At 58.5% G+C, this 116,451-nt stretch overlaps 5 protein-coding genes across 15 annotated transcripts; 2 read left to right on the plus strand and 3 right to left on the minus strand.

Moving 5' to 3' along the window:
• Positions 1–8,016: 8,016 nt before the first annotated feature.
• HMG20B (high mobility group 20B) lies at positions 8,017–13,628 on the plus strand. Of its 2 annotated transcripts, none has more exons than XM_081233348.1 (10): positions 8,017–8,081; positions 8,363–8,418; positions 8,905–9,013; positions 9,501–9,704; positions 10,340–10,460; positions 10,806–10,852; positions 11,134–11,206; positions 11,432–11,647; positions 12,275–12,407; positions 12,933–13,628. In XM_081233348.1, exons 2-10 carry the CDS (start codon positions 8,381–8,383, stop codon positions 12,943–12,945), a joined length of 954 nt encoding a protein of 317 aa, XP_081089474.1. In that variant the 5' UTR covers positions 8,017–8,081; positions 8,363–8,380; the 3' UTR covers positions 12,946–13,628. The 2 variants fall into 2 exon arrangements, with proteins under 2 accessions (XP_081089474.1, XP_081089473.1); XM_081233347.1 differs by having other exon boundaries at positions 11,432–11,601.
• A 2,610-nt stretch (positions 13,629–16,238) lies between these two features.
• Positions 16,239–22,890, plus strand: GIPC3 (GIPC PDZ domain containing family member 3). 3 transcript variants are annotated; one of them, XM_081233680.1, is made up of 6 exons: positions 16,239–16,579; positions 17,344–17,529; positions 17,644–17,824; positions 19,016–19,128; positions 19,409–19,503; positions 19,622–22,890. In XM_081233680.1, the coding sequence occupies exons 1-6, from the start codon at positions 16,337–16,339 to the stop codon at positions 22,716–22,718; spliced, it is 3,915 nt and encodes a 1,304-aa protein (XP_081089806.1). In that variant the 5' UTR covers positions 16,239–16,336; the 3' UTR covers positions 22,719–22,890. The 3 variants fall into 3 exon arrangements, with proteins under 3 accessions (XP_081089806.1, XP_081089808.1, XP_081089807.1); XM_081233682.1 differs by having other exon boundaries at positions 19,409–19,490; positions 19,622–19,916; XM_081233681.1 differs by lacking the exon at positions 17,344–17,529.
• A 718-nt stretch (positions 22,891–23,608) lies between these two features.
• TBXA2R (thromboxane A2 receptor) lies at positions 23,609–34,719 on the minus strand. Of its 3 annotated transcripts, XM_081232924.1 has the most exons (4): positions 34,166–34,719; positions 28,667–29,535; positions 24,472–24,566; positions 24,187–24,373 (listed from the first exon to the last, which is right to left on the minus strand). In XM_081232924.1, exons 2-4 carry the CDS (start codon positions 29,450–29,452, stop codon positions 24,331–24,333), a joined length of 924 nt encoding a protein of 307 aa, XP_081089050.1. In that variant the 5' UTR covers positions 29,453–29,535; positions 34,166–34,719; the 3' UTR covers positions 24,187–24,330. The 3 variants fall into 3 exon arrangements, with proteins under 3 accessions (XP_081089048.1, XP_081089049.1, XP_081089050.1); XM_081232922.1 differs by having other exon boundaries at positions 23,609–24,566; XM_081232923.1 differs by lacking the exon at positions 24,472–24,566 and having other exon boundaries at positions 23,609–24,373; positions 34,166–34,717.
• A 3,895-nt stretch (positions 34,720–38,614) lies between these two features.
• Positions 38,615–52,490, minus strand: CACTIN (cactin, spliceosome C complex subunit). The gene is made up of 10 exons (XM_081232554.1): positions 52,268–52,490; positions 49,449–49,935; positions 46,684–46,779; positions 46,116–46,261; positions 45,188–45,350; positions 44,987–45,101; positions 41,581–41,773; positions 40,946–41,068; positions 40,551–40,843; positions 38,615–40,066 (listed from the first exon to the last, which is right to left on the minus strand). Exons 1-10 carry the CDS (start codon positions 52,438–52,440, stop codon positions 39,576–39,578), a joined length of 2,280 nt encoding a protein of 759 aa, XP_081088680.1. The 5' UTR covers positions 52,441–52,490; the 3' UTR covers positions 38,615–39,575.
• A 1,588-nt stretch (positions 52,491–54,078) lies between these two features.
• On the minus strand, positions 54,079–113,374 carry PIP5K1C (phosphatidylinositol-4-phosphate 5-kinase type 1 gamma). 6 transcript variants are annotated; one of them, XM_081231691.1, is made up of 19 exons: positions 113,066–113,374; positions 85,525–85,556; positions 84,007–84,099; positions 82,065–82,195; positions 81,085–81,202; positions 75,807–75,959; positions 74,209–74,508; positions 73,242–73,447; positions 71,433–71,516; positions 70,112–70,160; positions 68,110–68,194; positions 66,296–66,457; positions 65,364–65,502; positions 65,241–65,273; positions 63,991–64,095; positions 61,338–61,467; positions 59,833–59,910; positions 57,226–57,309; positions 54,079–56,930 (listed from the first exon to the last, which is right to left on the minus strand). In XM_081231691.1, the coding sequence occupies exons 1-19, from the start codon at positions 113,325–113,327 to the stop codon at positions 56,928–56,930; spliced, it is 2,247 nt and encodes a 748-aa protein (XP_081087817.1). In that variant the 5' UTR covers positions 113,328–113,374; the 3' UTR covers positions 54,079–56,927. The 6 variants fall into 6 exon arrangements, with proteins under 6 accessions (XP_081087817.1, XP_081087812.1, XP_081087813.1 ...); XM_081231686.1 differs by lacking the exon at positions 59,833–59,910 and having other exon boundaries at positions 113,066–113,373; XM_081231687.1 differs by lacking the exon at positions 57,226–57,309 and having other exon boundaries at positions 113,066–113,373.
• Positions 113,375–116,451: the final 3,077 nt, after the last annotated feature.

Below are 116,451 nucleotides of genomic sequence, written 5' to 3' on the forward strand. Positions count from 1 at the left end.
AAATGCAGACAGAAATTGGGAAACAGAGGGGAACCTACTTATAAACTTGAAGCCCAGGCAGCCCAAGGGGTGCCTGGCCCAGACGCCCACACTGACGCAGACCACCCACAATTCTTTCATGAAAAGGAGCCTGAAAAACTGGTGTGGATGGGGAATAGTGGCTCCAAGAGAGATAGCCTGGCAGGGGAAGAAAGGAGATAAGGGGTAGGCCCAGATCTTTGATAAATGGATTAGGAGAGATAAGAACCACAAGTCTTTCCTCCCTGCTGGGCATGCTCCCCTTCGATTTCTCCGAAGGAAATGGAAGACGACTTTTAAAATTACTAGCCTAGGGACTCCCCTGGTAGTACAGTGGCTGAGACTCTATGTAGTTCCCAGTGCAGGGAGCCCAGGTTCGATCCCTGGTCAGGGAACTAGATCCCACATGCTGCAACTAAGAGTTCGCATGCTGCAACTAAAAAAGGATCCTGCATGCCACAACTAAGACTCAGTGCAGCCAAATAAATATTAAAAAAAAAACTAGGCTAAGCTTTTTATTTGCATTCCTCCTCTCCTTTCATCCCTCAAAACTTCACACCCATTTTTTTAAGTCTTTATTGAACTTGTTACAATATTGCTTCTGTTCTTTTTTTTAATATATATAAACGTATTTATCTTTGGCTGCACTGGGTCTTTGTTGCTGCGCGCGGGCTTTCTCTAGTTGCGGCGAGCAGGGGCTACTCTTCGTTGCGGTGCACGGGCTTCACATTGTGGTGGCTTCTCTTGTTGTGGAGCACGGGCTTCAGTAGTTGTGGCACGTGGGCTCAGTAGTTGCAGCTCGCAGGCTCTAGAGCACAGGCTCAGTAGTTGTGGCGCACGGGCTTAGTTGCTCCGCAGCATGTGGGATCTTCCCAGACCAAGGCATGAACCTGTGTCCCCTGCATTGGCAGGTGGATTCTTAACCCCTGTGCCACCAGGAAAGTCCCCACACCCATTTTACAGATGAGGAAACTGAGGCTCAGCAGACGTCCCTTGCCAGAGGGCAAGCAGCTAACAAGAGGCGGATTCAAGTTTCCAAGTGAGCTCCCTGTGACTTCCAATATCTTTGAGTTATTTATTCACTGGCAGGAGAGAGCCCACCTGGAGGGAAAGGGGGCTCAGTTTTCCCTCTTATCCGCCTCCTGTGTGGGTCAGGAACACAAGACGTCATCCCCGCAGCCCCTTGGGGCAGATGCAGCAGGGGAACGAGGGGATGTTTGGCAGAGGCAGCAGCACATCTCTGATCTCTGGGTCCTTACGCTGTTAGAGCCAGCTAGTATTTCCTGGCCCTGACTCTGTGGGGAAGGCAGAACAAAGCTGATTCTGACCCTGGGGGAGCCAGGGAGCTGCCTCCGGAGCATCATCATTCATTCATTCATGAACTCCTTCATTCATTCATGAACTCATTCATTCAGTGGATCTGGTCTCAGGCTGAGCAATGCTGGACCCCCAAAGCTTCTGAAGCCCCTAGTCTTAAGGTGGGGGGGTGGAGCCACACCCTCCGATCCCCCCGTGGTCAGTGCTGGGGCTGGAAGAATCAGACCAAAAAGGGTGATTGAGTGGCAGAGGAGGAGTTGGGACGTTACCCCCAGGTCACTGGAGCCACAGTAGAGTTTTTAGAAGGGGGGAGGGTCAGATAAAAAGTCTGTGGGGGTGAGGGTGAGGGCGGTTTATTCCAAAGCAGGCCTCAGCTGCGTGGGTGGGACACCAGTGGAGGGCATACATGACCGGAATAAGAGGTGGGGGCAGACTTGCTGGGAAGATCAGAGAAGGCCATTGCCTAGGGGAAGGAATGACGGGAAGGAGAGATAATTGCCCAGCCCTCAGGGAAGGACAGAAGGATGGACAGGCTTGTGGTCAGGAGAATCTGGACATCCTTTGATGCCCCCAGAGCATCCCCAGCGTCCTCAGACGCGCCAGAACCGCGTCTCCCCTCCTCCCAGCTGGAGATCAGATGTCCCGGTGGCAGCTGTCCAGCCTCAGGAGAGGTGCTTGCTTTGATCTTCTTCTGACCCAGGTCATAATGGGGGGTGGGGGGGCACTCGGAGAGGGAGGGTTCGGACGGAGGCTCAGAAGAAATTTCCTTAGATCCCTGGGTGGCTGTGCAGAGCCCACAGCCAAGACCAAACCCAGGCGGTTTCATGCAAGCCACCGGGCCTCAGTTTCCCTTTCTGTGAAATGGAGGTGAGAGTAGCAACTCGGAATAGAGTCCTTGGGAGGCCTTAGGGAGATGAGACAGGTAAAGAACTTCTTGGGCCCTAGAACAGGGTTTCTCAAGCTGGCCAGTATTGACAGTTGGCACTGGATTGTTCTCTGTGGTGAGGGCTGGCCTGGGCACTGCAGCATCTCTGGTCCCCACCCACCCCCAGCCCCAGTCGTGACAACCAAAATTGTCTCTAGACATCGGGCAGGGGCAGGGGAGGGGGCGAATTGCCCCCAGGTGGGAACCACTGCAGTAGAAAATTCTCTGTAACGGGGGCTTCAGTCCCCCTGGACAAGACTAGCCAATGCTTGTCTGTCCTTCCATCCTACCCTGAGGGCTGGGCATTTATCTCTCCTTCCTGTCTTCATCCCTACCCCTAGGCAGGGCCTTCTCTGATCTTTCTGAGCACTGTGCCCTGAATTAAACTCATTACAGTGAATTGAACTCATTATATCCTTCCAACGACCTCATAAAGGCAGACATGGTTATTATCCTACTTCACAGAGGGAGCAAACTGAGGTGCAGAGAGTTTTGATAAATTGCCCAGCTGGGGCTCAGCGCCACCTCCCTGAGCTCCTGAGGGTCCAGCAGCAGTGGGGGTGCCCCCTCCTCAGAGGTCTGAGACCCCTGTCTCCACACCCCTTCGTTCTGGCAGCTGATACCTCTGTGTTTCCCTTTTGCCTTCTCGGTCCTTCGATGCCAATGAAAGCAATCCCCTGTATTAAATTCACTCTGTAAAAAAGCCTGAGCAGGGCTGGGATATCCTGGGAGCACCGACAACACCCTGATCCTTCCTGGGGGTGGAGAGAAGTTGAACCACCCTATGTTGGCAAATAAGCATCAAAAACATCAACAGGGGACTTCCCTGGTGGTCCAGTGGTTAAGACTCTGACTTCCAATGCAGGGGGAGCAGGTTCAAACCCAGGTTGGGGAGCTGAGATCCTACATGCCTCAGGCCAAAAAACCAAAACATAAAACAGAAGCAATATTGTAACAAATTCAATAAAGACTTTAAAAATGGTCCACATCAAAAAAATCTTAAAAAAAAAAAAGTAAATGGGGGACTTCCCTGGCGGTCCAGTGGTTAAGACTCCATGCTCCCAATTCAAGAGGCACAGGGTCGACCCATGGTCCTGGTCGGGGAACTAAGGTCCCACATGAGCATGGCGTGGCCAAAAAACATAAAAATAAAAAAATAAACGGGAGGCACCACACCCCAGTAATTTCATGTCTTCCTACCTACCCTGGAAAAGCTGACCAGGGGCATCAGACAGCAGGTTGGGAACGTTTGAAGCAGGGGCTGCAATACAGTCATATCGAGAAGGACCAGAACCTGCATCAGCCAGGGCTCATTAAACAGGCGGTGATGCGGTCCTGCTGTGGAATGTTACCCAGCACCAGAGGGAACGAGGCACTGCTCTGGACCTCACATATAAAACCACTGGGAGAAAGGCTATGGACTCACAGTTTGCAGGGGACGTTCACAGCATGATGGCCATGTGATCCCAAAAAGCAAGATGTGAGCTCACATTCCTTATAGGGATACATTCACACTCGTGTGTGTGTTTGTGTGTGTGTGTGCGCACGCACATGTGTTGTGTGTTTTTGTTTTTTTAATTAATTTATTTATTTGGCTGTGCAGGGTCTTAGTTGTGGCACACGGGATCTTCGTTGCCACACACGGGATCTTTGGTTGGGGCACGTGGGATCTAGTTCCCTGACCAGGGATCGAACCCGGGCCCCCTGCATTGGCAGCATGGAGTCTTAACCACTGGACCGCCAGGGAAGTCCTGCACGTGTTGTGTTTTGCACTGTGTCCCCCCAACATTCCTAGGTGAAAGTCCTAACCCCCAGGACCTCAGAATGTGACCTTATTTGGAGATAGAGTCACTGTAGATGATGTAATGATGAGTCACAGCTGGAGCAGAGTGGGCCGTAGTACTACATGACCGGTGACCTTAGAAAAAGGGGAAATTTGGACACAGACACATACGTACAGGGAACATCATGTGTGCATGAAGGCAGAGATGCCGTGATTCTTCTACAAGTCAAGGAACACCGCAGATTGCCAGGAAACCCCGGAAGCTGGGAGAGCACACAGAGCATGGGACAGACTCATGGCCTCAAAAGGAACCAGTCCTGACCAAGCCCTTGATCTTGGACTTCTGGCTCCCAGAACTGTAGCCCTAGGAGACTCATAGAGTGCGTGCGTGCGTGCGTGCGTGCGTGCGTGTGTGTGTGTGTGTGTGTAGGAGAAGTTTTGCTAAGAAATGTAACAAGCTGATAATGGAGAGTATGGTGGAGGTATGGTGGCCTTCATACACTACTTTAATTTTGTACAAATGAAATGAATTTGCACATTATTTACATAATAAAATTAATTTTGTAAACAAAGACATTTAAGCCATCCTTAACAGATCTCATATTTCTAGGACCACAAATCGGGATACTCTTCCTGATTTCATACTATAAAAATTTCCAAATGGAGTGTAGAAATGAATGCAAAGAAACTAGCATGAAATTATATGACATTAGACAGCTAGAGTTCCTGGTTTTACTGAGAGCTAGGACTTGAGAGAACATTCTTGCTAAGAAAAACCTATTTATAATTTGGGAGCAAAAGGATCTGCTTTTAGATAAACGTATGAAGGATGTAAAGTCAAACAGCAGAAATGCTACTTCTTACATGTTGCTTGTTGGGTGGTGGTGTGTGTGTCTGGATTGCATGCATTGGACTGAATGCAATTCAGTTTGGACTCAAGACACTTTTGTTTTCTCTAGAAAATACCCACATAGCAAGGAATTTGTCTTGATGCCAAAGAGCTCCAAACTTCTTTCAAAATCAACCTCAATAGGGACTTCCCTGGTGGCGCAGTGGTTAAGAATCCGCCTGCCAATGCAGGGGACACAGGTTCAAGCCCTGGTTTGGGAAGATCTCACATGCTGCGGAGCAACTAAGCCCGTGCGCCACAGCTACTGAGCCTGCGTGCCACAACTACTGAAGAGAAGCCACCGCAATGAGAAGCCCGCACACTGCAATGAAGAGTAGCCCCTGCTCACCGCAACTAGAGAAAGCCCGCACAGCAACAAAGACCCAATGCAGCAAAAAATAAATAAAATAAATTTAAAAAAATCAACCTCAATAAATTGGAATGTTGGGATTGACATACACACTACTATTTATAAAACAGATAATAAGGGCCTACTGTATAGCACAGGGAACTCTACTCAATCCTCTGTAATGGCCTATATGGGGAAAGAATCTAAAAAAGAGTGCCTATATGTATATGTATAACAGATTCACTTTGCTGTACACCTGAAACTAATACAACATTGTAAATCACCTCTACTCCAATAAAAATTTTAAAAACAAAGCTCAAAACCTTTCATTTCTTTTTGATACATAGGAAGACCCCTGAACTCCTTGTGTGGTACCTTGGGAGTGGAAGGACAGTTTCTATGCCAACACCAGCCTTGTCAATCAAGCCAAAGAGGCGGGGCTCAGAGGGCGGGTCTTCCCCTGTCTTCTAGCTTGGAATTCTCACCTAGATATTGATAGTTTCTAACCCAGCAGAGAGGCAAGCGAGAGTGGGAAGTGCCACATCGGATGAAGCAACGGAGCAGGGTGTGGAATCTGGGTCTGTCAAGATTCCGGGGAATTGCTCATCTTCCTCAGCCCTGGGCTGGCTCTTCGAAATACAGGTTCATTGTGATTTAATTCACACACCAGATAATGCACCCATTTAAAGTGTACAGTTGCGTGGGTTTTAGTATATTTAAAGAGTTATGCAACCATCACCACAGTCTAATTTTGGAACATTTTGAGCACCCTCAAAAGAAACCCCGTGCCCATTAGCAATTACTCTCCATTGCCCCTCCCCAGTGATTCTCTAGCCCCAGGCAACCACTAATCCACTTCCTGTCTCTCTGGCGTTGCTGGTTCTGGACAATTCACATAAATGGAATCATACACTGTGTGGGCTTTTGTGATGGCATCTTTCATTGAGCCTAATGTTTTCAAGGCTTATCCTTGTTGTAGCATGAATCAGCAATTTATTCCTTTTTATGGCCAATGATATTCTATCGGATGGATGGACCACAGCATTTATCTGTTCATCAACTGATAGACATTTGGGTTGTTTCCGCTTTAAAAACATTTTTTTTTAATTTTATTTATTTGGTTGTGCTGGGTCTTGGTTGCAGCAGGCATGCTCCTTAGTTGTGGCTTGCCAGCTCCTTAGTTGTGGCATGCATGTGGGATCTAGTTCCCTGACCAGGGATCGAACCCTGGCCCCCGGCATTGGGAGCACAGGGTCTTAACCACTGCGCCACCAGCGAAGTCCCTGTTTCCACTTTTGCACTAGTGTGAATCTTGCTGCTGTGAACATTCATGTACAAGTGTCTTTGTGGACGTATGTTTTTTAATTCTCTTGGGTATATCCCTAGGAGTGCAATGGATGGATCGCATGGTAACTCCATGGTTTGTTTTTTTAACCTTTTGAGGAACTGCCAGACTGTTTGCCAAAGCTGCTGCACCTGCCTATTAGAAATTTACATGATTCATTTATTTGTTTATTCAACATATATGTATGGAGAGCGCCTGTGGGCACTGTTCTGGGTGCTGGGAATATAGCAATGAGCAAACAGGCAGCTCACAGGGAGCAAACGAACATATGGAGAAAAGATAAGACGAGATGGGGTACAAGCCTGGGAAAGTCTCACTGAAAAGGGGGCCATTTAATCTGGGGGAAGGGCACTCCAGGTGGAATAAAGAGCGAGTGCAAAGGCCCAGAGGTGGGAATGAATGAAATGTAGGTATCTGAGGAACGTCGAGGTAGCCGGTGCTGAGTGAGGAGGAAAGTGCAGGAAGGTGAGAGCCGGAAGGTGATGTCGGCAGATTGTTTAGGTTCTAATGGGCCATCATGAGCACCCAGTAACCACAACTAGCATCCTGGGGTCAGAGGCAACCCCAGTCCAGGCTGTAAGAAGATCAGGCTGCTGCCTGGGGGCCCCCAAGATCCCAGGGCAGAGTCTCCTGGCCCTCCATCTTCACGAGGTCCTTGCAATTTTCCTGTTCACACCACCTTTTCTTAAATGCTTCCGGCCCAGCTCCCGGTCTCATCCTCGCAGCATCCCAACCTCCTGGTCCTGAACACCGTGCAAAATCCCCATTGCACAGGAGAGAAAGCAGAGGCCCCTTCACAGGAACGAGAGTAGCCCCTGCATCCAAAGGCCCCCGGCTCAGATCAGGGCGGGGCACGGCGGGGGCGCCGGGGGCTACAAGTTCTGTCAATAAACGGGAAATTTCCCCGCCAGGTTTGCTAAGAACAGGTCCCCACCTTGCCGTGGGGTAAGGGGCTGCTCCGAAAGATCTTAGTCCCTCCCCTAGCAACCTGCCGCCGTCCCAGGGCAACTAGGGCGGGGCTCAACTCGGAGTCACAGGTCCCCGGATCCTGCAGGGGCGGGGGAGTCTCGCCTTCAGAGAGGGAGGAGGAGTCCGCGCCGCGCCTACTGGCCCTTTAAGAAGCTCCTCCTTGCGATGCTTCAAAGCATCCTGATTGGTCCCGAGGGCCGCCGAGCGCAGCCGAACTTGACGCACCCGCCCGCAGCGTTCCCTACTTACCTCCCACGCGGCTCAGCGGCCGTCCCAGCCAATCACCAACGGGCGCGCCGACCCTCATCTGCATGGTCACGCCCCAGGGGAAGGGCATACCCAATCCGACCGCTCGCCGAACCGTCATTAGCATGCCGGGGACGGGCCAGGGCGGGGCGGACGGCAGGGGTGGGTGGCAGGGGCGGGCTCGGGGCGGTTGGTTGGAGCGTCGTAGCAGCCGAGAGGTCCGGGAAAGTTTCTTTGGAGGTGAAAACAGCCGCGGAACTCGGGGCCCTGCGAGGGGGCAGGGGCGCGGGGGTCCAGGGGCCGGAGCGGGGCCCCTCCCGGGCCGGGGGGGTGCGGACCCGGGCCTCCTGGGGGGGCGATTGCCCAACAAAGGATCCTTGGGGCGCCCGCCCTCGAGGGCCTCCCTGCCCCCGGTTCCGGCCCCCCCAGGCGCCCCGGACCCGGCTTTCCGGGGCTCCCCAGCCCGGCCCCGCCGTCACCGGCTTGGGCGGCCTTCACTCGGCCACGCGTCTACGTTCCAGGTGCGGCCGGGAGTGGCTATGTCCCACGGTCCCAAGCAGCCCGGCGCGGCCGCCGCGTGAGTGCGACATCCCCTCCCCCCAGCCCACTCGGAGCTGCAGCCTAGCCCCCACCTCGTCCCGTTGGAGCTCCTCGACCCCCGCCCCCCAGGGTCTTGACTTCCCCGACTTGGGGCAGGCCCTCCCCCTCGGGCCCCCACGGGCTTCTCCCCCAAACCTCCGGGCTCCAGTTCCTTTCAGGGGTCCCCTGCTAGCCTCCCCTAGTGCTCTTGCCCGAACCCTGGATCCTGACCTCCTCTGACCCCTGCTTCCAGAACTCAGGCCCCTAGCTGCCAGCGCTAGCGTCGTGGGGGCGTGGGTGGCCCTGACGTCCCGTGGCTCTAGTCTCTCCCACGCCCCCTGTGGCCCCCGCTAGTGCTTCTGCCTCAACCCCCGGATCCTGACCCTCTCAGAGCCCTCCTCTGAGGGAGGACTCGGGCCCCTCGCTGCCAACTCCGCCGTCGGTGTTGGGGAGTTGGGGTGACCCTGGCTTCCCATGGCTCCAGGCCGGCGAGCAGTAAAGCTCCAGGACAGCATGGGGGCTTCGTGGTGGCTGTCAAGCAAGAGCGCGGCGAGGGCCCGAGGGCCGGAGAGAAGGGGTCCCATGAGGAGGAGGTGAGAGTCCCTGCACTGTGGTGGCGGCGGCCCTTAGTCTTGAAGCTCCGCCCCGAACTCAATTTGAATTCGCTGTGGCTCCGCCCACAGTCCAGATTTCCCTCCAGATGCTGAGGCCCCGCCCTGTGCCAGATACCACGCCCCAAGAGCTCCACTGCCACTCTAAGTCCAGGCCCCGCCCACTGCCCAGGGATCGAAGCCAGTACGGAAGCCACGGCCACAACAAGGCCACGCCCACAACACAAGCCAGCCCCATCCTTGGGCTGATCCTCTGTCCCCAGTACTTCTCTGATCCCTTCACCCCTGGCCAGGGGTCTCTTAACCCCACTCTCCCAACCCTGAACCCTGACCAGGCCATACTTCCAGGCCTTCTGGGTCCTACCTCGTAGTTAGGCCCCGCCCAAGTCTTTCAGGGCCCCGCCCCTTCCCCTCTGGGCCCGGCCCCAGCCCTCCAGGCCCCTCCCAACGGCGCGGCTGGGTTCTGCAGCCGGTGAAGAAGCGCGGCTGGCCCAAAGGCAAGAAGCGGAAGAAAATCCTGCCGAATGGGCCCAAGGCACCTGTCACCGGCTACGTGCGCTTCCTGAACGAGCGGCGCGAGCAGATCCGGACGCGCCACCCGGACCTGCCCTTTCCTGAGATCACCAAGATGCTGGGCGCCGAGTGGAGCAAGCTGCAGCCGGCGGAGAAGCAGGTGGGGACGGCTCGGGACCACTGACCTTCCCTCACCCACTCAGATACCCCCCTGCAGCCACTTACCCCAAAGGAACAGGTGGGAAGGGTCCTTCGTTCCTCCTGGACTCCAGGACCTGGAGAATTGACCACCCATTAGCTCTCTCCAGCTTGTTGAAGGGAGGGGAGAGTAGCAGTAGGCTGGAATAGACATAAAACGTAATAAACGTTAGACTAAAGAAGTAGGGGTGGGGGCTGGATTTCTGTTAGAAACCTTATGGTTTTTAAGTTCTGGTAATTAATTTAAAAATTGCAAAAACATCAAGGAAACGTTAGCACCAGCTTGCACCCTCTATCCTGGGATTTCAACAAGCAAAATGCGTTCGGGAGGGCAGTCCAGCCTGGAGGTGGTAGCCTGCAGACACTCAGACACCAGGGAGTGGTTTATAAAGGCTGGAATTGGGGTGAGGTCGCTGAGGTCAGGGAGTTGGGAGGTGGCCTGAGCAGCAGCCTGAAGGGTGGGGTTTTGTCTGGAGGGCAGTAGGGCGCTGTGGGAAGGCGCAGCACAGTGAGCTGAGTGATGGAGATGGGGTCTTGGCCTGCGAGGGCTACGCTGCCCCTGGGCTGGGCCGAGCCTTCTCATGCTGCCCCCGCCAGCGGTACCTGGACGAGGCAGAGCGGGAGAAGCAGCAGTACATGAGGGAGCTGAGGGCGTACCAGCAGTCGGAAGCCTACAAGATGTGCACGGAGAAGATCCAGGAGAAGAAGGTCAAGAAAGGTGCGGAGGGCCCCAGCCCCCAGGCAGCTGAGTGCCTGCTCTGAGATGGGTGACCCAGGCAGGCCAACCTACCCCCTCCAAAGGGCTCTCATGGTCCCGTGGGAACAAGACACACATAACCAGACAGTTGTGAGTGAATAGGGCTGGTCAGCACTGAGATTAGGCACACACAGATGCGGGGGCGGGGGGAGGGGGCCAGGTGGGGATCTTGACCCAGGATGAGTAGGGCTGACTAGGGGAGGGGAATGATGGTGTTCCAGGCAGGGGGAACAGCACGTGCAGAGCAAAGCGTGGGGTCCGAGGAGACCTGGGAGGCTCACCCTGCCCTCCTCCCTCCCCCACCAGAGGACTCCAGCTCCGGGCTCATGAATACCCTTTTGAATGGACACAAGGTAAGCTTCCCTCCTCCAAGGAGGACACCTGGGCAAGAAAGGTCTGGGAGGCATTTAGACCTCTGGGTGAGTGAGGACCATCGCTCCTGGGATGAAGTGAGCGCCCGGTCCAGATGTGTGCAAGCAGAGGCTGGACAGCCACACAATGGGAAGGCTGTAAAATGGACTCTGACCCAGGTGGCCTGAGGAGACCCTCCCAAGCTTAGGGGATGTCCCAGAGGGGGTGTGGCTGCCCTCCCACCCCCTCCCAAAAATATTGCCACCTTGTCCTGTCGTCCCAGGGTGGAGACTGTGACGGCTTCTCCACTTTCGACGTCCCCATCTTCACGGAAGAGTTCTTGGACCAAAACAAAGGTGAGCGCTGACCACAGGTTCTTGGAGCAAGTGTTCGGCCCAGAGGGCGCCAAGGGGGTAGGCAGTGGGTGCCGTCCTCTCCTGCCCCCGTAGACCAGAGAGCTGAGGTGTGGGGCCGGAGGCAGAGCAGTGACGGAAGGCCTGGCGTGGGGCACAGCGAGGGGCAAAGCGCGGCTGAGGGAAGGCAGGGAAGCACCAGGATCTGACCCGGCTCCCCGCCTACAGCGCGGGAGGCGGAGCTGCGGCGCCTGCGGAAGATGAACGTGGCCTTCGAGGAGCAGAACGCGGTGCTGCAGAGGCACACGCAGAGCATGAGCAGCGCACGCGAGCGCCTGGAGCAAGAGCTGGCGCTGGAGGAGCGGCGGACACTGGCGCTGCAGCAGCAACTCCACGCGGTGCGCCAGGCGCTCACCGCCAGCTTCGCCTCGCTGCCGGTGCCGGGTGCGGAGGCCCCGCCCCCAACCAACCTAGCCCCGCCCCCTCCCACCCCCGCGAGTTCCGCCCCGCTAACTCCGCCCTCGACTACCTCGGGCTCCGCCCAGGCTACTGCCAGTCCCGCCCCCTCTGGCCCGGCTCCGCGAGCCCTACCCCTTACCCCCTCACCAGTCTCTTCACAAACCCTCACCTCCCTCTCCTCCGCCGCGCCCCTGCGGACCCCGCTCTCGACTACCCGATCCCCTCCCGCCCCGCTGCCCGACCTTGCTGCGCCAGCCCCGCCCACGCTGGCCCTCGCGCCCCGCCTCTGACCCCTCCCCTCATGCCAGTCTTCCGCGTTCTTTCCTCAGCTGACCTGGGCCAATTTCCCCTCTCCCACTAGCCCCCGCATCCCCCCCATCACGACCCCGCCCTCTCCAACTTCCTTCGTCTGATCCCTGCCACAGCTGACCTTGATTTCCCCGGGTCCAGACACCCTGACCGCGCCCGCCCGGCCCCACTGAAGTGAGCCCCTGACCCTCTCCCCAGGACCCCGCGCTAACAGACCCCCACCCTCTGATCTCTGCTTCGGTGGAAACCCCACCGCGGTGACTCCTCCGCTGGGCTCGTCTGACGGGTCCCCCCCCACCCCAGGCACAGGCGAGACGCCCACGCTCAGCACCCTGGACTTCTACATGGCGCGGCTGCACGGTGCCATCGAGCGCGACCCCGCGCAGCACGAGAAGCTCATCGTGCGCATCAAGGAGATCCTGGCCCAGGTCGCCAGGTGTGTGCCCCAGCTGGTCTGCCCCCAGGCCCGTTCAGCCCAGCTGGGGCTGCTTTGCGTAGGGGCTGCCTCAGGCTAGACCTTCGCTGGCTGGACCCGCAGAAATAGACTAGCTTTAGGCCTCCAGCGGGGTTTCTGGGGTCTGTGGGTGCTGCCCAGTGGGATCTGGCTGCCGGCTCTTTTTCGGAGGGCACAGCCCACGCGGGATCTACTAGGTGTGGCTGGTTTGATGCAGGTGGCTAATGGCCTAGCCCCTGGGGGCGCTGATTCGGCCTAGTACTCTATTACGACTCTGGGGAATCATCCAGCACTCCCTTGGCCCAGGGGACCCGAGCTTCCCCAAAGCTTCGGGGTGGGTTTTTCTGGGCGGCTCCCAGCTGCCCAGGATAGGTGGGGTCAACTCCAGGCCCCCCACCCTGGCATCTGAAGGAGCAGAGGAGGATGGCCTCTAGGGTACCCAGGAAGGGGGTGGGGCTGAGAGATGATGGGGGTCCCCCCTCACAGATCTTCTCCCTTCTGTCACAGTGAGCACCTATGAGGGTGTCTGCCACCCCATGATCCAGAGAAGACCAAGCCCTGGTCACGGCCCCTCCCCCACCCCCACCCCATGGAGGAGGGGTGCGGGTCCATCCTTTGGGGCCACGCCCAATCCTGCACCTTGGGGGCTCCAGCCCCCCTGAAATTAAAATTCTACAGCATCCCTCTAGCTTTCAGTCTCCCCAGCACCCCAACCCAGAAAAATCGCCCACCACACACAGCACACATAGAACCCCAGGGCCCCAGGGCCCAGCGAGGCCTGCTCGACCCACAGGGCACATCACACTACACGGACGTGGGAACACCACGCGTGGACAGCGTGACCCGGGACAGGAGGAGACCCACAGCCGCTCATACGCCCAGTGTGGGGAGAGTTACACACCCTACACCACCTCTCCAGAACCAGTCCCTGGACACAGGGCAGAGAAAACTCACACCTGACACACTGGGACTCCTGCCTGGCAGGTGTCACCCTAAGTGTCCACACGGCCAGGCACGCTGCAGGGACACACTCTCACACTCCGGGCGGGGCCCTCTACCGTCGCCCTCACATTCCTGCACCCCAGAATGCGGGGGTTGGTACTGACCACCCCACCCTCATCCAGCTGAGGGACCCCCGTGGAGGGGGCCCCTTTGCCACTGCTCAATTGGACTTTTTAAATAAAAATGGAATTTGAATTTCAAGCTTGTGCGTGTGTGTCTTTTGGAGGGAAACAGGCCAGGACCTTCTGTTGGGGCCCGAAGCCTACTCTCCCCAGCCCCTGGCAACCAGGAATCCACTTGCTTTTTTTTTTTTTTTTTTTTGCCACACCACGTGGCATGTGGGATCTTAGTTCCCCGACCAGGGTTGGAACCCATGCTCCCTGCATTGGCATCCCGGAGCCTTAACCACTAGACCACTAGGGAAGTCCCACGAATCCACTTTCTGTCTCTGGATCCACCTGTTCTGGACATTTCATATAAATGGAATCACATGCTGCATGTCCTTTTGTGTCTGGATTCTCTCACTGAGCATAGTGTTCTCAAGGTCCATCCACATTGTAGTGTATGTCAGCACTTCACCCCTTTTTCTGGCTGAATAACATTCCATTGCGTGGATGGGCCACGTTGTGTTTATCCAGCATCTGTTGATGGCCATTTGGGTTGTTCCCACCTTTTGCTGTTGTGAATCGTACTGCTGAGAACATGGACGTACAGGTTTTTGTCTGAACACCTGCCCTCACTTCTGGGTAGATCCTGAGAAGCAGACTTGCTGGGTCAGATGGCAATTCTATGCTTAACTTATTGGGGAACCCTCTCAGAGACTTCAGCCTTTAATGGAATGTTTGGGGCAGCTTCAAAATTCTGGGGAGTAATTTAACAAGCACTGATGTTACTGGTTGAATTTTGTCCCCTCCAAAGAAAATCTTGAAGCCCTAACCCCCAGAACATCAAAATGTGACCGTATTTGGCAATAGGTCACTGCAGTTAAGATGAGGTCATCTTGGAGTGGGGCAGCCTCTAATCCAATATGACTGATGTCCTTATAAGAAGATAAAGATTTGGACACAGACGCAGAGAGGAGACAGCCATGTGACAACGGAGGCAGACACAAGCAAAGCACGCCTCCCAGGAATGCCAAGGATGACCAGCCACCAACAGAAGCCAGGAGGGGCAGGAAGGATGCCACCCAGGGTGTCAGAGGAGCTTGGTCTTGCTGACTTCTAGCCTCCAGAACTGTGAGAGAGTATATTTCTGTTGTTCATAAGCCAGCCACTTGGTGGTACTTTGTTTCGGTTGTCCCAGGAGACTCGAAAAACGATACTGTCACACACCCACGTCCAAGTGTGTGCTCCCTCGTCTCACCCCCTCCCTGGCTCCGTACCCTCATCCCAAATTTGGCGTTTACCATTCCTGGGCAGGTCTTTACCTACTTTTAGCACAAAAGGACGTCTTCCCACAAGAGTACCATTTTGATGGATTTTTGGGGGGTTCGTTTTCTAAAGGTTCGAAAGTAGACGACTCTGTGGTTTCTAGTTAAATCACAAAGTTGTGCAACCACCAGCCCAACTTAATTCCAGAACATTTTCATCACCCCCAAAACAAACCCCCCTCCCGTTAGCCATCACTCCCCATCCTCCCCTCCCCCAGCCCCAGGCAACCACGAATCCACTTTCTGTCTCCATGGATTTGCCTGTTCTGGACACTTCATCTAAACGGCATCACACGCTACGTGGCCTTTGTAATCTGGCTTCTTTCAATGAGCGTCACGTTTCCAAGGTTCATCTGTGCTATAGTGTGTATCCCATTTTGCACGTTTTTAAACTTTACATAAATTTTCTTACATCGTCCAAAGCCTTCTGCGACTTGCCTGTTTTCATCAATGCCTGGTTTCTGAGATTCATCCAAGGCAAAAGGCCTCTCTTTGGAGCTGCTATATGGCATTCCACTGCTGTTTATTGAGCCAACCAACGTTCCTGTTGGTGATGCCTGGATGCTGTGTTCCCAGGGGATTCTGAGAGGCGCCTCCTGGTGCCCACCGTGTGCCAGGATACAGCAGGGGATAAAAGAGACCAGAACTCCTGCCCTCCTGAAACTGACATTCCAGTTGAGGAGACAGAGGAAACACAAGATGAATAAATAAACTATCTGCTATGTCAGGTCATGCTCAGTGCTAGGGAGGAAAAAAGCCAGAAAGAGAGACTGGGAGGTGGTGATAGGAGGTGACAGCTGAGCCAAGAGCCGAAGGAGGTGAGGGAGTGAACCACTTGGAGATCTGGGAGATGTTCCAAGTGTAGGGGCACAGCCTGTGCAAAGGCCCTGGGGCAGGATAGTGCCTGGTGTGTTGAATGAACAGCAAGAAGGCCCGTGTGTCTGGAGCAGAGTGAGCAAGGGGGAGAGAGGGAGGTGGGGAGGGCAGGGAGGGGACGGGGCAGGTTGTGCAGGGCCTTGTGCGCAGAGGGGAGGACTTGAGTTTTTACCCTGAGGGAGGTGGGAGCCCTGGAGGGCTGTGGGCAGAGGATGGACACGATGTGGCTCAGTTTATACCAGCGTAAGCGTCCTCCCCACTTCCTATGGTTGTCGCAAGGATTAAATGAGTGCGCCCAGCAGAGAGCAAGCGCCCGGGCACCCGCGGCTGCCCCATCCTTATTTGTGATCCTTATTTTTCCCGCTCCCCGGAGAGCTCACAGCTGGCCCTGGCAAGGCCGGCACACCTGGGGCCCGCCCCCCACCCCACGGCCACCGCCGCCGCCCCCGCACTCCGCGGTGTCGCCTTCCCGGGAGGCTCGGGTTCCCGGATCCCCTTACCCGGGCGGCTCGGCTGTCGCTCCTTGGGACGGGGGAGGGGAGGCTGCAGGAAGCGGCTGATCCGGCGGCTGTGGCGTGGCCCCAGTGGCCGAGCTCCTCCTGCCATGGAGACCACAGCGGCCCGCGAGGCCCGGGGGGCCGAGGCCCCACGCCTGCCCGCGCCCCCGCCCTCGCCCGCTGAGCCCCCGGCTGCGTCCCCCACCTCGGCCGCGCCCCGAACCCGCCCGCGCCTCGTCTTCCGCACGCAGCTGGCTCACGGCAGCCCCACGGGCAAGATCGAGGGCTTCACCAACGTCCGCGAGCTTTACGCCAAGATCGCCGAGGCCTTCGGGATCGCGCCCACCGAGGTGAGGCCCCCGGACCCCCCGCACCCGAGGCGCACCGGCTGACCGGGGGTAGGGGTGGACCCTGGACGCCGGGACTGGGGCCCCAGAACGCCCATCTTCGGATGGAGGGGACCCGATCTCCGGATCTCAGAGACGCACCTCTCAGATCCTGGGGTGCCCATACCCGGTGGACCCCCAGCGCAAAATATGAGCACGTCTTAGGGTTAATGGATGCCTAGTTCGTCCAGGAAAACACTGGGCTGACCCAGCTAGGAGTGGACCCCAGCTCTCAGGGAAGCGCCTATGTTTCCTGGGCGCGGCTGCGGGGCTGTGTTTCCAGGCAGCCCCCTTTCAGGTGAGAAGTCAGAGGCCGCGGGGGGTCAGGGGCTGGGTTGTAGGGGCGCCTCGCAGCCCCGAGGGGGCGCCAGCAGATTTAGAACAGTTTTAAAAGATCGGGGGGGGGGGGCGGTGACGGCACCGAAGGGTTAAAAGGGGAAGTCTGGGGGGTGGGAGAGGGGCGTCCTCCTGCCCGAAGTCTCCTTCTCACCCTGCTCCCCATTCTGGGGGTCCCAGTCTCCTCGCTTCCCACCCCATTCTGAGAGGATCCCATACTCTGCCATTACACGTGACTGCGATCCTGGTAGGGGATGACTAGGGTCAGTTTCGTGCCTCTTTGCGCCTCGGTTTCCCTATCAGGCCCCTGAGCCCAACCCCCGGTTGTTCTGCGCAGACGGTGGGGGATGAGGTCTGTCATTAATTTTGGGCTCCCCCTCCCCTCGGGACAGATCTTATTCTGCACCCTAAACAGCCACAAAGTGGACATGCAGAAACTCCTAGGCGGCCAGATAGGGTTGGAGGACTTTATCTTTGCCCACGTGCGCGGCGAGACCAAAGAGGTGGAGGTCACTAAGACCGAGGACGCCCTGGGACTGACCATCACTGACAACGGGGCTGGCTATGCCTTCATCAAGGTGCCCGTGGGGGCGGGTGGCTTCCCGGGTGCCCCTCTCTGCCCCTCTCTGGTGTGAGCAGGACCTGAGAGGGGCCGCTGGGGTGGCCCTGTGAGTGACTCTGGGTCCCTGCAGAGGATCAAGGAAGGCAGCATCATCAACCGGATCGAGGCAGTGTGCGTGGGCGACAGCATTGAGGCCATCAACGACCACTCAATCGTTGGCTGCCGCCACTACGAGGTGGCCAAGATGCTCCGGGAGCTGCCCAAATCGCAGCCTTTCACCCTGCGCCTGGTTCAGCCCAAGAGAGCCTTCGGTGAGGGCCACCTGGGGCCCAGAGGGCAGGCTGGTGGGGGGGGGCAGGGAAGCTCTTCCAGAAATTGGTGCTCTGGATGCACCGGGTGGCAAAGGGTGGGGGGATGGGACAGGATGGAAGGTTCTAGATGCCTCTGGTGACAGGACAGGGAGCTTCTGGCACTGTATGAGGAACAGGAGGGTCATTTCTAGATTGTTATAGAGTTGGTCTGGGCATGGGGGTCGGGGGAGGCTTGGGAAGATTGGGAAAGGATGAGGAGGTATCTGGATCTATTTTGTAGCTGGTCTGGGAGCTTTTAAAGTACTACTATGAGGCTCTGGTGAGTTCTTGAGAGTGACTCTCAAAGGGAGCTCTAGAATGGAGCTTTTCAAAGAGAAGTCTGTGACTGGTCCATGGATGAGATAAGGAGGTCCTCGTCGAAGAAGGATTCTTAACCTCAGCACTATTGACATTTGGGGCTGGATGATTGTTGTGGGGCGGTCTTGGGCACTGTCAGGTTCGACCTAACAGGTGCCAGTGTCTCCCCTGAGTTGTAACAATCAAAAGTGTCTCTAGGTATTGTCAATGTCACGGGGGGGGGGGGCAAAATCACACTCCTCCCCCCCCCGCCCCCCGTGCCAGCTGGGTTGAGAACCTTGATCTAGAATGTAGATCATGTTATTTAGTTCAGCAGACAATTGTTTTCCATAGGTAGACTTTCTCAAGGAAGGAAGCAGGATGCTAATTTCCATTCTGGCACAGTCTTCTTATCTCATCATGGACTGGCCCTTTGAGTCACCCTGTCCCAGAACAAGAGGTTCTAAAGGTGCCCTGGACCATCTGGAGGGAGGTCCCAGGAGAGTGAGACAGGATGGGGTCCTAGATCTGCCCTGGAGCAGGACAGTGAACTCTGAGAGCCATGAGCAGGTTAGGAAGGGCCAATTCTAGAGCAAGGAGCTTTCTAGATTGATCCTCGGGGCACAAGGAGAACCTTAAGCAGTCTCTTCTAGAGAAAGTCATTTTGAGAGGAGGCGGGAAATTTGAGGGAAGAAAGGATTCTCAAGCATGGTCCCTGAGGATTCACCCATGGACATAAGGAGGACTTTGAAGGGTAGGAAGGTTCTAGAAAGGCTCAGCTGGTGGCTTCTGAGTGTTTAGGAAGATATGGATCTGCCCAGAACACATCCACCTCCCCCACTCTGTTCCCTCCAGATATGATCGGCCAGAGGAGCCGGAGCAGCAAATGCCCCATGGAGGCAAAAGTCAGCAGCGGGAGGGAGACCCTGCGGCTTCGGTCTGGGGGGGCCGCCACTGTGGAGGAAGTGGTGAGTGGAGGGGAGAAGGGTGGACATCAGGGTCTCTTGCACCTAGAGTTCTATCGATGACTCAGCATGACCTTGGGTAAGACCCTCTCCTTTGCCCAGCCTCAGTTTCCCTACCTGCAAAGTGGGCCCTTGTCAGTCAGGGCAGTAATGGTGGGACCAGAAGCATTGACTAATGGGTGGTCCCAGTCTGCTGTCACCTAAGGGGTGGGGGACTGGGGAGGGGGCTGGGCCGGAGCGATCCCAGGCTTCTGACCCTCTGCTTTGCTCCCTGCGACCCCAGCCTAGTGAATTTGAGGAGGAGGCATCTCGGAGGGTGGATGACCTGCTGGAGAGCTACATGGGCATTCGGGACCCAGAGCTGGGTAAGGGGCCAGGGTAAGCCGGGTGGACCCTGGGGGGAGGACAGCCCATGGGGAGGAGGCAAGGGTCCCAGGGGAAGCTGGCATCCCCCCAGGGAGCGCCCTCACCCACTTCCCCTTGGCTCGGCCTGCAGCGTCAACCATGGTGGAGACATCCAAGAAGACAGTGAGTGTCCAGGAGTTTGCACGCCATTTAGACTCCGTTTTGGGCGAGTTCGCCTTCCCGGACGAGTTTGTGGTGGAGGTGTGGGCCGCCATCGGCGAGGCCAGGGAGGCCTGTGGCTAGTCTGCCCCGGGGCCGAGCGCAGCCCCAGCCCAGAGCCCAGCCCCCTGTCCCAGCCCTCCCGGCCAGTTCCCCAAGCCCAACCCTGCTCTGGAGTCCAGAAGCCCAGATCTGAGACCCAGCCCTGCTCTAGAACCCAGCCCAGCTCAGAGACCAAACTCAGATCTGAGACCCAGCCCTGCTCTAGAATCAATACCAGTTTTGAGACCAAGCCGAGTCCTGAGACCCAGCCCTGCTCTAGAACCCAGCTCAGCTCAGAGACCAAGCCCAGATCTGAGACTGGTATCACCTCTAGAACCCACACCAGTTTTGAGACTGAGCCCAGGCCTGAGACTCGGCCATGCTCTAGAACCCAGCTCAGCTCGGAGACCAAGCCCAGATCTGAGGCTGGTATCACCTCTAGAACCCACACCAGTTTTGAGACCGAGCCCAGCCCTGAGACTTGGCCACACTCTAGAACCCAGCTCAGCTCGGAGACCAAGTCCAGATCTGAGACTGGTATCACCTCTAGAACCCACACCAGTTTTGAGACCGAGCCCAGGCCTGAGACTCGGCCATGCTCTAGAGCCCAGCTCAGCTCGGAGACCAAGCCCAGATCTGAGACTAGTATCACCTCCAGAACCCACACCAGTTTTGAGACTGAGCCCAGCCCTGAGACTCGGCCATGCTCTAGAACCCAGCCCAGCTCAGAGACCAAGCCCAGATCTGAGACCAAATTCACCTCTAGAACCCATACCGGTTTTGAGACCAAGCGCAGCCCTGAGACCCAGCCCTGCCCTAGAACCCAGCTCAGCTCGGAGACCAAGCTCCCCTCTAGAGCCAAGGCCAGCTCTGAGACCAAGTTCACCTCTAGAACCCATACCAGTTTTGAGACCAAGCCCAGCTCTGAGACCAAGCCCTGCTCTGGAACCCAGGCCAGCTCTGAGGCCCAGTTCATCACTAGAATCCAAGCCAGTTCTGAGATGCAACCCAGCTCCAGAACCCAGCTCTCCTCTAGAACCCAGGACAGCTCTGAGGCTAAGCTGAGCTCTGATATAAAGTCAAATTTGGGAACCCAGACAAGTTTTAAGAGCCACCTCAGCTCTGAAATCAATCCTAGTTCTGAAAGCCAGGCCAGCTTTATGACCCAGCCCTGCTTCAAAACTCGACCCAACTCTGGAACGCAAGACAGCTCCATGACCCAGCTGTACCTGGATACCTGGTCTAGCTCAGAAACGCCAGTTAGTTCTGGAACCCAGGTGAGACTCGAGAAGCAGCCCAGTTCCAGAAGCCACGTCAGCTCAGGATTCAAAGACAGTTCCCAAACCCTACCCTATTCTCATGCCCAGACCAGCTCAGGAACCCAGGTGCATGCTGCAGAGCAGTCCAGGTCCAGACCCCACCCACATACTGGGGCCCAGTCCAGCTCCAATGATGAGTCCAGCTCAGAGACTGAGCCCAGCTCTATACCCCAGACTAGTGCAACAAGCAGGCCTGTCTCCAGAATTCAGACAAGCTCTGGACCCCCATCCATCTCTGGGGCAAGGCCCGCCTCCAGAGCTCCACTTGATGCCAAGCCCCGCCCTCACTGCAGAACACAGAGCAGCTCTAGAACATCATCCAGCTCTGGGACCCAGACAGACTTCAAGGCTTGGCCAATTTCCAGAGTTCAGTCCAGCTCAGGCACCCCACCCAGCTCCAGAACTCAGCTCAGTTCTAGAGCACAGGCTGGCTCTGAAATCCCATCCAGCTCTAAAACACAGTCAATTGCTGAGACCCATTTGAGTTCCAGAATCCAGCTAAAGTCTGGTCCTGGGACCCAGACCAATGCAGCAACAGACTTAAGCTCCACAGCTCTGTCAAGCTCTGAGAGCAGGCCCAGCTCCAGGACCCAGCGCTGCCTGGGAACTCAAAACACCTCTGGGACCCAGCTCATCTCAGAAACCCTGCCAAGCTCTAGAAACCAACTCCAGACCACACCCCCAGGCAGCTCTGGTATTGAGCCAGACTTTGGGAGACAGGCCAGCTCTGGAACTCAGCTCATCTCTAGAGCCCAGCCCAGCTCTGGGACCCAGACCAGTTCAAGAATACAGCCCAGCTCTGGAACCCAACCCAGCTCCAGAACGCAGACCGGTTCTGGAACCCAGCTCATCTCTGAGACCCAGCCCAGTGCAATAATGCAGCCCCTCTCTGGAGTCCACCTCATTTCTGGAACTGAAACCAGCTCCAGAACCCAGACCAGTTCTGGAACCCAGCTCAACTCTGAGACCCAGCCCAGCTCTGAGACCCAGGCCAGTGCAAGAATTCAGCCCAGCTCTGGAGCCCAGCTCAGCTCCAGAACCCAGTTCAGCTCTAGAACTCAGTTCAGATCTGAGACTCACCACAGCTCTGAAACCCAGACCAGTTCAAGAACCCAGCCCAGCTCTGGAATCTACCTTAGTTCCAGAACCGGATCTGTTTTTGAAACCCAATCCAGCTCCAAAAGCCAGACCAGCTCAAGAATACAGCTCTGCTCTAGAAATGGGCTCCGCCCACAGACCCCTGGCCTTGACCCCAGAACCCAGACCGATCCCACTCCCCCAGCCCAACCCCAACACCCAGGCCCACCACCCAGAGCCCCACCTCCAGGTCCTAGGAGGGTCTCTCACCCTCAGCCCCATGATCTGGTTCAAGGAGCCCAGGCCGATACTGGCCCAGGCCGAAGCCCATCCACTTTTGCCCTGTTCCCACAGCCGTGGTCCCCCTCCGCCCCGCAGAAACCAGCCCTTCCCCCCAAGCCCCAGCTGAGACCCCAGAAGTCCACCCCACCCACCAAATCTGTCATCCCTAGTTCTGCCACCAGGGCGGCCCTCCTGCATTCCCAGCCCCCTGAACCCTCAGCTCAGGGGCCTGCCCCCTCCCCCGTGCTCAGGGAGCCAGGGCCAGCTCCGCGGGCGTCAGAGCCCCTCCCCTACAATGGGGGGCTATAGCTTGGGGGTGACATACTTGTGGCCCCCATCCCCTCTCCTGCCCCTCCCAGCCTGGGTCCCCCAGAAGCAGCAGGTGACCTCATTCCCCCACAGGCGGGGTGGGGAGGGTGAGGGAGGGTGGACACAGGGGCTTTGGTTTCACCTGGGCCTGGCTCTGGGAGCTGTAAGCAGATCCCAGGTCTGTAGAGGGGAGGCGGGGTGGGGGTGGGGGAAGTTGGGGCAGGAGGCAGTTTCCTCCTCATGTACCTTGAAGGCTCATGGGGAATAAAGTCACCTCCCACCCCTGCAGCCCGGTGTGTCATTTTTGGGGGGTGTTTGGGGGAGAGCAGAGGAAGGGGCAGGCGTGAGGGTCTGGGGGGCTGACATGACAACACTAGATGCTTCTTATGTGGCTACGATGTGCCACAGGCACGTTGTTAAGTGCTAAGCGTGCAGGTGCTCATGGACCTGCAGACACATGGTGCTCTAGACAAACTCAGTCGTTCGGCCATTCCGTCTGCCTTTATTGAGCACCTACTATGGACCAGGAGCTGCTTGTTCAAGGCATGGGGAGTCTGAAGGGCTGAGTGAATAGATGGCTAAACCACAAGCTTATGAGGGAGTGCACCCCGTCTGCCGTGGAGGAAGCAGGCGTGTACCCCATGGTCTCCGTGTGTCTTGCCCTCTCTTTTCCTCACCTGCAAAATGGGTTTAATCCCAGAACCCTCTCCTAGGGGCTGTAGGGAGGCTTCCAGGAGATCCAAGCTGTAAAGTGCTTAGGGAAGACTCAATAAAGGAAGTGGGGAGGGGAGCTGGAAACCAGCCCAACCTCTTGGGGCTTCCGCAGCCCCCCAGTCCTGCTCGGCTGCCACATGGTTGGATAGGAATATTGATACAAGAAACTTCAATAATTGACGATTTCAGAGCCAAAAGAGATTATATTTTGGCAAGAGAGGGAGTCTCTTGCCCATTCTCATTCAACCTTTTCTAGACACAGCCTTCTCAAATTGGGCTGTCAAAGGGAATCAACTGTACCCCAGTAAGGAGGTCATATTCAGGGGTCAGAGGGGGTCAGAGTCCCCCATTTCTGGAGGATTTCTGCAAGGGGAGGCTTACAAGTCTGCCTGCCTCCAGACACCATCCCAGCATTGCCCACACCCTTCCTGGGATTGGGAGGGGCCTCTGAGTGGGGAGGGGGCGGAGAGAGGGGAGGGGCTTTGGAAAGGGGAGTCAGGGAAGAGTTGGAGGGTCCCCAGGGATGATGGAAGACGGCACACAATCCTGCCGCTTAAACTGTCCATCCTGCCCTCCTGGCTCCTGGACTTCAGAACAGGCAGATGAGACTGACAGGGAGGACGAAGGTTAGATGGGGGACCTGCTGGCAGGGTGCTCTGTCCTTCCAGAGCTGCCCCCGACGTCCAGCCCTGGCCCTACTGCATCGTGGACCTGCAGGTGAGCTGGGGTTGCAGGGAGAGCGACCTGGGCCGGGTACTGAGGCGAGGGTGGAGGCGCCGGATCACTGCCCGGCGAAACAGGATGTACACCCAGGGGTCGAGGATCTGGTTCCACGTGGCCACACGCAGGTAGATAAGCAGCTGCTGTTCGGTGGCTCGAGACAGCTGCCCAGTCGGGCTCATGGCAGGCGGGCTCCGCAGCACCGTCTGGGCGATAAAGACCTGCGGGGGAAGGGGTGTGTGTGTGTGTGGCCAGAGCGGTCAGCCGGGGGCCAGGCCAGCCACCAGCCCTGCCCTCCACCAGCACCTGCCCGGGCCACCTGCCATCCGCCGAGATCCCGTGCCGATTCTGTCCCCGAGTTGCTGTGTGACCTCGGGAGAGCTGCCTGACCTCTCTGAGCTTCAGCTGATGTGGCTGAAAAATAGCACACTTTTCCTGCTCCTCTCCTGGGCACAATTAAACGTGGTGGACAAGAGGACTTGCAGGTGTCAGCAGGTGGAATCACTGTGACTGCCAGTTTTATTATTCTGTCAAACATTTATATTTTATACAAATGTTATAATATAATATCAAATTATGGTATAAAATTGTATATTAAATAATTAATTTTTATGTTGTTTATTTTATTTTAAGTCAGTTTATATTATATTAAAATTTATAGTTATAAAATTTTATGACAAATAATTTTATGTTAAATAATTTTTATGTTAAATTCTTATATTAAATCACTTTAATATATTTTATTAAATATTGAATTTTATATTTAATATTATACAATATATAATGTAATAAGGTATTTACAGATTATCATAGAATATAATTAGTTACCTAATAATTAATATATTGTTAATACTAACACATATATAAGGAATCTAAAAAAAAAAAAGGTCATGAAGAACCTTGGCGCAAGACGGGAATAAAGACCCAGACCTACTAGAGAATGGACTTGAGGATATAGGGAGGGGGAAGGGTAAGCTGTGACAAAGTGAGAGAGTGACATGGACATATATACACTACCAAACGTAAAACAGATAGCTAGTGGGAAGCAGCCGCATAGCACAGGGAGATCAGCTCGGTGCTTTGTGACCACCTAGAGGGGTGGGATAGGGAGGGTAGGGAGGGAGATGCAAAAGGGAAGAGATATGGGGATATATGTATATGTATAACTGATTCACTTTGTTATAAAGCAGAAACTAACACACCACTGTAAAGCAATTATACTCCAATAAAGATGTTAAAAAAATTATAACTATTATATATAGTTATGTTATATATATTATATAATATTTAAAGTTATATATGTAATTATATAATATATAACATAATTATAAGGATGTGACTATATATTACATAATGATTGATATAATTATTAAGTATTAATTAATAATATGTAATTATAGCTATATGTTATACAGTATTTAACAATTATATAACATATAACTATATATTATATAATGATTGATATAATTGTTAAATATTAAGTAATAATATGTAATTATAGCTATATGTTATACAGTATTTAACAATTATATAACGATTGATATAATTATTAAGTATTAATTCTAATATAATATAATTAATTATAATTATTAGAGTTCATAATTACAATCAAATTTATACTATATTTAATATAATTATATTCATATTGTGTTACATGTATTATATTAAAATAAATTTTTTCTTTTCTTTTTGGCTGTGCCATACAGCTTGTGGGATCTTAGTTCCCTGACCAGGGATTGAACCTGTGCCCTCAGCAGTGAAAGTGCAGTGTACTAACCACTGGACCGCTAGGAAATTCCCCATAAATTATTATTTTAAAATTGTTTCCTGAGCACCTACAGTGTGCTGGGCAATTCTGGGGACACTGCAGTGGCCAAGACAGACCCAGGTCCCACTTGCACAGGCTCACAGGCTCACAACCCCATTAGGACATGTGACCAGGTGGTTGCAGCTTGGCGGTGGGAGTGGGGGTGACCTAGCAGTGATGGAGGCACTGCTGGAGCCCAGAGTAGGAGCCTGACTGGGCTTGGGAGAGGTAACCAGATGGTGAATAGGAGTTTCCCAGGTGAGTTTGAAGGAAGTGTCTGTGGCCCTTTCTTCTGGGACAATAGGGAGCTATGGGAGGTTTTAGAGCAGGAGTTGGCTCATGGGCCAAATCTGGCCTGCCACCTGTTTTTGTTTTGCTTTGTTTGCTTTATTTTTGCCTTTTTGGTTTGTTTTGTAGTTTTGCTAAGAATGTTTTTATATGTGTCAATGGTGAGAGAAAAAAATAGCATATTTTGGGGGTTTTTTAATTTAAAAAAAATTTATTTTTTGGCCATGCCACGCAGCATGCTCAACTAGGGATCGAACCCACACCCCCTGCAGTGGAAGCACGGAGTCTTAACCACTGGGCCACTAGGGTAGTGGCCTAGAAAGCATATTTTGTGACGTGACAATGACATGAAATTCAAATTTCAGAGTCCGTAAATGAAGTCCTATTGGTGCACAGCCACGCCCATTTGTTTCCATGTAGCTTTCATGCCACAGCAGCAGAGCTGCGTCGTTGTCACAGAGACTGTGTTTAAAGGGTTTACTACATGGGCTTTTAGGAAAAACTTTGTTGCCAAAGGGGACCAGGAATCATTTAATGATTCAATGATTCTACCTAGGATGACTTCCTGGTTTTTACCTAACAGTTCAACTTCTATTTATCCTGCAAAGCTTCAGTTCCAATGGTTCAGAGCAGGGCAGGGCTCATCCTGGGTATTTCGAGAGTCAAGGCTGGAGGGCAAGGAGAAAGAAGAGGCTGAGACAGATCCTTGTCAGGGACCTCTTGGTGAAGGTGACATTTGAGGAAAGACATGGAGGAGTGAGGGAGTGATCCATGTGGAGATCTGGGGTGGGGGGAAGCATTCCAGGCAGAGGGTACAGCCCAGTGCAAAGGTCCTGGGGCAGGACCGGGCCTGGCATGTTGGAGGAACAGCCACGAGGTCTATGTGTCTGGAGCAGAGTGAGCGAGGGGGAGAGACGGAGGAGGAGAGGGCAGGGAAGACTTGGATTTTTACCTTGAGGGAGGTGGGAGCCCTGGAGGGCTGTGGGCAGAGGGGGGACCTGACTCAGGTGCTCACAGGCACCCTCTAGATGCTGCTCGATAAATAATAATGATAATAATTACAAGTGAATATAGAAATGGCCTCAGCTCGACACAGATGTCGAGAATAAACGTATGGACACCAAGGGGGGAAAGTGGCAGGGTTGGGCGGTGGTGGTGGGATGAATTGGGAGATTGGGATTGACATATATACATTAATATGTATAAAATAGATAACTAATGAGAACCTGCTGTATAAAATAAATAAAATAAAATTCAAAAAAAAAACAAAGAAATGGCCTCAGCTCTATGAGACCAGGCCTGGGAGGGACACCCCAGGTACAGAACAGAAGTACATTTCTCAGCCGGAAGCATCATCCTGTAACTGCCACTCCCCTGGGACCCATCAGTGCCTTGCAGCTTCACGTATCACACAAAAAAATATGTTCCTTTCTTTTTTTTCTCCCACCATTGACACACGTAAAAACATTCTTAGCAAAACAAAGCAAACCAAATTTGTAATCTTCCTATCCCACAGGTTTAGCTTTTGTTTTAGCCCTTATCACTTCCTAATATCTACCACTTCACTTATTTATATACTATGTTTATTTTCTGTCTTCCCCAGGGCCTAAGAGTTCCAGGAAGTCAGGCAGTTTTGTCAGTTTTGTTCCCTGTGCAGTGCCTAGACCAGAGCCAGCAACACACTCATCACTCAGTAAATGTTTGTTGAAGGAACAAACGAATAAATGAGTTCATGTCATCATCCTGACAGTCACTCTGAGAGGCTGGCACCTTTTTAGTCATCCCCATAATAGGAGGAGATTGAGGCTGGAGGAGGGAAACCCATAGCCAGAGTCACAGGATAAGTCCTTGTTGGATGTGGGCTGGAAACCAAGTATCTGATTCCAGTCTCCAGACTTGTCCCCATCCAGTCAGAAATGGAAAAATAACCCCTCCAAGCGGCCAATTACATCAATCAGTGGAAGGGCTTCAGCAAGCTCCCCTGACTCAGGGAAGATCTGTGCAAGGCTAGGGTCCAGCCCAGAACTAGGCACAAAGTAGAAATGATTCAGTAATTGTACCTGGAATGTCCTCCCTGCTTTTCTCTGGCAAGTAAACTCCTCTTCATCCTTCAAAACCCAGCTCCAATGTCCCTCTTCCAGAAAGCCTTCCCTGATATCCCAGGGAGAGCCTGGTAGCCCTTCCCTGGGCATCTCAGTCCCAGGACACTGCCTCTGCCCCAGTCCTGCCCCCAGTTTGGGATTATCTGTGCCTCGCTCATGGGTTCCTCAAGGAAGGACCCTTGAACACTGGGGTCACGCCCACATTTTCTTGGGCGGACGAGAACCTGAGGGTTATGGATTCATTCGGGAGGAACCGAGGCCCAGTCACCAAGGGTGGGTGGGAGACCCCGGCAGCCCCTGCCCCCGCCGCCACTCACCAGCAGCGGCATCCAGCAGATGCTGGCCACCACCATGATGCCCGTGAGCTGAGCCATCATCTCGACCTCGCAGTCCCGTGGGCGCTGCTGGGCGGCCTCCTGCCCGTGGTAGATATGGCACAGGGTGGCCACGCTGATCGTGTTGAGCAGGAAGGATAGCCCCACGGAGAGGCTGCCAAGGAGGGTGAAGAGCAAACCGAAGGCCACGTCCCCTGGCTCGGCGCCGAGCGTGAGGAAACACCAGGAGCCTGGGTACTGCACGGTGTAGCGACCCACACCCAGCAGGGGCAGCAGGCCCAGCGCCAGCGCGGCGGCCCACACCAGCCCCACCGTGGTCCAGGCCCGGCGCTGTGAGGCGGTTGCGGGCCGTGAGAAGGGCCGGGTGATGCCCAGGTAGCGCTCCGAGGCCATGGCGGCCCCCAGCAGCAGCGGGCACAGGCCAAAAAAGACCATGATGACGCCCATGAAGTGGCAGAGGCTGCAACCGGGGTCCACAGCCTGCCAGTCAAAGAGGGCGGCGTGCTGGGACACCACAATTACGCCAGTGACCAGCAGCCCCATGAAGTCAGTGATGACCAGGCCACAGAGGAAGGTCAGGAAGGAGGATCGCGCATGGGAGCTGCCCTGCCGCGCACTCACCAGCACGCTCAATGCCAGCAGGTTGGAGGCCAGGCCCACCAGGCAGAAGGAGGCCGCGAACCAGGGGGAGGCGATCAGGCGCCGTTCCTCCAGAGTGATGTTTGTTGGCCGCAAACAGGGCCCCAGAGAACTGCCATTGGGCCACATGGCGCCAGAGCGGAGTGGGGAGGGTCACCACCCCATCAGGCCAAGGCTGCAGGTGGGGTGGACTGGCACTGGCTCAGGCACACCTGGGGAGGGAAGTGGCGGAAGAGAAGATTTGCTGGTGATTCATTCTGCATTTTAGTCTGAGCAGCCCTGGTGAACTCCTACACAACCTTCAATGCCCCAGCTCAAATATCCCCTCCTATAGGAAGCCTTTCCTGACCTATCTCACTCCCCACTCAGTAAGTGTTACTATTACTACTATGACTAGCTCCAGCCCTGTCCTGCCCAGGCTCAGTGACCCTCAAGGGTGAGGATCAGTTCTGTCTCCTCTGGGAATCCTGAAAGATACCAGTTAGCATTTGCCAGGTCTCAGAGAAGGGCTGAGAAGCCCCCGTTTGAACTTCAGCCCTGGTACCCAGTGTGTGACCCCAGGCAAATGATTTCTTTTCTCTAAACTTCCACTTCCCTGCTGGTCATCCATCTGAGCCCTTGGTGGACCGCAGAATCCAGAACAGATTTCAGCTATTGTAAAACAGGACACATCCGGTGTGGGGAGGGCGGCTGGCTGGTGGCCAGAGGTCGCTAGTTCTTGAGCGGGCTCCAAGGTCAGCCTTGTGGGTCACAATTTCTCGTGAAATTGTGGGGGAGGCCCGGCGCCATTGGTGTTTTAGGGAGAGCTTTCCTCACATGTTGGAATCGTGTAGGTTCTTTTTTCCCCCCATTTTCGTTGAATAAGAAATAAACCCAGAAATCCAGTTCCATCTGGGAGCAAAACTCAGGTCATTTGGAGCAACAGGATCCCCAGGATGGGCTATAAACAATAAGGAGGGTAATGGGCTATAAACTACCCTGTGTGGGGCTGGGGGAGAAAATTGGACAGACATGTGGGTCTGACTGCCTCGGGTGCGGACGAATCAGCCAGATATGGGGACGTCGAGTAGAAATAAAATGAGACCATTCAAAAGCCAGCTTCCAGGGGCTTCCCTGGTAGTCCAGTGGGTAAGACTCCATGCTCCCAATGCAGGGGGCCTGGGTTCAATCCCTGGTTGGGGAACTAGATCCCACATGCATGCTGCAACTAAAGAGTTACATGCCGCAACTAAGAGTCCGCGTGCCACAACTAAGAAGTCTGCATGCTGCAACTAAGACGTCCGCATGCCGCAACTATTCCCTAAAAGGACACAGCAGGGAGGGCATAAGGTCACCCAGGGGACCGGCACCCCACCCTGGGCGCACACCAGGAGCCATCCTTGTGCTGGCAGGGAGGGGGCACTGGGCGCAGGATCAGAGTGGGCAAAGGTGGGGAGGCAGGACTATGGGAGGCACAGATGGCCCAGTTAAAGCTCAGAAAGGTTGTCTTATGATCCCCATTTTGCAAAGGCAGGGAACCTGAGGCACAGAGAGGTTAAATAACTAATCCAAAGTCACACAGCCTAGCCGGGGTGGATCTGAGATTTAAACTCGGGCCTCGTTACATACAAATGTGTGTAATTGAGTCAAAGCCCTGCCAGTCAGGTGGAGACTGGTGGGAGGTGGGTGTGGAGTGTCACCATCATTGGAATTTTCCTTGATGAAAAACAGATAGAATTTTTCCGGGGAATTCCCTGGCGGCCCAGTGGTTAAGACTCCGAGCTTTCACTGCCAAGGGCATGGCTTTGATCCCTGGTCAGGGAACTAAGATCCTGCAAGCTGTGCAGCTCAGCCAAACAAGACAAACAAAAAACACACCAACCAACCAAACAAACAAACAAAAGGGATAGAATTTTTCTAAAAAGTTGGTCAGACTGGATTCGAATCCTGACTTTGCCATGAACCCTCTCACGGACCTTGAGGGGAGTTAAGTCCCCACTCTGAGTCTCAGTCTCCCTTCCTATAAAATGGGGCAGATGATGAGAATGATTTCGTCTGTGCCCAGGGCTAAGCCCATGTAGGCACTCCATTCGTGCTGGCCCCGGGCCCGTGCCTGTGACCTGGCCTCAGCAGTGAGCGTGCTCTGCTACCCCCTCACTCCCCATCTCATTAATTCAGCTCAGCAACTCCTTATAGAGCTTCATAAATTATCCAGCTCCTGATGGCCAGCTCCACAGAGCTTCCCTCCCAGGCTGAGAGCCAAGGCCACCGCCACTTCGATGGGGGCGGGGCCTGGAGATGGAAACCTGAACCCCAGAGGGGTGGGGGCTTTCCACGGTGCTCGGCCATCTGAGCCCTCCACTCCCAGGCAGGGGTGTGCTCTTTGCCGTCTCAGATTTGGCCTGCACTTGGATTCCCCCTGGGGCGGGGCGCTTGCTCCCTCACTCCCTTGAGAGCTGGTATGCGCTATTTCTAAACATTCCTGGGGACTCTGGCTGTGCCTGTGGTCGCTGCCCCTGCCTCAGCCCTGAGTGACTGCCAGCTCCTCCCGGGTTTCATGGTCCCCTGGTTCCCCACCCTCGCGCGGGAGCTTATGCACCTGGAGACACACACCCCGTGTCTGCCTCGTCTCCCATGTCTGGGAACAAACCTGTGGCCCAGGGCCTTTGGCCTGGGGGAGGCTGGAAACTGGCACCACTCCCTCTGGCCGCAGCCGGCAGTTTCCAGTCCCCCCGAGGGGTTCAGGTGAGAGCGGCCAGATCAAGTTCCCCAGGCAAGCGGACCAGAGGGGCACCTGGCAAGGCCTCCCTTCCCCTCCCACATTGGCCGGGAGGGCTGGCAGGGCCCCCACCCTGCAGGGGACCGTGCTCTTCCCAGCCCGAGGGCCGTAAGCACCACTGTGTGGCCCTTGGGGGAACTGCTCGCCCTCTCTGTGCCTCAAAAGAAACATGGGGGGCTTCCCTGGTGGTGCAGTGGTTGAGAGTCCGCCTGCCAATGCAGGGGACGTGGGTTCGTCCCCGGTCTGGGAAGATCCCACATTCCGCGGAGCAGCTGGGCCCATGAGCCATGGCCGCTGAGCCTGCGCGTCCAGAGCCTGTGCTCCGGAACGGGAGAGGCCACAACAGTGAGAGGCTCGTGTACCACACACACACAAAAAAGAGAAACATGGACCCCAGATTTGCTGGGCAAACCCAGGATTCCATGGCCCGAGAGTGGGGAGGTTTGGACTTTGAAGGTCCAGGGTTCTGGAATTCTAACAAGTTCCCAGTTCTGGAAGCTGAAGGTCCCAAGAATCTAGAATTTCAAGAGGCTGAGGTTCCAGAACTTTGATGGGAATTTGGTTGGGTCCTGGGTTCCAGAAATCTCTCTCTCGGGTCCTGGCTCCTCTCTGGAGGATGGACTTTCAGTGCTCCCTCAGCCTCCTTCGGTGGGGCTGGGAGGGGTCCATCCACCGCTGTCCCAGAGGCCTGTGCGCTGGGTTGGGCTCGGGCACCAGGCTGGTCCTCCCTCCGCCCACCATGGTGGCCCCGATGGAATATGGTCTTTGGTTCCCAAGGGCCAGGCCCCTCCTCTGCCTGATGGTCTCTCATCACCTCTGCCCCATTCTTCTCCTCCCGCTCCTGGGATCCATCCGTCTTTCAACAAGTCCCTCTTCCTCTTGACACGCCACCACCTGGCCTGCCCGGCCTGCCTGTCCTCACGCCATGAACCCACCCAGCCTCCCCCAAGGGTGACGGTGACCTCAGACAAACTCGGACTGGAGCCCGCAATCTGCCACTGCCCAGCTGGGGGCTCGACTTTGCTGAGTCTCAGTTTCCCCCTCTGTGAAATGGGGATAACAAGGACACCGACTCGCCTGCTGGCATTCTGGCTGGTCTTCCCAGGCCTGACCTGCTCCTGCCACCGAGACTTTGCCTCCGCTGTGCCCCCCCATCCCCACCCCGCCTGGTGCACCCTTCCTGCTTCCTGGCTGTGCTCACAGCTCATCTCCTGGCTGCGTGCATGGGGCAGCCAGGTGGGAGCCCTGATGCTCTGTGTGACCTTGGCCCACTTCCATGTTGCCTAAGTCCTTTAATGCTGCCCAGGTGACCAACGACGATGTCCTCTGGCATGAAAGTGCAGGGACCAGGCCAATCTCTGCATCAGTTCCTGCCCTTACCTGATGCAGACCTGCACGCCTGAGGGTGTGGACCCCCTCCACGCCCTTGTGCAGCCACAGACGCCCAGACAGACACAACCGCATATATGCAGGGCCGCTGTCAGTCCCCAGGCCCACCCCTGCCTTCCCCCACCACAAGACTGAATTTCCGGGAACTTTTCCTGTTCGTGACAGCAGCCAGGCCCCCACCCCAGAGGCATCACAGTCATCCTGCCAGGGTTGGAGCTGAGCCTTGGTCCGGACTCACACGGTCCCTCCCTGTGAGCCTCAGTTTCCTTATCTGTCCAGTGGGTGTCCCCCAGCACCAGCAGGGGACAGATGGGTGATGAAGGGACAGGACCCAAGCCAGGCGGCCAGTGGTTAATGATGGGCCCAACTTCGAGTGTGCACACAGACACACAACCAACCAGACGTGTGCTCACACTCACAGCCACACCCAGCACCCTGGCTCCCTCCCCGGCTGGCGGGGCACAGATCCTGGGAAACCCACACACAAAGCACATCCTCCGCCACACTGGCCACAGAGGCACACGCAGGTGCCCAGGGCCGGTAGCACTCCAGGCACGGGACTCAAGCTCACCAATGCCCCAGAACACCCAGCACCTGGCAATTGTCACCGCCCACGGTGAAACACCCACAGCAGGGCCGGTCACCGCAGGATACACCCAAGGCACACCTGCCCACTCTCATGCCCCGCCCCTAACCTGATGGCCAATTGTCCTCAGCAGGCGACGGTCGATGGGGCGTGCAGGGGTAGCCAGCCTGCGCAGTCGTGTCCCGGCGGACCTGCAGGTGCCGGGCTGGAGGGGGGCGTGCGGAAGCGGAAGCAGGGCGGCTTCCGGGGCCCCTGGGGAAACTGAGTCACGGCGGGAGGACCACGCCGAGGACCCCGGCACTGCCACGTCGCGGCGGGACACAGATGGAGGGTGGGGCGGCGCGGGGTCCCGGGCCGCGGGAGTGGCGGCGAGGTCCCCTCCCGGCCTGGAGGGGGTTCGGCGGGGGCTAAAAATAGCCCGGGGCTGGGGCTCCGTTCTGCGGCCGGCGCCCGTCTCTGCTAGGGTCTGGCTCAATCTCTCTGTCTTTCGGTCTGTCTCCCATCAGCCCCTCCCGTCCCGCGCTGGCCACGCCCCTCCCGCCCGGGCCTGGCTGATGAGGGTCAGTGGGCGCCCCCTCAGCCCCGCGGGGAGACCGCGAGGCCTCCTGGGGGAGGGGGCGCCCATGGGACCCCAGGGCCGTAGGGGCAGGGGAGGTGGCCGGGGTGGCCGGCACCCTCTCGGGAGACTCCGCCCGCTCCCCTCCCCCAAGCCCGCCCCAGCCAGGTCCCCTCCCGGCGCTCCGGCCGCCAGGCCCAGTGCTATTCACCGTCCGGGCAGCACCCGAGGCTGAGAGGGGGCGGGGCGGGAGCAGGCCCGGCGGGCCCCTCTCCCCAGGGCGCCCAGACCCCGACCCAGGGACCCAGGGCTCACAGCTGGTGAACCCGGTGGCTTTCGGGACCCTCATCAATGTAGGGGCTGTCTGAGGCCCCTGCCCGGGCTGGGGGTAGAGGTGCAGGGACGTTTAGAGGGGAGAGGCGACCACACTCTCTACCCAGGAGCTTCGTGGGCAGCCTGCTGAGACAGGCTTCTCGAGCAGACGATCTGGGAGGGCTGTGGGTGGTGGCATTCTAGGGGGAGGGTCCTGTGAGGACACAGGCTGGCATTGGGGCCAGAGGAGGCAAAGCCCCCTGCAGAGCCGCCTGCGGTCGGGGTGGGGAGGTGTGCTTTCCCTCCGCCCCCCCAGTGCAGGGTGGGGAAGGATGCCCAGAGACCGAAACTGCAGGAGTGACTGAGGATGATCAGGGGGCTGGAAGGAGGGCTGGGGAATGACTCCCCAGGAAGGATCGGCTTCCTTGAAAGCCCCCAGACTCACTCAGGGCTGTGGGCCAGGGTCTGATCAGCCCAAAACCATGAAAGCAGCAGGTGACCACCTGGGTACAGCTAGAGCAAAGGCATGGAGGCTGGACTGTGATACAGGAAAGTGAGAAGCTCCTTAAAGGTCCTTCCTGCCCACAGTCCTTGGGCCTCAGGTGGGTGAAGGGGGTCCACAGGCCTAGTCCAGCCTTCGAAGATGTGTGGAGGGCAGGGCTTGGGCATGGAGGGGTGGCCTTGGGCCTCCTTGGCCCTCAGTTAAGGCCTGGAGTGAGCCGGGACTCTCTGGCTTGGACTTGACCTCACCACACCCCACTCCTCGGGGGCCTGGGAGGGGCACAGAGTACAGGCTCTGAGTGAGAAAGATGGACTCCTGCCCTGGCCCTGCTCTCCCCTCCATTGGGTCTACCCACTATCCTTCCGGCCTCTGCATCCCTCCAGATGGCACCTCCTCTGTTCCATCCCACTTAACTGTAACTTCTCTTCCTTGACAAGGAGTCTCCCCAACTCCTATGCATCTGGCAGAGCCCTGGCTCCGAGGCCCTCTCCTCTGTAAAGCCTAGTTGTTCCAGGCAGTCTTGCCTCCCCCAACCCCTCCTTAAGAGCAACTCTGTGTGGCAGCCCATGTGGTAGAACAGGTAGACTAAACCTGACCTGCCCTCAAAGATCCCCCAGGCTGGAGAGAGAGAAAGCTGGATACAGACAGTCCCACTCTCCTGTGCTCAGGGCTGGGCCCAAGGAAGTGACAGGGCTTAGGTAGGAGCCCAGGAGGTGAGCCGGGAAGGCATCCTGGGGTGGGGGTAGGGGAGAAGGGACTGAGAACTGGGGCTTTATGGAATACGTAGGAGTTCCACAGGTCCAGGAGACATGGCAGAAATTACACGTGCAAAACTTTGGAGGCAAGAGAGAACATGAGGCTTTGGGGAACTGTAAGGAGGGCAGACTTGGTGGGAAGAGGATGTGGGGCTGGGGCTTCAGATGAGGTGGCGGGTGAGATGAAAGGGGACTGTTCCGGTCTTACTTCCTCTGGCCCGAGATAAGAAGGACAGCACTCCTTCTGGGAAATAGCCAGGGCAGGGGTCAGAGAAGCGCAGCCTGGGTCTCACCACGACTCTGCAAGGCAGGGGGTAAGAATGCTCATTTTATAGATGGGGTGACTGAGGCCTGGAGGGCAGATAGGACGTGTGGGTGGGATCTGAATATGAGTACTGGGCTTCCCCCACCTCCTGGGCTGGTGGCTGGGGGTCTCCTGGCCTCCGTTTCCACCCCCATCCCGCCCCCGGCCCTGCTCAAAGGGCACAAGGGAGGCATGGGAGGGGTTGAGATGGCCTGGGGGCTCCAGATGGTGGGAACAGAGACCAGTTTCAGGACGTGCTCCCCGCTCCATTGCTGTGGTTTCCGGTGGGAGCCAGGCAGAGAGCATCTATTATTAGCCTCACTCACAGCCCAGGGCAGGAAGAGGCTGGGGTGGGGGCTGGGGACAATCTGAGGGACACTGGGTGGATGCTGGGCCGGGGCTGTGTCATGGGGCAGCTGGGTGGGGTGATGTGCCTCCAGTCTGCCTGAGGGGTCTCCCTGACACGCCACTTGTGCCCTGCCCAGTTCACTCACCCTCTATGGCTCCCCAGTGCCCTGGGAAAGAGTCCAGCAGCTGGACTTGCATTCAGTCCTACTCTGGGCGCACCTGTTGCCTTTTCCTCTGCAAGGCAGGCCCCACCCTCCTTCTCTGCCCGGCAGCCCCGTCCTCCCAGGCCCAGCACCTGCATCCCTCCCCTCCTCCAGGGAGCCTTCAGTGTCCCTTCTGGGGCCCCCCAGACTCAGTGCCTCCCCTGCCCTGCCCTGACTCCTTGCCTGGAGGGCGTCTGAGCCCAGCTCTCCTCCCTCCGGACTGGGGGCTCCTGGCTAAACACGTGCCCAGCGAGTCGGGGTCACAGCCACCTTGTTCCCCCTGCTCAGAGCCGCCACCTCCCTTGGGGTAGACTCCCTGCCCGGATTGCAGGAGGGGCATGAAGAGGAACCAGGATGCTGGGGCTGGGAGGACTCCTCGGGGGGCAGGTGGGGAAACTGAGGCTGGGAATGGGAGGTTGGAGAAACCCGGGTTCTAACCCTGACTGCTGCTTTCTAGGCTTGAAAACATGTGCCTCTGTGAGCCTGTTTCCCCACATGGACACAAGTGCTGTCATGTAGGGCTGGCGTGAGGTCCACAAAACACCGGCTAAAGGCCAGGCCATTGCAGCCACACAGAGCCCGTGATCTGAGAACAGAACACGGCCCGACCCATCTGGCGACCAAGCACCCTGCTAGGCACGAACGTGCCTCCTGGCTCTGCCCCCAACTCAACCCTCCCCGGGGCCTGTCCCACACTCGATGACAGTGGAGCAGGCCAGGGATTAATTGGTAGCGGCTGCCCAGAGGATTCTAAGATTGCTCTGGCAATCAGCAATTGATTACTAATGCCTGTGGAGGGTTCCAAAGGGGATGGATGTGGTCTGCGTGCTGCCCTAAAGGGTAGTCTTCACCCAGGACCAGGCTGGCTGGGTGGGACAGGGTCTGCAGTGGGGATTGGGCTCCCCTTGACCAGATGCACTTCCCTGCCGAGTCCCCAAGCCCTGCTGTTTAGAACATGTTTACTGATGTATGAGCATGTGTGGGGTGGGGCAGGGCAGTGGAGGCCAGAGCTGAGCCAGAGGCTCCTGGGACATTGTTAAGTCAGGGTTGGTAGATGACCAGTGGCTTGGGGAGTGTCAGTCTCAGCGCTGGGGACATAGGGGCAGATTACTCTCTGTGGGGGGCCATCGTGGGCCCTGTGAGGTGTGGAACAGCATCCCTGGCCCTCACCCCACGATGCCAGGAGCCCCCCAGATCATGACCAGCACAGATGTCCCCAGACACTGCTGAGCATCATCCCCTGGCCTAGGTGAGCAGCCGAGCACCTCCTGGAGCATTCAGAGGTACACCCTCCTTCTGGGAGCTGAGGCCGGGGGTGGGCGGCAAAGAGGGAGGAAGCCCTCAGACTACGAGGGGCTCCCTAAGGAACTGTTATTGACTATTTTTAGGTGTGGTGGTTGTTTTCAAAAGGTCTTCTTAGCTGTTTAGTGCCTTGGTTGTGACAGATGTGCTGTGGTTACGTAAGGCATTAACCATGGGGACAGCTGAGTGTGGGGCGCGGGAACACTAGACTATCTCTGCAGCATTTCTGAAAACCTAAACTTATTCCAAAATAAAATGTTTATTGAAAAGAAACATGCAATCTCACATGTAGACCAATTAAATGAAAATAAACAAGATTCCCCCCGCCCCCCACCCCCACCTAAAAAATTCGTTTTAGAGAAAACAGCCTGAAATGGAAATGTTTCTAGATGAAATAGGGTGTTTGGGTGAGGCTGTCTGAGGAGCTGGCAGTGGCCCTTCAGGCTTCTGACCACTTGAGGTTGGAAATGTCTCCATAAGAAAACGCTAAAAGCCATCTGTTTCTGGGGTGGGCCTGCCTGGGGCACCGTTGACAGTCTGCGACTGGGTGAGTGATTGTACCTGCCAGGCCCTTGACTGCCCGTGTCCGAGACTCGGGGACAAGGAGGGCGGCCCTGTGGTGGCTGGGAAGTGGCTCTAGGAGCGCAGCCTTGAGGGACGTGGAGGTCCAGAGGCCCGATGGGGCGCCACAGCCGCACCCTGGGGGCTCCTGTGCTCGGTGGCTGTGGAAGGATATTCCCAGACCCGATGGTGGGCGGCGACGTGTCCTCCGTGCCCACCGGGCAGAGGTTGACCCCAGCCAGCACCAGGGGCGAACTGGGGGACCACAGACGTCCCCGGATGGCCTATCCGGGAACATGCACTCAAGGGCCTGGAGCCTGGGTCCTGCAGCCGCTGGCCATGTCCAGGGGCTGAGCAACGCCCTGCAAGCCCCCCAGAGCCCCGGCGATGCAGGGCCTGTTTCTTGGGTGGGGCTCAGCGTCAATCCAAGGGCTGAGGTCTGGAGACGCTTGCTTGGTTCCCTGGGCTCTGAAAATCCCATCAGCAGCCCCTCCTGTGCGTCAGTGCCCCAGGCCCGCCTGGTGGTGGGTCCCCTCAGCTCTCTGAGGCAGGCTCCGCAGCGACCCCTGTTCACACCAGGAAGTGAGGCCCTGTGAGGAGGAGGCCCAGCTGGGGGAGGCTGCTGGCTTCCCACACCCCTGGTCAGTTCGCAGGGGTCCGGGAGGGGGCCCGCCGGTCACCGGCGGTAGCGGTAGCGCTTGAAGTGGAACCAGAGCTGGAAGATGCCGTTGGCGAACTGGCAGCGGAAGCCGTGGCGGTGCGAGTACTCCCACTCGCGGTTTACGATCTTGAAGGCGATGTCCTCGTAAGGCGGCCCGGCGTGGAAGCGGAGCGTGGCGAAATCCTTGTTGTCGGCGCAGGCCTCCAGGAAGTACTCGGGCGTGGAGCGCTTGTCGATGAGGTCGGGGTAGAAGATGTTGAACTTGTAGCCCTGCACGATCTTGGGCGGCGGGTTGTCGAAGTCGTAGTGTGTCTGGTTGTACTTGTTCCACTCGAAGCCCGTGTGCACGCGGTTGAAGAAGCGCGGCTTGCGCGGCCGGTACTTGTCCGCCCACAGGTAGGCCTTGCCCGTCAGCGGCATCTCCACGCTGAACTGCGCCTCGTCCTGGCCCATGCCCTCCTTGGCGCGCCGGAAGAAGATGTCCTCCGCGCTCTCGGTGGCGTCGCCTGCGGGCGGGGCGGGCGGGGTGTGTTAACCGGGACGCCGGCACCACAGCCTCCCTTTCCCGGTCACATGCCCCGACTCGGGCCCGCCTGCTGGGTGCCCCCCGCCCTCCCAGGTGGGCACCAAACACCACGTGTCCCCTGCCAGGTTGGCCGAAGAGCCTGGTGGTCAGAAGCCTGCAGTGGGACCCCGGACCGGGGCCTTTCCGAGGCCGTTTCTCCGCTCTTCCGGGACGATGGCTGCCCAGGAAGGCCAAGGCCCTGGCAAGCGGGCAGTGTAAGGAGCTCAGAGCAGAGCTGGGCACGGGAAGTAAAGACCACCAGCCAGCCAGTGACGCCCAGAACGAACAAACGAGCGAGCAGGTGAATGAACGGACACTCTCAAGAGAGCAGGCAGCGGACGAGGATCGGAGGATCGGAGCGGGTTCACCACCAACGCCCCCTTCACCAAGGGGAGGCTCCGCCCCGTGCTGGCCCCACCCCGCACCTGTGACCTGGAGCTGCTGCCTGGATAGGTGCAGGCGCTGCAGGTCCTCGTCCGGCTCCAGCACGTGGGCGTCCAGCGGCAGCTCGTGGGCCGTGAGCAGCCGCGGGCTGTACTTGCCGGCGTCGTAGTCGTCCAGGCTCTGTTGGATCAGATCCTCCTCCATGAGCACCGCCTCCCCGTCCGCCTCGCCCTCCGCCTCGCCCTCCGCCGGTGCTGCTGCTTCCGCCTCGGGCTCAGCAGCGCCACCCTCCGAGGGCCCGGGTGGGGTGGGGGCCCGGTCCTCAGGCTCCAGGCTGCGAGAGAGGGCTGGACTGAGCGGGGCGGGCAGTGGGGCGGGCAGTGGGCGGGGCTTCCAGTCCCACCGCCCGGCAGGGGACGTCCAGAGGCAGGCCTACCTGTGGCCCGGAGACTGCGGCTCCTGCTTGAGGATGGGGAACAGGGGCTCGCTCTCCACTCCCTGCTCCTGCTTCAGCTTGTACAGCTTCTGCCGCAGCACGTCCTGGTGCCGCTCGCGGAGCCTGGAACGCAGGCCAGGTGGTCACCCTGACTCTCCAAGGGGGTCAGGCCCCACCATGGACTTCTCATGACCCGCCCCATTTTGCTGCAAGGGCCCGGAGTTTGAGGGCAGCAAGTGGCCACGGCACAGGCGGACACCGGGAGTGGGCAGGTCCCTGTACTGGGGTGTTCACATGCAGGCGTGACCTAAGGGCCAAGCTGGGCTGGAAATGGATGGGGGACAGGCGAGGAAGAAGATAAATTTAGAAGTGACTGCACTTAGCGGCAGATAGGAGCCGTGTTTACATGACGGCGCCAAGCATGAGGAGAATTCATACACAGTGGGTGTGGGGCCTGTGGAGGGTGGGGGACAGCAGCCTTGAGGGCTTCCTGTGATGTCCGCTGACCCGGGGAAAACAAAGACCAGGTGCTAAGTAGAGGCCGGAAGGAAGGCGGGCAGGCTGCTGGGGGCTGGGCGGAGGCCTTCCAGCTGGGGCCCCAGCTTGTGGCTCCCAGGGAAGCCCCGCCAGCTCACCTGGCACGGGCCATGTGGGCACGCAGCTGCTGCAGCAGACTCTCCCAGTAGCCCATGTCTAGGTTGGGGCCCCCGGCCCGTATCTTGCCCTCGATGCCCTGGAAGATGACCTGCAGCTGGCTGTACGTCTTCCCCTTGAAGACCGACTGCACGTCGGAACTGACCGAGGCGTTGACCCCCTCTCGCCGCTCACCTGCAGTGGGGTGAGGGCTGCTTGGCATGGGGCTGGTCCCAGGTCCTAATCCTCTAGACTGAGAGGCCCCTGAGGGTGAGGCCAATGCTGCCTGACCCCGGCTCTCCCTCACACTGGCTGGCTTCCTTGTTTGTGGCTCATCAGACAGCACGCTGTGCCCTTCTGACCCCTGCCCTGCCCCAAGGCCCCTGCACATGCGGTGGGTGCTTCCCACCAGCAATAAGTTCTTCCCCATCCAGTCCGCCTCCTAGACCCCAGCCATCCTCAGCCCTCAACGAGAGCTCCCTTCTACTGGGAAGCCTTCGCCGACCACCAGACTGCTCCCTTGGCCTGGATGCCTGATTCTCGGCTTTCCAAGGGCAGGGAGCTCTGTATGCAGCTGCTGGGTGAACGTGGGGGCAGGCGACTGGCTCGTGTTCCCTGCTCCAAAGCCGGCTTCTCCAAGCCCAGCTGATCAGACAGGGTCAAGAAGAACCCGAGTCCCCTCCAGCCAACCACCTGGGACCCTGGAATCAGCACCTGGGCTCCCAAGCAGCCCTGGCTCAGCGGCAGACCCATAGGGCCGGCAGCCCGGCCTCGGTCTGTAGCAGGTGCAGACACATCACGGGACCAAAACCCAATTTGGCGACACCCTTCACACCCAGCCAAGCAGAGCCGCATCCTGCACTGACCTCAAACAGAAGCCAGGCCTCTGCTCGCTCAGACAGACGGAGCCACCGGTGCTAACTTACAACCCAAACAGACAGCCCCAGTGGGCGCCGCTCCCACAGAAGCCACGGGTGCTGAGCCACTGCTTAAAGGAAGCCAGGTCCTGGGTTTGGATGCCACCCAAGGGTCCACCAACAGGCCTGGCTGGAGGGTGCCGGCTGAATGCCCTCTGGGACACCATTTCAGGAGAGGGGGTGGCACCGTTTGGGTGGGGGGAAGGCTTCTCCTCAGAGATGCTCCCTGGGAGGACCCACGGGGATTGTAAGGGGGGCGGGGCACTGGAGAGGCCATAGGGGTGTCCGGGGACCTACTTCCTACTGTGCGCTCTATTGTACAGTTAGGATTTCCCAGCTGCAAAGAGAAGAAAAGGAGGGGGGGGGAAGAAAAAGAAAGAAAAGGGAAAAAGGAAAGGGAAGGGCCAACTTAATTTAAAATGATGAAGGCCGCCTCTGAGGGGCTCCAGGAGTGGTGGCGGAAATGAGGCCAAAAGAAGACAAACACACACACTCTCTTTGAGGACACCTGGGACCCTGACCGTAACACGCGAGAAGGGAGAGGGGACAGAGGGGTGACTGACGTGGCAGGGAGGGGGAGAGGGAAGGGCAGTGCCACAGGAGAGACCGTGGGCGAGGCACGCAGGGAGCCCTGGAAACGGGAGGGACCCAGCACAACGTCCCTTCACACTTTTCTGCAGCCATGGGGCAGGGCTCCTTCCCCACGGCCACCAGCCAAGGGGAGAGAAGACATTTCCTGACACGTGGGACGCCAACAACTTCCTGCCTCTCTCTACAAGTTACTGGAGGATGCGAGGGCACAAACCACAGGAAAGAGAGATGTGGGGTCCCAGAAAGGGGCTCCTCCTCTGGGGCGGGTGCAGGAAGCTGCAGGAGGGTGGCAGCGGACAACCCACCCGCTGTGGAAGAGGGAGTGGGGAGAATGGGGCCCAGGGACGGGGCAGGGGGCCTGATGGGAGCCTCCCAGGTGTCTGACCACCTGGGGAAGGTGGGGTCAGTGGTGCAGAATCCTCCACCCACGGTCCTTGCACTGAGGTGTTGGCATCATAAGAGCGGGCACTGGTTTGAATGCTTGACGACCATGTACTCACTCCTCACGCAATCCTCCCGGAGGTGTTTTCTCAACCCCCTGCGATGCAAGGAACAACCAAGCCCTGGGGAGGTCACCGATCGGCCCCAGGTGGCCAAGCTGCTGGGCAGCCCAGGTGTGCACCCAGAGCCACACCTGTAACTGTCGTTCTGTCCAAGGGCCCTGCAGCACCCTCCCAACCAGCACCACTGCCACCAAAGCAGATGTTTCTGGACATGCATTTATTTTTTGTCGTCGTCGTTGTTGTTTTTGGATTTTTTTGGCCGTGCCGCGTGGCTTGCGGGATCTTAGTTCCCCGACCAGGGATTGAACCTGGGCCCTCGGCAGTGAAAACACAGAGTCCTAACCACTGGACTTCCAGGGAATTCCCCTGGACACCCATTTCTGATAGCAAAGAGTCCTTTCCTTTCTCTGGAAGTTACTACAGGATGTGCCCCGCTAAAAGGGTCGGGAGAAATAAAACTCCACATACAAGGATAAAGGATGCTCCTCCTTTTCCTAAGAGGAAGGAAACCTCCCCGAGCACCGCAACTGAGCAGAGAACAGCACTTACACAGGCTCAGGGAAAGGAGGGCATTCGTCCTCAGCCACCATGGGTTGGCACTAACATGGAGCTGAGAGCTTAGTGACACAGGCTCAAGGCCCCCAGGAGCTAGATGTCGTTAGAGCCGGTGGCTTCAAGGAGGCGGGAGGGGTGGGACTGCAGTGGTTGCCAACGAGCTTTTAGAACAGTGGCTCTCAACCGGAGTTGAATCTGCCTCCTGCCAGGGGATACTGGGCCATGTCAGGGGACATCTGTGGTTGTCACGACCAGGGGCTCCTGCCACCGAGTGGGTGGGGCAGGGAGGCTGCTCCACACCCCACAGGGCCCAGGACGGCCCCACAGAGAACGGTCTGGGCCCAAATGTCAGCCGTGCTGGGGGGAAAGACCCTGCTTTAGAGCTTGTCTCCCTTGCAATTATATGCAGGCAATCATTCTGAGGAAAAGAAAAGGTGATTAAAGAAGCACACCACGCTGCACGGGTTCCCACCAAGCGCAGTCAGGTCCTGTTCTCACTCAAACAGACGGAGCCTCCGTCGAAAACTTGAAACCCAAACAGAAAACCCGTGGACGCCGCTCCCGGGGGAGCCCAGCGCTAAGCAGCTGTTTAAAGGAAGCCACTGGCACTGCTTGGGTGAGCCCTCAGGCGGGCGGGAGAGCGCCTCACTCAGGACCCGCTGCCCCCGCTGCCCAGTGCTGCCCCCTGGTGGCTCGCAGACAGGCCCTGGCAGGGAGACCCCAGAGAGGAAGCCGAGGCCTCTTCTGTGGAGCCAACAGGCCCACAGCGGCTCCCACCAGACCCAGAGGTGCCTCCCCGAGGGCACAGCCCGGCGTGCCTCCGGCGGCCCGGCCCGCATTACCTGGCCCCTTGCCCGAGGCCTCCAGCTTGCGGAGCTTGGCGATCTCATCCTCCGTGATGATGGTCATGTCCCGCCAGAAGTCCGCGTTCTTGCCTTGCTCGAGCTCCATGTACACCTGGAGGCGGAGGCGCAGACGGTGGGTGAAGGCACGCCCGGGGCTGGAGTGGCAGCAGCGGTGCCGGGCGCGCAGCAGGGCCATACCTGGATGTCCTCCAGCAGGTCTTCCATGTCGGCCACCGTGAGGCCGTTGAGGAAGGTGTAGGGCTCGTGCATCTCCACAGCCAGGTCGTCGTCCTCGGCGCTGATGTACTTGGCCAGCAGGTCGATGGGCTTGGCCCGCCCGTCCCGGATGCGGATCTTGGAGCTGCCGGGGAGCAGGGGGCAGTGTCAGAGCTGGGGCTGTGTCTACCCTCCTAAAGACCTCGCCCTTGGGGGTTGACCGGAGCCAGGGGAGGAGCCCGGCCTGCTGTGGGTGGTGGTCAGGGAAGGCTTCCTGGAAGAGGAGGTGTCAGGTGGAGGAGCAAGACAGGTCAGCCGCAAGGCACAGGCCCTGAGAGGGGCAGAGACGAGCGCGAGGGGGTCTGAAGAGCAGCGGGTGGGCGGGGACAGAGGGTCAGAGAGGCCCAGCCGGGGTGAAAGATCTGGAGCCTCAGTGTTGCGTGTGGGAACACGCATCAGAGGCTGACCCCGGTCCAACCCCAGGGAGCCCTGTGACCAGGCAGGTCTGAGCCCCTGGGGGCTGGCGCAGCTGGTGGGCAGCAAGGTGAGAAGGGGGCCGGGCCTGGAGCTCACACACCCTGTGTGAGCTCGGGCAACTCTCGACACCTCAGGAGCCTCACTTTTCTTGACTCTAGACGAGGCTGCTGAGTGAAGCACCCCGCGGTCTGGGGATGGCAGGGCACGTGGCACCCTCCACTCAGCAGCACGTTCGTGCGTCCCCTTGGCACCCGGTCCCTGGGGAGACAGGCGCGATGAAGGAAGCGACGGAAAGCAGCACAGCGCCCGAAAGAGGGTCAGAAGGGACCCTGGGGAGGAGAAGGTGGTGGGAAGCCGAGGGCCCAGGGGCGAGGTGAGCGGGGCGCGCTCCCTGCGCCCGGGGGCGGGAGGGCGGCGGGGGCGGGGCGCGCACCGCAGCTTGGCCTGCTGCAGGTGGAAGTGGTCCTCCTGCTCCTCCCACGTCTTGAAGTGCTCCGCCTCCTTCTCGCGCTGCAGCAGCTCCAGCTCCTGCTCCCGCATGGCCTTCTCCCGCTCCCGTTCCAGCCGCAGCTGCTTCACCTGTGGGCGCACAGCGGACGATGGGGGTCTTGTGGGCCTGCCTTCATCCTGCCGGGCTGGGGGACTCCCTAGGGGCGGGTGGGACCACACCCATGGCCTGGCCCCGGCGGGCTGGCACGCTGGACACACCCTGTGGCAGACGGAGCCCTCCTTTTGCTAGAGACACGGCAGCCTTCAGCAGCCAGGGCCAGTTTGGCCACCCAGCAGGGAGCGTCTTAGAATAAACCCCAGAGGCCAGCAGAGCCGAGCCAGAGGGAAACAGCTCTCTGGAATCCCTGCCCGAGCCCCTGGATCCAGCCGTGTCTGAAGCCAATGTCCCCTGGACTCTCCACGTAAACCAGTCAGGTCTCCCTTGACATAAGCCAGGGTAAGCCAGCCTGGGAGCCCTCAGGAGGGAAGGAGGGTGGCCCGGGGCACCCCACCTTCTGCAGCTCCAGCCGGTTGTCCTCCTGGATCCTCTTGTTCCGCTCCTTCAGCTCCTTCTCCTCCAGGTGGCCGATCCCCTTCTTCTCCAGGGCCTGGAAGGGCCAACGACACGCCCGCTGAGCAGCGATGCTTCCTCCTGCTGCCCGCCCCAGGACCACCTGCTGCTCTACGAGGCGGGCATCCACCAGACCGAAGCACCCGCTCTGCCCATGAGGAGCACGAGGCTGAGGGAGAAGTGACCTGCCCGCGGCCACACCCCGACTTCCAGCGGAAGATGTGGCCCCCCGTTCGCCTGCAGAATCGGTTCAGTACACTCCAGCATCGTGGGGCGCCCTCTGCCCCGAGCCGTGTGCTGAGATATGGGGAGAGGCAGCTCCGCCCCTGCAGAACTCGACCATGTCACACACGGGACAGTCTTACTTGGGGCTGCTGACTCTTGTTTTACACACAAGCCTGGCTGCACTGGCTGGGTGGTGTCCGGCTCTCAGCAGCTCAGACCCCCAGCGGCCATGCGGAGGGGCGGAACCAGCGGCTGAGCGAGAGGGGGACTCTGAAAGCACACTCGCCGGGGTCCCCGCTCACGGACCCCTCAGGGCACCCTGAGCATGGAGAGCGGCTTCTCCCTGTCTGTGCCCTCACCTGACGGAGGGGCCCGGGCACAGGCTCCCGGAGAACCCCCAACCCTCCCAAGTCATCTCACAACTGTTGTGGGTGGCACGTGCCAAGACCCGTGCCTCCTGTCACCTCCAACGGCTCCGAGGGTCGTTCCAGGAGCCCCTGTGCACAGAAAAACGCGCCTCCAGGGTGACATGGGGTGGCCCGGCCTGGGGCCACTGCCACACAGTGACAATGACCACACTTCGTCTCTACGGCCACACAGAACAGCCGCAGAGGGCCTGGACGGAGAGAGCCCGCACTCAGACACAGAGCCCTCGACCAACGCCCGGCCCGGAGAGGCATGTTCGCGGCCCACACCACGCCTGCCCACTCCGCCAGCCCAGCGCCCCGAGGACACCGGGACAAGATGCGTGACACTACTCATACAGTTGGGCCGTCTAGCGCCCTCCCCAGACTACAGAGGTCTCAGAGGCTGGGCCGGGGCTTCTCAGACGCCCCGAGGCCCGCTCACCCATTCGACATTTACCGAGGGCCAACTGCGTGCCAGCGCCTGGGACAAAGCCTTCCCCGTGGAGCTCACAGTCCACGGGAATTACACGCCATAAAGTGGGACATGTGGTTTAGATATCACCTTTGCAGCGAGACCTCTCTGGACCCGTGTGTTTAAACTGCAGCCTCCTCGCCCACCCCTGCCTGCCTTCGTTCCCTCCTCTGCGGACTCAGCTAAATGACTTATTTACAGCCAGCCTCCCGAGACTGCTGGCCGCACAGGGACAGGCATCTCTCTGTCACTCACTGACGTATGCGCAGGGCCCACACGGTACCCAGCACCCGACAGGCGCATGATTCACGTCTGTTAGTAAAGCACTAGGAAGGGAGAAGCAGTGCCTTGATAAAGGACGCAGGGAACCTGGGGGACCAAGGGGGCCAGGAAGGCCTCTCAGAAGAGGGACACATCAGTGGAGATCTGAAGGTTGAGGAAGAAACAGCCATGGGGAGGGCTCGGGAGTGCTGCAGGTAGAGGAATGGTGAGTGCAAAGGCCCTGAGGTGCTATGAGCTCACAGCGTATGTAGACAGTGGTAGATACGGTGGATTCCGCCTGTGTCCACCGGCTCTCACCCGCCCCACAGCTGTGTCGTGTCGAACTTGTCCTCCACATAGATATGTCCACGTCCCAACCCGGGAACCCATGAACATGACCTTATTTGGAAACAGGGTCTCTGCGGACGTTATTAGTTGATGTCGTGCCAGACTAGGCTGGGCCTTAGTCCAGTGATTGGTGTGTCCTTATAAGACAAGGAAACTCTGGACTCAGAGACACAGAGAGGAGAACACCACGTGAAGACACAGACACGGAGAGAAGACAGCCACGTGACGACAGAGGCAGAGACTGGAGTGATACAGCTATAAGCGAAGGGTGGCGGGCAACCACCAGAAGCTGGAAGAGGCAAGAAAAGATTCTCCCCTAGAACCTCCAGAGGGAACGTGGCTCTGGTGACACCCTGACTTTGTACTTCTGGCCTCCAGGACTGCGAGGGAAATTGTGTTGCTTTAATCCAAGTGCCCAAGGCCCCGGCTGGTGGGTAAGGGATCGGTGTGTAGTTTTGTGGGAGGTTTTTTTGTTTTTGTTTTTTTAGTTTTGTGTTTTTTTTAGTTTTTTATTTATCTATTTTGGCCGCACCGCACAGAATCCAGGATCTTAGTTCCCAGACCAGAGGTCAAACCCGTGCCCCCTGCAGTGGAAGCACAGAGTCTTAACCACTGGACCGCAGGAGAAGTCCTGGTGTGTAGTTTTCATCTCAAGGATGAGGCAACAGCTCTGAGGTGAAATCCCCCCCGGGCATGTGACGCCAAGAACCTGCCTTGAGGTTAGGCTGGCTCTGTGGGCAGAGTGCCTGAGACTGTACAGCGCACGAGACAGCGTAGGCAAAGCTGGCGGAGTCAGTGTGTGCGCGTGTGTGGGTAAAAATACACTCTCGATGGCCAGGTACGACCTGGGCACGTGTGCTGGGAATGCTAAACAACGTCTCTGAAAATAAGCTGTAAACAGCTCATGAAGCAAAAACCAGCAGGAGGACAGCAAGAGCTGGCGAGCAACACAAGCAGAAGTACGGGCGTGGCCGGTGGCCACCTCGGGCTCACCTTGTTCCAGATGAAGGTGCCCAGCAGGTTGTTGTCCCCGAAGGGGTTGTCGGTGTTGGTGTAGCCCATGTACTCCTCGCCCCAGCCCATCTTCTCCCGCTTCTTCCTCTCCTTGGCCTCCTTCTTGGCCAGCCGCCGCGCCCGCTTCTCCTCGGGCGTCTCGAAGGCCTTCATCAACTCCTCCTGCTGCTTCCGCTCCGCGCGCAGGCGCAGCCGCTCCTGCAGGCCCTGGCGCTGGCTCAGGGATGCCGCCGCCGCCCGAGGGCTCTGGGAGGGGTCCGGGGACAAGGAGCTGGACGCGGAGGAGCTGGGGGACCAGCAGTGTGTCCGCTGCTGCCACTGGCGGGCCCATCGGCCCCGCCGCTGCTGCCGCTCGTCACCCGAGTCGGACTGAGAGGAGCGGTCCTGGGAGCGCCGGGGGGCTGGCGGGGGGCTCCGGCTCTGCCTGCCTCGCCGCTGCTGCCACCGCTCCTCATCCAAATCCAACCTGCGGAGGGGACCCGCAAAGCTCCGCTCGCTGCCTGCTGGCCAGCCATCTATCCCACCGCCCTTTACTGGGCGCCTGCTGGGTGCCAGGAGCTGTTCTAGGTTCTGGGGACACGGCAGTGACCAAAACATTGATGGCCCCTGCCTGCACATCAACAAACACAGTGTGACACTAGATGGTACCATGAGCTACCAAGATAGTGATGCAGCATCAGGGTGTGGAGAGGTCAGAGAGGATCTCTCTGAGGAAGTAACGCCGGAGGAAGTGGGGGAGGGAGCTAGGCGGAGATCTGGGGAAACAGTGATCCAGGGAGAGGGCACAATAAGAGCAAAGGCGCTGGGGCAGGAATTTACTTGGCATATTCAAGAAGCAGCAGGCAGGCCTGTGTGTCTGGAGCAGAGTGAGTGAGGGGGAGAGAGGGAGGAGGGGAGGGCAGGGAGGCGGGGCTTGGGGCCAGATGGTGCAGGAGCTATAAGCGCTGTGCAAGGTGTCCAGGGAGGGCTTACAGGAGAAAATGGTGTTTAACTGGTCCTATAGGACGGGCAGGAGTGAAATGGAGTAACACTGTAGGGAATACAGAGCCTTGGAAGGGCACTGCGAGCACGGAAGGCAACGTACGAATCCTGGGGATAGATTCTTTAATGTTGCGGGCCTCTGAGCAACTACATCTGTCTTTAGTTTGTCAAATGCTCCACTTACTAAGCTCACGTCAAAGAATCTACACCATGAAAATCAATTATTTGATTTTCAAGTACGTAAATACAGGCTGTAAATCTGATCAAATCTTCATAAATGACATTGACTCTAATTATATATCTAGGGTGGCTGATTCTTGTGAATAACTAAAATCTTAGAAACCACTAGATGATAATAACAAGATTTACAACTACACATGAACCAATGCTAAAACATCAAGGCCAGGAGCTGAAACCAGAGTTAGCAAACTTTTTCTGTTAAGAGCCAGAGCGTCTATGGCACAACTACTCAACTCTGCTGTCATAGTGCAAAAGCAGCCACGGACAGTACATGAACAAATAGACATAAATTTGTTCAATAAAATTTTATTTCTGGACACCAAAACTTGAATTTCATATATTGGGTTGGACAAAAAGTTTGTTTGGGTTTTTCTGTAACGTCTTATGGAAAAACCCGAATGAACTTTTCGGCCAACCCAAATAATTTTCACGTGTCATGAAATACTATTCTTTTGATTTTTTTTTCCTCCTCACCGTTCAAGCATGTAAAAACTATGCTTGGTCCACAGGCTGTAGTTTGCCAAGCCCTGGTTTAAACCATCTCTTTACTATTTCCTCTGCTTATATCTTCCTGGAATTCCTAGGTGGCAATGATCTTATGAGACTCAAAAGGAAAAGCCACCTTCTCAAACCTAGAGGGTGATCAGCTATGTCTGACAACAGTCACTCCAGCTATGGTGTGGAGAACAGGTTGGAGGGATGGGAGACAGCGCATGCCTGGAGAAGCCCCGTGGAGATCCTGAGGGTACAGATGAGGAAATCTGGGGGACAGTGGGGCAGGTACTGGCCTGAGTGTCACAGCCAGTTATGGGCTGAGCCAGCACTAAGACGCAGGTCTGAGAGTCAGTCCCTGTCACGGTGCTGGTTCTTTGTGCTGGAGGAGACTCAAGCCAAGTCTGGCCAGGTGACCCATCTCCAGAAGAAAAGGGCTGCGGGCTGAGGGGAGGCTGAGCACCAAGTCTCAGGAGTCAGTTGAGTCCTGCCACCTGCCATCAACAGTTCTTCCCTCTCACACCCCACCTCCATTGGCAAGTGCTGTCACCTCTACTTCGGAAATCCCTCTCAAATCTCCCCATTTTCCCACTGTACCTCCCCACAGCCTCCCTCTCCTGAAGGCCATCATCATCTGTTGCCTGCACAGCTGCACTATCTTCCTCCTCCCTGGTGTCACTCCTGCCGACACTCTCAGTCCCTTCTCCACGCGAAAACCAGCAGGAGTCCTGCACAGTAATCCAGACCACATCGCTCCCTGGTTCAAAATCCTCCACAGCTCCCTACTCCCCTCCAAATAACAGTCAAACCCTTCACCACGGTACACAAGACCGCACGATCTGGTCTCCCGCTTCCTCTCCGACCTCATCGACTCCCCTCCGCCTCGCTCACGGCGCCTCCTGCTGTACTTCCAACCACCAGGCGCCCTGCCTGGAACGCCTCTCGCTTTCCCTTTGCTGCCTGGTTAACCCCGACGTGCTCAGACGTCCCCTTCTTCAGGAAGCCCTCCCTGACTAACTCGGGGGTCTCCCAGCTCCTCGAGGGCTGGAGCCAGACCCCCAGCGCGGCTCACACAGCGACCCTACCTGCGCTCCCGGCTCCTCCGCCTGCGCCGCCCCTCGTCGTCCCGGCGACGTCGGTTTCGCCGCCCATGGCTCCCGCTCCAACTTCGGCTCCGACTCCGACTCCCACTCCGCCTCCGCTGCCTTCGGCCCCTGCGACCAGCCGACCGCGAGCGCGAGCGTGTACCCCTACCCATCGGCTGGGAAGGCGGCGACGGCGCGGACACAAATATCCGGGACCTGCGCCGGGGGCCTTCCTCGATCGCGGCGCGTGCCTGGCTGCCCCACCCACGCCTGAGCAGGGAGATAGGAACCAATCTCGCGGCTCATCCCGCGGGGATTCCGACCCTCTCATAACCTCCCCACCGTCCTCAAACGTGGCCTGCGTAATGAACTCCTGCCGGACTGTTGTCGCTAGGGCTGGGGATTCGTTCTTCAGGCAGTACTGGGGGCAGGCCCAGGTGGGTCCTCGAGCCTTAGGGAGCCAGAGGAGCAGTGGGCGGAGCAAGGACGAACCAGGAACGGCGACGGGGCGGAGCCTGGGGAGGCGGGACCAAGAAGCCGGTCCAGAGAGGAACTGGAGTCGGCGTGGGCGGGGCCTAGGAGGCGGGATCAAGAGAAGGCGGGGTCTAGGGGCGTAGCCAAGGGAGGCGTGTCCCGGGGGCGAGGTCTCGCGGCCCGTGGAGGCGGGGAAGCCTAACCGTAGGTGAGAGTTCAGGCTGCCCAAGGAGGCGAGGGGTGGGAGCTGGGACGGAGACTGAAAAGCCTTAGATGCTGGGCTGACCCTCAGTGAGAGTCACCATCATGCTTCACCACCGCCAATAATACCTATGTGTTTCAGGGGTTAAGGTAAAAAAACAAAACATAACTTGGATAACTCCTTAAGTTCCCCATTAACCCATTTTATAGGGGGGGAAACTGAGGCTCAGAGTGAAAGTCACTGTAACACTCCAGCCCTCAATGAGGCAGTGCAGAGCTGGGATTTGAACTTGGTGGTCCAGCTGTGTCCTCTGGGTGCTGGCGAACCATAAGAGGGCTTTGAGCAGGGAGGGATGAAAGGGGTCGTTAGGTGGGGTCCCTTCAGGCAGGCAGGGGCAAGACCACAAAGGGGCAAGAATGGAGGCCCGGAGATCTGAAGGACCCCGGAGTCCTGCTCTGAGCTCTCCCAGCCCACCCCAGAGAATGGCACTTAATACTTTAAATGTTTATCCTATAATACAACTTCCTCACACCACCCTAGATGCTAGCTTTGTATGCTCTGCTTGGTGCTGAGGTGGCGGTGGTGGCGCAAAGGGAACCCTTGACGACTGCCTGTCATGGGATGTGGGTTGTCCTGGTGATTTTCCCGATGCAGATGCATCCTTGAGCGTATCCGGATGGATACTCATCTCTGAATGTAAGGTGAGCACATTCTCGATCGCCTAGTCTTGTGTATAAACAAGCCGAGCCGTCCGCGTCTGGGATTAAAACTGGGTTTTCCAAGGGCTTGCTTACAGACAGGATCTTATTTTCAATGCAGTGTTTCTCAAATTGGGAGTCCGGGAGAAATATTTTCCCCTTAAAAGGGGTCCATGCATTACTCAATCTTTGAGACTCTGGCAGAACAAATACAAACTCCGGGGAGTGTTTGTTCCTTCCAGCTGGGTTGCACTGATGTGAGCTTTTAAGTTTTTCCGAGCTGAACTGGAACTCACTACTATTAAGGCATTCGGGTCCTTTGCTGTTATTTAATTATTTTGATTCTTACTAAGGTTTCTTTGTGCTCTCCTTCAGAGTCAGTCCTTAAACTCCCACTCGGACCATCGGATCGCACAGAGAGACAAAGAGGCGGCTAATGCTTATTACCCGATTTATTAGAGATCTCTTCCAAGTAAAAAGGGGGGGGGGACGGCGGGGCTGGGGGGTGGGGTCCCGGGGCTGCATATGAGTGTTACGGGGCCAGCAGTGGCTGCGGTTACAGAGGCGCCCACGGCTCTGGGTTTGAGCGGGATGGCGTCCTGTGCCCGAGGAGGCTGTGCCCCAGATTGTCACACACCAGACCATGGGGGCTGAGCACACGGAACCCCCGGTGAGAATTAAGACACACAAGGTTTGCAGTTTTGTTGTGTTTGGAAATCAGTTCGGCCATAAAAACGGGGTTGGGATAGGGACAGGCGATGCAACTGAACCACCAGAGAAGGTGGCCAAGGGTGCTTGTCCTGGGGTGGGGACCGAGGGGCTGTGGCGACAGTACCATGGCAGGGGGCCCCAGTGGGACGGGAGTATTGCACTGAGCCAGGTGGTGGAGGGAGAGGGTGAGAGGAGGCAGAGGCCAGAGGCCAGCAGGGGACACACTGGAGGTTCCACCTTGTCAGTCTCAGAACACGCCTTTCATTTGTACATTCGTGCCCACGTTCGCAGTGACAGCAGCCATCAGGGACGAGCTGCGACAGAACCAGGACATCGCCACAAAGGAGTCGACAGACTTCCATCCTGGGGCGGGGTGGGGCGACAGCTGGGTGGGTCCAGGGCCCTCCTTGCTGGGGGTCTGGGGAAGGCCGCGAGTTCACTACACGTGATAAATAAGGTCCTGCCTTCCCACCCTTGCCCTGACCATAAGCACATGCCTCCCGTCGGCCCAGTCCGCAGACCACTTTGCATCTGTGTGACAGTTCTCTGAAAAAGGGACAAAAAATGCAACTAACACAAAGGGGGTCTTCAAAGGGGTGTTCATGACTTAGCACAAAAATGAAAACGTCTTGATCACCAGAAGGTTTGCAAATTTCTCCAAGTCAGCATCCGACTGATGCATTTGTTCCATGGTTCACTCGGGAAAGCCTGAGGGGCCCAGCTTCTGCAGCTCCAGGTGGCTAAGGGCATCCTGGACGTAGGGCCTGATGCTCTGGTGGTCCCCACGGGACACAGTGTCTCTGTGTGCGGCCTCTGGGGGCCTGGGCGGAGACTCCGGTTGGCTTTTGGGCAACTCAGCAGTCCCTGTTTGTCCCCTTCAGACCTCTGCCCACTCAGCCTGCCTCCCCCCGGACAGGACGGGGCAGGCACTGCAGAGGGCGCCCGTGTGAAGTCCAGGCGAGGACGTTCTGGAGTCTGGACACACCTTCCGTGGACAGGAAGGGAGGACGCTGTTTTGCTTCTAGTCCAGGACACCCGCAGGCTTGTTCGGACAGGTTCTCTTCCCAGAGCTGCTTCGTGCTGCAGTGTCCCTGGCGGCCCTGCGTGGGGAGAGCCCCCAGGGCACAGCCCAGTTCTCCAGGGAGGAGAGGCGCAGCTAGACACCAGGTTACAGCCAGGCGCATGAAGCGGGCTGTGCCGGGGAGGCGAGCAGGGGCCCGCCGAGCACGAGGACAGCAGTGTACGCAGTTTGCAATGGACTCAAAAAATCAAATTCCTGGGTCGGTGGGTTCTCCAGCTGTCTCAGGCTCCACCAGGGAGGCAAAAGTGGGGAGAAATTTTCCCAGAAGGTGCAACTTCCACTCCACGCTAGCTCCCAGCTCCTCCCATGCAGGGCAGGGCGGGCCAGGGGAAACCATCCCTGATGTGTCCCTCTCCAGAGGCGGGAGAGACCCTGCAAAGCTGCCAGCTCCAGCAGCCTGCTGTGGACACAGCAGGGGCCCCTGGCGGCCGCCCTGTGGGGCTCTGGGCCCAGCAGTGGTTGCCCTGCTGAAGATGACCATCCAAAAAAAAAATTTGTTTTTCACCGAGAATTTCTTCTCCTGTCCTTCAATCGGCACAGGTGCCCCCACCATTAAAAAGAGAGAGGACGCCCACCTCAGTCCTCTTACTCAAGGGGGTCTGGTCCTCTAGGCCGGGCACCTGACTGTGGGCCTCTGCTCCAGGACACGGCTCTCGGGAAGTCCCGCAGGCTGAGGGCCCGGCCGCCTCCTCCCAGCTTGGCCCGTCTTCTGGAGGAGAGGTAAGCCCACGGCCCTGAGCTCCACTGAGAGGGGGCGGCCGTGCGTCCACATGGAGGTTCTAATCACGCCGGGTGATTCCCGCTCAAGGTCACCGGGGAGGTGGGAAACATTCTGAGAGATGGCAGGGGTGACAGGGTGGAGAGCGCCCCCAGCCACCGCCCGGCCACCCTCAAGGACGGTGTCCGGCTCTTGGCCCAAAACCCTGAGCCAAGAGCGCCTGGCAGGCGTGGTGGGAGGCCTCCAGAGGCGCCCTGGGGACCCGGCGGCCCTTCTGTCCCAGGTGCCCGTCCATCCCAGCCAGGACTTGGAATGGATTCCACTGGGGTGCAGGTCCCCAGAGCCTAGGGCCTGGTTCCCTCAGCAAGACACATGCAAGCACAGCAAAGAACCAGAAGTGCAGTGGAATGGAGTTTTTTCTTTTCCATTGTGTGGTGGGTTTTTTTTTTTTTTGGCCTTTTTCTTTTTCTAAAAAAACACACACGTGTGCTGCCATGTCTGTGCAAAGAATAAGGGCCCCAAATAAATACATGACGGGAAACTCAGGAGGGTTCACAGTATCAGGCATAGGGGCTGACGGGGAGCCGGCGCCAGGTGAGCCGCCCGGACTGCGATCGCTGCAGCCCGAGCGTTGGCGCCGTCGAGGGGAGGGCGAGGGTGAGGGCCGGCGGCCAGGCAGGCGTCTCCCGAGCTCTGGGCTGAGCAGGTGGGCAGCACCTCCAGGGAGCAGCCGGGGCAGCAGCGGACACTCGGCTCCGTCAGTGCCTGCATAGGAATTACTGAAGAGGCAGGGGACGGGTGAGGCCATGGTGGGCCGGGGCTGGACCCACACCCGCCGGGCCTCCCCTGGCCGGGTCGGGCCCCACAGCTGATGCCGAGGGCCAGGGACCCCAGGAGCCATGAGGGCTGGACACAGGCCCCCGCACGGTAGAGCCCGGCTGCCCCTCCCGCCCTGGGCCTCAGTTTCCCTGTCAGTCCCGGGGTGCCTGGAGGCCAGGCTCTCAGGCCCTCCTTGGCCAAGGCCACAGGCCTGAGCCCCCAGTGGGCCCGGCTGGCCAGCCGTGGCGCACTTACTGTGTCGCTCTCGCCGTCGGAGGCGGGGTGGGCCTGCGTGCTATAGTGAAGCGGGGAGTACACCCAGCTCCTCTCATCGGTGGGCTGGAGGGCAGGCGGGCGGCACGTGCGGGAAGGGCGCAGAAGAAGAGCAGGGTGCGAGGAGGTGCGACAGAGGCGACAGGAAGGAAGGAAGAAACAGAAATAAAAGAGGGGGCCCCCAAGGCAGCACGGGTGGGCGGCTCAGCCCCCGCTGCCCTCTCCCTGATGGTGACCTGCCCCAACCCAGATGGCCCTCGGGCTCGGCAGGGCCGGGGGCTGGGCCTCTGGGGCTGAGTGGCCAGAGCGCGGTGGGGGGGCAGCAGGAAGCAGTGAGCAGAGTCAAGGCAGGACCGGCACAGCGGGAGGCGGGGAGGGCGGGCGGGCGCGGCTTGGTTTGCTCTGCTGTCCACCGCCCCCCATGGCACCCTGACCTCCAGCCTAGCCCGGCAGCGCCCTGGAGACCCTCTGCTGGGGGTTCTGAGTGGTGGGGACTCGGGGGGAGACGATTTCCTGACCCGGGAAGCCTTTCAGCACTGGCACACACAGGTTTGCTCAGGAGAGACCCAGGCAGGCGCCACCCAGAGAGCAAGCAGCAGAGGCTTCCCTGCCCCGCTCCAAGAGCCCGGGGTCAACTTCCTGGGGAGGGGGCGCACCAGAGCCCAAGTCCCGGCCTGGGGATAGGCAGAGCGGGGACTGGCCGCCGAGGGGCCGCAGGCTGGTCTTCCTCCAGCTGTGTCTGGGGAGGGGTCCCAGTCCGGGTCCCACTGCGGGGAGGACATACATTCCTCCGGCCCCCTCGTCCCTCCCAGGTCTGCTCTCACCACCAGAACATTCTTGGGGCTCCCCCGGCCGCCTTCTCCTCTCTCTTCCTTCAACGTCCCCGACAGCCTGTGACCTCCACCCCACCCCCCATCGCCAGAGCACACACCTGTCCTGGCCGCGTCCCCCTGGGCATCCCATGGCCCCTAAGCCCACCATGGCACCCCAAGACTCACCCCTCCTCGGCGGGGTTGGGGCACCACCAGCAACCAGCCTCTGCCCTGCTGCCCTCGGGGCCCGCTGGCCGCCTCTCCACCCCACCATCCCCGCAGCTCACAGGCCGTCCCGGTACCCGTGTGGGCCCAGGCCGCGCACCCACGAGAACCGTGCCACCTACGGAGGGGTTCGCACAAAGCGTCTGGGGCAGCAGAGCAAGACCCCAGCTCGGGCCCCGCTCATTCCTTCAGGGGGTCACAAAGCAATAACCCGCCTGGCCCCCTGCTCACCTGGGAGCCCGGGGGGTGGGGCCGGGCCTGTCTGGGGCCACAGCAGGTGCTAACACTGGGGTGGGCTCAGAGTGGGGACGACACAGGGATCCTGCAGGGAACCCCGTGAGGAGCCGGCCCTGGGTGACCCACGGAAGTTGGGCCAAGGGCACGCCTGCCCCGCACGGCGGGCCTCGGGGTCCGGCCTTCCTCTTGCCGCTCCCTCTCCTCCCGTCGGCCTCCAGGCTCCTGCCTCTTCGGTGCTCCAGCCAAGACCGCCCTTCCTCTTCCGCCTCCCCACTCCCCACGCATTTCTCAAAGTCCGGGTCAACCCCCCTCCAGGCAGCTTCTGCCACAGCGCCCCACCCCATGGCCCTTGCGGGCCACGTGTCCCCAACTCTGGGACCATCTCTGGGGAGTGGCGTCCCCGGCTGGACCGAGTGTGGCGGGAGGGCTGTGGAAGCAGTCTCCCTTTTTCAGGCTCGCCCGGCAGCGCCCGACACCCAGTGACGCTCAGAGGGGCTGCTGACGGGGCTGGAGTGTGGTCTCCGAGGGGCCTCATCTTGAGAACACAAAGTCTCGCTTTAGGCCTTTGCCTTGTCCTGCCCGTTTGAGCGCTGTGTGCCTCTGGGAGGTTACTTGGCCTCTCTGGACCCCCATCTATTGCTCACAGTGACAATAACAAGCACTAACGATGCCACCACTACACAATATCCCCACAGCATCCCAGGCACGCTGGGTGGATAAGCGTTTATTAGACACACAGGTGCCTGAAGCTTGGGATCCAGACTGTGTCTACCCTGCACTCTCATGGGCTCCCTGGAGAGCCAGGGACTCGGTGTCTCCATCTGTGAAATGGGTATGGAGACACCAGCTCCTTTCTCCTGCAATTAAGAGCTTGGCTTTGCAGTCCCTCTGGTGACTCATGACGCCACCCCCTGCAGGGGACAGACACTCCGTGGGAGCCGTCAGCAGCGAGGTCTGAACAAGTTGGAGCAGTGCACCCGGCACGTCCCTGACCCGGGAGGGTTGGGACAAAGGGCAAGGGCGGCCAGGGGATGGTGGTCAGATGCAGACCCTGCCACAGCCAGGCAGGCCTCCGGAGCCCCAGACATGTGCCCACAGGCCCAGTGATGCCCACCTCGGAGGGGAGCAAGCAACGTCCCCATGGGATGCCTGCAGCACAGAGCCCCACACGGGCCAGCGCGGCCGACCTCAGCCACAGTGACATTTTCCCCAAGTCCCTTCTCAGAGGAAGAGGAACAGCCAGGACCTGTGGCTCCCTGCTGCCCACGGCGCGGGGCGGGGCTGGGCTCCCTGGAGGCCTGCCATGGTCACTTACAGTCCCTGAGGAGCTCAGCGTCACGGCCCGCAGTCGGCGATGCCGGGGAGAGTAAATCCAGTACCTCCCATCGGTGAACTGGGTGGGCCGGGTGGGCGGGGGAGGAAGCAAACAGAGGACAGGATGAAGTGACAGGATGAGGCCACAGGGATCTGGCAGGCGGTCAGGCAGGGAGGGCACCGGGAGGGGCAGGTGAGCCGATGGCCAAGCAGGAGGTGCGGGCGGGGGTCCCAACGGCTTCCTTCTCTGCTGCGTGGGCCCCAGCTGCCCACTCGGGGGTTTCAGGACTCTGACGCACACGACAGGACACGGCCCCAGGGGCCACCTCCCACACAGATCCAGAGAGCGGGAAGCAACCAGCCCTGGCGGGAGCTGACGGCAGGTGGGGGGACACACAGGGTGCACTTGGTACCCTCCAGGCCAGGCAGGGCCGTGCCCCGGCAGCACTGGCTCGGGGACCGAGAGCAGGGAGGTCGGTGTTAGTTACAAAGCAGCGATGCCAGCGGGAGGGCCAAGCTCACCCAAACAGGCCCCAAGGCCCAGCGCCGGGCCGGGGGCAGGCCCTGGCTCACTTTCCTGGGGCAGGGTCGGGGGTCAGAGGTGAGAATGAATGTCTGGGAAGAGGATGGGCGGCTGGGCGCGTGTCTGGCCCTCTCTGTTGTAACTGGGACCATGTGATCCCTGAGCAGGGCCACCCAAGGGAGATGGCTCCAGGACCCACTGTCGGGGGCTCCCTGGCCCCCGGGCACCCACTTCACCCAGGCTCCTGGTTCAGCTCCCTGCCCGCCCATGGGAGGTGTGTGGGGAAGGAGACCCCCAGCTCTGGAGAGAGGTACCGGGTCCCTGGGGCAGGGCCCCTTCCTACTCTGACGGACGCCACCTCGTCCAGGAGCAGCTGTGCGTCCTCATCCTGTGAAGTCGGCAGTGTGGAGCCCACCTGCCCCTCTTGGCGGGGCCCTGGCCTCCCTGAGCACAGAGCCCACCCTCCGCACCCACCACCCAGAGAGAGAAGGTGCGCATCATGCCAGCCCACCACGGCCAGCCCGGGCTGCCCTGGGACCCAGGGCCTGGGCCTCCCCTCAGACCAGCGGGGCCGAGCACGAGGACTCCAGATGTTTCCCGGGGCACCGCTGAAGACAGGGCCTTGGCTCGTGGCCAGATGTGGTCATGAGGCCTGGGCAGGAGGGCCTGGGCTGGATGGTGAGGGATGGGAGTGCTCCCCAACACCTGAGCGTGAGCATGCTGGCCGGGCACGTGGCCCTGAGTGTTGAAAGGTGAGCACACATGTGTGCCTGTGTGCCTGAGTGGGAGTGCACGTGCAGGTGTGCACAGGCACCTTGAATGTGCGATGTGTGAGCACGAGCCTGTGAGGGAGCAGTGTGCGCGTGTGTGAACGCATGTGGGTGTAAGCACACGTGGGTTCGTACAGGCACGTGCGTGTGTGTGCACGTGTGAGCACAGGTGGTGGAGGGTCTGGCGACGGGAGGGATCCCGGGAGGACTTACAAAGTAGATGTCTGTGGCGGGCGCGTCCTCCTCGTCTGAGGCCTGGCTGGCGGGCTCGGAGGCCTGGCTGGCGGTTTCCACTTCGACGGCGGCAGAGGCGGCAGAGGCACAGGCCGGGGACGACCCCTCCCTGGGGACACGGGGAAGACACGGGAGTCCTGGCTGGGGGCGCTCTGGACTGCCCGCGCCTTCTCCAGCCCACACCCCAGGACCCTCCCTGCTCCGCACCATCCTTCATCACAGAGACCACGATGCAGGGAGTCCTACTGCAGGGATGCATCCTGTCTGACATGTTCTAGTTCCCGCACAAAACAAACAAAACACCCCCAAGCACGGCTGTGGCCCAGGGAACGATGTGCCCACCCCCGAGCAGGCAGGCCCTTTTCCCTCTATTTGCTCAGGTTCACGCCCATGGGCAGATCCCCGCCTCACCACTTACTTGCTGGGCAGCCATGAGGACCACGTTCTTTCTCGGAGCCTCAGTTTCCTCGTCTCTAAAGTGGGGACACATGGCACCTACCCCCGAGGGACCAGAACCTCTTGCTCTTCTTTTCTGAGCACTTACTAGGTGCCAGGCCTATCTGAGGGCCTTGCGTGAATGAACCCACCGAACTTCCACTCGGGAAGGGGGGATGCTGCTGCTGTCCTGTGTTACAGATGAGGAAACTGAGGCTCAGAGTGAAGGTGAGGAACATGCCCGAGGCCTCGGCTGGCGGCCATGTGACTGGTGACTAAATTTCACCTCCTGGATGAAATGACGAGTTCTGAGAAGAAGGAGCACCTGTAACCGTGCAGAACTGGTTCTTCAGTCACGTTTGAGGGCAACTTGTTTCGTGGGGCAAAGACTGAATGACATTTCCCACCGTGACACCTCAGTTAATGGCAAAAAAGCTGACAGTGGCAGGAACTGGTGCGTGTGTGTGAAATAATAGCAAAGTGCACCTGGGAATGTGTGCTGGGAGTGCTAAGTAAAGTCTCTAGAAATAGAACAGAAATTCCAAAAAGTATATAAAGCAAAAATTATGGGAAAGGCAAGAAGAACTGGATAAGGCAATTATATAATTAAACAGCCCAAACAGACAAGAGGCAAGTAAGGACATAAAGGAACCGATGACACCGATCAAGACACTGGACAGAAAAGGCTTGTAAAGAACTTTCCATCCTTTCACAGAGAAGACACTTTTCTCCCAAGTGTCCACGGACACTTAAAAAGTGAATTTTGGGGACTTCCCTGGTGGTGTAGTGGTGAAGAATCTGCCTGCCAATGCAGGGGACACGGGTTCGAGCCCTAGTCCAGGAAGATCCCACATGCCGTGAAGCAACTAAGCCCAAGCGCCACAACTACTGAGCCTGCTCTCTACAACCCGAGAGCCACAACTACTGAGCCCACCTGCCACAACTACTGAAGCCTGCACACCTGGAGCCCTTGCTCCACAACAAAGAGAAGCCACCGCAATAAGAAGCCCGTGCACCACAACGAAAAGTAGCCCCCACTCCCCGCAACTAGAGAAAGCCTGCGCTCAGCAACGAAGACCCAACCCAGCACCCCCCCCAAAAAAATAGCGTAGATTTTTTGGCTGCGTTGAGCGGCATGCGGGATCTCAGTTCCCTGACCAGGGATCGAACCCCTGCCCCCTACAGTGGAAGCGCAGAGTCTTAACCACCGGGGAATTCCCCAAAGCGTAGACTTTTTTAGGCCATTTTCTTCAGCTCTAAACCTAATAAAGTTAGAAGTAAGTACCAAAAAGGTAAACAAAAAATCTTAAACACTTGAGAGACACCCCTAAAAAGCCTTAGTCCAGGGTCTCCCCCTCAGCACTGCTGACATCGGGCAGGTCATTCTCTGCTGGGGGCCATCCTGGGCGCTATGGGGTGTGGAGCAGCGTCCCTGGCTCCCACCATGATGCCAAGAGCACCCCCCGGTCGTGACCACCAAAGATGTTCCCAGACACTGCCCACTCTCCCCTGAAGGCAAAATCACCCTCAAGTGGTTGAAAGCCACTACCTTAATTCAAAGAGAAAATAAGAAAAAAATCACTAACCATGCACATGTGAGTCAGTATAAAAGAACTGCTTCACGTCAAAACCCATGGGACACAGCAAAAGCAGTACTCAGGGGAAACTACATAGCCTTAAGGACCTCATTATTAAAGAAAAAAAGGAATTTAAGCACTGGAAAAAAGAAACAAGTGAGAAAACAAACCAGAAGCAGCTAGAAAGAAGTCATTACTGGCGAGTTACAGTAAATGAGATAAAAACAAAACACAACAGGGGAAAAGGTAACTAACTCCCGAACTGGTTCTTTGAAAAGCTTGTAAGTTGCTGTCTTGCAAGGCCCTTCAAAGCTAAGAGGGCGAAGAGAGGAAGGGTGGGAGGGAAAGTGACCTCAGATGACAGGGCCGCTCTGAGCCCTGGAGGAGGCGACCCTTCCCCGAGTGCAAGACCCCCACTGCTCCCGGCATCACGCGCCCCCTTCCCCCTCCCCATGCCCCACGCCCCGGAAGCCCCATTCCCGCCCCCAGCTTGCGGACTACTTTTCCCAGCCTGCCCCGCGGCCAGCTGGCCACGTGACCACGCTCGACCAATGGGGCCAGAGCAGAACTGGAAAGCAGGAACCAGGTAACGGGACCACAGGGACTCGGGGGCCACTCACCCCGCATCCTCCTCTTTGGGGACCACGATTTCCACGCTGCATGCGGGCTCCACCTGCACCGTGATCTGCTGCAGGTCCTCCTCCGCATGCGCCTCCTCCTGGGTCCTGGAGGCAATGGGAAGCCGCGCCTCAGTTTCCCTCCTCACCAGCCCCCCAACCAGGAGCACCAGCCGAGCTCCAGGCTGGTGCCAATTTCCAGTCCCGGTAACAAGCTGGAAGCCTCCACGAGGTGCTGTCTCCGCGCACCATCAGACCAGGGCCCTGAGCCAGCCCAGCTCGCACCTGGTCCCTCTGGCTGTCATGACTGCCTGAGGGCTGCAAGAGTCCACCTGGGGCTATCCTGTGACTCAGGCACCAGCAGAGGCATAATGAGTGAATGGTGGCCTGGATCCTGCCCACCCCCTGGGGGCAGCTAGGCACCTGCCTGGGGCCTGGACTAGGGGGTGAGGTAGTTCTGGGGTTCCAGGCTGAGGCCCGTGGTGTAGGTGGGTGAGAACATTCCAGCATCCAGGCATGCAGAATCTCTGGGTGGCAACACCAGGGAGCAAAATGGTGGCTGACATCAAAGCAGGTAGCTGGACAGAGGGGGATGCACTTTGCACCAAACATGTTTTGTACCATGACTTTTTTTTCAACTGGCAGGAATTATCCCAAAAAAACTAATTACAGAAATGCCCTCTTCACTGCAGTCCTGTTACAAGATCAAACAACTGGGAACAACCCAAGTGTCCATGGCCTATTAGAGGGATGGCAACCAGCACATGCTCCACCTGCTCAGACAGGTGACCTTCTGCTGATAGGTGACAGAGTAAGGGGCAGTGTGCCACCCAGAGTGCACGCTGGTCAAAATGCGAGGAGAGACAAGCCCAAATGTGTGTCTGCTTGTATATTCACAAAGATCTCCGGAAAGAGACAAAAAATCCGTCTGGGGGGTTGCTCCCAGAGAGGGGAGCAGGCATGGGGCAGGGGGAAACATCTTAACTATTTTCCTTTTTGTATCTCTTAGAATAAAAATATTAATAAAAAGAGAAAGAAGAACCAACAGGCAGGTGTGGGAGCAGGGTCCTCTGGGCACCCAGGTGGGAGACAGACACAAAATGACCTGAGATATTCTATGCGGTTCTAGAGCCTGACTTGAATCTGTGCCCAGAAAGGAGTGGTCAGAGACGAAGGGCTCTGGGTGGGGAAAGCGGAGGAGGGACTGGGGCAGGCGGGCGGGGGAGAGGGAGAGGGCTGGGGTCTCAGCTCACCGGCCATCCTGTCCGGAGGACTGCGTGCGCCGCCTGCAGAGAGACCACAAGCAGGTGGGAGAAGTGGGGCGAGGCCCCGCCCACGCACAGCCCCCCGCGGAGGGACACAGCTGGTCTGCTCACCTGTACCGCGGCTGCTCTGATGTCTCCGAGGGGGACCGCTCCGGGATGGAGAGGGACGTGGAGGACAGGGTCGTGGCGATGGAGGCGGTGGTGGCCTCCTCAAAAGAAGGCGGTGTGCAGGGCAGGAGGTCTGGCCGGCCTGTGGCGAGGAGCGGGTGGGCACTTGCGGGGGCCTGGGAGGCCTCTGGGCTCCACCTACAACTCGGCTCACCCTCCACCACCCATGCCCCCTACTCCCACCTGCCACCCCACACTGTCATCCCTGCCAGCTTTAAGCGGGCAGATGTGCTCCAGTTTCCCCCTGGCATAAGGCCTTCCAGTAGCTTCCCACTGCTCTCAAACTAAAATCCAAACCCCTCCCTTCGGCCCCCAGGGGGTCCTGCTCCACAGGCCTCACCTGCCCTCTCCCCCCTCCCCCTCTGCTCTAGACACACAGGCTCATCGCCGTGCCTGCCACACAACAGGCTAGGCCAGGTCCTACCCCAGGGCCTCTTGCACAGGCAGCTTCTCCCTTCCTTGATGATCTTCCACCAGCCCCTCCTGCCTGGAATCTCTGACCCAGGGGGCAGGAGGGACCTTCCAGAACATCAGGCCCAACCCCATCAAGCACTTCATCCCTCCAGGTCTCTGTGCACCTCTGATGTGAAGGGAGCCTGTCACCTCTGGGGCGTGGGTTGGGGGGGGATGGGCAGGGAGCCAAATTCTATGCTCGACCTTCGCTGTGGCTCTTCCGGGGGCCCCGTCCCAGCTGCTCCCCACTTCCCAGCTGGGTTACAGTCACCCCCCCCTTCCCATCCAGGCTGGGCCCAGCTGCAGGGGCCCCTTCCTCCTGTTGGACTGCTGCTGTTGCTCCCTGAGCCCCTCCCTTCTCAGCCCCCCAGGGACGACGCCTTGCCCCAGGGGCCCCCTTATCTCCCGGCCTGCCTGCTCACCTTCGTCCTCCAGCGTGGGGTAGCTGCGGGCCCCCCGCAGGTCGTACTGCGCATCCTCCCGCTCGCTGGGGATCTGGCTGGCCGAGAAGGCGGCGGTGGGCCCCAGGGGCTTGACGGCCAGCAAGGCACCGCGGCCCTTCTTGGACGGCGAGGACTTGAGGGCTGAAGAGGGAGGGCTGCTGGTGCTTGGGTGGCAGCACCGAGGCTGGGCCCTGCAGCCCCCGGTGCTTCTGTTGTACAAAAGCCTGGTTGCCCCCCTCCCGCCCCGCCTCCAGCCTGTCCCCCAGTGCTCTTCACTCTTGGTGGAGAAAGCCTGCCCTGCTTTCCACCCGGCTTGCCTTAGGAGGTGCCGGGAGCCCCAGGTACCTGTCCTGCCCGTCAAGAGAAATGGGACGAGCCCCGAGGGACCCAGCACTCCCACCCTGGCCCCCAGAAACAGCAGCAGACCAGCAGCTGCCAACGTTTACCAAGCACTTTGGGGCCTCACCCCGTGTCCCAGCCCACCCGGCCACGGCCCGGCCGCTGACATGGAAGTCAAGGGCCTGGGACAGTGGGGCTCGGCACCAAGGGTCTGGCTCCCATGTAGGCTGCACAGCCTGGGGAACGCAGCTCAGCTCTCAGGGCCCCCAAGTCCTCGTCTGCAACATCAGGGTCAGGGGACGTCAGGACCTGTCACCACCCTCTCCCAGCGGGCCCTGTGACCTCTGCCCCCAGCATGGCCAGCTTAACTCCCGCATACAGTAGGTGCTCGGTTTGCCTTAGGCACAGCCATCCAGTCCCTGGAGGCCGGCACTCCCTGGACCACAGCGGGAACAGCGCCCTGAGAAGGTTCCAGGAAGAGATGTGCTGGTAAAGGTTAACAACCGGCTCTCTGGGGACAGATGCTGGGTTTGTGGTATTTGCCGACTTCCATGGTGTAAACATTCCCTCCACAGTCAACCTCAGCGTACAACTAGATGTCACAGAATGTGGAGCTGTGCCGAGAGCCAGCTGCAGGTGACTGGCGCTGGCTCGCGGACCGCACACATCTGGCCCAGGCAGGGAAAGCAGCCCCCGAACTGAGAGCCAGACACTGGGCCTGCCCCTTCCCACTGCCTGCGTGGAGCCCCCATGGAGCGCAAGGCCTGGACAGTAAGGCGCATACCAAGACCATCCCCACGCCCACAGACACTTACTGAGCACCTACTGTGTGCCAGGCCCCGGCCTGGACGCTGGGGACGTGGAGCGACCAGAGTGAACAAGCACCCTGCCTTTTGGCAGTGGGTGAGGGGTTGCGGGGGCCGATGACAGACACGTAGGGAGAAAGACCCCTTCAGGCCCCATGTGGGGTCCGGCCTGGGGTGCACCAGTGTCTGTGACTCCAGAGGCCCAGCACGGACATGGGGCCTCCAGAGGCCACCGTGGGCCGGGGCTACCACGCTTGCCCTGTGCCCTCCCCGACGATGCCCAGTTTGGCTGATGACCGGCCGCTTCCGTGTGGCAAGGTCCCGTTTCCTTGGCAACGGTGCTCCCCCACTGATCGCGTGCGTGAACACACCTCCCCCTCCTGGCTCTGTACAGATGGGGAAACTGAGGTGCGGAGGGGGCGTCCCTTGCTCGAGGTTGCGCGGGAAGGATGAGGACTGGGACTGGGCGGGCGCCAGGCCCTGTGCCGTATCCTGCAGGGGCCACCCCAGCTGCCCTGTTCCCTGGACCACGTCCCCGCCTGAGGCCCAAGGCTGGCCGAACACAGGACCAGCGCTCCAGGCTTACCCTGCCCTAGACCTTCCGCCCTCCTCCCTCCTCGCCCCCACCCAGAGGGCCTGGGCACTCACAGGAGTTCTTCCGGAAGACTGTGCTGCTCATGAACTTGAAGAAGCGCTCGGCGTAGAAGCTGGGCCGGTGGACAGAGATGGTGTCCTGGGAAGGGAAGCAGGGGCCCGAGGGCAGGCAGGGGTGAGCGCTGTGGCCCCACGGGGGCTCCCATGGCGGGGGCGGGACGTAGACTCTGTGGGGAGGGGACCCAAGGAGCAGGTAGGGACAGGGAAGCAGGGAGGCGGTTTCCTAATAACCGCATCTGTAATTTTAACTTTTTGAACCATGTTTCAAAGAGGTAAACAGGTAACTATCAAAATCAAGAAACCGGAAAGAATCTCTAAAGCAAGGGTCGGGGAGAGCCCGGCCCGAGCCTGCTCCGCAAGCTGGGTTGCAGGCCTGTCCCTGCAACTGAGGGAGGCTGGTGTCCTCGGGGCAGGCAGGCCCGGCGTCCTGCACTCAGGTGGGGGTGGCCCTGGCCAGGCACTGCTCCTCATCTGTGCCACAGGGAGACTGGAGGCTGCCGGACTCGCCTGGATGTAGGGACGAGACGTCCGTGAGGCAGGGAGCCCAGCACACGGTAGGGGTGTGATATGGGCTGGGCCCCTGGACAGACACCCTTGCTGTCCCTGGGATCCAGTCTCCTCGCCTGCGATGGCACAGTCTCCCCAGCACTGCTGACAGCAGGCCGGTTGTTCTCTGGGGGCCGTCCTGCGCACTGTGGGGTGTGGAGCAGCATCCCCGGTCCCCACCCACTCGATGCCAGGAGCCCCCCAGTGTGACCACCACAGATGTCCCCAGACACCACCCGGTGTCCTCCCCCTGGACACGTGGCCTCCCACAATGAACGCTGCACTCTATCCTTGCCTGCGCGGAGGCATGGCCACATGACCACGTGACCACGTTCTGGCCGATGGAGCGGGTGAGCTGAGATGAGCTAACAGAAGAGTCTCTCCGCCCTGAGAGGAAGGGGGTCCCTCCCTCCGGCTGGGGCCCAGGGCCTAGGACAATGCCTGGGAGTGTGCAGCAACACACAGGAAGAACCTGGCCCCCAACACTGAGGGCCATTCTACTGGCCCCCAACACTGAGGGCCATCCTACTGGCCCCCAACACTGAGGGCCATCCTACTGGCCCCAGGATGCTCACACCTGGATGGTTACTTCCATCGACATTTGAGGTTCCTGGGGAGTCGACCCAAATCCTCTGACGGGGGTTGCGGCCGCCCGGCTGCAACCTGGACCTTCTCAGCGCTTATTCTGGAAGCTCCCCCAGACCCTCCAAACCCTCTCTGAGTGGTGGGCGGGCTTGTTAGGACCCTGGATTTTACAGACTGCAGGCACACACACAGCCCTTAGCACTTGAGTGAGAACTGGCCTGCAGGGGGCAGGGGGGCCCATGGGAGGAGAGGCCTCCGCCTGAGGGTCCACAGCTGGACCAGGGGTGCGCGTGCGGCCTCGGGCCCACAGGCAGGCTCTGTTTAGCCCCAACTGTTGGTCCTCACAGTCTTTTACATTCTGAAGTAATTCATTGCAAGTGTTCACGGGTTGGCTGCGCTCACAGGAAAACATGAATTTCAAGCTTTTCTCAAGTAACTGAGCCGGTCCATCTAAGCAGGCCCCACCCCCATGGGGCAACAGGGGTCAGAGTTGTGCAGTATTGCCCCCGGGGTGCAGCTGGGGCTCAAGATGCCCTCCACAACACCCGTTTCCAGAATGCTCTCTGCCTGGCCAGCCCCTGACTTTCCGGATCAGCCTGTCCTTGGGAATCCTTCCCACTCAGCTTGGGGCCCCCCGACCCACTCCAGGAAGCCTTCCTGTACCCCTCAAGGGTGGCTCGGACCCCTCGCTGAGGATCCTGCAGCTGCCTTGCTTCCTCATCCTGGCCCTGACCCCTTGGCCCATGACTGTGGCTCCAGAAAGGGGGACGCATCTCTCAGCTCTTTAGCACCTGTGCCTGGCCCAGGGAGACGGTCAGTGCATTTGTGGACGGATGAACGGAATGAATGAACAAACGATGCTCACCCCATCGTGGACGAGAGCCTTCCAGGTGTGTTCCAGCTTCTTGATGAACCTGCAGAGAAGAAAACGCCCAGAACGTCAGCCAAACCTTCAGGTCCAGGGGTTCTCTTCTGGGCAAGCCCGTCCCAGAGGACACTGGTGACGTCTAGGGACGTTTGTGGTTGGCACGGGTGGGAGTGTTCCTGGCATCAAGGGGGTAGAGGAGCCCTGGTCTAGAGGAACGAGGCCACCTGTTGCATCAGCCAGAGGCCACCTCCCCTTTCCTGCCCCCTTGACCGCCCCCCCCGACCTGCTGGCTGCTCCCACCACATTCTCTGGGGGCGGCAGTGGAAAGGCCGTGGTACGTAGCCCCCCGTGGGGGACAGAGCCCACCCTTCTTCTCTCCCACGGGCCAGGCTGAGCCCAGCCCCTCGCTGCTGGAGTGAGCACCCTGCGCCGTGACCCCTGGCTAGGCCCCGCCCAACACCGGGGCTGGGGAGAATGTTGCCTCCTCCAGGCAGCCTTCCTGGACACCTCTAGGCTGCAGGGGGAAGGAGCCCCTCCTTTGGCACACACCTCCGCCCCAGGGTGGGCTCCCCTCGCCCCACCCAGGGCCTCTGCAGAAACCCTGGCTTGCTACTCGGAAAGCTGCCTGCTCCTGCTCCAAACGGGAGGGAGACGCCTGCAGGGGATGGGGTCAGCCCTCAGGAGAGGAAACAGGCTGCAAACGTCAGCAGTCTGATGGGCAAGAGGTGACCAGCAGGCAGAGAAGTCACCCAACGCCAAATGGAGTTCCCGGCACGGGGTGGGGTGTGGACGGGAAAGGGGGACCGCCACGGCCACAACCTGCCTGTCATGCCTGGACTGTGTGTGATGTGTGTGTGTAACTCCTTCGATAAAAAACTAACAAGAGATGCTCACTGCTGTAAGCGTGCAAAGCACAAGGCACGGGTAACGGAGCTGCCCATCACCCAAGGGCGTCTGTTCCTTCAGCTATACCACGCTCGTGTCCACACTCGAGACCACACAGCACATGGCACCGGCTGTGAGCATTTATTTCTGGAAGTGTAGGAACCTTCCAGAGATGTTGCGCTTCCCAGCCACAGGATGTTTCCGTCTTGCTCTGTTCAGCTCAGCACTTGGCACACGGCAGGGCCCACAGTCAGTCAGCTGGTGACACTTCACTCACCACCCAGCCCTGCACTGGCCCTGACCGGGCCCTGACTGGGCTCTCACTGGGGAGTGGGGAGACAGGGCGGGGGCAGGCACCCACCCGTAGGACCGCAGGCTGGAGGGGGCGCAGGCTCCCACCTGGAGGACCACAGGACGGGGGGCGGGCACCCACCTGTAGGACTGCAGGATGTCGATGATACCAATGTGTAGCAGAAGCCGCTCCCCGCGGCCGTTCACAGCGGGGATCCCGCCCATCCTGGGGAAAGGGGTCGAGAGTATCAGCACCTGCAGAGCTGGCCCAGGGGCAGGCCAGCCTGTCAGGGGCACAGGCTGGAGGTGGCCTGGAGCCCCGAGCCTGGGGCCCTGGGCCTGGTCTGGGACTTGCGGGGACAGAGATGGAGGGAGATGCAGGCAGGACTGACGGGGCCTGGGGCTTGAGGATCCACACGCTCCCTGTAGGTGGCAGCCTGGCTGGACCCTCAGAGGGGGTCCAGGCACCTGGGAACCCCACCCTGGTGAGGGGTCAAGCAGCTCTCCCGGCCAGCTCACCGAGTCAAAGCTGGAGGCCACAGGGTGCAGAGGGGTCCCGGCCATGAGACCCAGATGTGCGCACACCCACACGTGCACACGCGGGACTTGCACACACGCGCAGGCACACGCACACATGCCCGCACGTGCACGCACAGGCTCCCGGGCAGGGCCAGGCTTCCAGGTGCAACCTGGGGAGTTAATGGCCTCATGCAGCCCCAGGCCGAGCCTGCCCGGCGCACTTAGTGAGGTTGTACAATGCAGCAGCTGTCTTGCAGTCATTAGGGCCCCAGAGGCTCTGCCAGCCACACTCCACACCCAAGCTCACCTGCACGCCCTGCCATCTCGCCTGGCCTGGCACCAACCCTACGAACGCCAGACAGCTGAGCTCCGGGCCAGCTCGTGTCCCCCCAGCCTTAGCCCAGGCAGGGCCCTTCAGCTGGCGGCCCAGTGTGGTGGCCAGGCCGGGGTCAAGCCTCGGCCCGTCCCCCAGCTGGCTGTTGCACCCTGACGGCTACCCCCACCTCTGAGCCTCCTTTTCCCAACTGAAGACAAGGGGATGCCACCCTCCTCCTCCAGGGCCCCCTACCCCCCAAGGACTGAACAGGGTCCGGAAGTGGAGGGTGCCGCCGGTTTCCAGCATGGTCAGTGCCTGGTGATGAGGGGACAATTGTGACACCTGTCCACAGCAGCGGTTTCCATCTGGGGCGACTCTGTCCCCAGGGGACAGTGATGCTGTCTGGGGACATGTGTGGTTGTCACGACTGGAGGGAGGGATGCTGCTTCACCCACCACAGTGCCCAGGATGCCCCAGAGAAAGTGACCCGACCCTGAATGTGAGACGCACGGGGTGGGCGGCAGGGATACCCCGTGAGTATGTCTGCGACTGCGCCCAAGCCCCCAGGGCAGGACCAGGTTGGCCAAGTGGGTGGGGTTGGGGGATGCACTCCTCTCTGGACTCGGTCACTCCTCACTGCTGCGTGGCATCGCCAGGGAAGGACCGTTCTCAGCCCTGCCCCTGGTGGGTCCCGGGTTTGGTATCTTGCTACGAGAGGGTCCCTCATCCATAGCCTTCTCCGGGGCTGTCTTTCAACACCTTTCCAGCTTTGCTGCCTACGGTGGCGCTTTAACCCACCCTGGGGTCCAGCGGGAGGGAAGGGGATCTGTCCTTCCCACAGGCATGGCCAACAACCTCCGCCTACTGAGTGCCTGATCTGGATGCCCTGGTCAGAACACCTGGCCGCAGCTGTGTGTCCGCCATCCACCCCTCGGGGCGCGGGGGGCTGGGGGACGGGTGGGCGCTGCTGTCCACTTGACAGACCAGGAACAGGCCAGACCCTGGACTCAGTCGTATCCCTCGCACCTTCCTCACAACGCCCCCCGCCCGCTTCTCGCCTGGCAAGGGGGCCGGGGTAGAGACGAGAGCGGGAAGCCCCCGAGCCCCGCCACCTACGTGTCGTCCGTCTCGATGGCCTCCCCGCGCGCAGCCCCGCCCTGGATGGACTCCATGGCCGTGGAGTAGAGCGCCTTCTGGCCCAGCGGCCGCTTCTCGTCAGCGGTACTCCGGGCGCCCTCGGCCTGCCGCTCACGCTGCTGCTGGTCGATGTTGTGCACGCCCAGAAGCAGGCTGTAGTCCATGATCTTGAAGCTCTCCAGCACCTGCGGGGCCGGGGGTCAGGGGGAGGTGCCAGCTGCCCCCCAACCCCCACCCCGCCCCCATCTGGGTCTGTGCCCACTCAGTCCCCACAGCCCGGTGGGAGGCCCCGTCCTCATCCCACTGGGGACCCCGGCGGTGGGCCTGGGGCGCAGCTTCTGACTCGAGGCCAGGCCACCCCGGCCCTGGCTCAGGAGCCTGGTTCACTGGCCATCACTCCTGCTGCAGGCCCCGAGGTGCAGCCCAGGACATGGACACCCGGGCCCTGGGGGGTGGGCTCTTGGAAGCCATGGGGCCCTGAGGTGTCTGGTGGTTTTCTGGGGAGTCTGTGTCGACCTTCCAAAGGGGTCTGGAAGCCGGGGTGCAGAGAGGACCCTGGAGGACCCAGGCCTGGCCTGAGCCCCGCCAGGCCTCCGTATCCTCGCCTCTGAGGCCGAGGGGGGCGTGGGTGGACTGCAGTTGCAAGGCCTGCAAAGAGCCTGGCGGGCGTTCTTTTTTCCTAAGAAGCACCTGCCCGTGGAGGAGGGCAGCTCGGAGCCCGCCCGAGCCTGATCTGAGGCGCACTCTAAGGTGAGGGCCCTCCCTGAAAACACCAGGCTGCTCCTGGGGCTTTGTTTCGGCAGCAGAAACGCAGCCTGAGGTGGGGCTGGGGCAGGGAGGGAACGCGTATCTCAGGCTCACACTGAGTCCCCGCTTTACAGGTGGGAAAACTGGGGCTCAGAGACGGAGGCCCCGTAATCACGGCCCCGGCCCGGCCCCTCCTCACCAGGCAGTCGCGCTGCAGCGTCTTGACGAGCGCGGAGAAGGTGTCGGCGTCGAGCATGAGCCCCTCAGGCATGTCCTGGATGAAGTCCAGGTCTTTGTAGGTGGGGATGCTCTTTTCCTTCTCCTTCTTGCTGGCCCGCCGCTTGTACGTGGAGCCCTTGAGGTCGAACTTGAGGTGCATCTTGACCACGCGCGGCAGCACGTTGTTCATCACCACCACGCGGATGTTCTTCCCGCCCGACTGCACACAGTACAGCCCGTAGAACTTGGGCAGCAGCGTCCGTGGGTTCTGGTTGAGGTTCTGGGGGGGAGAGGGTCAGTGGAGATGACGCCGGGAGCTGTGCCCGCACCCTGCGCGGCACCCTGTCTGCCCCACAGATCTCAGGCCAGAGGCCACCTCCTCAGGAAGCCCACCCTGACCACCTCTCCCAGGCTCGTCCCTCTCTCCGCGCCCCCAGCACCCTGACTGTACAGCCAGCCAGGTGAGTTCCCCATCACCCCACCTGGAAGAGCCAGGAGGATCTGTTTCTACAGAGCCAGGCCCAGCGAGAGACAGCCTTTCCATAAAGGGCCCCAGGGGATGCTCCTGAGGTGTCTGGGCCTGGCTTCCCACCAGGTCAGACCCAGGTGTCCCACCTCCCCAGCTCAAACTGCGGGGATGGCGGGCATGGCCTCCAGGCATATCCAGGGCAGGGGTCAGCAAACTCTGGCCCGAGGGCCAAATCCAGGCCACTTGTCTTTGTACAGCCGGGAGCTAAGAATGGTTTTACATTGTTAAAAAACTAAAAGAAAAACAGTGTCCTGTGACATGTGAAAATTACGTAAAATGCTCACATCAGTGTCCAGAAAAGGTTTTACTGGCACTCGGCCACGGCTACTTGTTCTCGCCTTGTCTGTGGCAGCTTTCTCGCTGCAACAGCAGAGCTGAGCCGTGGAGACAGAGGCTGTCACTCACAAAGCTGAAAATGTTTACTATCTGGCTCTTTACGGAAGAAGTTTGCTGACCCCGAGCTAGGGGAGCTGGGGGTCTCACCCAAGATCATACACGGCTGGGGTGGGTGGTGCACCCCACAGGGAGAGATGGGTCACGACCTGTGCAGAGCTGCCCGGGGCCTCTGCTCCCACCCCCATTTGTGTGTGTATCAGGACCCCCGCTACTGCGGGCCAGCAAGTCTGAGGCTCCTGCTCCCACCCCCGCCCAGCGGCCCAAATGCCAGCTGGCAGCCAGGCCCACCTCCCCAGCGCCTCTCTGAGTCACCGGCTGTTGAGACACGAGGCGCGAAGCCATGATTTCTAGGACCCATGACTCAGAGCAGTGGGCTGGGGGGATGGCCAACAGGGCCCAGATGGCTGTTCCTGCTCTCCATGTGAGGGGGTCCTGCGGGTGAGGCTCAGTGACCCAGGACGGCATGTCGAGGCCTGCCTGGAGGGGATGGTGCCCAGGGTGGGTGGTGCCGGGGTGTGGGGGGGGAGGGAGGTGCCAGTGCTCAGGGGGGTAGTGCCGGAGTGGGGGGACTAGTGCCCACGGCTCCTTGGGCAGAGGGAGGAGGAGGGCGTGAGGTCGGGGGCGCTGGGGCTGCAGGGGCACGGCACTCCCACCATGTAGTAGCCGGGCAGCAGCTTCTGCAGGAACTCGGCCTCCTTGTGCATCACCGTCTTGATGATGAACTCATCGTCGCTGGTGACGTAGAACAGGGAGCCGCTGGCACCGGGGTTGGACAGCTCGATGAGCGGCTCATTGCACAACGAGTACTGAAAAGGGGGGCAGCGAGTGGGCGGGGTGCTCACCAACCCCCATCCCCTGGGGGCCCAGGGGCTGGCAAGCAACCCTGAAACTGGTCACCGTCAGCTCCATTTTACAGACGAGGCCACTGAGGCTTGGAGAGGGGGACGGTCTCGCCCAAGGCCACACAGCAAGGATTTGAGCCCGGGCTAAGCCTGCAGCCTCAGTGCTGACCCACTAGAGTGTGTTCCCTCTCCTGTGAGGGACAGACACCTGGCCGCGACTCGCCTCCCAGCCTCCCTGCAGCTACGACAGTCAGCTCTGGCCCGTGAGCCGTAAACACAGGCTGCCGTGTGGGACTTGGGAGAGGCTCTCTAAACGGGTGGCAGGAGCTGGCGCACCTCCTGTCTGCACCCCTCTCTCCTTCCCACCTGGAACCCCGCAGCCGCACTGGACCACGTGGTGACCTTGGTGGTGGAAGCCCGGCACCGGGAACGGCAAAAACAGAAGCTGCGTGCCTGGTGAGCAGCAACCCCCCAACACCCTGGCCCCTACCATCCCTCTTCCCCACCTCCTAGTCCCTGACACCCACGTTCCACCTCCTCGATCACTGCCCATCGTCCCCGCGCATCCCCTCCGCACCATTAGATGGTAAATTCTAGGGAGACAGGGATATCTACATGATTTGTTCACATAACAAAAGGGGTCCCCAGCACATACTTCAGTGCCTGGCGCAGAGTAGATGCTCGATTGTTAAGCAAATGAATGAAAAGCAAGGCCTGCAGGCCTTTTCAGCTGAGTCAATGAAGTACTTTTTGGGGTTGAGGCTGTCTGGGTCAGGTTTTCTGTCCCTTGCACCCCCCAAATCCTAATTGAGTACCGCTGGTATACACAGCGTGGAGGATGGGCCCCCTTTCCTATCCACAGAGAAAAGCAGGGAGACAGACACAGGACCCCACTGCCCTCAGCCCAGCTCCTAGATCCAACTACGTCTGACGCCACAGCTGCCCCTGGATGTCCAGGCCCCTGAGCCAAGGGCTACCCTGTGTCCACAAGCACTAGGTGTGGGGGTGCTCACAAGCTGGAGCCCACATTCCAGGGCTCCTCAGAGCCCACTGATAGCCAACCCTGGATCCCACCCGCCATCACCCCTTCCAGGCACGGAGCAGGACTGCCTGGCTTCCCTGGGGTGGGGTGAGGCTGTCTGACGAGCACTGGCCAGTGAACTGTGAGCACAAGTGGTGGGTCATCCCCAGGATGGAAGATTTAAATGCTGCTGTGAGCCCTCCAGAACTCTCCCTCTGCCACGGAGGCCAGACGTTTAGGGTGGGAGCTGCTTCGTCAGCCTGGGCGTGCCAGTGATGAGCACAGCCCCTAGCCAACCAAGGGCGGACACAGAGTGTGAGCAAGAAACACACCACTGTCATTTTAGGCCACACGGATGCAGGGGTCTGTTTCTTACCCGGCATAATCTGCTCCGTGCTGACTGATACATGCTGTTCCCAGTGCTCCTGTTTCTCACGTATTACTGACTTGCAGGAGCACCAGCGGAGGCAGACTCAGGTCCAAGGGAGGAGAGGGGCCTTCCTCAGTCCCTTGACCAAAAGCCAACTGCCACTTTCTCAGTACTACCTGACACCCAAGCATATTTCCACGTACCCCCTGGTCTGCTGGTGCCTGACCTCAGCCTTGAGAGGTAGGAGCCGGCAGTTTTATTGCCCTTACTCAGTGTGATGGAGGCAGAAGCCAGCTCATACGGCAGTCAGCACAGTCAGGATATGCCGACTAACAAGCAGCCCCCAGACAGCACTCACACTGCATCTGCTGTGGGTCAGCTGGGGCTGTGTTCTTCGCTGTCACTCAGGGGCCCAGGCGGGGGCCACCCCGAGTGAGGCAGTAACACTTCAGGCATCTTTCCTGGAGTGGTGGGGGGACAGTCAGTCCTCCTGCCAGGGATTCTGAAGCCCAGCCTTGGCACCGGGGACACAGCAGTAAACAAAGCAGTCTGAATCCTTGGCTCCTGGAGCTGACATTCTTTTTTTTTTTTTTTAATTTATTTTATTTTTAGTTTTGGCTGTGTTGGGTCTTCGTTGCTGTGTGCGGGCTTTCTCTAGTTGTGGTGAGCAGGGGCTACTCTTCACTGTGGTGCACGGGCTTCTCATCACGGTGGCTTCTCTTGTTGCGGAGCAGGGGCTCTAGCTCGCAGGCTCAGTAGTTGTGGCGCGTGGGCTTCAGTACTTGTGGCTCACAGGCTCTAGAGCACAGGCTCAGTAGTTGTGGCGCACGGGCTTAGTTGCTCTGCGGCATGTGGGATCTTCCTGGCCCAGGGCTCTAACCCACGTCCCCTGCATTGGCAGGCGGGTTCTTAACCACTGTACCACAAGGGAAGCCCTGGAGCTGACATTCTAGTTGAAGCCAGACAGATAAATAAAGTAAAACAGTGTGTCAGATGGTGACAAAGGGCACAGAGAAACATCCCGCAGTTGAAAGGCAGACGTGCTGGAGGCAGCTACGGTGGTCAAGTGGCCAGGAAGGGTGTGTCCCCTGAGGAGCCAACATCAAGCAAAAGAACGTGACCGAGCCCATGCAAAGGCCCTGAGCGCGTGCAGCTGGTGGAGGACAGCATAGGAAGGAGGCCGGGGTGGGGGGCGCGTGGCCAAGGGGATGGTGCAGCGGAGTTCGGCTGGGAAGGGAACCAAGGAGGCCGACCTTTATTCCGAGTGTGGGGACAGCTAGGGAGTGACATGGTGTGATCTGTGCCTTAAGAGGCGCCTCTGGACTTTGGGGGTGCGAGCCTGACGGGGTGCCCAGGTGGGCGTGGCGGGGGCTGGCCAGGGGCATCAGTGGAGGGTGAGGAGTGGCCAAATTCCGATGCATCTGACAGCAGGGTTGGAAGGACCCCCAGCAGGGCTGGCCGTGGGAGCAAGAGCAGCTCAGGGAAGGCTCGGACGGGGGCGAGGGGCTACGCTCCGCCTGTAGCCACTAGCCACAAACATCCACAGCACAGAGGCCCCACCCAGGTGCCCCGTCCTCCTTGAGCTCTGCCAGGCATGGGCCTGCAGCCACCGCCGGGCACCTCGGGGCACAGACTACAGCGAAGCACCCTGCAGGAAAGCAGGGACGTCGAGTGGAAATCCCAGCAGAAGGGACATGTCCAGTTCTGTACAGGATAAATCTACGGGCGGAGAAAGTTCTGGAACCAGATGGCTGACAGCAGCTGCCCTGGGGAGCAGCTTGGTCGGGGCCGTGGGTCTTGGGCCTCACTGGGCGCTGCTGCCGAGGGGCAGGCGTGTGACAAGCAGGGGCTCCTGAGCCAGGTAACCCACCATCAGGACGAGGTCATGGGCAGACGACCCCCGATTCAGGAAACAGCCCGCCACCCCACCCCACCCCCATGCCCTGCTGTCCTGAGCTGAGATTAAATGACATTTAACCCCAGGAGAGCGTAGGGGTCTCACAAGGGGTGAGAATGACTATGCACAAAAAAACTTGGGCCTGGTGCCCGTAGCTGGGGCAGGGGGCGGTAGCCAGGGGCCAAGGCCGTGACCGTGGAGGAGAGGGGAACCCCGGGGGTGGCAGAGCCGGCGAGGGAGGCTGGGGACAGTCCGGGCGCCTGGTTCATCCCTGCCCTGCCACGTGGGCTTCAATCCTGCAGCTTGGAGCGACCCGGCCCGCAGGCTGAGGGGCTCCGCTTTCCCCTCCGCACAGCACCCATTTCCTTGCTGCATTTCCCGGCTCGCTCCCCGATGGCTGACCCCAGCAGGCTCCCCAAGGCCCTGTCTGCAGCACCCCCACCCCCTCGGGCCCAGGATGGACACGCCTCAGGTCTGAACCTTCCAGCGAGTTTCCAGCCCGCCAGGGGCCCCGTGGCCCAGAACACCAGGGCCATCTCCGCCCTCCTGCTGCCATTACAGGCTCACGCTTCCTCCGTGGCCTATGTTGGCGGTCGCAGGGCTGCTGCCTGCCTGTCCCTGGCGGTGTTGGTGGGAGTGGAGGTTAGGGGGAAACGAGAACACTCCCCCTCTGGGAAGAGCAGGGAGAATGAAGTTGAAGGTCGCCAAGGTCGGGCCGGGTGACCTCAGACGTCTGAGGTCCCTGCACTTTGCTTATCAAGTTCGAGATCAGGCCCCAGCCATCTCCATGGCCCACCTCTGTGGACGTGGCAGTTCCACTGTCCACTCCCTGCTAATGGACACCGAGGCCATTTCTCCCCAACTGTGAACAAGGCCGTAGGTCTCCCCTCCCGGTAACATGATAACACAGAGTCTGGGTAACCGGCGTCCTTTCTGCTGTAGAACCACCAGGCTGCACACAAAATGCTCCTCCTCGCGCCGCGGAGCTCGCAGATGAGGGAAGCTCTTCCCAGGGCTGGGATGGGAGAGGTCGCGTGGGTCTCGGTGACTTCTGGGCGCTGACCAGGCAGAGCTGGGGAGCCCCAGGTCACGTGTGTCCCCGGCCGGAGCAAACGCTGGGCCTCCAGAAGGACGTGGCCCCGGCTGAGGGCACAGCTTTCCCACAGATTAAGACCCGAATGGGAGCAATCGGAACACAGTCAAGGCCCCCCAAACGCACGGATCAGGCCTCCCTGGAGACGGCGGGTGCTGGGAGGTCAGACGTGGGCGTCTTCGCAGACGCCGAGGCCTCCACGTGCAAAGTCACAACGTGTGACCAGGCGGGCCTGGAACAGACCAGCCAGACCTTCTGAAGTGGAGACTCTGGCCGATGACCCAGACGCTGCTGCCGTGAAGCCCCATCTGGACATGACCTTCAGGAGTCCTGACATGGATGCGAGGTCAGGGGGTCTGGCCTAGGTTTTGGTTTTTCTAACTTGAGAGACTAACACCACAGCGGAGCCGGGAGGACAGAGTCCAGGCCGCTGGCCGGGAGCACAAGCATGGCCAGTGAGGGGACAGTCCCTCCAGGATGGGCGCACGGGAGCTGCAACGTGTGGAAGGGACACGGCCCAGCCCACAGCCAGCGAGGACCGAGGCCGGCCCACCCTGACTACAAACGGAGCAGGGAGCCCGGCGACACCACACCCACGTTCCGGCCCCCCAGAGACCAAGAGGCAACAAACAGGTGGTGATCGGAGCCGGCGAGCCTGGGCTGGAGCCGGGGGAATGGGGACGCAGCAGCAGCCGAGGACACACTCACCAAGTAGTCATCCGGCCGGATCCCAAAGAGTTCCCGGAAGTAGCGGAAGGCGACGGGTGCGTAGGTCTTGAACCTGAAGTCCTGGAAGTGATGGGCGGGGGTGAGGTTGCTGCCTTCACTGCAGAGGAAGCAGGGGGGAGGTCCGTGAGGGACGGTGACTCGTGTGCTCTCCCCTCACCCGCTGACGGCCCGCCTGCCTGCCCAGGCCCAGGCTTGGCCCCAAGGTCCCCGAAGAGCCAATCCAAAAAGCAACACGGGGCTCCCGATGGGACAAAGGGCCGTGGCCAGCCTCGGGCTGTCCCCCAACAACCACCCTCCCTTCATCAGCAACAGAGCCCACAGCATTGGGTGTACACGTGGCTGCCCAGAATAAGACCACTGCCAGCCTCTCCCACAGCCAGGCGTGGTCAGGGGGCTGTGCTCAGCCAATCCCCTGTGAGTGGAGGAGAAATGATGTGGGTCCTTTCTTGGTCATGCCCTTAAAGGGCGGGGGCATGTGCTCTCCCTCTCCTCCTTCCTGCTGTTGGAATGCAGGTGTGATGGCAGGAGCCTAGGCAGCCCCTGGGGGCCACTGGTAAGTAAAGCGGCATATTGAAGATGCTGGAGAAACCAGAAGGAATCCGGGCCCCCCAACATCATGGAGCCACCTGACCAGCCCTAGACTATCAGTGTGTGTGAGTGTGTCGCGCGTGAGCGCGCACACACAGGCACACACACACACACATATGAGAAACAACGAACTTCTGTCTTTCCCTATTTTTAAATGTCACCATTATATTGCGTCCCTGTGATTCAGCAGCAAACTAACATCCTGACACAGGGTTGGACCTTAAAGCCAGGAGACCCCAGGAGGGGCCAGTGTTATTTTTGGCAGAGAAAGGAGCTGAGAGAACAGGAAGACTATTTCCTATCACCGCTGTCTGCGAGCAGGGCAAGCTGCTGAAGGCACGGGAGCTGCCCCCGCAGGGCGGGCCGGGTACCTGGGGAAGAAAATGCTCTCCACCACGTAGAAGTCCTGCATGAGCACGTCGCGCTCCGGCTTGGAGCTCAGGTTGCCCACGGTGTAGCCAATGCCCAGCTGGATGGCCCCCTTCAGGGTGGAAGACGTGGTCTGCGGAGAAACCCAGCCACATCAAGACCCCCGGGGCCGGTCCCTGGCCCAGCCCTCGGCCGCCAGGGTGAGAGGCAAGATGGGAGGCCCCCTTGGGATGGGGCCGGGGGGGCGGCATCTGGCCTGCCGCTCAGGCTGCACAGCCACACAGCAAGGAAGTGGCCTGGCTGAGATGCCACCACCACCTGGCACGGCCCCAAGGCCTGTTTTCTATCCAGCTTCTAGAAGGTTCCCACATCTCAAAACTGCCCCAACACAGCAAGGGTCTTTGGGGGATTTTGCCAGGGTTTCCTTTGCGGGGAGGGCACAATACACAGCAGTGCCCAGGCTGCACTTCCGATACCAGGGTTCCATCTGTCCACCTTCGAGGGGCTCTGCCTCTCTATTCCTCGGTCCCCACCCCGGTCGGGGATGGAGGTGACAGCGTCAGCCCTCCCGGGGCCACCTTCATGCCCCCGCCCGCACTGGAGAAGCACCAGCTGCCTGTCCGTCTGTCAGCACCGCCGTTCATGTTACTGTCACTGTGAGCCCTAAGCAACGCGCCCACCACTGAGGAAAGACACCTCAGCCCCCAAGTCACTGACTCTGGTCCCCAGCACCCCCACTGCAGGAGCAAGCCCCTCCCCGGCACCCGCCTCTCCTCCTGAAGCCCCCTGCGAGCCACTCCCTCAAGATGCTACTGACTGAACACAGTTCTCCAGAGATGTGCAGACAGTTAACAAGCACAGGAGAAGGGGCTGAACACCACCAGCCACCAGGAAGATGCAAATCTGGACACAGTGAGACCCGCTTCCCACGTGCTGGGAGGGACAGAACCAGAGAGACAGACAACAAGCACCACGGAGGCCCGGAGAGTGGAATCCCTGTGCTCGGCTGCTGAGAATGGAAAAAAGGGCAGCCGCTGTGGATAGAGTCTGGCAGCTCCTCCACTGGGTTACATACGGCTCTCAGGGGACTCAGCGGTTCCACTCCTAGGTGTGCCCAGAGAGAGAAGCACAGTCCACACAAAAACCTGTACACAAACCTTCACAGCAGCACTACTCACAACAGCCGAAAAGTGGAAACAACCCAAGTGTCCATCGACAGATGCTGGACACACAAAATGCTTCCCTCCACACACGCGAGCATCACTCGGCCATGAAAAGGGGTGAAGCACTGACGCTTGCTACCACGTGGATGGACCCTGAGAACACGATGCTCAGTGAGAGAAGCCAGACACAGGATACACAGTGTGTGATTCCATTGATGGGAAACGTCCAGAATAGGCAAATCCACAGGGACAGAGAGTGGGTTCCTCATTGTCAGGGGCTGGGGAGGGGGTGGAGGAGGCTAAGGGGTGCGAGGGTTCTCTTGGAGGTTAAGAGAAATGTTTTAAAGATGACCTTGGCGATGGCTGAATACTCTAGAAACCACCTAACTGAACACTTCAGAAGGGTGACTCATAGGCTGCACGCACTGGCTCCCAGCAAAGCTGGTATTTTAGGAGGTGCAGCAAGGCCGGGGGAGGGGGGGACCAGAGGCAGCGGGGCCCAGGGCTGCCTCTCACATCCCCGGCCCGACGGCTCCTCTCCTCAGCCCCCCTTTCAGAGGGAAGGGAGGGAGCTGTGATTTCCTCTTGCTCAAGGTCACGCCCAAGGCCACAGGTGACTCAAGGAGCCCGGCAGGTGCTGCAGCCTCAGAGCAGCTGCCAGCAACCGAGGGCAACTGTCTCCAGCCACCCACAGCCACTGCCCACACCCGACCTTCAGGGCCCGGTGCACCCACGAGGACCCCCTCGTCCCACCCCCGCCGGCAGAGGGCAGAGCAGGAACCTTCTTGTAGGTGGTTTCGCCGGATGCGTCCACACCCCGATGACCCAGCTTCTTCCCGTGGCCAGGGCCCGGCTGTCCAGTCATCAGTGGGGCCTGGAGAAGAGGAAGCAGGAAGTGTTCAAAACTGGCAAGGAGGCACTGCTGCAGGGGCCAGAGTGCTCTGGAAATCCTGCCGAGAAAGGGGCTTCGTGCCGTGCCCAGCTGGAGCCCAGGGCAGGGGCCGCTGGGGGCGGGCTGCAGGGCACTCGGGCTCCATGCCCGGGGGGGCCACCCCCAGACCAGAACCGCTGGCTCCTCTAGAAAGGAGGAAGGTCAGCAGCCCCGGCCCTCTGCAGGCGGGGGGAGAAGAGCCCCAATTTCAGGGTCTCCCCCCACCTGGCACTGCTGACTTGGGGCTGGTCACTCTGTGAAGGGGGTGTCCTGGGTGCTGTGGGGTGTGGTGCAGCATCCCTGGCCCCCCCCACTCGCTGCCTGTGGTTGTGACAACCACAGACGCCCCCCAGGACATGGCCAGGTGAGACCCTCTGGGCTGGAATGACTGTAAACAGCATCTCCTCCCTGAGGGAAGAAGTCCCACTGGCCCGGGAGCAGGCTGGCTCCTGCCAGCTCCAGGGGACACATGTGGCATCCCAGCAAAGTCGTGTGGAAGCCGCTGGCCCCCATGTGTGACATCACAGGGGGAGGATGGTGGATGGGGCAGTGGGGCCTTGAGGGACACAGGTGCCAGCTCAGGGCTGGGCTCCACAAGTCACAGACATTTAAGAAGCACCTGCCGCCACTTGAAGGGCTCAGACCAGCCTGTTCTGCACGCTGGCCACCAGGGGCCGGGCTCCACTCAGGGAAAGTTAGTTGCCAGCCCTGCTCCGCACCCATCTCTGGCTCCCCACTGCCTGTGGCCTGGACGCCCTCCGGGACCCCAGCAGGTGGACGAAGCTCGCCTAAGAAAGACCTGAGTGCCCAGCCGCGTCCTGGGAGAGGAGCCTGGCTGGGAGGGAAGGCAGACACCCGGGGGTGGGGGCTCCTGTGCACCTGGGCTGCCTCTAACCCGCTGTCCGCGGCTCCTTGGACAACAGGGCTCACAGACGCCCCTCGCAGGCGGCCTCCAGGAGTGACCGGAAACTGACCAGGGACTGGGTGCCCGGGGCTCACACGAGTGGACAGGACTGGAGGAACCTGGACAGGTGTGTGGGGCTGCTGGGGCGCCGTCCTGGAGGTGTGGCTGGCGGGCGGTGGCACCACCCTCTCCAGGCCCCTTCCGCCTCCCCGCTTCCTGGACAGGCCAGGGTAGGATCCTCGGGGCCCTCCTCGCCCACCCCACCCCTCCCTGAAACTCAAGACGTTGGCGGGACAGACAGGTTTTCACCGTCTGACGACAGCTGCTTATTTGCTTGGCCAGCACCTGGGGCCCAGAGAGGTGCAGGGAGATGCCCGAGGCCACAGAGCAGGATGCGGGCTGGGCCAGGCACTTCCGGTCCACCTTCGGGAGGCAGGCCAGGGTGGGGCCCATGGGACACTCACCTCCACCGGGGTCGTCTTCTTCGGGGCCAAACCTGAGGGAGAGAAGGGAGACTTCAGTCTGGACACGGGGGCGCCCCCATACACGCACCCTGCGCCCCTGGCAAGGCCGTGAGGACCCAACATGGGCGACGGGCCTGGGGACGTGATGCAGGCGGGCTGGACGCAGGGCCCCAAGGCGGGAGAAGCTGGGGGAGCGACCACCCCGACGTGGCCGGGGGGCGGGGGGGGGCGGGGGCGGGAGAGGAGAAACGGCACAGCCCACCGCCAGGAGGGCCCTGGGCGAGGGCAGGTGGTCGTCGCAGGGACGGGGCAACAGCGGTTGGCGGCTGGGGCCCAGGCTGGAGTGATGGCGCGGTTCCCGAGGCAGCCGGGCCAGCCAAGGACGCTGCCTGGCTCCCACCCACACGGCTCCCAGCTGGGGTCCGGGGGGCCCAGGAGGCTCACGTGGGTAGGCCTCAGGCCAACCACTGACCCCTCTAACCTCAGTGTCCTCACCCAGAAAGCAGGCTTCTGAGGATTATCTGTTCAGTGAGTGTAATCAGCAGATATCCATCGCCCCAAGGATGTCCACATTCTGATCCCAGAATGGGCTTTAAAGGTGGGGTTAAGGCCCCTGAGACGGGGATGACCCTAGATTCCCCGGAGGGGCCCAGCATCATCACAGGGTCCTTATAAGAGGGAGGCGGGAGGGTCAGAGGCAGAGAGAGACGGGAGATGCTGCGCTGCCGGCTGTGAGGATGCAGGAGGGGCCGCGAGCCAGGGATGCGGCGCCTCTAGAAGCTGGAAAAGGTGGGAACCAATGCTGCTCTGGAGCCTCCAGAAGGACCAGCGCTGCCCACGCCTGGATTTAGCCCTGTGAGGCCCGAGTTAGACTCCTGACCTCCAGGACTGTGAGAGAATCAGTCTGTGTGGTTTTAGATCAAGTTTGTGGTGATTTGTCACAGCTGCAACAGGAAATTCAGACACCGGTATCTACCAGGTGTCAGCTTGGAGAGGGGAGGTAAGTGGTGACCAGGACAGTCCCAGCCTCCGCCTTCAAGGGCTCACAGCCCAGGGGGAGCAGAGAAGGGCCTGGACAGTGCAGTGAGTGCCAGCAGGATGACTTGGGGTGACAGGTGGGGGGTCAGATCAGCAAGGGAGGACTTGGGCTTTTACCCCAGGGAGGTGGGAGTCCTGCAGGACCAGGGGTGGGAAACACACCGGACGTGACTCAGGTGCCCTCTGGTGGCCGTGGGAGGACAGACAGGGGGAGGACAGAGCCGGGGACCAGTGGGGAGGGGACCGCACTGGTCCAGGTGGGAGATGATGGGGTGGGCCAGGGTGGCTGCCGTAGAGGGGTGAGTGAGAAGTGGGCGGATTCTGGTTAGCTCTAAAGTCAGGATAGACAGGCTGTGCGCACTGGGGGCGGAGTGAAGAAAAGTGAGGAGTCGGGAATGACTCAGGATCTTGGAGCGACTCACAGAAGGAGAGAGCTGCCTCGACCAAGATGGGGGACCAGCAGGAGTAGGTTTGGGGGGTGGTCGGGTGCAGGGTGGCCATGCTGAGTGCGAGAGCCCCGTGAACCCCCTGCGTGAAGACATCAAGGGGCAGCTGGACCCTGAGTCAGGAGCTCGGGGAGGCCCAGGCTGGAGACAGGGCTGTAGGCAGCTGTCCAGGGGTAGAGGGGGTTTGAGCCCCAAGGGTAGACAAGGCCGTCCGGGGAAGGTAGGGGTGGGGGAGGAGAGACGCCCACGGTGGGGGGCGGGGGGAGCAAGGGCAGCCAGGGAGCAGCAGGCCCAGGTCAGGGGTCAGAACACCCACTCTATCCACCCGGTTCGGGCCAGGGCTGGGGGGCGGGGACTGACAGTGAGCGGGCATTCGGCTTCCTCTGGGAGGATGAGAATGTTCTGGAATCAGTGGTAACGGCTGCACAACACTGTGCAAGAAACACTGAATTGTACACTTAATAGGGAATTTTATGGTATCTATGAATTATCTCTCAATAAAGAACATAAATCCAAGATGACACAGCCATGGGTGCAGCCAGGCTGGACAGGGTAGGGACTCCCCTGAGCACCCATCTCTGTGCGCAACCCCCAGAAGACAGGAAACTGAGGCCAGGTGGGCAGCCAGCTGGGCGCTTCGTGGCAGCACGGCCCACAGAAGGGACCCCCCCCACCCCCAGAGGACAAAGCCCACAGGCCCTGGAAGGCGCATACCACCACCAGAACGGGAAACGCCAGCCACATGTGGGTCACATCAGCCATGCCCGCCGGCAACACGCAGGCCTCCCAGCCTGGGCTCCCCGGCCACAGGGACGAACCTGGGCTCAGCCCCTCCTGAGGCCCGGGGGGTGGCGGAAGGTGCTGGAAAGCCAACATAATATTTTCATTGGCTGTCCAACAGCAGAACAATGCATGGTTTTGTGTCTGGGGTGTGGGGGAAGGAAGAGGGAACAAGGCAGGAAGTGGCAGTGGACTGCGCAGAACATTCCAGACTTTGTCTGGGGGCCCCAGGCAGCCTCTTCTCGGCCCACCTGGGGCACCTGAGCCCACAGCCCAACCCCTGTGCCCACCCGAGTCCTCTGCAGCTCCCGGCCCCTCATCCCGGGGTCCAGCTGGTCCAACACGGTGGTCCCGATTCCCCCCCAAGCCCCAGCCCACCACCAAGGCCTCTGCAGTCTTAGGCCTGTGGGAGCGGCCTGGCCAACACCAGCATCAGATGCAAAGTCCCAGCCGGGTCCGCCCTGCCTGGGGACACTTGAGGGGCTGACCTCAGGGTCTCCCCGCTTTGTGCCTGGATCTCACCCCCAGGCCCCCCTGCTTCTCCTGGCTGGTGAAGGGGGAGACCCACCCCACCCGGAATACCCCCAGGTGTGAGGCCAGGAGGGGCAGCAGGCAGGCTCCACGCTGGCCCAGCTCACAGGGCAGGGGTGGCAGAGACAGAGCGAGGGGAGGACAGGGAATTGATGGCACACCGGGGACGGTGCCGCGCCCTCTGCCCGGACACTCTCCCCGACGTCCCCTCGGAGGGGCCTCCTCATGGCCTCCCCGGGTCCCGCCATCCACACGCTCTCACTCACTCTCTGCAATTCCCTTTTGGAACCTCATCTGTCCGTCGCCCCCGTGACCAGGTGGCCCTGTTGCTGGGGGCCACGCGGTTCCTGCACCCGCTTCCACCAGCCGGGCCAGGGGCGGCAGGGACCACGCCAAGATGTCGAACTCCTCCCAGCCCAAGATGTGACCAATTAGCTTTTGAATGAGCCACCCCGTTTTCAAGGAAATTAAGTTTTAAAAATAGCCAGGGAGAGGAGAGTGTGAGGCGCTGCAGAGCTGAGACCTGGGGGAGTCTGGGGGCACAGCTGTGCCTCGGGCCGGGCTCCCTGCAGACACCCCTGAAGCCTGCTGACGAGGGACCCACCCCCTCCTCAGTACACAGAGGACCGCTTCTCTACATTTGATGTGGAAAATGAGGCAAAGAAAGCTCCCCAAGGACCCGGGGAGGGGCCTTAACATCTGTCCTTCAGCAAAACCACTAGGTTTTTTCTACCTTGACGTCTACCCACAGTCCACCACCGTCCCCGGCTCCTCTCAGCCCCCATCCTCTCCCACCTGGACCAGCTCAGTCCCCTCCCCTCTGGTCTCCAGCTCCCACCCTCCCTCCAGTCTGCCCTCCCCAGAGCAGCCACCAGGGGGCACCTGTGAGCACCTGAGTCAGGCCCCACCCCTCCTCTGCCCACAGCCCTCCAGGGCTCCCACCTCCCTGGAGGTAAAAGCCCAAGTCTTCCCTGTAGCCCACAGGGACCTGCACAACCTGCCCCATCCCCTCCCTGCCCTCCCCCCTCCCTCCTTCTCCCCCTCCCTGACTCTGCTCCAGACACACAGGCCTCCTTGCTGTGCCTCCAACGTGCCAGGCCTGGTCCTGTCCCAGGGTCTTTGCACGGGCTGTTCCCACCACCTGAAATGACCTTCCCAAGACTCCTGCAGGGTTTGCGCCCTTGCTTCATCCAAGACCTGGCTCAGACAGCAGCCCCTCAGAAAAGCCGTCCCCCGACCACCTCGCCCCAAACTGCCCCTCTGAGGCCACTCTCCCCACCTCTCGGCTTTCTCTCTTCCCACCACTTGGCACCACCTGGTGCTTGTGTGTTGCATCTTCCCCCAACTACAGGGGGCCAGGTCTGCTTTGTCACCTGCCAACAGGCACCTGCAGAGCTCTCTGAGTGCTGAGGGGGAGAGGTCCCGCTAGAAAGAGGCGGCAGGGGGCATGAGGCCTGTGGGGTCACTGCAGGGGCTGTGCCCCGAGCACTGCCCACCTGGTGCCCAGGAGAGGGCTGGCTCCCCGTGACTCAGCAAACAAGAAAGCACAAGGCCGTCGGGCCTGCAACCCCGAGAAAGCAGGAAGCGGTGCCAGGGCCAGCGCTCACTCACTTCCCCTGTTAGCTGGAAAGGTCTGGCCACAGCAGCAGAATCCTGCAGGGAGGCCGCAGGGAAGCCGGGCATCCCATGGGCATGGCAGGAAGCTGGGGCCCCCGGTGAGGCCGGACCACCCACAAGCCACACCAGGAAATCTGCTTGTAACCCATAAGGACGGCCGGCTCTGTGGCCAACAGCCGTGTGACTCACCCCGAGCTACAGAATTCGACAGAAGGGACCGTGTGACGTGAGGAAGGCGGGCAGCTTCTGGTTCCACCCTCGGGGTCCCTGCTGGGGCCCTGGGGGAGACCCCCTGGGGGGGCAGGCAGCCCCCGCCCCCGAGGCCTGTGAGCGCAGGAGCCTCCTAGACTTCGTGCCGCCCGACGAACCCGACCCAGATGGCAGAAGCACAGGCAAGCGTGTGCAGTTTGCAGCCACGCAGCTCCGAGGTGGCTGTTACACAGCAGTAGCTGACTGACGCAGGTACCACACCTCCACACCGAGAGCACTTCCGAGAGGAATATAAGGATCCGGTTCCAGGGACTCCTCTGGGAGAGGGGTAAAGGAGAGAGCACTCTACCTCCTCTGCCCAGCTTGCATTCTTCACGCTCACAAAAGCATTAAACGTGCCACACGACAGATCACTCATCCCTAAAAGGGCATGAAGCACTGATACTCGCTGCAACGTGGATGGACCCTGAGAACACGATGGTCAGCGAGAGAAGACAGACGCAGGACACACAGTGGGTGATTCCACTGATGGGAAACGTCCAGGACAGGCAGATCCACAGAGACAGAGCGTGGGTTCCTGGCTGTCGGGGGCTGGGGGGAGGGGCTGGGGACTGACTGCTCATGGGGACTGGTTTCTTTTTGGGGGGATGGAACATTCTGGAATTAGATTTTGGTGGTGGTGGCACAACAAAGCGAACATAATAAAGACAACTGAACTGTGTATTTCAAAAGGGTGAATTTTATAGTATGTGAACTCTATCTCAAAAAAAAGTTTTTTTTAAGGAATGAATCCCTTTAGTTGCAAAAACACCACCCAGTGCTGTGCGGCACAAGAGCCTTCTCCAGACCCTGCCCCTCTAGCAGTGATGCTGCAAAGCAAGAGTATGCAGGCCTCAGTCTCCCCACCTCTGACACAGGGTTGTGCAACCAGATGAAGGTGTCTGAGCTCACAAAGGGCAGCCAACCCTCCAGGCCGCCGCCCCCCCCCCCAACCTCCTGTGGGGAAGGACCAGTTTTTCCTTCTGTTTCCAACCCATCCTGGGGCCAGACATCCATAAAACAGAGTAAGAATCAGCTACTGGAGAAGTGAAGCGAAGACACGCAAGATCAGGCCCGAGGTTTTGCTCCTGATTCCGCGCGCACACAACTGCAGTCAAACCAGACAGAAGTCACTGCCGCGGACCCCCACCTCCTGCTCTCACCTTGTGGAGAACCCACCGTCGTGTCAGCTGTGACAATCTGTGCAGCCCGGCCTCGGCCTTTCCTCTCCCCGCTGCGGACAGTGTGGGGGGCTCCGGGCACCCCCAAAGCCCACTCGCTGACCCAGCCCGCCCCCCAGCATTGCGGACACGAGGCCCGGGTCGCTCTCTGTGGAGCCGTCCCGGGCACTGTGGGATGTGGAGCTGCATCCCTGCGCCCCCACTGGACGCCAGGGGCCGCCCAGTTGTGACGACGACAGCCGACAGGGTCCCAGGGGACAGGGTCACCCAGGTGAGACCGTCTGCCCTAGTCCCTGTGGTCGAAAGACCTAGGAAGAGACGTTTACCATGGCAGTGACAGCTAGCATCACGCCCTGCCGCTGTGCGGGCCCTGTCCCACAGACCACCCGCCCTGCCCTGCCACTCGTCCCTAACCCCACACTGACCGGGTGACATGGGTACTGGCCTCCCCAGTCTGCATGGGGACCCGAGGCGATGGTCCCCATGGGAAAGCAACAGACAAGAGGTGTGAACCCAGGCACGCCTGACTCCACAGCCCCGTGCTCGGCGAGTATATCCCTCGGTTACACCATCAGAAACCCCCTACCTGGGCTTTCTTTCTTGGACGTACTGCGTTGCTGTGAGTTGAGTCAACTTTCAAAATCACAATGTTTTGGAGATAAACCTGGGTTTCTTGAAAAGCGAGCAGATCTACATAGACAAGGCCAACATCCTCACTTGCCTGGATCCACGTTCTTGCCCTTCGTGGTCTGTTCCCCCCATGGTGGCCAGAGGACGCCGGTGAGTACCTGAGCCAGACACCACCTGATTTAATGACCACATTTCATTACCACCATTACCACCAAGGGGACGCACGGGTTTGGAGAAATTTAGGAAGTTATCCCAAGTCAAAGGTGAAAAACCTTACGATCACACCTCAGAATAAGTCATGTCCAAAAAACTATTAAGAAACTACAGGAAAGGGGAAAAAAAAAAGCAGGGGTGGGTCCTGAGGCAGGAACAACCTTTACTTAAAAATAAGTAGGGTGGGCTTCCCTGGTGGCGCAGTGGTTAAGAATCCGCCTGCCGGGCTTCCCTGGTGGCGCAGTGGTTAAGAATCCACCTGCCAATGCAGGGGACACGGGTTCGAGCCCTGGTCCGAGAAGATCCCACATGCTGCGGAGCAACTAAGCCCATGCGCCACAACTACTGAGCCTACGCTCTAGAGCCCGTGAGCCACAACTACTGAGCCCACGCACCACGACTACTGAAGCCCATGAGCCTAGAGCCCGTGCTCTGCAACAAGAAAAGCCACCGCGATGAGAAGCCCACACACCACAACGAAGAGTAGCCCCCGCTCGCCACAACTAGAGAAAAGCCTGCACACAGCAATGAAGACCCAATGCAGCCATAAATAAATAAATAAATTTCTTTAAAAAAAACAATAAACAAGTAGGGGAATTCCCCGGCAGTCCAGTGGTTAGGACTCTGCGCTTCCACTGCAGGGGGCACGGGTTCTATCCCTGGTCAGGGAACTAAGATCCCGCATGCCGAGCAGTGTGGCCAAAACAAAAACAAAACAAAACACGACAAAGCAAACACAGTAAACATATTAATATCAACCACAAGACAAGGAGTGCAGCTGTGAGGGTTACCACTCCAGGGGGGGCACTGGCCAATGCAGTAAGAAAAAAGGAAAGGAACGAATATTGAAAAGAAAAAAGACCAAATTTTAGAAAATCTAAGAGAACCAACTGACCAATCATTGAATTAAATGGAGCGGAGCGAGGTGGCCAGACAGATACCAGCGCCTCACCTGAGGTCATATTGCAGACACGTCAGGAAGAAGTGGGCTCTGGGAGTGTCTGCCCTTTGCACCCACCATCTGCTCTTATATGTCTGCCTATCCATGGTTTCACACTTGGGTTAATTTTAATCTGTCAAATGTAGATGACCTCTCTGATTAACAGACATTAACAGGGCAGCTGCTAATCCTTCCTTCACCAGGGTCACACCTGGTGTGACACTGAATAGATGTGAATCTGGGGTCAACACCACACAGTGACAGAAATAAAGAACTTTCATATTTTTATATTACCTCAGACTTTTACTGCCAGCGTTAATGACAGGGAAGGCTAAGAAGTCTAGAGTTAATAACTGATCAGAGTAGTTAATATCCCAAAGAACATGTTGAAAAATATCAAACTCTAGTTAATGATACACATATGTGTTTCAGGTGGAGTGTGCTGATGTCTGCAACTTTGAAATGCATCCGTAAAATTAGATGGAGAGAAGGATGGATGAGAGATGGGCAGGAGGATGGAGGGATGACGTAAATACAGCAAAATGTTAATTGTAGGATCCAAGCGGTAATCAGTCAGTGTCCACTGTCCAATTCTTTCAACTTTTCAGTACGGTTGAAGATTTTCTTAATAAAATCTTTTTCCTCTGGATTAAAGGTGAATTTTCACCTTTGATGTCAGGTGTTTTTGAACTTTGGAAAAACACATTTTTGAGCAGATTCTGCCCAAAGAATGTGAGTGATCACAGGGGCAGTAGTGGACACTACTGAGCACCAGCGTTCCAGGCCCGAGGCACGGCGTAACAGGCATTGCTCATCACACGTTGGAGGAGGCACGTGCCTACCTCAGGGCCTTTGCACTCGCTGTGCCCTCTGCCTGGGACGCGCTATCCCTACACCTCCTCGTGGCTGGCTCCTGTCCTCCGTGCTCGGGTCTCAGCGTGAATGTCTCCTCCTAGAGACCTTCCCCAACCACGCCGGCCCCTTCCCACCCCCAGCCCCTTGCACCCTCTACCGTACCCATTTATTTCATGATACACATCACTGTCTGAAGCTAACTTCTTGATCGCCTTGCTCCTTCCTGGGAGAGCAGAGACCGGACTGTCTCGTTCACAGCCGCTTCCCCAGACCTAGCCCGCCTGCTGGCACACAATAGGAGCATAGTAACTACAGGTCCAATGGAGCTGGGACAGGGGAGGCTGGGATGGAGAGAAGGGGATGGACGGATGGGGGAGCAATCTCAGAGGGGGACGGCCAGGATGAGGAGACCCCGTTATGGGAGTAAGTGGGGCTGGGACCCCTATCACTGAGACAGGGGCCCGGGAGGGAAATCCTGGAAGTGGCTGGACATGCAGGGCTGGGAACACGTGGGAGATGGCCTGTGGAGGTGGCAGCTGATGCCTAGAGCAGCGCTCAGTGCACAGCAGGTGCTCGCTGAGTCAGCAAATGAATGGATGAAGACACGGACACTGGGAAGCACCGCCTGGCCCACAGTGGGGCTTGGTTGGGCCCACTGGAGGAATCCACACCCGAGGTCTGATTCCCCGTCACAGCCAGGTGGCTCCGAGTCCACAGCCACCAACCAGCTGGGGCTGCGGTGTAGCGAGTGGGGCCTCACCGCGGGAGGACTCGGGCCATGGTCTGGAACTTCAGAACAGATGGCAAGTCTCCAAAAAATGTGTGGGGATTAATACAAGCTATTTCCTTCCTCTTGCGTATGTTTTCTCTTATGATTTTGCATTTATCACATTGCACCCCAGAACGGTGAATGGAACCAGGTGAGGAATGAAAACTTTTCCCCAGTAAGCGACTTCCCAGATGATACTCTGTCTGTTCACTCATTCCTTCATTCATTCACTCGTAACAAACTCAGTGAGCACCCATCAGGTATAGGGTCCTGTTTTACAGATAAAATACTCCAGAGGAAACTGGTTCCTTGCCTAATGTTTAATAAGAAGAGAGTTTAAACACCCAGAAAAGCAAACAATAAAATAAAAGACAACAATGTGTTACTATGCAGGTTAAACAAACCTTTTTTTGTTTATCCCTTAAGTCAGGGGTCAGCAAGCAGTTTCCGTGCAGGGTCAGAGGAGACCCAGCAGAGGCCACCCAGGCGTCCTGGTGAGGAAAGTGCCCTAAAGGTGGTTCTCACCATGGTGGCCTGCTCCCATGGGACACTGCACAACGTCTGGGGACATCTGTGGTCACCACTGGGGGGCTCCTGGCATCCAGTAGGTGGTGGCAGGGATGATGCTTCACACCCCACACCTCCCAGGATACCCCCAGGGAATGACCCGGCCTAACATCAGCAGTGCCAGGGGAGACCTGGAGCAAATATAAAGATGTGTGGTTCGGGGGGGCAGAGTCTGTACATGGGGGTTCATTGTACTATTCTCTGGGTGTTTAAAATATTTCATGATAGAAATATACTTACTCGTATTATCCTGTCTGCCTTTCATTCTGTTTGAGGTGCCCCGTAATAAAAGGCTATGGCACACACACAGCACCCCCTGCGCTGGGCTGGCGCCCCACTAGCTGAGTCTACAACCCTCTCGACACCCCCTGGGAGGTAATCACCGTTGGACCCACTTCATAACCAGGGAGGCAGAGGCCCAGAGGTCCAGCGAGTTCAAAGGCTGCAACGTCACCATTCGCTGCACTGAGAGCCACATCGCAGGCCTGAGGGGGAGGAAGGCTCTGGTGCCGTTTACAGGAGAACCAGGGGTTGGAGCCACGCAGCTTGACCAAGGCTGCGTGGCCAGCAAGCCCCAGGGCCTGGGTGGGGTTCTCGGCCTCTGAGATCGACCAGGCTCTGGGGCAAGCCCCTTCCCCACCCCCGGCTGCCCATCCAGCAGCTGGAGGAGAGATGCAGAGGCCCGGACAAGTGCACTGTGTGCAAACACACTCCCAGGAGGCCAGGCCTTCGGAGAGCCAGCTGTGCTGCCACACAGCTCTGGGTCCATTTACCCAACAGCGCGGGGCTGGGGGCAGGGGGACAACTGGGGGCAGGGGCCCCCTCTTAGCAAAGGTATCTCATCAACTCAAGCCGTCAAGACACACGAGGTCCTGGCACCAGGAAATAAGGCCTCTTTTCTCACCATGAAGCAGTTGCCAGTCCCATTTCCCTCTTCACTCTGGCTCCTAGGGAGCTCAGAGCCAGACTGGCAGCCTCTCCCCCCAGCTCCCTGTCCTTAGAGGAAGGACAGCGCCAGCTCGCGAGGTGACACGGGGAGCTCCCCTCCTAGCTGGCAGTTCAGGGGCAAGTCCCAACCTCCCGAGCCTCAGTTTACCCACCTGCCAAACAGGTAAGAACAGTGCTGAGCTCCCAGGGTGTGGAGAGGAGTCTGAGGCACATAGAAAGCCGTCCCCAAATGCACCTTGTTAGTTTTCCCATTGTCACCCTCCCCCACTTTCTTCCGTTCATCACGCTTGTTCATTCAGCGAGTCTGGTGGGGACGGTCATGGGGGCGCAGGCAGGACACAGTGGAAGCAGCACAGGACAGCTGGCACCACACGCTCCCCTGCTGACCCAGGTGTGCAGCCACGCGAGGTCTGAGCTCCCCCTCAGCAAACATGGACCACTTCACACCCTCCCATCTGGTTCCTGGCCTCGTGTCCCTTCACACCGACATCTTCAGGGAGCCACACAACCCTCGCCCTTGGAATAACATCCCCGCGTGCCTGGGTTCCTTTCCAGAGTCCTCTGTGTGGGGAGGGAGTTGTGGTTGCCCTCCAGAGCCATGGCCACCTCCCCTTCTCAGCAGACTCGACAGTTGCGGGGAGCCAGCTGGGCAGCCTGAGCCCTGGGCAGGGCAGGCACCAGGGGAGCCGAGAGCAGCCTCCCGCCAGACAGTACGTGACAGGGGGCTGCAGGTCTGTTGGGGAACGTCTACCTGACACCCAGACAACCAGTTGCTGGGGACCCCTGCCTCACACCATACACAGAAGTCAACCCTGGACAGAGAAAGACTTAAAAAGCAAAAGATAAAAAAACTTTAGAAGGAAATCAAGGAGAAAGTCTTTCTGTTCTGGGGTGGGTGGGGATTAATGTCTCCCGTGCAAAGTGTGAGCTAAGTGAAGCTCCAGGGGGTCCCCAGGGCCCCATGTGCACCTGGGTCCCTGTAGACTCACTGAGCCCTGGAGGGCAACTCTCGGAGGTGCTCAGGCCACCAGGCCAAGCTGGGCCGGCCCGTCCGCAGAGCAACCAGAAGCTTCCTCCCAAACCCTTTCTGGGGCTTTCCCTGACCCTCCGGGTGGAGCCGTGCTGCCAACCGTGTCCTGCACCTGGCCTGGGGCCCTGCGGCCATCTGGTCACCTGTCCCCGCCTCCACTGGGCTCAAGGACAGAGTCACTGCCAGGGCTGGCACCGGGCTGGCACGGAGCGCAGGCTCACCTCACGTTGGATGACCGACTTTCGCTCTGCCCCAGGGCACAGACGTGCCTGGACGTGCGCAGCCTTCCGCCGGGCCCACACTACCACCACACCTCCTCCTCTGCGGATTTGGGTGCTGGGGTGAGGGAAGCCGCATCCGGTTCACACCCGGGTGGAGCTCGCCTTCCCCATGCCCGTCCTGGGACCTCGGCAGTCCCGGCTCTACCCTCTCCTGGAGGTCTGGGTCTCTCCCTCCGGCACGACACACTGCGACCCCACCTTTGGTGCTCTCCTGACTCCACTGAGAACTCCACGGGGCAGGCTTCCCTCTCCAGCCCCCTCAGTGCCCCCGCACCAGCCCAGGGCTGGGCACGGAGTGGACCTCGGTGAGTATTGGCTGAGCGAGAAACCCTGGACGGCTGCATGGAGGAGGCTGAGGACAAGCACCACCAAGAGCCTCAGAGAAGAGCAGTGGGGACGCAGCCCTCACGAGTCTCAGACACGTTCCCTCAAGCTGACATCAGACAAAGGGCTGAAGGCCCAGAACGGCCATGGCCCGTGGTGCTTCTGGCCCAGCCTGTCCTGAGCGATGCCCTACTCGTCTCTTCTATTCAGTGGGGGAAACTGGGCTCAGAGAAGGGGTATTTGGGTGTTTTGAGTCGAGACAGAAACCCAATTCACGCTGCTTGGAGAAAAAAGATGTGTGGGGGGAGGAATATTTGTTAATGTAAGTCAAGGGCCAGCAAACTGCCCTGTGGACTCAACCCCCACTGCAACTGTTATAAATAAAGTTTTATTGGCATACGGCCCCACCCACTCATTCACAATCATGGCAGCATCAGCTCCCACAGAGACCACCCAACCCCTCACAGAGAAAGCTTGCAACCCACCAAGACCAAGGAGGCTGGGCAATGGGCTTCAAGCCTCGCCGGGCTGGGGGCCCCGAGGACTCAGTCTCCCCATCTCAGCTCTGCTGCTGCCCCCCCAGCAGGCACCTGGGTGTGGGGTGGACCAGCTCCTCCATCCTGTTGCCCCACATGAAGTCCCAGAGCAGGGAGGCTCTGATGCAGCCAGGCCTGGTTCCACTCACCCAGGGCCAAGGCGCCCTGCCTGTGGGTTGGACAGGGGCTCCCCAGGGGAAGCCAGGTCACCAGCGTCAGTGTTCGGGAAGGGGCCGGCAGACGGGGGCCAGGTCGGAGGACAGTGGCCAGAGTGCGGTGGGGACAGTGCTCCCCCAACCCTGAAGGTGCCTGGCGGAGGGTCACACACTATCTCAGGACTGAGTTTCTTGGCCCAGTTTGCCTCCCAGATGTATTTTTATTCTCCAGCAGCCCGGGCTGGGCGGCACACACCGCACTGGATTCCAGCAGACCGAGGGCACTGAGGGAGGCAGGGCCATGGCCAGAGGCCCCCTGGTTGCTCACGGGGTGGTACTGCCAGTTGGGGGGTGCTGCTCTCACAGTCCAGTTCTGGGCCCCATTTCCCAGGGGCCCCCAGACCCTATAGGCCAGACCAGGAGCCAGGCCCCTGACAGCCGGCTGGGCCCTGGGGGTGTCACAGGGGCTCCTGCACTTTGAGGCCCCTCTGAGCCAGGCATGGTGGAGCTGACTGCCCAGCTCCACCCAGTGAGACAAGGGCTACAAGCGCCCCATTTTACAGATGAGAAAACAGAGGCTCCAAGGCCAAACAAACTGCCTGATCCCACAACCACAGCAGGGACCCATCCTGGGGGCAGCTCCTCCAGCGTGGCCCACAGCCTCACTGCAACCTCGTGAGAGATGGAGCCGCGAGGTTTGGGGCTAAGCCACCCTAAGATTCCTGACCCACAGAAAGTGTGAGATGATAAATGTTTATTACTATTTTAAGCCACGAAGTTCTGGGGTAATTTGTTACACGGCAGTAACTAACCGATGCTACCTGGGTCTCAACATGGTCCCTGAGGCACAAACAGGAAGAGTGGATGGAGATGGGAGAGCTGTCCAGATGGAGGGCCCTCCCGGCCCGCACCTCCTCCTCCTCCCCCCTCCCCTCACTGTGTTCCCCCTACGTGGCCCCCTCACTGCTCCTCACACACTCCAGGCACAGTCCTGCCCCAGGGCCTTTGCACGTGTTTCTCCTCTGCCTGAACGCTCTTCCCCAGCTCACCATTCAGGCCTGGATCAAACGCCATCCCCTCAGAGAGACCTTCCCTGACCACCGGCTGCAGCTGGCTCCCAACCCCACTCTCTGCCACTTATAAGTCTGCTTGGTTTAAACCTTCTTTTTTATAGTTTTGTTCCTCCAGTGGCTGCTCCCTTAGTAGCCATGAGCCCCGTGCGGGCAGCAATCACACCCTCCTGCACATCTACAGCCCAGGGAGCAGGTGCGTGGCACTTGGCAGGACTGTGGGCACCGGCACCCACCCCCTTCTCCCTGGTGATGGCCCCAGGAGTCATGACGAGGTCTGGGGCCAGGGTGCCAGGGCTTGGCTCAGAGGGCACACAGCGGGCAGCAGCCCTAGGGCACAGGCTGCTTTGTGTGAGCCACCAGCTCCAACCCTCCAATCACTCCAGGGACCAGCCAGGGCAGCAGGGACAAACAGTTAACGCTGACCAAGTCTGTACCATGAGGCCAGGGCTGTTAATTTGTTTAATCTGCCCAACGGACCCGTAAGGCAAGTATTATGATTACCTCCACGTGACAGATGTGGAAGTTGAGGCTCAGAGAGACCAGGTCACTCACCTGAGGTCACCCAGGATAGAGAGGGGACAGATGGACTTGATTCCAGATGGCAGGCTTCAGCCTGAGCAATGACTGCATCCAGGAAAGGAGACAGGAAAGAGCCAGCTGAGAGCCAGCACAGCCTCCCAGGCAGTGGGAAGAGCCAGTGTAAAGGTCCTGGGGCAGGACCGTGCCTGCAGAGCTGGAGGGGGTGGCGAGGGGCGGGGGGCGATCGGCAAGAGGCTGTGATGCCAGAGCAGAGTCAGTGACAAGAGGTGAGGGCAGGGAGGGGACAGGCCCTGACACCACTGTCACCACTGGACCCACGTGTGGCTGGTGATTAGGGTCCATCTCCAGCGCTTCCCAGACTGGGGGCTTCCTTGGAGGCAGGGCCAGGGTCTGTCTTGGCCCCCGTTATGACCAGAGGCCAGGCCACAAGGGCGCCCAGACAACTGGATGGGGGAAACACTGGGGTCCTGCCCACAGCAACACAACTAACTCAAAACGCATCACAAACCTACACGAATGCAAGAGCTGAGACCATAAAACCCTTAGAAGAAAACAGGTAAATCCTCATGACCTTGAGTCAGGTAGGGATTTCTTCACTACAACAACCAAGGCACAGCAGCTGAAGAAAAAGAGAAACGGAAGCTGGTCAAAACTGACACCACTGGGCTTCACTGGTGGCGCAGTGGTTGAGAGTCCGCCTGCCGATGCAGGGGACACGCGTTCGTGCCCCGGTCCGGGAAGATCCCATGTGCCGCGGAGCAGCTGGGCCCGTGAGGCATGGCCGCTGAGCCTGCGCGTCCGGAGCCTGTGCTCCGCAGCGGGAGAGGCCACAACAGTGAGAGGCCCGTGTACCGCAAAAAAAAAAACAAAACTGACACCACTAAGAAGATGAAAAGACAACCCACAGAATGGGAGTGAATACTGTGGATCATCTATCAGAAGAGGGGCCCGTGTCTAGAACACAGAAAGAACGCCTACAATTCAGTAATGAAAGGAAAACTAACCCAACTGGAAAACGAGCAAAGGACTTGAACAGACGTTTCTCCAAAGAGGACACACAAATGCCCAACACGCACACGATCAGATGCTCACCATCACTAACCGTCAGGGAAATGCACACCAAGACCACGGTGAGTCCCCCGCCCCCTGGTGAGGATGGGGGAGGGGAAGTGGCGCGGCCGCCGTGGGAACGGAGTGGCAGCTCCCCAGAAGGTTAAACGGAGTTTCCATCTGACGCAGCATCACCACGGCTGGGTGTCCACCCAAGAGAAATGAGGACACGTGTCCACACAAAGGCTGTACGTGAATGTTCTCAGCAGCACGAGTCACAGCAGCCAAAAGGTGCAAACACCCCAAATGTCCACTGACGAATGATGGATAAACACACGTGTCCCTCCATACACGGGAGCATCACTCAGCCATGAAAAGGGGTGAAGCCCTGACACTCGCTACAACGTGGACGGACCCCGAGAACACGACGCTCAGTGAGAGAAGCCAGACGCAGAAGGACACACAGTGTGTGATTCCATTTACATGAAATGTCCAGAACAGGCAGATCCACAGACACAGACAGTGGATTCGTGGTTGTCAGGGGCTGGGGAGGGGGAGGGGGGTGACTGCTCATGGGGACGGGGCTTCCTTTTGGGGTGATGAGAATGTTCCAAAGTCAATTGTGGTGATGGTCACATAACTCTGTGAATATAGCAAAAACCACTGAGTTGCACACTTTAAATAGGTAAAACCATGTGGCATGTGAATTATATCTCAACAAAGCTGTTACCCAAAAAAGTGTTTAGAAAAAAGTTTAAGTGCAAAATGAGGTCTGCAGGCCGACCTTGCTTTGCTGCACTGAGCAGATACTGAGTTTTTGAAAAAATGAAGGTTTGTGGAAGCCTATCGGCGCCATTTTCCCAACAGCATTTGCTCCCTGCGTGTCTCTGAGTCACACTGTGTTATTTCTCACAACATTTCAAACTTTGTCTCTATTATTATATTGTTATGCTGATCTGTGGTCAGTGATATTTTATGTTACTATCAAAAACAAAATTACTACTTTCTGAAGGCTCAGGTTGACCGTTAGCATTTTTTTAGCAATAAAGTATTTTTAAATTAAGGTATGTGCATTGTTTTTAGACATAATGCCACTGTACACTTAATAATACTACAGTATAGTGTAAAGATAACTTTTTTTTTTCTGGCCGCAGGCGGCTTGTGGGATCTTCGTTTCCCAACCAGGGGTCAAACTTGTGCCCCCGGCACTGGAAGCGCAGAGTCCTAACCACTGGGCCACCAGGAAATTCCCAAAGATAACTTTTATATCTGCTGGGAAACCAAAAATTCACATGACTTGCTTTTTACTGCGGTATTTGCTTTATTTCAGGGGTCTGGAACCAAACCTGCAGTGTCTCTGAGGTCTGCTTGCATTTTACAAACACAACAGTAGGAGGTGTGTGACCAGGGCAGGTGTGCACAGCAAGTGCCTCCCAAGGGGCTGGCAACAGAGGTGCCTGGGGTGGGTATGAGGGTGGGGCCAGGCCTGTATTTCGTGCCAGAAACACACGGCAGCTTTCCAAAGGAGGGAAAAGAAAAATCACGAGAAAGCTGAATTCTGGGGTGGCGGGGGGCGGGGGGGGCACATGCAAAGGCCCTGTGGTGACAGGACACTTTCCAGGAACAGCAAAGAAAGGGTCTGTTGTGGCTGGAGGGGAGGGTGCAGCTGGGGGCCAAGCCCTGACCAGCAGCCCATGCTGCACCCCCCCCATTTCACTGCACAGAGCAAGTGCTTCCACAGTGGTAAACAGGAAACCTTGCAAAGGACAGGGCCAGGGGTAGGGGTGGGGGGCAAGGTGTCAATCCAGAACTCACAGGCCCTAAGAGAAAGAAGGTTCCAGAACTTTCACCACTCATGCCACAGACACAGCCTAACACCAGTCTGGGCTGAGCACCGGCCTGCCACCAAAGTTCAGGGCCCGAGGCTCTGGGCAGAGACGGCCCTCAGGTCAGCAGACAATCACCACATGGAAGGTCTAAGCGGGGCGGACTGGGTCATGGAAATCGGGTGGGCTTCCTGGAGGAGCAGGCAGAGGACGGACTGTAGAGGGCGGAGGAGGAACGAGGCAAGGAGGGTGGCTCCGGGGGTCACCAGGCACATTCTCAGTGGCTCCGCAGCTGGAAGGGTTCAGGTGGCTGGGTCAGGGTCACAGAGGGACTCTCAGCCCAGGAAGGAGGCTTGTCCAGTCTCGGGCCCTTGGAGGGCCCCGCCGACCCCACGTCTCCAAATGCCGTGTGTGATCCTGGACTGAATCCGGGAGAGGTAAAAAAAGTTACCATACGGGAAGGTTTGGGTTAATTCACAAAACTGTGAATCCCGACTGCGGGCTGCGCCGATGCTCCATTTCCTCCACGTGACCCCTGCACTCAGCTCAGAGAGCATCTTTGTTTATCGGACGTACAGCCCGTCCTCCGTCCTCCTTACTTACAGATTCCACGTCTGCAAGTCCACCTACCGGCTGGAATTTATCTGTAACCCACACGCGGGGGGCTGCCACGCTCGTTCTCAGGCACACGCAGGGCAGCGAGGTCTCCGGTGCCCCGCACACGTGCCCAGCGAGCCCGAGCCAGGTGACACCCTGCCTGCTCGGTTCAGCTCTCAGACCACAGACAAGTGTACTTTTCGTGGTCTCTTTAGTGCCATGTTTTCTGCATTTTTGTGTTTTCGGTGAGTGATTCTGCATCTAAAACGGCCCCCCAGCGTAGAGCTGAAGTGCTTGATGGTCGGTGTCCCAAGTGCAGGAGGGCGGTGACATGCTCATGGGGACAGTACGTGTGTTAGATGAGCTTCTTTCAGGCAAGGGTTACAGCCCTGCCGTGAATGAATCAACAACTGGTATCAGACAAGCCGTCTTTAAACAGAAACGTACATCACACGAGGCTGCTGCATGGGGATCAGTTGTGATGATGGGGTGACAGAGGCGGAGCCTGGCCCCACGTGTCCTCCCTCCCTTGGCAGAGGGCGTGTGGGTGTCGCCAGAGTGTCCCTGCGACTTTCCACAGGCTCCAAAGGTTTCAAAATAAAACGTTAACAAAATACTAATATATACGGAGACAGGTAAACATCCGGAATAACAGGCATTACCTCCGTAGAAACGGAGGGTCAAGACAAATAAATGCTCACATTCCACTGACTGCAGGTCTGGGCTGCTGCTTTTTTCCAGTAAGCATGTTATTATTTGTAGCTGAAGGCATGCCTTTTGCACGAAGACAGAGGCAGACGAGGGGAACCGAACAGAAAGCCCAGAAATAGACCAGCTACACGCAAGCATCTGGTCTGTAATCAAGGTGGCATCTGAAATCCGTGAGGAAAGCAGATTATCCAGGAAGTGGGGCTGGGCTGACCCTGAGCCACCCGGGAAGACTTGGCTCAATTAAACCCTTGTACATCTTATGCCAGGATAAATGCCAAATATAACAAGAATTTAAATGTAAAGGAAAAAAATGTAAAGAAAAAAATAAGTAAAATTATAGAAGTATTAGAAGAATTTAACTGTAACCTTGGAACAGAGGACACATTTCCATCATGACACCAAACTGGGAAACCATAAAAAAAAGACTGATAGGGACTTCCCTGGTGGTGCAGTGGTTAAGAATCCACCTGCCGATGCAGGGGACCCAGGTTCGAGCCCTGGTCCAGGAAGATCCCACATGCCACGGAGCAGCTAAGCCCGTGTGCCATAACTACTGAGCCTGTGCTCTAGAGCCCAAGAGCCACAACTACTGAGCCCACGTGCCACAACTACTGAAGCCCACGTGCCTAGAGCCTGTGCTCTACAACGAGATGCCACTACAATGAGAAGCCTGCGCACCACAATGAAGAGTAGGCCCCGCTCGCTACAACTAGAGAAAGCCCGCACGTAGCAACGAAGACCCAACACAGCCGAAAATAAATAAATAAATAAATAAATAAATAAATAGAAGATACTATCTAAAAAAAAGAGAGAGAGGCTGATAAATGGGACCACATGAAAACAAAAACACCTGCCTGGCATTGATAATCATCTTAAGAGAAGATGGGGAAAAGCTACTTAAACTTACTTGTATCATGGATTTAAAAAAAAAATCTTCCATAATATATAAAGAGCTCCCACAGATCAATAAGAAAAAGACTGATAAATAATTTGAAAATGGGAAAGCTACAATCAGTATACAGCTCCCAGAAAATGAATAAGAGTCCTGAGATGTGTAGGATTAAATGCAGGAATGGGGTGAGTGGTGAAAAGGGGTCTGTGAGTGTGGAATCAAGACAAGACAGAGTGGAGACATGAATGCTTGTGGGGGCAAAGGCACCAAGGACTCCCTGGTGGCCGATGCTCCATTTTCCAGCTCTGACAAAGTGCAGGATGCTGCCAAGGTGAGGCAGTCCAGTGCCACTGCCCAGTGCCACTGGGCAAGTCTCTGCTCCCTTTGCTGGGATACATTTTTAATAAAACAAAGATGAAACATTAAAAAGGAAAAAATACGTGAAGACATTTCCCTCTGATTCACGTTTCCCTCTGATTGACGTTATGATAAATACAAGCTGCAACTATGCCCAGACCTCCCTTTGTGCCAAGGATGGAAGAAATGGGTGAGGCACGGTGCTCTCACCCTTGCTGGAGGGAACTCGGAACGGTTCACCTTGGGTTCATCACGTGCATCTTATGATGCTCTGACATCTTAGGGGCCTTGCAGACCTGGGGACTGTCCCTCCTGGAGTCAGCCAACCCCTAGATCACAAACCACCTGCCTGTGAGCACATCTCTGCTGTGCCAACCAAGCCACTACAGGCAACACCCTCAGCACTCCTCATCCTGCTCACATGCAAGCCCAGGGGCACCGCCTCAACCGCCCCCAGCCTGAGCCCACGCCAGCCCACAGCCGCCGCCATCGAACGAGCCAATCCCAAGCTGGCTCAGGGTGCCAACGCTGCCCGTCCCTCCCGTCCTGCAGAAACCCCAGTAAAGACCCATGCTTTCTCCACGTCCAACCTGGCTTGCAGAGACGGGGCCTCCATTCCCCACAAGCTGGGTCCCGTCCTGGACAGTTCGCATGCGCTGGCTCATCTAATCCTCATGGGATCCCCGAGAGGAAGGCGTGCCTGGATGCCGCTTCACCAATGAGCTTCCCATGGCTGCTGGGACCCTGCATCCTGCCTCTTCTCCACCTGCGCCCGCCCCCTTGTCACCTCCCCTCGTCACACGCTGTAAAGGCCATGTCCTGCCAGGGGCTCTAAGACGTGACCCCCATGAACACATCAGCTGCCCAGTCATTGCTCTGCATGAGGAGGCCCTTTCCCTGCCTCGTCCCCACCTCCTCGCCCCATGGCCGTCCGCCCAACCACCCCCTGGGCTCCAGACTCGGTCCTCTGCCCCCCACGTCTCCATGTCTCATACCCACACTGCGCCTGACCATCCCCTATCTCAGCTGAGGCAGCCTGCCCTTCCAGGGGCTCAGACCCCAACCTGGGAGTCACCCTCTACTCCTCTCCCCTCCCCCGCCACACTCAACCCTTCAGTAAGTTCGGTCAACTCAGCTTCTAAAATCTACTCCGCATCACTCCTTCCTCCTGCCTCCACCTGAGCGCAAGTCCCAGCATCACCACCTGGACCAGCTCAGTCCCCTCCACCGTGGTCCCCGGCTCCCACCCTCCCTCCCCACAGTCTTTCCCCCACAGTGGCCAGAAGTAGCCCGTGAGCACCTGAGTCAGGCCCCACCCCTCCTCTGCCCACAGCCCTCCAGGGACCCCTCCTCCCTCGGGGTAAAAGCCCAAGTCCTCCCTGTGGCCCACAAGGTCCTGCCCGACCTGCCCCGTCCCCTCCCCGCCCTCCCCTCCTCCCTCTCTCTCCCTCACTCACTCTGCTCCATCCACATGGGCCTCCTTACTGTTCCTGCAACAACCCAGGCACGGTCCTGCCCTAGGGCCTTTGCACGGGCTGTGCCCTCTGCCTGGGAGCCTCTCCCCACACCCGCTCAGTGCACATCCCCTCCTTCCTGTAGATCTCTGCTCAGATGTCGCCCGTCGCCCCTCCTGAGTACCTGGCCTCCATCGCTCCCCCCACGCCCGTTTTTCTCTCCCCTTCTCCACTCTGCTCTTCCCTGAGGCACTGGGCACTCGCTTCCCCTGCCGTGTTACACCTCTCTCTCCTTTCGTCACTTACTGTTTGCACACACCCCACCCGCACCCCCGGCATGCACACAAGGACCGTGCCCGTCTCGTTGGGGCCTCCCCAGCACCCGGCCCGAGCAGTCTTCAGTGGCATCTGCTTACGAACACCTGACCTGCACCCCACAGCCCCAAACCTTCAACGGCAACCCTGTGGCCCCTGGATAACGGCCCATATGTGTGCATGACACGCGCATGATCGAGAGAGAAGAGCAACTGGGGCAGATGCTGGGGTCCCTTTCCTCGGTCAGAGCCAGAGGCCAGGTCTCCAAATGCCTTCCCACTGGCTCAGGCACTTGGGGCCCCTCAGGATGGACCCCTAACACCTCCATGGGGCCTGGTGGCACCTAGTACAGGGGCCCCGAGGCTAATCCCCGGGTCAGTAATCCCCCCACGTGCGCAGTCCCTGCTGTCCAGCTGGCAGCAGCCAGGAAATCCCCAGCGGGATCCCGACCTGCCCTGTCACGCGTGGTGCCACGCGGCTCAGTGGGGGCAGCAGGAACAGGAGGGCCCGGGGCCTGGTCACCAGGCTGGTAAATGCCTGGGCCACACGTCTGTCACTTAACGAGCACCGCCGGGGGTGTGGGGCTCACCTCTCCATGCCCTGCCGAATCCTTGGGACCCCTGCCCTCATTCTGAGAGGCGGAGGCAGGCACACTGTCCTCAGCCCAGGCAGGGCTCAGCCCGGTCAAGCCCCAGGCCGCCCTGCCCAGGATCCTGTGGGAATCCACCAGCCTTGGGAGCCCTGAGCAGCCCCCCAGACCTGCTCCTTACCCATCAGCACAAGCCTGCCAGGGCCTGGACCCCCACACCTGCTCCTCCTTGGGCCCTCACCAACCGCCCTCCCCCCACCAACTCCAGGGTGCAGGCCTCCCTCCCCTCCCTCCCCCACCACAAGACCACCATCCAGGCCCCCAGCCCCACTCACCTGGATGCCCACCCCCGCAGCCCCTCCCCACCAGGCAGGCAGAGGGCTCTCACTCTGTAAAACGTGACTCTCTGCCCTGCTTAAACCCACCAGCACCACAGACTGGACTCAGACCAGAACGCGAGCAGGGCCAGGCCCCCCACCCCTTCCCTTCTGAGGAACAAGTCATGCTCATTCCTGCCTCAGGGCCTTTGCCCTGCTGATCCCTCTGCCTGAATGCTCAACCGCGGCTGCTTGGGTCACCTGCTCCCCTGACCACCTGGCAGCTGCAGGCCATGGTCACCCCCTGGGGCCACGGCACCCGTTTCACTGCCCTGGCAGCTCCCCATGGGCTGGCGTGGTCTGACTCAGGGGTCGGCAAGCGTTCTCCGTAGAGGAATAGCCAGTGAGTGTCTCCAACTTTGCAGGCCACGGGTCTCTGTCTCAACTCTAAGCTCTGTCACTGTAGCTAGACAGCCCCATGGACCACAGGCGAATGACAGGGCGTGGCGAAGCGTCAGGAAGACGTGACAGACAAAAACCGGCGGGCAGGATGGACCCGGGGCCCCAGTCTGCAACCGCTGGCCTCACCTGTCTACTAGCTTGCCATTGCATCCTGACCCCCACCAATCTGAAGGTGAAGGAGCCCAGGTGCCGGACCCCTGCCCCCACAGCAGGTGCTCCATAATGTCCAATAGGCCCTGCCCAAGGGCAAAGCAAGAGGTGACCGCACGTCCCCGTGAGCCGAGTCAGACAGCGGCCCCGCCCACCCAGGCTCTGGGGGAAGCGGTCCCTTGAGCTGGCACCCATGTGGGGCCGGCCAGGGCAGCACCCTTCCAGGGCTCTACAAGCCAATCGACCTGATCCAGCTCCACGAGAAAGGCACAGTCATCACGCCCATTTCACAGATGGAGACACCGAAGCAGAGGACCCCCTGGCTGGCAAAGGCGGTCCGGCTCCCAAGGCCTCTCCACAGAGAGGACCAGGCTGCCGGCCCAAGCGCCGGACATGGCCTCACTAGAAAGTGGCCAGGGCGGGATTAGAACTGGGAGCCTTCTGCCTCCAAAGGCCATTGTTGACTCGCAACGAGCAGACGAGGGACACTGCTGCCCGCGGTTACAATCTGCCCACAGCTACAGAGGAGGCCCCTGGTGATGAGGCCTCACCCTCAGCCATGCTGGCTCGACGCTGCTTTTTGAGCACATGAGGCCTTTTGCTTGAGCCCTGCTGGCTTCCTGCGCCTCCTTCAGGCCTCCCTCAAATGTCATGGGAAGCCTCGTTGAGAGGACACAGTAGAGCAAAAACTTGAAAGAACTAAGGAAGCAAATGACAGGGATATGGAGGATGAGCATCCCAGACAGAGGGCACAGTGGGGCAGCACCAGGCCTGGTGAGCTGGAGGAACGGCCAGGAGGCCCGTGTGTCTGGAGCAGAGTGAGCGAGGGGGCAGGTCGTGCAGGACCTTGTGGGCCGCGGGGAGGACTTGGGCTTTAACCCCCAGGGAGGTGGGACCCTGGAGGGCTGTGGGCAGAGGAAGGGTGGGGCCTGAGTCAGCTTTTAGTGGGAGCCTTCTGGAGTGAGCGGGAGGGAGCACAGGAAGAGACATGGGGCCAGGCCAGCCATGGATGATGGGACTGAACCAGGTGGTGGCAGAGGAGTGGGGGGCAAATGGGTGGATTTTCGGTCCACTTTGAAGACAAAGCCGACATAATTTGCCACCAGGTTAGACGTGGGAGGGGCCAGGGGTCAGCGGGGAACGCAGCTGACTATTCTGAGACATCACGGAAGCAGGAAGGACAGGAGGGAAACTGCTCAGAGACCACAGCGCAGGCCAAAGCCCACAGGCAGCTCGTGGACACCCACAGGGTCCCCGTGAATGTGCCCAAGAGCCCAGCCTTCCTGAGATCCTCCACAGAACCAGGCACTCCACAGAGTCCCCAAAAGCCAGCAGAGAACACCATTGGGCCTTCCGTGGTCCAGGCCTCGGGAGCCCGGGAGTTTAAAGTAAGTGGATTCTAAAACACCACCGATACATTTCACCTCCCATCAGATTGGCCAAAATGACGGAGGCCGATAACATCCGGAGCTGGCAACACTCCGAGGAGACAGTCTCTCTTGGCTCCTGCCGGACCTTTCCAGAAAGCCAGCGGGCATCAATCTGGTTGTGCCTGACCCAGCCATTCCAAGGCGCGGACTCCAACCACTAGAACTGAAAGCACCACGGCTACAGGCCCATATGTTCAAAGATGTTTACTGCAGCATCGCTTGTGACAGCAAAAGGGGGCTCCAGAAACCACTGGATCGTCCCTCAGCAGGAAGCTCATGCCTAAAGGGGGTGGGCTGTCACTAAAGTTCACCAAGCGCCCTCCACCTGCTGGTGCACTAACTCAGGTAAAGCTGGCAGTGTGACCCCATTTTACAGATGGGGACACTGAGGCTCAGAGATATCAAGGCATGTGCCCTGTGAGGTCACACAGAAATTGAGTGGAACCCAGGCAGGATACGGGGTTTCCACCTTCTCAATCACAGCACCATATTCTCTCCCTCTGAAGAAAAGAATTGATACCAATGTGGGGGGAAAAAATGTATTATGGATAAAAAGCAAGCAAGTTACAGAATGATGGGTGAAGTACGGCAGCCCTCACCCCGGGTGACTGTGTCTTCAGGGGACACTGGGCGATGTCCAGGGACATCTGTGGTTGCCAGGACTGGGGGGGCTCCTGGCATCAAGTGGGTGGGGGCAGGGATGCCGCTGGACCCCACAGAGCACAGGACGGCACCCACAACAAAGAACTTTCCAGCCCCAAACTAGCGCGGAGGCATCAAGACTCTGGCATCGTACGAACCCCCTGGTGAGCAAGCAGACCCATCTGTGTGTTTACGCATCTGTTCGAGCAGCAGGAAGGGCATGGACAGTTGTTCTCCAAACTTAAGAGAAACGGGTTTGGCGGAGGAGAGACATCTATTAACCCTAAAGTGAGTGAAGTAAGTGATCAGCTGTGGGAACCAGATTTCTGCGGGTTTGGGGACAGGAGCGGGGACGGCCCCTTATGGGCCAGGTTCCTGTGCTCAGACCCAACCACAGCCGGGGCCTGGGACTTTATCTGCCCCCATCAGATCACCTAGCCCCTGATAAGACAAATATATGCTGTGTGGCTTTCCTGTGGGCACTGCATCTTAGGCTATTGTGTCTCTGCCCAGCACAGGGCAGAGGGCTGCTGTCGGAGGTCAGGGGGCTGAGAAAGGACTTCAGCCGGGTCCCTCTGCCATGTCTGGGGCTGGCCAGGCAGGGCATCGCCGCCAGCAAAGAACGGGAGCCAGAGGGCCGGATGGTTGGAGCTGAACCAGGGTAACCCACCAAGCAGCTCCAGATGGCAGCAGGAAAGGAAGCGGTGGGAGTCCTCTGGAGCCCGGGGGAGCTCGCTCGCTCTGGCTCTTTCTCCAGACATTTCTCCCAACTCCCAGGCAGCACAGCATCTCCCTGCCTGCCAAGGAAGTTTCGGGAGGCCCGGGGGAGAAGGAGGATGGATGCCCCTGTGGGTGTCTACAGGGGACTCGCCAGAGAGGGCTGCCTGGAACAGAGAACTCTGCGGATCCAGAAACTTCCTATTTGGGAGCCTGCAACCTTGACCAAGAAGGAACCAGGCAGTGGCTGGGCTCTGCACACCGCCCCAGGAAAAGGCAGACCGCGGGCCCACAGGGCTGGGCGAGGCTGCCTCCTTCCCCAAACCTGCTCTGCTAGAGGGCCAGGGAGGCATGCCAAGGAGAGGGGCTCAAGAAAGCAGTGCCCCTACAGAGCTACGGCAGCCCCCCAACATCCAGGGAAAAGGCTGCAGGGGGCCTTCTCCTCCCCCACCTGCTTGCCAAGCCCTGGCACTGAAGGTGCCTGGAGATGTCATCCCCCTACCTACCTCCGGTTACAGGAGGTAAACTGAGACCCAGAAAGGGAAGGAATGGCCAATGGACTAGAAACCAGGTCTGGTGAATTCCACAAAAATGAGGTAGTCAGGAGGCTGACCCAGCTGGCCTCCGAGACCCTCCACTTCCGCCACAGCAGCCCCTTCCCTTAACGACCAGTAAGATGTGCCCACAGGGTGACGGCTTGCAGGGGAACGGGTGAGGCCTGGAAGCTGATACCAGCAAAGTGGGTGGCCCCGAGCAGTGGGTCCAGAGGTCGGGGGGGGGGGGACATGTGGGACAGCGTCACCCCTTGGAGGCAGGGCCTCACATCGGAACGGGGGTACTCCACTATCCCACATGCAGAGAAGCCCCCTGACAACAAGACTGGGTGGGACGTCGTCCCCAAGCGCCCTCAGCAGGAGGCAGTGCACCCACCTACCGCGCGTCCTAAATAGGGGTCGCACCCCTCCCAGAGGTGAGGACCCATCTTCCCCGCATGCCTCCAACGGGGTCTGCTCCACCCACAGCCTCCCAGATGGGGCCCTACGCCAACCCCCGCTCCCTGACAGGCGGCTCCCCCAAGAACCCCGGGAATGGGCGGCGCCACCCCAACCCCCAGGGCGGGGCGTCTCGGGCCCCGCGGCGTGTCCCCCGGCCCCGGAGTGGGGCGTTCCATCCCCCCCGCGAGCGCCCCCGAGTGGAACGTTCCGGCCTCCCCGCTGCGGGTCCCGACGCCCCTCCGGCGCTCGGGCGGGTCCACTGGGCCCCAGCAGGGGGGGCAGGCGGGTCCATTCGGGGAGCGGGGAGAGAAGGAGGAAGGTCCGGAACCGTTACCTGCTGCTGCACTGCTCTCTGCCGCCCAGGCCGCCTCCGAGGTCACGGCCCCCGCCTCGGCGCTCTCCGCTTCGTCCGGCACCTCCAGCTCCATGGCCGCGCGCGGACCTGCCGGTGGGCGGGCGGGCGGCCGGAGACTGCGACCCAAGCTGCGGCCGCCGCCGCCTCTGAACAACAACCGCCACCGGCTGGAGAGCTGAGGGAAGGGGCCGGGCCCAGGGAATGAGGGGCGGGCCCGGGGCGGGACCAGGCGGTGCGCCATCGCGCACCGCGCGCACCGCCAATCGGGGCTCGGGGGTGGGGCCTGCGTGCGTCCCGGGCCCCAGGAGCGCCGCGAGCGCCCTCACGTGCCCAGGAGTGGAAGGGCAGCTCCATTCCTGTCAATATTACTGTAGTACGTAAGAGCGTTATTATACATAACGAGCATAAATAATAATTAGTTAAAAATTATCATCACATTAAAAATAAAATTTATATTACATATGCTTATGTTTGATATAAATAATAGTTACGTAATAATAAGAAACAAATTTTTATCATTATGCACAATATACAAATTATATGTGATATTGTCATGATACATTAACGTGACTATTAAACAAACAGTAATATGGTATTATAATAAGTAATGTTAATATGTAACGTAAAAATGTTATTTATGGTATATAACGTAGTAAAAATTAGTAATATGTAACAATAATATCCTTAAATGCCAAGCTTAGTGCTAAAGCCTTTATATGCAATATCTCCATAACTTAGGGACCTGCTTTTTGTTTCCTTTTTTTAAACTACTACCATATTCCCAATACCTAACACAGAACATTACACCTGGAAGACAATAAATATTTGATAATATTGATCAACTGGTTGGGAACTATTATCATCCCCATTTTACACATGAGAAAACAGGAGCGCAGAGAGCTGAAGCCACGTATTTGGAATCACACAAAGGACGGTGCTGTGAAGCATCCCCTTTACTTATTGTTTTAAGAATAATAATATTATCTAAGTCTAATGGTGAGCTCACCAACGATATGGTTAGGCAGTCATTCATTCTGAGGTCATGGTTTGGGGAGTAATAAACGTTGCTATTAGTAGTTTTATTCATTATTAATGATTTCTGCTGGGAGGCAGGTGGGGGAATCCAGACGCTCAGCTGGTGTGGGTGAAGCTGGGCTGTTTTCACCCAGGCCTGTCCGACTCCAGACACGTGATCCCTCTTCATTGGCAGGGTGCTGGCGAGGTCAGCGGGAGGCCGAAGAGGCTGAGCTTAGGGGTGCTTAGTGATGGGATAAGGGGGAATCAGCAAGATGGAGCAGGCCTCGGTCCGACCCCGGGCTTAGAAAGATGCTCCTGAAATGTTTTCCATCAAAACAAGGAGACAAATCAAGAAAAAGGAAGACGCAGAGAACAGGACCCAGGATGAGGTAGAGGGATCCCCTAGGTTAGCTGTGTCCTGTTAGAATTGAGCCTACCCAGAGAGGAGGAGTCAAACAGCTCCAGGGAATCAACAGATGATGGATAAACACAATGTGGTCCATTCATACAATGGGATGTGATCCCGCCTTAAAAAGAAGGGAATTCTGACACACACTGCAACGTATGTGAACCTGGAGGACGTGATGCTCAGTGAGCGAATCCAGACACAGAAGGACAAGTACTGTCTGATCCCACTCACAGGAGGTCCCTAGAGGACTCAAATCCATAGAGACAGGAGGTAGACGGTGGGGACCACGGGGTGGGGGAGGGGCTGGGGAGTTAGTGTTTCCTGGGGACGGAGCTTCAGTTTGGGAAGATGAGAAAGTTCTGGAGATGGGTGGAGAGGACGGATGCACGACAATGAGAATGTGCTTAATGCCACTGAGCTGTGCACTTAAAAACGGTTAAGACGGTAAATTTTATGTTATGTGTATTTTGCTACCATTTTTTAAAAAGGCTCCAGAAGTTCTCTGGACACGCGCCATGGATAGAACTCCTGATTCATTTTGAATCTGTCTCCAGAGAAGATCTACATCAGTGATCCTCAAAGCGAGGTGCCTCTAGGGAAGGTGGGAGGGAGGGAGACGCAAGAGGGAAGGGATATGGGAACAGATGTATATGTATAACTGATTCAATTTGTTATAAAGCAGAAACTGAAAAAAAAAAAAAAAAAAGCGAGGTTCCTGGACCTGCCCCCATCAGCATCAACCAGGAGCTTGTTAGAAATGTAGGTTCTCAGGCCCCAGCCCAGCCCTCCTGCATCAGAAACTCTGGGGGCGGGGACCCACAGTTTGTCTTTCAATGAGCCTCCCAAGGCAATTCGGATGCCTGATAGAGTTTGAGAACCACTGGCTCAGACAACTGGGAATGGAGAGGAGGGGGCGGGATTCCGTGGGGCAGCAGCTTTTGCTCCTCTTACTTCATCCCCACAAGTGCCTGCTCGATATTCCCATTTTGCAGGATGGAAAACTGAGGCTGCCCAGCTGGGGCTGGTTGCCTGGTTTGGGGCGCCCCCTCGTGGCTATTTCTGTCAGCACTGGGTCCTGCAGGTAAGAGGGACTTTATGAGTCTTCCACCCCCTCCCCATATTCCATTCATTCATTCCACAAATATTTATTGAGCACCTACTGTATACCAGGCACTGTTCTAGGCCAGGGGGATATACGAATAAGCAGGACCAAATCCCCGACCTCAGTGAAGAGACATCTAGGGAATTCCCTGGTGGTCCCGTGGTTAGGACTCCACGTTCTCACCGCCAAGGGCCCGATCCCTGGTTGGGAACTAAAGTCCCACAAGCTGCATGGCGCGGCCAAAAAAAAGAGAGAGAGAGAGAGAGAGAGACATCTAGAAGACAAACAAACAAGCAAACAAGACACAAGGCGTTTCAGCTGCTAATAAATACTTTGAAACTGATACAGATGTGATACAGTGGCAACAGAATGTGATTGCAAAAGGCTCCACAGCTAATACGTATTAAGCTCCTATTCCAGTGTTTTCTGATAGAACTACAAGACAAGCCCATTTCAGTTTAACTTTTTAAATGTCATTTAAAATTTTCTAGCAACCACATTTTAAAAAATTAAAAAAACAAAAGCAGGTGAGATAACTTTTAATACTATATTTCATTGAACACAATACATTCAAAACTATTATCATTTCTACAGGGAATCGATAGGTAAAACCAATGAGCTATTTTACATGCTTTTCTGCACAGCTGCTCTTCCAAATCCAATGTGTATTTTACCTGTATGTCATTCATTCAGACCAGCCACCTGTGGGTCGCAGCTGGAAGGTGCAACTCTACTGTGTGCCCAGCAGAGTTCTCAGTACTTTATGGACGGACATTCATTCACTTTACTGTAGGAAACAACCCTAGGAGCAGATGCCAATGTTGTTCCTATTTTTAA

The sequence above is a fragment of the Mesoplodon bidens genome (genome assembly GCF_964165515.1).
Source record: "Mesoplodon bidens genome assembly, chromosome: 4".
Classification (NCBI taxonomy): domain Eukaryota; kingdom Metazoa; phylum Chordata; class Mammalia; order Artiodactyla; family Ziphiidae; genus Mesoplodon; species Mesoplodon bidens.

What these genes read in the sequence shown, in the direction of transcription:
- HMG20B (XM_081233347.1), top strand. Translation starts at nt 8,381, where the DNA reads ATGTCCCACGGTCCCAAGCAGCCCGGCGCGGCCGCCGC. An exon ending in AGGGGTCCCATGAGGAGGAG is followed by an intron (nt 9,014 to 9,500) that starts GTGAGAGTCCCT and finishes TGGGTTCTGCAG; the next exon opens with CCGGTGAAGAAGCGCGGCTG. An exon ending in GGAGAAGAAGGTCAAGAAAG is followed by an intron (nt 10,461 to 10,805) that starts GTGCGGAGGGCC and finishes CTCCCCCACCAG; the next exon opens with AGGACTCCAGCTCCGGGCTC.
- GIPC3 (XM_081233680.1), top strand. Translation starts at nt 16,337, where the DNA reads ATGGAGACCACAGCGGCCCGCGAGGCCCGGGGGGCCGAGGCCCCACGC. An exon ending in TCGGGATCGCGCCCACCGAG is followed by an intron (nt 16,580 to 17,343) that starts GTGAGGCCCCCG and finishes CCCTCGGGACAG; the next exon opens with ATCTTATTCTGCACCCTAAA. An exon ending in GAGCTGGGTAAGGGGCCAGG is followed by an intron (nt 19,504 to 19,621) that starts GTAAGCCGGGTG and finishes CTCGGCCTGCAG; the next exon opens with CGTCAACCATGGTGGAGACA.
- TBXA2R (XM_081232922.1), bottom strand. Translation starts at nt 29,452, where the DNA reads ATGTGGCCCAATGGCAGTTCTCTGGGGCCCTGTTTGCGGCCAACAAAC. An exon ending in TCTGCTGGATGCCGCTGCTG is followed by an intron (nt 24,567 to 28,666) that starts GTGAGTGGCGGC and finishes GCTATTTTTCAG; the next exon opens with CCACATCAGCTGAAGCTCAG.
- CACTIN (XM_081232554.1), bottom strand. Translation starts at nt 52,440, where the DNA reads ATGGGTAGGGGTACACGCTCGCGCTCGCGGTCGGCTGGTCGCAGGGGC. An exon ending in ACCGGCTGGAGCTGCAGAAG is followed by an intron (nt 46,262 to 46,683) that starts GTGGGGTGCCCC and finishes GTGCGCCCACAG; the next exon opens with GTGAAGCAGCTGCGGCTGGA. An exon ending in GCCCACATGGCCCGTGCCAG is followed by an intron (nt 41,069 to 41,580) that starts GTGAGCTGGCGG and finishes CCTGCGTTCCAG; the next exon opens with GCTCCGCGAGCGGCACCAGG.
- PIP5K1C (XM_081231691.1), bottom strand. Translation starts at nt 113,327, where the DNA reads ATGGCGCACCGCCTGGTCCCGCCCCGGGCCCGCCCCTCATTCCCTGGG. An exon ending in AGAGAGCAGTGCAGCAGCAG is followed by an intron (nt 85,557 to 113,065) that starts GTAACGGTTCCG and finishes TCTCTCCCTCAG; the next exon opens with GTTTGGCCCCGAAGAAGACG. An exon ending in GAGAGCATTTTCTTCCCCAG is followed by an intron (nt 81,203 to 82,064) that starts GTACCCGGCCCG and finishes CTTCCTCTGCAG; the next exon opens with TGAAGGCAGCAACCTCACCC.